Source organism: Lepidochelys kempii, chromosome 28, assembly GCF_965140265.1.
Source record: "Lepidochelys kempii isolate rLepKem1 chromosome 28, rLepKem1.hap2, whole genome shotgun sequence".
Classification (NCBI taxonomy): Eukaryota; Metazoa; Chordata; order Testudines; family Cheloniidae; genus Lepidochelys; species Lepidochelys kempii.
Window position 1 is genome coordinate 3776696 of NC_133283.1, and position 142923 is coordinate 3919618.

At 49.3% G+C, this 142923-nt stretch overlaps 2 protein-coding genes and 3 non-coding genes across 8 annotated transcripts; 2 read left to right on the top strand and 3 right to left on the bottom strand.

Moving 5' to 3' along the window:
• Window positions 1–30908: 30908 nt before the first annotated feature.
• Window positions 30909–30981, bottom strand: TRNAF-GAA (transfer RNA phenylalanine (anticodon GAA)). Its single transcript has one exon. It is a non-coding gene; the product is annotated as a tRNA-Phe (tRNA).
• Window positions 30982–31817: 836 nt separating this feature from the next.
• Window positions 31818–66717, bottom strand: LOC140904228 (uncharacterized). 4 transcript variants are annotated; one of them, XM_073326661.1, is made up of 5 exons: window positions 66519–66687; window positions 54579–54661; window positions 51865–51991; window positions 41885–41998; window positions 31818–41477 (listed from the first exon to the last, which is right to left on the bottom strand). In XM_073326661.1, exons 1-5 carry the CDS (start codon window positions 66652–66654, stop codon window positions 40225–40227), a joined length of 1713 nt encoding a protein of 570 aa, XP_073182762.1. In that variant the 5' UTR covers window positions 66655–66687; the 3' UTR covers window positions 31818–40224. The 4 variants fall into 4 exon arrangements, with proteins under 4 accessions (XP_073182762.1, XP_073182761.1, XP_073182763.1 ...); XM_073326660.1 differs by having other exon boundaries at window positions 31818–41516; XM_073326662.1 differs by lacking the exon at window positions 54579–54661 and having other exon boundaries at window positions 31818–41516; window positions 66519–66717.
• LOC140904222 (uncharacterized) lies at window positions 66705–89994 on the top strand. Its single transcript, XM_073326651.1, has 6 exons — window positions 66705–67055; window positions 68545–68716; window positions 69360–69486; window positions 82389–82502; window positions 82874–88497; window positions 89418–89994. The coding sequence occupies exons 2-5, from the start codon at window positions 68636–68638 to the stop codon at window positions 84328–84330; spliced, it is 1779 nt and encodes a 592-aa protein (XP_073182752.1). The 5' UTR covers window positions 66705–67055; window positions 68545–68635; the 3' UTR covers window positions 84331–88497; window positions 89418–89994.
• Window positions 89995–126406: 36412 nt separating this feature from the next.
• TRNAT-CGU (transfer RNA threonine (anticodon CGU)) lies at window positions 126407–126480 on the bottom strand. The gene has a single exon. It is a non-coding gene; the product is annotated as a tRNA-Thr (tRNA).
• A 5538-nt stretch (window positions 126481–132018) lies between these two features.
• On the top strand, window positions 132019–132091 carry TRNAV-AAC (transfer RNA valine (anticodon AAC)). Its single transcript has one exon. It is a non-coding gene; the product is annotated as a tRNA-Val (tRNA).
• The last annotated feature ends 10832 nt before the right edge of the window (window positions 132092–142923 follow it).

A 142923-nucleotide genomic window follows, 5' to 3' on the forward strand; every position in this document is an offset into this window, starting at 1 on the left:
GGGGCAGGGAATTGACCCCAAGGCCACACTTGTGAGTCTGTATCATAACACACATGAATAACAGCACTGCGCGAAGTATGTACACGTCACCTTAACTCTGATGTTTCCTAACGTTTAAAGGCCTGGTCTCCAGGGTTTTCTTTGTGCTTACAGATCGATTTTGGGGAGAGATGCAATCATTTAGCTCAGAGTGGGAGCCATGTTAGTCTGTATCAGCAAAAAAAACCCAACCAAACAAACAAAAAAACAAAACAAGGAGTAGTTCTGGCACCTTAGAGACTAACAAATGTATTTGGGCACATTTGATGGTGTGGCTGATGTGATTAGGTCCGAGGATGGTGTCCCTAGACTAGATATGTGCAGTGGGTTTGTTGCAAGGATAGGTTCCTGGGTTAGTGTTTTTGTTGTCTGGTTGCTGGTGAGTATTTGCTTCAGGTTGGGGGGCTGTCTGTAAGTGGGGACTGGCCTGTGAGATTGAGGGATCGTCCTTAAGAATAGATTGTAGATCCTCGATTCTGCCCTGGAGATCTTTTAGCTGGGGGCTGAAGCTGATGGCTGGTGGCGTTCTGTTCCTTTCTTTGTTGGGCCTGTCCTGGAGTAGGTGACTTCTGAGTATTCTTCCTTTCAGCAGGTGGGGATTGTAGTTTGAAGAATGCTGTCATAAATATAAAGGGAAGGGTAAACCCCTTTAAAATCCCTCCTGGCCAGAGGAAAAATCCTCTCACCTGTAAAGGGTTAAGAAGCTAAAGGTAACCTCGCTGGCACCTGACCAAAATGACCAATGAGGAGACAAGATACTTTCAAAAGCTGGGGGGAGGGAGAAAAACAAAGGGTCTGTGTCTGTCTGTATGCTGCTTTTGCCGGGGATAGAACAGGAATGGAGTCTTAGAACTTTTAGTAAGTAATCTCGCTAGGTATGTGTTAGATTATGATTTCTTTAAATGGCTGAGAAAGGAACTGTGCTGAATGGAATGACTATTCCTGTCTGTGTGTCCTTTTTGTAACTTAAGGTTTTGCCTAGAGGGATTCTCTATGTTTTGAATCTAATTACCCTGTAAGGTATCTACCATCCTGATTTTACAGAGGGGATTTCTTTACTTCTATTAAAAGTCTTCTTGTAAGAAAACTGAATGCTTTTTCATCATTCTCAGATCCAAGGGTTTGGGTCTGTGGTCACCTATGCAAATTGGTGAGGATTTTTACCAAACCTTTCCCAGGAAGTGGGGTGCAAGGGTTGGCAGGATTTTGGGGGGAAAGACGTGTCCAAACTACGTTTCCCAGTAAACCCAGTTAGAGTTTGGTGGTGGCAGTGGAGATCCAGGGACAAAGGATAAAATGTATTTGTACCTTGGGGAAGTTTTAACCTAAGTTGGTGAAAGTAAGCTTAGGAGGTTTTCATGCAGGTCCCCACATCTGTACCCTAGAGTTCAGAGTGGGGGAGGAACCTTGACAAATGCTTGATAGAGATCCTGTCGGTGTTTGTCTCTGTCTGAGGGATTGGAGCAAATGCGGTTGTATCTTAGAATTTGGCTGTAGACAACGGATCGTGTGATGTGGTCTGTATGAAAGCTGGAGGCATGTAGGTAAGTATAGCGGTCCAGGATAGGGTGGTGTTTATGTGACCATTGCTTATTAGCACTGTAGTGTCTAGGAAGTGGGTGTCCTGGGTGGCCTCTCCTTCTGCCCCTCCACCCCCACCAACATGATACAGTTCTGCGGTGACCTGGAATGCGACTTTCCACGTCTCCGACGGAAGCAATATTTCCAACACACCTCTGAACAACACACTAATCCACAGAGACCTTCCGACCAACATGACAAAAAGAAGGATTCTGCCTGAAGGTCGAAACAGCAGACTGGACTTAAACTTGAGTGCTTCAGCCGACAAGCACGGGCTGAAGTGGTCGAAAAGCAGCATCACTTGGCCCATAACCTCAGCTGTGCAGAACACAACACCGTCCACAGCCTCAGGAACAACTCTGACATCAGAATCAAAAAGGCTGACAAAGGAGGTGCTGTCGTCATCCTGAATAGGTTGGAATATGAACAAGAGGCTGCTCGGCAGCTCTCCAACTCCACATTCTCCAGCCCATTCCCCTCTGATCCCACTCAGGGTGACCAAGAGAAACTGCATCATCTGCTCAAGAAACTCCCTGAAAAAGCACAAGAACAAATCTGCACAGACCCACCCCTAGAACCCCGACCAGGGGTCTTCTATCTGCTACCCAAGATCCATAAACCTGGAAATCCTGGACGCCCCGTCATCTCAGGTATATCTGGCTAGGGATGCTGGTCGCGCAGGGCCTGAGGAGAGAGTCGACACAGCCAGATACTCCTGCTGTCTGGATGCCCATACCTGAAAGGATTTCATCGCAGTCTCTCACGAGGGGGTTCAGGCTCCAGTGCTCTGCTCTGTTTTCCCAGCCCTGTGCAGGGGGTTGTTTCCAGTTTCAGAAATGGGGCAATGTTCACACACTCCCAATGGGTCTTTGCATGAATCAGGCCCTAAGCCAGGGGCAGGCAAACTTTGGCCTGATGCCGGATCGGGTTTCAGAAATTGTACAGAGGGACAGTTAGGGGAGGCTGGGCCTCCTCAAAGAGCAAGACATGGCCCGGCCCCCGCCCCCATCTGACCCCCGCTTCTCGCCTCCGGATGGCCGCCCCGGGCCTCCGGCCCCATCCAACCCTTCTGTTCTCTGAGGGGCTCCAGATCCCCCTCCCCTAACAGCCCCCCACCACTCCATCCAACCCCCCCTCCTTCCTGTCTGCCACCCGGACCTTTGCCCCATCCAACCAGCCCTTCTCCCTGACCGCCCCGGGACCTCCTGCTGCCATTCAACCCCCTGTTCCCCGCCCTCTCACCACCCCGACCCCATCCACCCCCCAGCCCCTGACCCCCCCCGAACTCCCCTGCCCTCTACCCCACCCCTCCCTTGCTCCCTGCCCCCTGACCGCGCAGCCTGGAGCCCCAGGACCAGCTGCCGGGCCGCACTGCAGAGAGCCCCGGGGTCGGCCAGGCTCGTTGCCCCGCTGCCCAGAGCATGGGCCGGCGGCGCTGGGAGCGGAGGCTGCGGGGGGGGAACGGCAGGGACGCGGCCGGGGGCTCTCCAGAACGGCTCAGAGCCCCCGGCCCCTCTTCTGCCCCCCCCCCGCTCCCCACATGTCACAGCGACCCCACCCAGCTGAGACACCCCACCCCACAGACCCCTCCCCTCCCTACAGCCCCCCATAGCCATGCTGTGTCCCCCTGGGAGCTGCCATGGTGCTGCCCCTCCCAACCCAACCCAACAGCCGCAGCCATGCCATTGACCCAAGTCCCCAATCCAGGTCCCCTATAGCCTCTCCCTCCCCCACATCCCTCCCAGACCCAGTCCCCATCCCTACAACCCAATTGCCACCTGTCCACAAGCCCCCTTTCCTCCTCCCACAGCACCAATCCATCCCCTACCCTCCCACAGCTCCCACCACACAGACCCCTCCACCTCCCAGCTGGGCCCCCTCCCCGCCCCCCTCCACCCCACCCACCCCGTCAGACACCCGCCCCCGCTGGTGCACCAGGGTTTCCCCAAGACCCACCAACAGCTGTGAATGGTGTGGGGGAGAAGGTGTTGGCGTTTGGTTGTGTATTGGGATTATGTGTACGTGTCGAGGCTTGTGGGGGCTTTGTGCTGGGGGAGAAACTGAGCCCTGATTCGGGGCCAGGGCTTCTCTGACTCGGGGTCCTATGAAGGGAGCCAGCCTGTCAGGCCGTGGCACAGGAGCCAGCAAACAGGGCTGTAAACAGGGGAGTCTGAGGGGGAGTTTGTCTTGTGGTGCTTGTTTGGGGTTTGTTGTTCCTGTGGGGGGTGGGATTTGGGTGTTTCCCAGGTGAACAGGATTTAGGTGGGAAGGCGATGACAGACACAGAGGCAGCGGTGGGAGTGACTCATGTCGTGGAAGACACAATGGAGATGACTGGCTGTGGAAGCTGCCGCATGTCCATGATCCTGGAGGGGGGACCTGGTAAGAGTTTTGTCTGCATGAAATGCCGTCTGCTCGAGCTGATGGAGGAGAAGATCTGAGGTTTGGAGATGCAGGTGGAAAGTCTGGTTGAGTTTAGAAAGGGGTTTGAGCAGATGATGGAGCAAAGACATGAGGTATCTGAAGGGAAAAGCTCTGACTTGCAGATGGAAGCAGGACTGAGGAATTCTGAGGGGAGACTGCTGGGTGAGGAAAGTGGTCAGTGAAAGCATGTGACTAAAAAAAAACCAGGCAGAGGAAAAGACGGGCTAGTGAAGGAGAAATAGAGTTCAGGAATAGTTTTTGAGAGTTGGAAAATGAAGAAGGGGCTCAACAGGTAGTCACTGAAGGTGGAGGGGCAAGGAGGAAGAGAAGAGTGGCTAGTCCTATAGGAAAAGGGGAAGAGTCAATGGAGACTACACCAAATATGAGCCGCAGGAGGATACAGGATGGGTTGAAGAGGATTACAAGGGAGAATAGGAATGGAAAGAACTTGCAGCCAGAGGGAACAGGGGATAGACTGGAGAATAGCATTGTCACCAGGGAAAGGCAGGGCTACGTGATCGGGGACTCTTTACTGAGAAGACTAGACAGGCCTGTAACCAGAGCTGATCCAGAGAATAGAAGGGTGTGCTGTCTTCCAGGTGCTAAGATACGGGATGTAGATCTGAGGTTGAAAAGGATCCTAAAGGGAACGGGAAAGAATCCCCTAATTATCCTTCATGTGGGAACAAATGATACAGCTAGATTCTCGCTGGAAAGGATTAAGGGAGACTGTGCTTGGCTGGGGAAGACGCTAAAGAAAATTGAGGCTCAGGTGATCTGTGGTGGGATTTTGCCTATTCCTGGAGAAGGTCAACAAAGGCGTGACAAGATTATGACTATCAACAGATGGCTCAGGCAGTGGTGCTAGAAGGACAGCTTTGGGATGAATGGCCACTGGGAGGCATTCCTGGACAGAGGACAGTTCTCTCGGGATGGACTTCATCTGAGTAGGGAAGGAAACAGACTTCTAGGATGGAGGCTGGCACAACTGATTAAGGGAGCTTTAATCTAGGAATCTGGGGGAGATGATTGGTTGGGGAATGTCCAGGTAATCTCCATGCCGGATTTTAGCCTTGAGAGGGAAGAAAAGAAAGTAAGAAAGGATACAGCCGTGGGTAGGGGAATGGCTATAAGGAGGAAGGGCAGTGTGGACACCAGTCTAGTAGGTTCTGCTGGCTGTGGAATGACCGTGCCTCATTGGGTAAAGAACGTGAGCGAGGCCAAACAGCAAAAATGAAGATGTTTGTACACCAATGCGAGGAGCCTTGGTAACAAAATGGAGGAATTAGAGGTACTGGTGCAGGAAGTGAAACCAGATATTCTCGGGATAACAGAAACAGGGGGGAATAGTCGTCATGACTGGACTACGGGTGTTGAAGGGTATGTGCTGTTTAGGAAAGACCGAAATAAAGGTCAAGGTGGTGGAGTAGGATTGTCTATCAATGAGGAGGTCGAATGTAAAGAAATCAGCGATGGAATGGAGAAGACAGAGTCCGTCTGGGCAAAAATGACATTGGGGAAGCAAACGACTCGAGCCTGCCCTGGGATAGTGCTTGGAGTCTGCTAGAGACCGCCGGGATCTCATGTGGATATGGATCGAGCCCTCTTTAATGTTTTTAATGAAGTAAATACTCATGGAAACTGCGTGATCATGGGAGACGTCGCACGCGCGCACAACACGACACACAACCCGTCACACACACACAAATCACACACAACACATCACACACTGAACAAAACACTCAAGACAACACACACACAACCACGTCTCACACACACACGACACACAACGTCTCACACACAGAGACACGTCTCTCACACACGCCGACACACACACGCAAGGCACACGACGGCTCTCACACACGTCCACACACAAACACACGACACATAATGTCGCACACATGCCGACACACACACACACGCCGACACACAATACTGACACACATGAAACCGACAAACACACGACACAGACAACGACTGACACACACACACAAGACACACGACGTCTCACACACACACACACATGACGTCTCACACACACACACAACTTCTCTCACATAGGCCCACACATGACACGCCCACACAACACACACCCACACACGCCCACACAACGCACGCAGAACACACGCCCACACACACGACACATGCACAACACACAACACACCACACAACACGCCCCCCACACACAAAACACAACACAACATACGCCCACGCCGAAAGACACACACCACACACAACTCACACCCACGCCCACACACCCACACACCCACACCCACCCGCCGACTCACGACGACTCACACACAGCGAGACGGCAAACACACTGACACACATGACGTCTCACACGCCCACGACACTGACACGTCACACGACACACAAGACGGCAGAGGACACGACACCGAAATCACACCCCGGAGACGACCCCCCGCGGGGGCGAGAGCGGAGCGGGGACAGTCGGGGGAACTCGGTCTATGGGCGGCGCGTGGGGCCGGTGTGGGTGGGAGGGAAGAGGGCGGCAGGGCCGAGGGCGAGATTCCCAGCCCCCATCGAGCGCTGTGGAGCGAGGGCTCCGGCTCGGCTCTCGCAGCGGCTCTGGCGAGGAATGGTGCCGGAGCTCTCGCCGGAGGGGAACGCGGCAGGAGGGGCCTGAGCCGCTTGGGCCTCTTTCCAAGGAGGCAGAACCAGGCCTCCGCTCTCTGCCCGCTGCAGACCCGGCTGCCAGGTCGGCGCTTCCAGTTCCTCGTCCGCACTCGCCGTCTTCTCGTGTGTTCGCCAACTCGCTCTCTCCCCTCTGCTCTCCTGGTGCCGTCTCCCTTGGTAGGACACAGGTAGGTGTGCATTCCCACAGGTGAGGTCTCGGGAGCCATGGAGAAGTCGGAGCGGAGGAAAATCATGCAGGGCAGTAGAAAGGCTGCTGAAAGTACCTGAAGAGACAAAGGGAATGAGAAGGGGGGAGTCCAGACTAAGACAGGAGTCTAGTCTGTAAAGAGAAACAACGGGAAGTCTAAGCTACAGAAACTCTTCAAGTTGCCAAAAGACCTTTAGGATGGGAAATGACTTCTTGAATCCAGTCTCTTTAAGATCTTAGGCTTAGTATGTGTGTGTATTTGTATTTGCTTAGCAATCTGCCTTCTTCTGTTTGCTATTCCTTATAATCACTGAAAATCTGCCTTTTCTAGTGAAACTATTTGTTGTTTATTATTATTATTATTAAACTCAGTTTGTGCAACGGGTGCTCCGGGAGGAAATGATTTGTGTGTTACTCCAAGGGGCCGCCCGGTGTCACTGTTGCTCCATAAGGGAAATGCTTTGTGCAATACCTGGTTTAGCCACCCACTGTCACTGTTGGTCCAGCAGGGAAATGATTTGTGCAATACCTGAATTGGCCACGCAGTGTCCCCATTGCTCCGTGAGGAAATGCTTTCTGCATTACTCCAAGTGGCCACTCGGTGTCCCTGTTGGTCCAGGAGGGAAATGATTTGTGCAATACCTGAATTGGCCACGCAGTGTCCCCATTGCTCCGTGAGGAAATGCTTTCTGCATTACTCCAAGTGGCCACCGAGTGTCACTGTTGGTCCAGGAGGGAAATGATTTGTGCATTACACTGACTGGCCACCCGGTGTCACTGTTGCTCCGTTAAGGAAATTAGTTGTGCATTACCCAGAGTGGCCACCGAGTGTCACTGTTGCTCCATTAGGGAAATGCTTTGTGCAATACCTGGATTAGCCACCCGGTGTCACTGTTGCTCTGTGAGGGAAATGGTTTGTACATTATCTGGATTGGCCACCTGGTGTCACTGTTTCTCCACGATGGAAATGGTTTGTGCAGTACCCTGAGGGGCCACCCAAGACAACACACAGAAAACACGACAGACAACACTGACACACACACACACAACACAACACCGACACACACAGAGAGAACACTCTCACACACACACAACACAGGACACCGAAAGACACAAACAACATGACACACAAATAAACTGACACACAAAACAGCACACAACAAGACACACAAAAATCACACACGACACCGACACATACACACACACACACACTTGATGACGCACAAAACAGCAGACAACGTGACAAAGAAATCACACACGACACCGACACACACAAACAATATGACACACAACACCTCACATGACACACAAAACGGCACACGTGACACACACACAACACGATGCACAAAACTTCGCACACAAAATATCACACACCAACACACAACACGACACACGATACCGACACACGACACACAAAACGGCACACAACACGAGACACAAAAATCTCACACAACACATGACACCGACACACACAACATGCACACAAAACGGCACACACCGTCACATGCACACAACACGGTATACAACATGGCACACACACACACTCAACACGGACCACAACACGCACACATAAACACATCTCACACACACAAAACAACACACAAGTCACACACACAACACGTCACACGACACACGCAACATGACACACACAACACGTCACACGGCAGAAGGTTTCATCGAGGAGGAGGATGTCCCGGGGTCCCCAGGCGATGCTCTGGGACTGCTCCCCAGGAAGCCAGGCAGGACTCTGGGGGAGTCTCCTCTCGGGGAGCAGCCTGTCTGCAGGACACACAGCTCCCCCGGCTCCACCTTCCTGGCTCTGACCTCGGAGCCTTCAGCCTCCTCTGCCCCTCCCTGCGCTTCCCACAGCCAGTCCGCCCAGGCGGGGTCCTGGGGGGGGCACAGGGTCCTGCCCCCCAACTCCGCAGTCAGACGGGACTCTCAGCCAGCCAGGAAAACAGAGGTTTATTAGACCACACGGACATGGTCTAACACAGAGCTTGTAGGTGCAGAGAACAGGACCCCTCAGCCGGGTCCATTTTGGGGGGCAGTGAGCCAGACAACCCCGTCTGCCCTTCACTCCATGTCTCCAGCCAGCCCCCAACTGAAACTCCCCCCAGCCCCTCCTCCTCTGGGCTTTGTCCCTGTCCCCGGCCAGGAGGGCACCCGATTCCTTTGTTCTCCAACCCTTTAGCTCTCACCTTGCAGGGGGGAAGGGCCCAGGGCATCAGGTGCCAGGAAAGAGGGTGTCGGCCATTCTCTGTGTCCAGACCCCTGCACACACCTGCCCTCCAGAGCTCTGCAATGATCATACACCCTTACCCCACCCCCTAGATCCTTAAGAACTGCATAGGGGAAACTGAGGCACCCCCACACAATTCAGAGGAAACATGAAGTCCTGCTTCATCACAGATTACTCCAGGAGGTGAGTTGCTTGCTATCCTACCATGTTTTTCTGTCTCTCTCCTCTAGTATGTTGGCCAACACACACATTCTGTCTCTGTCTCTCTCTCCTCGTGCCAACGATGACCAGGCCCCGGGTGCCTGGGCCCCAGTGCCCCGCCTGTGCTCCATCTCTTCCTGTATCTGCCTCACCCCTTCTCCCAGCCCACACTGCCCACCGCTGCCTGGATGATTTCCCCCTCTCCTCCACTGCACCCCCCTCTGTGGGGTCCCTGCCACTCACCGTCTGCCTCCTCTCCTCCACCCCCTCCCCCGCTTCCCCACGGGTCACTCTGGGGCCGGTTTTCTTCACCATCTTCGTGCATGATCTGGAGGACGGGATGGATTGCACCCTCAGCAAGTTCGCAGATGACACTAAGCTGGGGGGAGAGGGAGATACGCTGGAGGGTCGGGATAGGGTTCAGAGTGACCCAGACAAATTAGAGGATTGGGCCAAAAGAAATCTGATGAGGTTCAGCAAGGACAAGTGCTGAGCCCTGCACTGAGGAGAGAAGAATCCCATGCACTGCCCCAAGTGTGCCATGTCCCCGCCCCGAACCGACCCTCCCGGAGCATCCTCAATTCCATGAAACAGCTGTTCTGTGGTGGGCAGGAAGTGCTGGGAAGGAGCGTGGGGAGTTGCTCAGTGGGGGTGTGTCTCTCTGGGTGGGGTCTGTGTGTGTTTACGCACAAGCTGATTGTAATGTCACGGAGGCCAACAGCAAAGAGTGTTGGGCGTCAGCATTCTTGCCCTGCCGTCAGTCTGCCAACTGGCTTGGTTGTCAATGGCTGGTGACCCAAGGAGCTGCTGAGAGACGCGGACCATCCCTCTGTCCACAACTTCTTGAATCAGCTATTTTCCACAGGTGTTTGAGGAACAAAAGGATGAGTTTTTACAGAAGGTAATTCCCAGATTCTTTCCCTGCTCATTAGATCGCACACGACAGGTCGGTGCCTCCTTCTCCTGGGGACGGGTGGGGGCGGGTGTGGCAACAGGCAGGTCTCAGCGTTCCCTTTTGATTTGAAAGTGGCCATCTCTCAGGTCTCCTCCTGCTTCAGCCAGTCAGGTTCTTTGGAGGCAGATTTAGATGATTTTATCTTTCAGCAGACTAGTCGGGGGGAATTTCCAGGGATAGAACCAAAAGGGAAGATAACAAAACTCGTGTAGAATTTAGATTGAGATCTCCATCAATAGTCTTTCCCTTGGAGTGGCCCCTAATGCACTCCTTGCCTTCAAGTTGGGAATAGAAACCCTTTGTCTCCTGTCATGACTGCCAAAGAAATGTGTATTGAGAGAATATCGATCTCAGAATTTACACGATTGAAATGCACATGAATGAGCTCAAATAATGCAGAAGAAATGAATCTTAAGATATATTGAAAGTGATACAGCTCCACTCCCATCCCCTGGCTGTCATCTTGGTAGTTCTCTCAGAAAGAATCTCATGGCGATAGATCTCAAAACTCTCTACAAATTCTACTCTACCCGCTTGGGCTAGAGAAAAGAGATGTGTCGATCCCCCCCCTGCCCCACAATTCCTTTCCAGGAAAGGGGTTTCAATCAACTGTCGCCTACATTTGTCATGGGTCTCGCTGTGATTTCTTTGTCCTTGTTTTGGAGGCCTAACTTCTGACTGGATGTTGGAAATAATATGGGTCATTCTTCATTTCAAGTTGACTGATTCTTTCCCCCATGCTAATACATTCCAGATTTTCAAATAGTTGAGAAGAAGTCAACATATTTGCAGCTGCTAATTCATCCTTCCAGACCCTCAAACCCTCGAGATGACAATCTTTTCTTCCTTTTCCTGGCTTCTCTGGGAACAGAGCTTTCTTGGTTTGCAGCTTGGCCCGATCTGTTCCCAGAGTCCCAACATTGTGTGCACAAAGGAGTGGGGTTAAGAAGGAAACATTTTTGCAACTAGGCCCAGGCAAAGAACATAGAAACTGACCTTTTGCTCTTTCTATCCCTAGCCTCTGTTTGCCAGGTGCCAGGAATGAGCAACAGGAATGGATCGCTTGATGATTCCCTATTCATTCCTTCTGGGGCACTCAGCACTGGCTACTGTCAGAAGACAGCGTACTGGGCTCAATGGACCTTTGGTTTGACCCAGTCTGGGCGGTCTTGTGTTGCTTACCTTCTTGGTTGCAGCAACCAGTCCTGGCTATTAGAGGAGCAGATGGCTTCAAAAGACCACTCTCGTGGATCTGGGAATCCTGGGCAAACTAATTCCCTTCCTTTCGAGAAGGACAGAAAAACCCATTTCCTCCTTCTTTCTATTCCAGGCTTCGTTCCTTTTTCGAAAGACTCACCTCTCGGGAGCACAGAGAGATCCACGTGCACAAAGTGCTCGTCCAACCTGCAGCCATTGAGGCATGCTCTGGTCTCAGCCCCCAAGAACAGGCCTTGCCAGAGAAGCCCCAAGGAAGAAAATGCTCATGGACCATCATGAAAAGACTCTGTGTCTGTTGCCGATCCCACAACTCGATGGCAGAGAGCAGTGAGGAGAGAACAGCTTCCTCTCCAAGAAGGTGGACGCACTTGTCCCTGCAGAAGAAAGCAGCGGAGACCCAGGTGGAGGCAGAGGAGGTGAAGCTGCAGGAGATGACAGACAAAGTCAAAGCGGATCTTACAGGTGAGATGGTTCAATCCACATGGTTCGCGAGGAGCATGTGAGGAACACTCACACCAGTCACTCGACAAGCCTCGACATCAGGGCCATCTCATGGGACAGTGATGGGTACCTCCGGCTCTGGAATCCATATAGAGGGTGGCAGAGGTCCATGGCTGAGGTGGGGAGAGCTGACAATGTCAGGTCACCCCCCTCTGGGGGTCTGGCACGGTGGGGTGGGGACTACGAACATTGTTCCAGGCTGGAAGGAGAAGAGAGAGGCTGGATGTTGGAGGAAATCCTTTCTTTTCTCCTGGATTGGGTCCCTTTCCTCAAGAAAATGCTCCAGAGGTCTCAGCAGGTCACAGCTGGAAACCGTACCAGAGCTGAGTCATTCCTTCTTGGGGGGTTCAATGCAAAAGGAGGCCAGGTGCCCATCACTGACAGGAAAGGGGTGCAAGGGGAGCGGAAGAGTAGAGGACACCATTGAAAAGAAACTGGCCCCGAGGGAAGAGGAAGCCTCGTGTGGTTAAAGCCTCCAGCTAGGAGTCAGGAGAGCAGAGTTCTCTGCTGAGCTCTGCCAACAACCTTCAGTCTGACCCTGGGCAATTCGCTTCAGGGCTCTGGGCCCAACTTCCATCCTCTGTAAACCGGGGGGAAGACATGGAGAAGCAAAATGTTAAGAATGTTTCTTTCTGCTGCAGGGACGAAGAAGGAGCCGTCTGACACGAAGGGGAAGTGGGAAAAAGGAAGCCCAGAAGAGCAGGAAGAAGAGCGCACTCCCAGCCCCTCATTAACAAGCAGCTCCCATATGACGATGGTAATGGTGCTGTGTGGCCGTGCTCATGGAAAGCATCCCTTGCTGTGTGTAGGAATATCTCCCAGGGGCTGAAAAGAAACACTCGTCAAGGGTGATCAACTCCAGCCAGTCTTTATCTGGGTCGCTTGAACGAGGCCCGCTTTGACAAAGGGGTTTAGACACCTAAAGAAGTCCAGAGGTGCTTTGTGGGATTGGCAGAAGTGCCTGACTCAGGTGCCCAATTCTGATGCACTTTCCATGGCATACAGGCACGGCTGAAAATCAGACCAGGCCCATCCCTGCCCTGGTCGGGGGAACCCACATATCTCCTGGCTGTGGGGTTCTGGCCCATCTCGTGGTACCAGGACCGCTTCGAGACACAGAGAAAAGGAGTCTGCTCTAGAGCCTTAGCTAAGAGCCTCTTGGCTTTTCGCTCCTGTGGTCGAGGCTCCTGCACTAAGCTCCAGAGGTCCCAGGTTCCCTCCCGCCTGCCAACATCTGGGCTCTGTCCGAGTTACAAAAGCCTCTAGACACCTTTGTAACTCTTCCTCTTCAGGACAGAGCACCCTGCAGCGCATACAAAAGGCTGCAATTCTGGGAGCTTCTGACCCGCCGGGGGTCTGGAGTATGGAGGCGAGTGTGCCACTCCGCCGTGCTCGACTGCATCCTAGGATATCAGGGTTGGAAGGGACCTCAAGAGGTCATCTAGTCCACCCCGTTGCTCTAAGCAGGACCAAACCCCAATTTTTACCCTAGATCTCGAAATGGTCCCCTCAAGGATTGAACTCACAACCCCGGGTTTAGCGAATGCTCAAACCACTGAGCTACCCCTCAGCTGCTGGCAACCAGGACAGACGGTGCTAATCCAGCGCCATGCAGGCCAACTGCAGTAATCCCCAGGGGGTGTCCTGAGACCCCAGGGCAAAGGCCTCCAGCACCCCAGGCCCTGGGTTGAGGTGACCCTGGAACCAGGCCCCCTGGAGTAACATTGTGCCCAGTGAGTTCTCACCCCCAGGGCTCTGGCCCCAGAGGCCCAGGCTTTGGGCTTCTCTTCAGCCAGGCAAACTTGCTTCTTCAGTCTCAGTTACTTTCTGTCCTGACGGTGATTCCTGCCTGTTTTCTGGCAGCCCCACAGGCTGCTAGGTGGGGAAGGAAGAGGGTGTTTCCGTTTGGGCCCTATTCTCAGTCCCTTCCTCGCAGACACTGTGGGCTGTCAGAATTGCTGAGCCAATCTCCTCAGGCGCTCGGGGTGGGATGGGACATGGGGCAGGTTCTCCAGTGACCCCTCGGCGACACTCAAGGAGCAACTTGAATGGGCTTTGCAGGACATTGAGGCTTTCTCAGCAAAAGCGGGGTTTCCTGCGAGGAGGGGCTAGCGAGGGAGGAAACGGGGTGGCCCTTGGGGTCCTAGCACTGCCCGAGAGGCTCCCATCTCTTCTCAGGGGAGGGGGCCAGAGAGGGGACAAAAGGCTAAGGAAACCTTAGCACCTGGGGAGGCTTTTGAAGAAAAGGGCTCAGCCGGAGTCTCCAAGCTCCCTCGGCACTGCCAGCCTCCCCCGGGGACAGACTGTTCCAGGGCAGCTGCCCGAGGGAAATACTCAATCCCAACAGGCTTTGTCCCTGTTCTTTGCAGACCCCCAGGGAGCACCCTTCCTCAGCCCCGCTCCATGCCCTGCTGATGGCAGCCGTGAAGGGTCTGACAACACCCACCCTGCAGAGATTTAGAGCCGCAGAGGAAGAGCTGAGGGCCATCGTATCTCTCCACGGAGACAAGATGGAGAGAGTAAGAGACTCCTGCAATGGGGCAGGGGGATGCTGCGCAGAGAGGGGGATGGGAGAAGTTCCTCTCCTTGGAAACCATTCCTGGGACACTGGCATGGGATTGGAAGGTTGGCTCAGCCCCTTGCCATTCATCGCTTGGCCACGGGGATAGGCGACATTCAAGCCCTTCTCCAAAGACCGCCTGCACGTGGCGCGGAAGTGCAGACTTATTCCCTTCCCGGGCTTTGGCTTTCCTGGAAATTCTGAGACTAATCAATGAACAGAATCCTCAGCCTGAACTTCCTCCCCAACCTGCCTGTTCCTAGGGTTTCCTGCAGGTCATCCCTGTCTCTGCCCGAGTTCCTTCTTTCCAACAGGTCCCAGTGGGAAGATAACAAATGGCCCCTCAATCAGCAGATTGATTTCTGCAGGGCTCTAACTCCTGCTAGCAGAACAGGTCAACAGAATCCAGCCACCCGCCTTGGAGCTCCTGCTCCTTGTTTGAGAGAGGAAAGAGCAATGACCAATTCCTCACGGAAGAGTCCTAGGGGGTGGCTTGTCCCTTTAGGGTCTGTCTCCCTGTGTTGCAAACTCTGCAGCAGGAGCCTGAAAGCCTGGCCCTATGGACTTGGGCTCCCAGGGCTGGCACTGAGGGGCCAAAACAGCAATGCAGACTCTTCTGGGCTGGGGCTGGAACTTGATCTCTGAAGCCTGGGGAGGAGGGTGGCTTCAGAGCCTGGGCTCCAGCCCAAGTCACCTTGTCTGCACTGCTCTTCTAAGTGCCATAGCATGAACCCGAGGTTAGAGACCCGGCTTCAAGATTCGTCGCGGAAGATTTTAAAATCCCACAGTATGGAGATTCTCCTTAGGGCTGGGGCCGGGAGCTGGCTAGCCCCACCCAACTAGCCCTGCCTCCCATCTCTGCCATGGGCTCTGGGATACATCGGTAGAACCAGCTGGGTCTGGAGCAGTGCTTCTCAACCTGTGGCCCGGTCAGCACAGAGCTGCACCCCTTTGGGACATCCTCAGGGACAAACAGGTCGGATTGGATGTGCCCCACAATGGAACCTAGGTTGAGAACCACTGGTCTGAAGGAACGGATTGTGCAAGAAAGAGCTAAAAGGAAGTTGCAGAGATGGAGGAAAGGCTCCTGGAGGGAAGCCCTTGAGAGCGGGGCAGAGAGCCGTTTGCTACGGCAGGGAAGGCCCTGGGACATCAGGGGAGTTAGGACTGTGCCCACTCTAAGGTTTTGTGCGTGTTTTTGAGCTTGAAGGTGCTAACCCAGACCTCAGGAAGACTGGGGTTCCTGGACTTGTCAAAGCCTCTTAGGGAGCAGCCAAGATGGGCAACCGAGGTCAGAGGAGGCTTGCAGGGCTGCCAGGAGGGCTTCCCTGGGAGGAGGCCACTTATTGAGAAATCCATCCCTCAACTTTCTGGCATTCTTCCAGGTTGAAGATGTCGTGGGAGGGATCTTAATCTGGCTTGACAACAGCTGTGATCCCAGAGCCAGAAGAGCAGTGCTCAGGGCCATGGCCTTGCTGGCTCGCTCCCACCCCCAGGACGTGGTTCTAACCTGTGTGGCTCACACGCTCTCATCGCACAGGTAGGGAGCTGCTTTGTTATCTCCTCAGTCCAGTAGTTCTCTTCCTGCTCCTACTGACAGGCCACAGGCCGGGAGGGATCTGTGGGGCTCACACAGTTGGAGGGAGTTTCCTGCTGTGCAGAGAGCTGTCCACGCTTTCGAAGAGGAGATGGCCAGGCCCAGCCACTGAGGAGCCAACCCCTCCTCCTACACTCCCCGGGATGGAGACATGCCACTTTTCTGGAGAATTCCAGCATTGTCCTGATTTCTATGGGTCACCCCACTTCCTCTCAGATCCAGTACAGGGCCAATCGATGATTTGGGGGCTCATTCAACATCCCTGGCTCATGAGGTCTGGCTGCTCCTTACTGCAGGGGAGAAGGCAGAGACAGAAAAGACCCATGAGGCCCATCTGTCTATCCCCTGGAGACCAGTGCAGGATTCTAACCTGTCATCAGACCCCCCAGTTATTCCATGGCTGAGGAATTGGTGACAAAATGCACTCATCCTTATGGAGCTGTGGGGCAGAGGTCAATCTCTTAAGACAGACATTTCCAGCCCGTATTGATGCAAAAGAAAATCAAATCAAATCAACAAAAAAATCATCCCCACATGACCAGAGCCTAAATGCAGTGCAGCGAGCAGACAGCTAGCATTAATAGCTCTGAGAGGGGGGAGTGCCTCTTTCCACCTCAATAGATTGTTAACTTTCAGTCCTGCTGGTTATTGCTGATCACTTGGAAGGGTCAGCCTGCTGAGGGGTTTGTAACACAACCCCCATGTGCCTCGGGGCCATGAAACCCAACTGAACCCTAGCCAGAGGTCAAAAGTCCAGCTTTCCTTGGCATCTTCTGCAATGCAGTTCTGCACTGACCTGAGCGAAATTTGTGTCACACTGCAGAGCAAATTGAAGAGCAGCAGGAAAGAAATGGAACTTCTTACCCAATTCAGTTATCAGAGGAATACAGTGTTGGTTTTCAGATTTCTTTGAGTGTTTGATTTGTAAACCTTTCTGAATTTCAGAATCAGGTCTGAATTTCTTGGAACAGCCACAGTGCTTTCCAGGGGCTGTGCTCAGAAGTTACAGAAACTCGGCAGCATTGGCACAGAAGTTCAGTCAAGCTTCCGGAAGACCTTGCTTCCAGGCCATTTGCTCTTGAGTTGTCCAACCTAGTTCTCAGTGTCCTGGGGCTTGACCACCATGTCCGACCTTCCTCACCAAACTTGGAAGTCAAATGACTGGAAGTCTTTTGGATCCATCTGCAGTCTTCCTCTGCAGATGCCTGCGGGGACCAGCAGGACTTAGATCCGCAAGAGTGGAGGAGGGGGATTTCAGTCCTACTTTCCTTCCATCTCTGTCACATTGGGCTTTACAATCTCCTCTTCCAAGCTCTTGAATCTTCTCAGATCAGGGCATGTGCTGACTCACTCTCTGACCCTGTCCACCACACTGCAGTAGAATTGAGCTGCTAAGAGACACTTGGCCAAACGCTGGGTCTCCGTTATAGCCCCAAACAGCCAGAGGAACTCCAATGATGTCAGGAAAGTTTCTCAGGACTGACCCAAGTGTAACAGAGCAGAATTTTGCACAGTCTGCGGGTCACAGTTTGGTGGTCATTCTGTGGTCAGTACATGGTCACTGTCTTGGAAAGAGTGGGTTAGCTTTAGAAAGAAGAACCCATTAGGGGAAAGGAATAAATACAACTTTCTCTGAAGGGACTTGCCCTGCCTTAGCCTCCCTGCACCAGTGGCTGTCTCCTCTGGTATTCCAAGCCTCTCCTGGGGAGGGCAAGAGATGGCCAAGCAGGAAAGCTCTGACGTGTGTTTCTGAATTTGCAGATGTGCCATTGAGTTGTGGAAGGCCTTGGGTGAAGAACCACAGCTCACCAGGGAGGTGCTGCAGCAGCTGCTGGACAAGCTCCAGCAGAGACGCCGGGAGGAAAAGAGCAGCCATGTGTCTCTGGCTGTAAGTGAGATTTGAGATGTCACCTTGCGAACCCGCCACCACAGGGAAGATGGTGCATCTGTGTGTGTGTGCGAGTTTCACCTCTTCTTACCTTCAGGCCATGGCTCCACCACACATTGAAGCCGACCTAACTTGAATGGGCAGATAGCCGCCACAGCGATTCCATCCCTGGTGTGTGTCCGCACTTTGCTGCTCGTGTCGGCAGTGCCCGTCCTCACCAGAAGGGCTTGTCTTGATTGTAGGGTCAGGGTGGGGCATTGTGGGAAGGCTCCTGAAAGCCAGTTGAGGAAAGCGATGCGGTGTCTGCACAGACGCGGCATCGACCTGACTGCATCGACCTGGACTCTCTGCCACGTGTGGAGGTGGAGTGACGAATTTGGCACCGAGGGGCAGTTCTGATGATGGGAAGGAAATTCCATCCTTAGGGGGATGCAGAGTGAGTGGCCTTGCGTTGACCTCACTCTGGAGTGTAGACCAGGCCTTAGTGTGTCCTCGCCACTTCCAATCAAACCAAAGAGGGGTCAGTAAAGTTTCCCCCAGGTCAAAGTTACACATCTGAGGTGGTTTATCTGCTGGTACCCTGGCTCAGTTGTCTTCTGCTCCAGATGGCCCTTTAGTGAACAGGTGCAGTTCAGGTGTCTCTTGGAAGTCTCCAGGTTTCTGGCTCTGTCAACTGTGGCTAGAAATCTTCCCAACATGGCATCCTGAGAAGTCCAGTACTTTTGAGTGGGCCAGAAACACTGGGCCTAGGAGAACGGATCTCCTCAGGATGGTTTCAGCCCTTCCAGTCATGGCTGGAAAGCCAAAGCACACGCTCTGCACCAGAAAGAGAAATAATGGGGAATAACGTCATCCAGACTCTTCTCATCTTTCCATCCTGCTTCCGTTCCAGGAATGAGGGAAGGTTCAGGAGCCTCCAAATGTCCCCACCCCTCTCAGAAGCCAATACTCTTTTGTAATACGCTGGAGAGGAAAGGAGACATGACAAAGGGACAATAGCAAATGGCAATGGGGGCAGGTGGCAGATTGGGAGAGCTGGGTGAAATTCTTTCCCCCCTCCAGGCAATGAAGACCATTTATGAGCTCCTTTTCCTATGGGGATACCGAGAAGCCATCCTGCAAATGTATCCCCAGCTGCTCATTCTCTGCGTCAGGCAAGTGCAGTACGTGATGGATCTGCACTTGCCAGGGACCTACATGGCCAGGCAGACATCCAGCCCCGAGGAGGGATGCAGCTGCCTCAGTCTCCTAAGGTAATGACTGAAAGGAAAAGGAAGAACAGATTTGTTGGGCTAAACACATGGGGGCTGTTCACGGCCATCAGTTGTTCGGGTGTTGTCATTAGCCCAGGCTCAGATGGGAGCAGGTCTCTCTTGAGGGAAAAGGGTTGAGAGCCGTGCATTCTTGTGAGTCACACTCGCTCATCTGATGCCGTCCACAGCCCAGCTGCTTTCCTACACACTCAGGCAGCAGCCATGTTTGTGCATCCATCCATGTCTGCCACCCGCCAAAAGGTCAGTGCGTTCATCAGTGCCTGCTGAGCAAATCCGTGGGCCTCTCTCCCCGAACGCGGACAGAGCCACACCGGCAGCACATGGGGACAGGCACCGCAGGACGTCAGCCTCACAGGCAGACAGGAGGAAGAGGGACCAGTTCATCTGGTTCTGTGGGTACAGTTAGGGGCTTCCATCTGCACGGGAAAGAGAGAGCGCCAGAAGACACCTCAGGTGGCGTAAACTGATGGAGCTTTGCTCGATTCCACCAACAAAGGATCTGGACCCACATGCCCGCTTGAGTCCTGTTACCTGTCACAGTAAAGAATCAAGTATTCAACCATTGTGAGTGATGACACCAACCATCTGAAGAAGCTACAGTGTCCCTAACTGGTTCCAAAGTCAGTGAAACTGCAGTGTAGACAGGGTATCACACTGGATCGATCCTTGGGGAGGCTAGCTACTGCTGAGCATGCTGGGTGTCTCAGGACTTGTGCAGATTTGCCATGCTCGGGGCTGATCTCATTGCTTGACACTCTGTTTGTTTGTTTGTTTTTGTCTTTAGCACCTCAGTGGAGGCTGTGAAGACGCTTTTCTCCATGCCCGGCTACTGGAAGGAATTTGCCAGCATCCAGTTTCATCGGGGTTGGGACATGATAGCCTCCCGATATCACTACTCGCAGGGGGTTGGCCTGATTGCAAGGTAGGAGCTCAACGTTTCCTCTTCTTTGGGTCTCTCTTGGGAATGGGATTTCCGTGTGAAATAGTCCTCAGTTCCAGGCTGCCAGCTCAGCCCAGCAACTGGAGCTGAACGCTCTCTCCCCCTTGAGAATCAAAAGGGACTTTCTGTTCCATGTTCCAGAGCCATGATCGAGTTTGAGAACCCTCAGCTCCCTGCAGTTTTCAGAGAGGCAATCACCATCGTCCAGAGTGGAAAGGAGGAGGAGCAGAGAACTATCGCCCTGGCTTTCTGCACTGAGGTGAGATTCATGAGTTGACAGGCAGAAGCGGGCTTTCTGGAGAGCAGCTCAGGACAGTAAGCTCTAGGCTACATTGTCAGCAGCTTAGCAGCCCTACCGCCAGCTAGCTCCTCTCCGCACATGGATGGATGCGGGGCATGGCAAAGAGAGGGAGGGAGAGACAGGGTGAGATTGCTCCTGGCTGGATGTGCCCAGATGGGGTTATGGGACAAGAAGCCATGTTTCTCCAGTGCCCCAAGGCCATGCTTCTCTCCTCACCTTTTCCTGGGGTTCTGCATTTCTTCTGCCCCACGGCTCTCTCCATGGCACTCAATGAGGTCTGGAGATTCCCCTTTCCCTGGGGGCTTATTTGTGACTTGTGCATTAGTCTAAATTTGGGGAAGGAACCAACTGAAACAGCAGCAATTGGCTCCCTCCTCACCAGAGACTTTGCATAGGAGGAAGTGGCCTTTTGGGAAAGACGACTGTCCAGGGAACAGACCCCACAATAAGACCTCTGCTCCTCAACCCGATCTTCATTTGGCTCTTGCCAGTTTCTCCAGAGTCCTTCCATTGACACCATCCTGACAAGATCAGCCCTCCAGGCACAGCTCATGGACTGGACCAAAGATGCAAATTCCATCATACGGAGGCTCAGTCTGCGAGGCCTTGGCAGTATTGTGTTCCAGCCAGAAAAGGTGAGAGCCGGGGATTGCCCAGGGGACCCAGGAAGCCAATGTCCATCAAATAGCTCAGAAATGAGAGGGAGAGCCACACACAAGCCTTGTTGTTTAAAACACAGCCCTCAAATGGTGGAGGTGCTTTCGGAACAAATCAAGGCATGCCATGCTCCCTGCTCCCGTGAGCTGAGCCCTGATTGCAGATGGGATGCAATGGGGGAGGCGGGGTGAGCAAAGACAAAGGTGACAGTGAGCAACTGGCACAGAGTGACAGGAGAATGACTTTCTGCCCCGTTGGGGGGCTGTGCCCTCCGTGGTTTATCATCGGTGGCAGTGGTACATCATGTGCTCCAGGTTGTCACCTGGCATAGTAATGAGCTGCCTTCTTCATTCCGGCAGGTGCAATTCTTACGGGCCCAGCTGCCAGCAATCCTGGCCATGTTTTGTGACAGGGATGGAAGGCGTGTCATGGAGGCCATGCATAAAGCTGCAGACATCATCCACCTCCTCAACAGGGAGGGACTTGGCTCCATCTCCCAGGACATTGCTGTCAGCCTTCGCCCCTTCATTGATGACGTAAGGCTTGGAACCCGCAGAAGAAGCCCATTCCCCCGCTCCAGCTGTCTGTGATGCCCTTGTCTCTCTCTCCCCATCCCCTTCCTCCCGCCCCTCAGGCCTGCCATGGAGCCTCCAAGGAGTGCCCCCGCCATGGGTGGGGAATCTCCTGCTGAGCCACCTCCCTGTCAGAGCTCTTCTCTCCAAAGCTCAGCCTCAGTGCCATGCTCCCAGCCCCTGCTGCAGCCTGGCCTGGGGGAGAGGGGGCCTGGCACTGGGCAGATGACCAGCTGTCTGGAGAACACAGGCCCCCAAAGAGGTGGAGATTCTCAGCAGGAAAGAGGTGGGTCAGGAATGGCCCGGCTCTCAGGGACACCCAAGAGCAAAAGAAATGCTGTCTTTTGGAGCAGCCAGTCCCTGCCAGGCTCCAGCAGCTGCTTCTCCCCTTCCCCACACCAGTCTCCAGCAGCCTGCCTGCCCTCTCCCCTCATCTTCTCGGGTTCTAGGATTCTGTGCTCTCCAGACAGAAACTGCCTCTGGGACACCCTGGGCTGCACTGTCCCGCACAGGGTCTCAGGACCTGCACAAGATGTCCATGGCGCTGGCCTGGTGGCCTCCCTGCTCCCGCCAGCCCAGGTAGTTCACACAGGGGAACCGGAGCAGCGTGGGCATCACCACTCAGTGGCGTTCTGCTCTGATGCTGCCTGTCTTTAACCGGGGGTCCCCACCCCCTGTGTGTCATTGCCAGAAGAAGGGCAGTGTGCGCTCAGCTGCCATTGTACTGCTTGGCAACATGGTGAGCAGGGTGCAGGACCCCGACAAACCCTTCGTGCAGCAGGAAATCATCCACTGCTTGCTCCCCCTGCTGCTGCATCTTGAAGACCAGGAGGAGAGTGTGAAACTGGTAAGTGCCACGGTCATTATTGCCTGAAGAGCAAAGAGTCAGTATCTCCTGGGGCCCCCACTCCAGTCATCGCCAGAGCCCCTTGCCCAAGCAGAGTCTTCTCCTCCCTGCTTCACTCCATGCTGGAGCCAAGTGCCTCATCCATCCTCACAGCACACAGCACAATTGGGAAGAAAAGCCTTCTTCTGGGAAAGAGGTGGGGCATAGCATAGCGGGGCCAGGAGTACTGCTGCTGGCCCCGGCACGGCCCAGGGCCTGCGTCCCCCTGAAGTGCAGGGCCCCCCAAAGCACGGGGCCCTGGGCAACCACCCCAAACCATCCAAAGGACAGGACGGCTCTGGCTCTCTCCAGCCAACTCTCCCTTTCCTCTCCTCAGCACACTCCTGTGGAGAACAAATGACAGGAATCTCCACTGGCAGGAAAAGCAGGAGAACAAGGGACGGGGAAGGTTCCATGTCCCCCAGACTATCCCTCTCTCAGGGAGAACCCACTTGGTCTCCTCTTCTATTGCAGTCATGTAAACTGACCCTCTTCCGCTGCGCAGTGTTCCTCAGGTGGGCTCATTTGAAGACCCTCTCCCGCAGCTTGGCCTGGGATGGCTCCTCACAGCTCTTGAAGTGTGTCTGGATCTGCTTGGTAGGTGAATTCCTTGTGCCTTGAGAGTGGTGAATGGGGACTTGAGGAAGACCTTTCTAACTCCACACCCTGAGTACCCATCCGCTTCGGTCGGGCTGCAGGACTCCGTTCCAGGCTCTCTGCTGGCTCATTTCAGCAGGACTTACAATCCGTTCACATTGTTGACATTTTTCTCCACAATTCTCCGACCTTCAAACTTTTGTCTTTTCAAATGAAAGCTGAGGTTCTGGAGAACACAATAGGAACTTCAAAGGGGTGCTGCTCTGGTGTATGGGTTCATATTGGCAGTTGCCATGGCCTGGCTATATGCTTTGGCTTTCCTGGACTATTCACTGTGGGAAGAACATGTCATTTGTATATTGTGCATTTCTTCCTTCTTTCTTCCTAGATGCAGAACAACGAGAGCCACATCCCCAAATTCCTGTTCCAGGCCTTACAGTACCTGGAAAGCTCACAGACAACAATAAGACATTCAGCAGCCCGATTCATTGGTAAGCAGAGCAAATCCACTTGATCTTTTCTCAATGCTTCCTTCAGAGCCCTTTTCTGGACGGCTGCTCTGTTCCCTCCAACAGCACCAGAATCCTAAAATGGGGTGTGTGTGTGAGTGTGTGTGTGTGTGTATGTGTGTGTGAATTAACATGTATTCCAAGACGAAGGGAGCAACTTAGCTGAATCGACTGCACCAACTTCCCCCGCCCGCAACAATTCTTTGGCTGCGCCTAGGGGAAACCAGCAGGATGTGAATTCAGTCTCCTTTGGAAATCAGCCTCTCAGTAACTTCTGGGCATCTGATGCTTTCTCGAATATGCTTTGTGAACAGATGTAAGGAATGTCTGGAATTTCCCAAAGGTGTCTTGGGAGAATGGCTGCATCATGAGCAGTTTTCAGGAAAGGATCTGAAAAGCCATGAGAGCCATTGTATTCATTGTTTGTCTAGGAAATACTATCCACCATTACTGCGATTTGTTGTCTGAAACAGTGAATGAAGATGGCATCTCCCACCTGTATGAAGGTAAGGAAATACCTCTGTGTGTTTGGGCCTCTGTGGGAAGCACAGGGGTGCAGCACAGGGCCTGAACACAGCTTTGAATGTGTCCCTCTCAGTCTAAGGACAGCGTTGAAGGAAGAAGGATGGTCACGTGAGCTTTCATCGTGGTCCCACAATCTGTGCATGGGAGCAGGGGAATTCCATCCCGAGCTCCTAGTGTAGACGTAGCCTTAGAGCTGTGTGGGGAGACTGTCTTCATGAAGGTCAGAAAGTCTCTAAAGGAAGGCCTGACCGAATTGAAAAGGGCTGTTGGTATTAAGGATGATGATGATGATGACGATTCCCCTCTGTAGGGAAAGATTCATCACCTGCCCTCCCTGGAATGGAGTGATTGCAGGGCAGGGACCTTCACTCCGAGATTGGTTATCAGCTCCTAGGAAATCCCATGAGGGCACATGGGTAACACTTTTCCCTGTGAGCTCTTCAGGAATGAAGGCACAGGGCCACAAAGGATTTCAGGAGACGTTAGGAGCCTAAATCCCTTTGTGGATCTCGGCCTAAATGTTGTATGGTTTAATGTGGCTGCCGCTGTCACTTTCCTGTTCAATCCAAAGAAGAAGTGCCCCCAATCGTCTGTGTGTACGGGTGTGTGGAGGAGTGTCTGCCTGCAGAGGGGGAAGTTAGGCAAGAATGGGGTCTCCTCTCTGTCCAGGGCTATTTTGGGAGGAGCGGAGTTGTTGTTCTTGTGCCCTTAGACTCTTGGGGAGCTAACAGCAGGGGGCAATGGCCATCGGAAGTGGAGGTTTCCTAGGTACCAGTCACATCAGCATCACGGGGTTTTCAACCCATTTCCTCTTGGTTTCAGCTTTTCAGGAAGTGCCTTTGAAATCAGACAGGACCACATGGTACATCCTCAACAGATATTATAAATGGTTGCAGAAGCTTGGAAATCTCGTGTCGGGTTCTGCATTTGACTAGGGAACCGGGACCGACACAGACGAGCTCTTTGTCCTGCTATGGTAAATACAACAGATGCTTCTCAACTTTTTGGTGTCCCTGGCCTCTGTTTGCCAGAAGCTGGGAATGGGGGACAGGGTTCTGATCACTAGATGATTGCCTGTCCCTTCATTCCCTCTGGGGCACCTGGCATTGGGCACTGTCGGAAGAGAGGATACTGGGCTAGATGGACCTTTGCTGTGGCCTGAAGAGAAACTTATCTCGAGTTCTCACTCTTTTAAAAACTGGAGCCGAGAGGAGTGGGTCTGTGGATTAGCACTGTGATGGGAATCATTGGTGGGGGAAGGGGCTTTCTATCCTGGTCAGAAATTGGAGACCCCCAAACTTCTGCATCTCGGGCACACTTGTTGGGGTCCATGGCTGCACCTGAGAAATGGGCTGATCAATGGTGGGCATGCTGATCCATACCTAACTCAGGGTACAAACTGGTCTGTGCAAACAAAAAGGATGGAGAGGCCTCAGACTGCAATAATTCAGTGCGGATAAATCAGGCTTATCCACCCTGTATCCTGGCACAGCAGTGAAGGTGAGATTTGGAAAACTGTCAGAATCATAAACAAACCCCTTTTCATGCTGACAAACCAAAACAAAGTTGGGACACGCCCAGAGGGGGAACGGCACTCAGGGCATACATGTCGGATGCTCCTTGAGAACTGCTGCCTACCGCAAATGTCCCCTTTTTCTGTCTCCAAGCGGGTCCCCTTGGCTTCAAAGTGTTGACCTAGTGGACAGGCGACCATGGGGGCAGCACCACAAAACCCCATGTCCGAGCAGCAATGCCAAGGTCACAGGCTTAATCCTCCAGTCCAAGGCCAAAATCTTCAGCCGGGCCCTTGTCGTTCCCCTCCTGCCTCTGCCTGAGTTGCGAGGGAGAAACCCACGAGACGCGCAGGCTCCACCTTCCTTCCCTCCTGCTACTATGTAGACTGTGCCCAGCTCTTTGCCTATGGCATCCCCTGCCAGGGAAGCCTGGCCATGCGGCCCGAGCCTGAGCTGCAGCCACAGTCCCTCCTCCCGTGGCTGGCCGAGGGCAGAGCAATGCGGGCCAATGCCAGACTGAGCTGGAAGGCCCCTGCCAGCCAGACCGAGCTGACCGATATCCTGAGAGCCTCACTCGTGTGTCCTCAAAGCAGCTGCCTGCCTCTCTGGGCAGGAGAGGGGGACAAAGAAGCACCGATGCCTCAGGCCAGGGGATGAGGCACTTCCCTCCCATGGCAGCGCCCTTTGACTTCAGCCCAGCCAGCGAGGAGTGCTGGGGACCTTCCTAGCAGGATGGAGCCTCAGCAGGTCCCTGACCTCAGGGGCCAGGCTCTTGTTACTGTGCAGGCCCCTGCCAGGCTTGAAGATCCAGGAGAAAAACAAGGGGGGCGGTTGCTAGCAGAGAATGGTGTCACTCCCTCGACCGCTGACTTCCCGGCCCAGCGTGTTACGGCTGCAGAGCTGTGCGCGGATCCGTTACCTTGGAGAAACAGGCAGTAGCCGTTGCCAATTAGCTTCCCTTCAGCAGCTGAGATCGGGGTCCCCAGGGCGGTGCCCGCGGGCACAATGGTGCCTGCCGGGGCAGATGTGTGCACCCGCAGGACACCGCGCCGCCGAAATGCCGACAGCGAGCGCGGCCGCCAGAGAACCACCTGCCAAAATGCGCTGCCATTTCTCGGCGGCATTTCGGCGGCGGGGTGTCTGGTGCCCGCCTGGTATTCTGGGAATAGGAATATGCTGTTCCCACAGAAAGGTTGGGGACCACTGGTTTAGATGGTGGAGTGGAGGCCTGTAGCAGGCCAGGAGCGGATTTACCATGAAACACTCAGGTGCAGAATACCACTTTCTCCTCTGGCTGAGGAGCTGGAAACCAGGCACAGACGACTGGTGTCTGCCGAAATAGGTGGGGGGGGCACAATTTCAAGGTTCAGCCCCACCCCCTTACGATCAACAGCCGCTCCCAGGTGTGAACAATGCAGGGAGGGGAAGCAGCAAAGGCAGCCCCCCTCTACTTCCCCCTCCAGCAGCTGCTGTGCAGGGAGGGAGCCTGGCCGCACCGCATGATGTAGCAGGGATGCTAACCCAGGGGGGGCTCATGACCCCACATAGCGCCCTCTGCAAGTGTTGCCGCTGAAATTAGGGGAACTCGTGAGTTCAAGGCACAGCTGCACAGCCAGAAAAAAGCCCAGCACTACACGCCCAGGGTGAAGGGGTGTGCTAAAGCCTGGCATCGAGCCAGAAACCTTCAGATCATCCATCTCATGCACTCTCAGCTGAGCTACTTTGGAAACGACTGATCCAACCAGGAAGCCTTAATACACGTGCTGCAGCTCACGCTAGGAAGATGTAAATCTGGATGTCACAACACAGGAGACCAGCAGTGGACTTGGTCTGGAGGGGCAGGCTGGGGTTTCCTACATCACGTTCACTCAAGCCAACACCTGGCCCCTCCCAAGCTGTGACTGGCGCCCCCAGGTCAGCCAGAAAGAAGCAGCTGTTCTCACTGGAACAAGTCCACCCACGGCTCGCAGACAACTCCCAAGCCCACCACAGCACACCATCTTGGCCAGAAAGGAGCCCACTCAGACTAACCATTGCTTATTTTCCTTCCACCCAGAACCCTGCTTCTTCTCCTGGGCTCCAAGTAGCCATCCCTGGGAAGCCAAGAGCCAACTGCCCCTCCGTCCCAGGCTTTGGCAGAATGAATGGTGGCACTCTACTAACATCACCTAGACACACTAAGGTGCTTAGCTTCTGCCCTGCCTTCCTCAGCATGACTCTCCTCTTTTGCCCCATTCCTGCCTCACTTCCTCCTTTGGCAAGTCATGCAAAGGAGGCCAGCTGGAAGAGCCGGCCTCCATAGGTCAGCCTCCAAGGGCAGAGGAGGCCAAGCCACAAGGCTCCAAAAGGTGAGTGGCCTAGATGCTCTAGCTTTCCCCGACTGACGCCAAGGTGCTTTCTCAGCTCATTTCACCACCCTCTGTCCTGCAGGGGTCGGGGTTATCCCAGGGACAGGCCAGTGGCAGAAGGAGGAGTGCCTCACTGGACAGCTAGGGGAGTTGGGAAATGTAAACCATCATGTTTTGTCTGGTTTTGAATGGGGGGCCTTTTACATGTTAGGCAAACATGATGACCACTACACTACAGAAACTCTGACACTGAGCTCTGCCCCTCCCTTCAAATTCCATCCACTTGGCTGGCTCTCACCCTGGCACACTCCAATGGGGCGACCTGGAGAAAGTGGTGGCAGCCCTTTGGTAGGTCAGCTGGTAGAGCAAAGGACTGAAGCCAGAGCTCAGGAAGTCGTCTTTATGTCTCCCTTGTGACTCCAGCTTGAAGGAGAGCTTCTTTTTCTTCCCCTTGCTGGGAAAGAACAAGAGAAGAAAGAAAGCTCAGGTGGGCCAACTTGTGCACAAGCCCACACTGTCTTTTCCTACTGGGGAGCTTGAAATGAGGGACTCGTGGCCAGTAAAGGCACCGCTGCGCTTCCAGAAAACAGACCCCACCCCTGCACACCAAAGAGCATGCCAAAGCCTGGGATTGAATCAGGGAACTTCTAAATCTTCATTCTAACACTCTCCCCACTGAGCTTCTTCGGCACCAGCAGAGCACCTTTTTGGCCTCTTGCTTCTCTGTCCAGGACGTTTTTGTCAGCCACGGCACACAAAAAGGATGTCATTGTGAGCGACCCACAAAGTCAAGATGAATTTTTGCCTGCCTTGCTCAGCTTGACTTGCTTCCTCACCCCATTCCTGCCTTAGTTCATAGAATCATAGAATGTCAGGGTTGGAAGGGATCTCAGGAGGTCATCTAGTCCAACCCCCTGCTCAAAGCAGGACCAATCCCCAACTAAATCATCCCAGCCAGGGCTTTGTCAAGCCTGACCTTAAAAACCTCAAGGGAAGGAGATTAAACCACCTCCCTAGGTAATGCATTCCAGTGCTTCACCACCCTCCTAGTGAAAAAGTTTTTCCTAATATCCAACCTAAATCTCCCCCACTGCAACTTGAGACCATTACTCCTTGTTCTGTCATCTGCTACCACTGAGAACAGTCTAGATCCATCCTCTTTGGAACCCCCTTTCAGGTAGTTGAAAGCAGCTATCAAATCCCCCCCTCATTCTTCTCTTCTGCAGGCTAAACAATCCCAGTTCCCTCAGCCTCTCCTCATAAGTCATGTGTTCCAGTCCCCTCATCATTTTTGTTGCCAAAGTTCCTGGGTTACCTGGTGGCTGAAGGTGACTGGGGTGCAGCGGCATGGGGAGGAAGTTGGGCAGCTGAACCCCGGCAGCAAGAGTCCTGCTGTCACTTGCCGTCCCACCCTGTTGTCCCAGCTTCACCTACTGGCTGCCAGGGACTTGGTGCCCAGCAGCACAGCAGGAGGTGGACAGAGACACCTCTTTGCCTCCTCTCTCTGGGCTCCTAGCTCGTCTTGCTGGCTGACAGGGATTCTGGGGTGCAGGAGTGCAGGGAGCAGGAAGGGCGAACATCAGCAGCTGCCTCCCCTACATGCGGGAAAATCGGCTTGACCTGCTGGACCCACATACCAAGTCACCAGGCCTCCAGCTCGCCGCATTCGACTTAATGGATTGACCTGGTGGCCTGGCTGGGATTTCCCCCCCTAAAGTACCCTACATGGGTTCAGGGTCCTCTACAGTACAGACCACACAGGAAGGCTTAATGCTCGAGCTGCAGCACGTACTGGGCAGCCTTAAGGCTGGGCTCCCCGAGTCAGGAGAGAAGCAGAAGACTTGGCCCCTGGAAGAGCAGGCTGGGGCTTCCTATATCCCATTCACGCACAGCCAGCCCCCCGCCCCCACTCCCAAGCAATCAATGGTGGCCCCAAGTTGACCAGAAAGGAGCAGTGGTTCTCACTGGAACAAGTCCACTGATGTCTCGCAGGCAACTCCCAAGACTGCTATAGCACACCCTCTTGGCCAGAAAGGAGCCCACTCAGACTCACTATTGCTTCTTTTCCTTCCATCCACAAACCTGCTTCTTCTCCAAGAGGCAGGCACAAGGTTCTACCTCCCAGCAGCCAAGCACACCTCCATGGGTTCGGCCCTTGGAAGGGCAGGCGAGGGCTTCCTGGATCCCAGTTGCTCACAGCCAGCCCAACCCCCACCTCCAAAGCCATCAGTCACACCCCCGGTTAGGCCACTAAGGAGAAGTGGTTTTCACTGCCCCATGGGTGGCAGGGAGCCTCTCAAGCCCATCATCACACACACAGATTGGACAGAAAAGAGTGCTGGCCCAGGCTCACTCAGACTCAGCTTTGCTTGTCTCCCTTCCACCCAGAACCCCCCTTCTTCTCCTGGGCTGCAAGTAGCCATCCCTGGGAAGGCAAGAGGCAGGCACAGGATTCTACCTCCCAGCAGCCAACCGCACCGCCCCAGGCTTTGGCAGAACGAATCAAAGTCATCCTTACATCACCCTTGCGACTCCAGCTTGAAGGAGAGCTTCTTTTCTTCCCCTTCCCGAGAAAGAGCAAGAGAAGAAAGAAAGCTCAGGTGGGCCAACTGGGTGCAGAAGTCAATGCTGTCTTTTCCTGCGGCGGAGCCCAAAATGAGGGATTCGTGTTGGGGGAAGGCACCACTGTTTCCAGAAAACAGCCCACCCCTGCACAAAGAGGGATGAAAGAGCATGCCGAAGCCTGGGATTGAACCAGGGACCTCTAGATCTTCACTCTAACACTCTCCCAACTGAGCTACTTCAGCAACTGTGGGGGTTGCTTTTGGCCTGCCGCTTCTCACCTTGAAGCTTATTCTCAATAAAACATAGCTCCAACCAACAGTGGCCAATGCAAACGTGTCATCGCTTGCTATTTTAGCACTTGAAAATGTCACTGGCCAGTGTTTGGCTCTCTCTAACGCTGCACTTCAGTTCATGAGGGGAAAGGCGAGAAAAGTGATCTTTGAACTAAAGGCCTATGATTAACAGTCTAACGCTGTCTCTTACTCGAACACTATTTAAGACTGGTCCACCCTGTGGTGATGCCAGTTTGGTTTCTAGATGTTAGTACATTTCAGTTACTGCTAAAATTAAAAAGTTTCTATATGCTTAAAGGAAACTAATTTTTTATTTGTTTCTATATGGGATGAATAAATACAGATTTACAGATCCTAGCCTGCAAATGTATTGTCTTATATGATACAGAAAATCATGCATACAAATTGTGCATCAAAACCATGAAATGAGCTACAAATGCAATAAAAAACAAAGTATTCAATGGTTTAACATATCGAGTGGGTGTGGCGGGGGGCACCGAAGATGCTTCTCGCCTGGGGTGCCATTTGGTCTAGGGGAAGCCCTGTCAGGGAGAGCAGGAGTTAAGTTTCCCATGCCTATTTTCAGGCTGTAATCTGTGGGCACTCTGCTCTGTGGGAGGGATCCTGGTAGCCCAGACTCAGGGCTGGAACAGGCCCTTTATTTAGATGGTGGCTGCATGGTTTACAGCACTCTGATGTCTCAGACAATCTGTCTCTCCCAAAGCCTCAGATCTGCGTCCCCAGAAGGCTCCTGCACCGCCTCCTCTCCCTTCACATTCTGTAGAAAGGAGCAGCATCAAGGGTTAGGGATGAATCATAGGGCACTACGTGGGCAGCAGATGCTTCAGGAGTAAACCCAGCACCCAAAACAGAGGGGGGCAATATACTGCTTTTTCTCATTACTTAGCCACATGCTATAGCTCAGAGAGCTCTTTTAAATGTCTCCTCTCACACAACCTGGGAAAGGGGAAGGATTCTTAGGTTCTGGCTTGATTTGAATGAGGATCACTGGACCCTAGAACCATTCACTGCCCTTTCCTAGAGAATGGGGAACAGAGAGAAACAGAATGGGGCTGAGATAAATGCTTACTGGAATCAAGAATTGTTCCCCTAGAATACCAGCAGCATTGGGCAGCTGGAAATCTCACAAAAGGAGCTGAAGCCTTGGTGGTTCAGTAATAGATGTCCTAGGTACTGCATGGGAGGTTTAGGTTTGTTTTCTGGACAATAGCAGTCTGAGTTTTATTGCCTCCAAATTTCAGTAGAAAAATTCAGACCCAAACTGTGTGTGGTGCGGAGGTTGATTGCAATTTCTTTGGGTTTGATTTGGTTTGTTCTCTTATTCTCATTTTAAAAGCCCTTGAGCATTTTGATGGAAAAAATGTTTGTACAAGACCAAGGAAAAGTAAGAAAAGTTAAAAATCTGCATTGAAGGGAGGGGGTGCCTGTGTACCAGGGCAGGGGTGGAGATTTTTATGGGGAGGGGGTTAAGGGATAAATGAGAGGCTTCTGCTGGAACACAGGGGGATGTTTTGCAGTTTAATTTTCTAAAGGGAAATCTCTCCACTTTCCCTCTGCTGATGCCCAGCTCAGACCCCACTGACACCCCTGTGATGAATGAGAATTTTCTGAACATTTTGTATGCATATTGTGTATACCTGTTGCACGATTATCTAGGTCAGATGTCCAAAATTGTGGGGTGCATCCTGCCGGGGGAATGGAGTAACATTCAGGGGGATGCAACTGGGGCCCGGGTTTTTGAATGTTATAATTCTTGATTTCTGATTTGTGTCCATTTATTCTTTTAGGTACAGACTGTCCGGTTTGGCAGTCGGAGAACACTTCAATCTCCCTGGTCACTCAATTACAGGCATAAAAGTCGCAATGCTACAACAAAAAGCTTCAGAAACAGACTCCAATGAGAAACTGTTGAACTGGAATTAATTTGCAAACTGGACACCATTAACTTAGGCTTGAATAAAGACTGGGAGTGGATGGGTCATTACATTAAGTAAAACTATTTCCCCATGCTTATTCCCCTCTCCCCCACTGTTACTCACACCTTCTTGTCAACTGTTGGAAATGGCCCATCCTGACTATCACTACAAAAGGTTTTTTTTCTCCTGCTGATAATAGCTCACCTTACCTGATCACTCTTGTTAAAGTGGGTATGGCAACACCCATTTTTTCATGTTCTCTGTGTGTATATACATCTCTTCCTACTGTATTTTCCACTGCATGCATCCGATGAAGTGGGTTTTAGACCACGAAAGCTTATGCTCAAATAAATTTGTTAGTCTCTAAGGTGCCACAAGTCCTCCTCATTCTTTTTGCCGATACAGACTAACACAGCGACCACTCTGAATCCTGCCTAGCTGGATTTCCTGAGAACCACAGTTGTCCATGTTCTTCCCCTAGGTCCCTGTACAGGGGCAGTTGTCATTTCTGGCCTCATGAGTATAGCGGTGACTATGCCTACCTGCCACATGGGGGACTACGGTTTGATTTCCTGATGAGAAAGCTGTGATTTTGACATCAAGTGTATGCCTACAGTACAATTAAAAACCCACAGCAGGCCCAGGCCAACTGGCTCAGCTTGCCCGGCTTGGGGTCCAGGGGTCTCTTCAGGCTGGAGCCCGACCACTGGGATCCTCCCCATCACTAGGTTCAGTGGGCTATATGCTGAAGATGAGTTTATAATTGGGGAGTGTACACTGGGTGTTGCCACGGGACAGACACTTCCTAGCAGGAGATCCACCCAGTTAATGTGATATACTCTAAAAATACTGGATGACAGAAAGGCAGCCTGGGGCTCTGTATGTATCGTCTCGCAATGACTCCAGATTCAACATGCTCAGGTTAATAAAAAAGATTATTTTTTATTGCGAGCCTGGAAATAGCCTCCGGTGTGCAAGTCAGAGCTGGATTATTTCCAGCTCATGCACCCTTATCACTAATGAAGGAGTAAAGGAATGTACAAACCAATGAAGCCATAACATGTCATTTGCATCCCCAGCCCTTTTCCCTGTGACAGGATCTCAAGGACAGGCAGAAATGTTACTCAGGGTCAGGAGGAGAGAGGAAAGCACTTTCCCCCACGTATTTCCCCAGCCTGCTGTGCAAGGCAGCACAGGGGCTTTCGGGCATTTTCTGTCACTGATATTTTTCAGCTTGGTGTGGGAGGAAAGACTAAGGGTATGTCTACACTACAAAATTAGATCAATTTTATAAAGTCAATTTTTAGAATTCGGTTTTATACAGTCGATTGCGTATGTCCACACTAAGCGCATTAAGTCAGAGGAGTGCATCCTCACTACCATGGCTAGCAGCGACTTAAGGAGTGGTGCACTGTGGGTAGCTATCCCATAGTTCCCGCAGTCTCCGCTGCCCATTGGAATTCTGGGTTAAGCTCCCAATGCCTGATGGGGCAAAAACATTGTCGCGGGGGTTTTGGGTACTTGTCATCAGTCGCCCCTCCCTCTGTGAAAGCAATGGCAGACAAATATTTCACACTTTTTCCCTGGGTTACCGGTGCAGACGCCATGCCATGGCAAGCATGGAGTCTGCTCAGCTCACCATCACCGCTGCTGTTGTGGGCAAGTCTACTGTGGGGGCTGCTATGATCTAAGTAGCCAATGCAAACACTGACGTTTTGTTATCAAGGATAGTGACTGTGGGAAATGTGCAGGCCTTTTTAGATTTTAGGTGCATCATATTCCTGTCCTTTGTCACTGGTGAAGAAGTCTTGCAGTGGTATATTCCAATCCAGTCGGCACTGTAACTCCCCATAGCAGTTCTGTGGTTGACACATGTAACAGCTCCAGGGCTCTTGCTCTTTTGCCTTGGCCGAGGTACCTTGCCCTACCAGGACCTCCAAACATTCGACACAGAAGCACCTGCAACAGCTGGCATTGCTACACAGCAGCAGCTCTTGGGTGCCTTCGCAGCAGACGGTGCAGTAGGACTGCTAGCTGTCCTCATCCATTGTGTACAGCTCCACCGCTTCAACTCTGCTCTCCTGTGAGCTGGAGGCTTCTGCCTCAGGCTGCTCTCCCAGCCAGCAGCACCGCACGGTCGCCCCTACCCCAGCCTACCCCTTGCTCCCATGGCTCATGAAGCCTGGACAGTAGTAAGAAGCAGTTCAACTATAGGCTGAGCAAGTGCAGAAAGCTGGTAGAATGTGCCTTTGGATGTTTAAAAGTGCGCTGGCGCTGTTGGTCAGACCTCAGTGCAACCAACATTCCCATTGTTACTGCTGCTTGCTGTGTGCTCCATTATATCTGTGAGAGTAAGGGGGGAGACATTTATGGCAGGATGGGAGGTTGAGGCAAATCTCCTGGTGTCCAGTTTTGAACAGCCAGACACCAGGGCGATTAGAAGAGCACAGCAAGGTGCACTGTGCATCACAGAGGCTGTGAAAACCAGTTTCATGACTGGCCAGGCTTCGGTGTGACAGTTGTGTGTGTTTCTCCTTGATGCAAACCCACCCCCTTTGTTGATTTTAATTCCCTGTAAGCCAACCACCCTTCCCCCTTCAAAATAAAGTTACTATTGTTTTGAAACCATGCATTCTTTTTTTATTAATTAAAAAAAGAGATAATGGACAAGGTAGCCCAGGTGGGGTGGGGGAGGAGGGAAGGACAAGGCCACATTGCTTATGGTAGCCACACTAAAAATCAAACTGTTTGAATGACAGCTTTCTGTTGCTTAGGCCATCCTCTGGAGTGGAATGGCTGGGTGCCTGGAGCCCCGCCCCCGCCAAGTTCTTGGACATCTGGGTGAGGAGGCTATGGAACATGGGGGGGAAGGTAGGTGGTTATACAGTGGATGCAGTGGGGGGGGGGTTGTGCTCTTGTTGGCTTTCCTGCAGCTCCAACAGATGCTTCATCATCTCCCTTTGCTTCCCCAAGAGATGCTTCATCATGTCCGTTTGCTCCCCCTTTAGCCTCAGCATCGCATCCTGCCTCCGCTCTTAAAATCTTACTTAAATCTCACTTAAATCTTTCCTAGCCTCTGCCACTGAATGCCTCCATGCATTAAGCTGTGCCGTATCAGTGCAGGAGGACTGCATGAGCTTGGAAAACATGTCATCGCGAGTGCATTTTTTTCACCTTCTGATCTGCGATAACCTCAGGGACAGAAATGATAGGGGGAGTGTAGAAACATTCTATGCTCTATGATTCTAGGGGAACTGTATGGTAACCTGTTCTGCTGAGATCGCCAAGCTGACCAGACAGGAAATGAAATTCAAAAGTTCCCTGGGCTTTTCCTGTGTACCTGGCTAAGTGCATCGGAGTTCAAAGTGCTGTCCAGAGTGGTCACAATGGAGCACTCTAGGATAGCTCGCAGAGGCCAATACCGTCGATTTGTGTCCACACTACCCCAAATTCAACCCAACAAGGTCGATTTTACCGCTACTCGCCTTGGTGAGGAGGAGTACAGAATTTGATTTTAAGAGCCCTTTAGGTCGACGGAATGGGAGTGGTTGTGTGGATGCAGTCATTTTTAAATTGACCTATCACGACTAAATTCAACCTAACCCTGTAGTGTAGACCAGGCCTTAGACCTGCCAACTTTTTGAACCTGTGAATCTTAAGTGACCAAGTGATGAGTTAACAGGAATGCTGTTGCACAGGATTTGACTGGAGCTAGAAAACAAAAAGCCCTTAAAGTTGAACTCTTGGGTGAATAGAATGATCTGATTTATATTCAACCTTGGAAGGCAATAGATTGTTACATCAGTCAGAACAGCCTGGTTGGGTTGGTTGGTTGGTTTTATTGGTTGGTTGGTTGTTTTCCCTGAAAAATTGCAGAGGGTTCAGAGAAGAGCCATAGGAATGATTAAAGGCTTGAGCAGGGAGAGAAGTTTAAAAACAAACCCAGCCTTTCCTGCTCCTACTGGCTGTGGCTGGTGCGGACATTTTCCTTCTCTACTCCAGGGTCTCTCTTCTGCCAGATTCTCAGAAAGTCAGGCCGCCCTGCAGACTATGGCAGAGTAGTTTGGTAATAGGCTGCAGGACTCACCATGTAAGAGTGCAGCTGCTATAGCACCTTGACTGATCATGGGCCAAATCCTGCAGGCCTGGCAGCCCAGCATAACCGCCCACGAATGGCAATGGTAATTGAGCCTTTGTAATTAGCTGCTGGTACCTTAGGTCTCAGATATGAATTAAACTGGTGGCAAACACAGCTTTGAAGGATGTAAGTGAAAGAGCAAAGCTGGCCCTCTGGGGAACTGCTGCAGTCCCATAACAACAGCTGGAAGGGAGAAGAGAAAAAACTCCCTAAAGTGCTGGGAGCAGCACCGAGAATAGGAAGTTTGTCAGTGAGAGCAGTAGCAATAAATACGAAATGAAGGAGTGCTTTCTCCTCTGTGATGCCATGTTTGAATTGTGTTACTTTCTTATGAGATAAAGCTTTAAAATATCCTGGTCTAATTTCAGGATGGGTCTGTAACCATAATTGGTCTCTGTGGGAAGTGGGACTTTCAAAATTCCCAAGGAATTTAAGGGGTGGGGTTCATGGTTGGTCACCTGAGGGCGGTGCAGTAGAGTTCAAACCTATGACCAGAGAGGCAAGAACAGGGATTGTGGGACATCTCCCAGAGGCCAATTGCAGCTCTGTAATCGACCAGGGTGTTCACACTGGCATCGCGGCGCTGTAGCCCCAGGGCAGAAAGCTATAAGCCTCTCGTAGGGGTGGTTTTCATACAGCACTGCAACTGCGGAGTTTCTGCACAGCAAGTGGCTTGGCAGTGTGTACAACTCAGAAGTTACACTGCAGAAAGCTTCTTTACTGTGTAGAAACTTGCCAGTGAAGACAAGGCCATAGATGGCTTACATAAGAATGCAAGACTGGTCATACTGGGTCAGACCAAAGGTCCATCTAGCCCAGTGTGCTACCTGAGAGTGACCAGTGCCAGATGTGTCACAGGGAATAAACGGAAGAGGCTTGTTGACCTGCAAGGTGTGGATCTTTCACCCTTACCTTTAACTTCATTGTTGTCTATTCCTACTTATCCTGTCTACCACACCTCCCCCAAGGTCTCTGGGCAAATCAGGAGTGAACCACTCCTTTGATACAGATGTGTCCCAATTCAGCTGAATTGAGGCAGACTTTGGGCCAATGTCACTTTGGAAAAGGCCCGCTTCACCCAGCAGGTTTCTCAAAGTAACAGTTGCTGTGAACCGCATGTAGTGTGTATATGTGAACATCAAAGATACCACACATGAAAGAAACACAAGGCCAGTTCTGAGGGAGTTTCCAGAGCCAGTTCTGAGGGTTAAACATCTGTGCTCAAAAGGAAAAGGGGCCTCAGCACCTATTAAAATAGCTGGTTGCAAAAAAACAAAAAAAAAATTAAATTAAAAAAAACAAACCAAAAAAACAACCCGGAAAAGCTACCACCACACATCCATCACCATTTTAGATTTTGATATCTCCTGCCTAATGTGACATCTTTGCTTTGCAAGAAGGGACCTGGGGAACTCTCTGGCTGCTACCCTCTAACTCAGTAAAAGGTTACACATCTTGCCACAAATAATTTTCCTCTTAAAAGAAGATTTATTTTTAAATTTATCAAAATAAATTCCATTTTAAATAGAAATCATTACAGTCTACACTGGGTCTCTATTCTCATACATGCTATTTCTCTCACATATTCCCCCACTCTAATTCCTTTGGAGTGAGGTTTTAATTTCAGAATTAGCCACCATTTCCTATATAGTAGGAGGGTGCAGGGAGAGAACAAGAAGAAAACCTGAATCATAGAATATCAGGGTTAGAAGGGATCTCAGGTGGTCATCTAGTCCAACCCCCTGCTCAAAGCAGGACCAATCCACAATTAAATCATCCCAGCCAGGGCTTTGTCAAGTCTGAGCTTAAAAACCACAAAGGAAGGAGATTCTACCACCTCCCTAGGTAACGCATTCCAGTGTTTCACCACCCTCTTAGTGAAAAAGTTTTTCCTAATATCCAACCTAAACCTCCCCCACTGCAACTTGAGACCATTGCTCCTTGTTCTGTCATCTGCTACCACTGAGAACAGTCTAGAGCCATCCTCTTTGGAACCCCCTTTCAGGTAGTTGAAAGCAGCTATCAAATCCCCCCTCATTCTTCTCTTCTGCAGACTAAATAATCCCAGTTCCCTCAGCCTCTTCTCATAAGTCATGTGCTCCAGCCCCCTAATCATTTTTGTGGTCCTCCGCTGGACTCTTCCAACATTTCCACATCCTTCTTGTAGTGTGGGGCCCAAAACTGGACACAGTACTCCAGATGAGGCCCCACCAATGTCAAACAGAGGGGAATGATCACGTCCCTCCATCTGCTGGCAATGCCCTTAGTTATACAGCCCAAAATGCCATTGGCCTTCTTGGCAACAAGGGCGCATTTTTGACTCATATCCAGCTTCTGGTCCACTGTAACCCCTAGGTCCTTTTCTGCAGAACTGCTGCCTAGCCACTTGGTCCCGAGTCTGAAGCAGTGCAAGGGTTTCTTCCGTCCTAAGTGCAGGACTCTGCACTTGTCCTTGTTGAAGCTCATCATATTTCTTTTGGCCCAATCCTCTAATTTGTCTAGGTCCCTCTGTATCCTATCCCTACCCTCCAGTGTATCTACCACTCCCAGTTTAGTGTCATCTACGAACTTGCTGGGAGTGCAATCCATGCCATCCTCCAGATCATTAATGAAGATATTGAACAAACTGGCCCCAGGTTTTATCAGTATAATCGTGATGCTCAGGATTTGTTTAGACTAGGAAAAGCAATGGAGTTTAGGTCAGGTCAAGGGGAAAGCTAATGTCAACCACTGCATCTGGGCTGCATCTGCTCTACAACTATAATTGTCTTTTTACACCAAGATCACTCACTTGAGCAACCAACACCATGTACAGTCCTAGTGGATGTAAGGGACAGGTAGTTTTTGCCTCAGTGTAGCTTGTTGGGATCAAACCTCTCTCCCCCACCTGGAGCTGATGAACATTCCTGGCTGGAGGGACACACTCTCCTACGACTCAAAAGCAAAGGAGTTGATAGAAAAGATCACAGGACTGACCCCAAAAAAGGGTTAGCTGCAAAGGGCAGAAGCAGGCAACTCATCTGGGGGAACTGAGAGACCACGGTGAAGATGGTGCAAAGACCGCTATGTGGGAATTAGCAAATGTGATTTAAAAATAAAAAAAACCTTTGGCCAGCCCTAGTCAAGGCATTTATTACAGTTCCCTCTCATGTGGATTTTCTGATGTGTAACAAGCTTTGAATTATAACTAAAGCTTTTCCCGCACTCAGAGCACGTGTAGGGCGTCTCTCCTGTGTGGATTCTCTGATGTGAGATGAAGGCTGAACTATGAATGAAGCGTTTCCCACACTCAGAGCATCCATAAGGTTTCTCACCTGTGTGGATTCTCCTATGTTTGATAAGGTTTGAACTCTGATTGAAGCTCTTCCCACACTCAGAGCATGTGTAGTGTTTCTCTCCTGTGTGGATTCTACAATGTGTGATAAGGTGTGAGTGCTGATTAAAGCTTTTCCCACACTCAGAGCACGTGTAGGGCATCTCTCCTGTGTGGATTCGCTGATGTGTGATAAGGTGTGAGCTCCAATTGAAGCGCTTCCCACACACAGAGCATCCATAAGGTTTCTCACCTGTGTGGATTCTCCGATGTGTGATAAGGTCAGAGCTCTGATTGAAGCTTTTCCCGCACTCAGAGCACGTGTAGGGCATCTCTCCAGTGTGGATTCTCCTATGTTTGATAAGGTTTGAGCTCTGATTGAAGCTTTTCCCACACTCAGAGCATTTATAGTTTCTCTCTCCTGTGTGGATTCTACAATGTGTGATTAGGTGAGAGTGCTGATTAAAGCTTTTCCCACACTCAGAGCACGTGTAGGGTGTCTCTCCTGTGTGGATTCGCTGATGTGTGATAAGGTGTGAGCTCCGATTGAAGCGTTTCCCACACTCAGAGCATCCATAAGGTTTCTCACCCGTGTGGATTCTCTGATGTGTGATAAGGTCAGAGCTCTGATTGAAGCATTTCCCGCACTCAGAGCACACGTAGGGCGTCTCTCCAGTGTGGATTCTCCAATGTGTGATAAGGGCTAAGTGCTGATTGAAGCTTTTCCCGCACTCAGAGCATGTGTAGGGTCCCTCTCCTCTCTGGAATTTCTGATGTATGAAAAGGTCTGAGCTCCCATTGAAGCTTTTCCCACACTGATGGAATGAGTAGTGTGTCTCTTCAAAGCTGATTCTCTCGCATGTAATAAGGTCTGAGTGGCTCCTCAAGTTTTCCTTTGGCTTGTGCTGACTCTCACAAGCTTTTGCTTTTTCTGGGCGTGCACAACTCCCGGAATCATTCCCTTTGGATCTTCCTGATAACGTCCCATATGGTTCTACTTGCTCAGCATCTTCCTGCTGGGGTTTCTCCTCCTCATTCTCACTCACCATCCCATCACCTGATGGGAGACAGAGAGAATCCAGACATAGGTCACTCCCTGCGCCAGAGAGAAAGGAAATCTCAGAGAGAGGAATGGAAAAAGGGAGGAACAAATGAAAATACGTGCAGGAGAGCTCAAAGCTATCAGGAACTGATTTTCCCCAAACCTTTCCCCAGAGGAGAGGGGAAGGGATCAGTTTTGCTCCAGATCTCACCAGAACACTCAGGGAAAAGCGAGATCAGGGAAGGACCTGCTGCCAGTTGTCAGTCAGGGTAGGTGGGAAGCCATGAGTGACATCTGCCTAATAATTCCACATCTGCAGGGAACAATCCTAAACTTGAAGAGCTCACAAGGTCTTTGAAGGGCATCCCAAATGTTTCCTGTATTCATGGACAGTTTCTGAATTGGTTTAACCAATTCCCTACCTGTGCAGGCAGCTCTTGAGAGCACTTCTTTGTCAGAGCCCTGGAGGTCTGGGACCCATAGCTCTTCCTCTTGTTCCAGCTGCGAGATCACATCAGGTTTGGAACCTGGAAACCCTGCTCAAGGCAAAGAAAACAAGGGAGGTCAGTAGAATTTGTGGGATACTTGTCACAAGGAATATTCCATGGTTTTAAGCCCAGCTCATTTTTAAGCAGTAACATCCCAAGGCCAGCTTTCTTAGCTCAAAGTGGCAGGAGAGTTGTTGTTATTATAAATCAAAGGACCAACTAACACTGGGTCCCCATTGTGCTAGGCAAAGTACATACACAGAATATTAGATGGCCCATGCCCTGAAGAATTTACAATCTAAATAGACAAGACAGACATAGAATGGGGGAAAGGGTAGAACCCACTGTTAGAATGTACAGGTTTCAGAGTAGCAGCTGTGTTAGTCTGTATTTGCAAAAAGAAAAGGAGTGGCACCTTAGAGACTAACCAATTTATTTGAACATAAGCTTTCGTGAGCTACGGCTCACTTCATCGGATGCATAAAGTGGAAAATGCAATGAGGATGTTTTATACACACAGACCATGAAAAAATGGGTGTTTATAACTTCAAAAGGTTTTCTCTCCCCCCACCCCATTCTCCTCCTGGTAATAGCTTATCTAAAGTGATCACTCTCCTTACAATGTGTATGAAAATCAAGGTGGGCCATTTCCACCTACATGCCTCCAGCTTTCACCCAGACCACACCACACGGTCCATTGTCTACAGCCAAGCTCTACGATACAACCGCATTTGCTCCAACCCATCAGACAGAGACAAACACCTACAAGATCTTTATCAAGAAGTCTTACAACTACAATACCCACCTGCTGAAGTGAAGAAACAGACTGACAGAGCCAGAAGAGTACCCAGAAGTCACCTACTACAGGACAGGCCTAACAAAGAAAATAACAGAACGCCACTAGCCGTCACCTTCAGCCCCCAACTAAAACCTCTCCAAAGCATTATCAAGGATCTACAACCTATCCTGAAGGACGACCCATCACTCTCACAAATCTTGGGAGACACGCCAGTCCTTGCCTACAGACAGCCCCCCAACCTGAAGCAAATACTCACCAGCAACTACATACCACACAACAGAACCACTAACCCAGGAACCTATCCTTGCAACAAAGCCCGTTGCCAACTGTGCCCACATATCTATTCAGGGGACACCATCACAGGGCCTAATAACATCTATCACAGGCTCGTTCATCTGCACATCTACCAATGTGATCTATGCCATCATGTGCCAGCAATGCCCCTCTGCCATGTACATTGGGCAAACTGGACAGTCTCTACGTAAAAGAATAAATAAATCATATGTCAAGAATTATAACATTCATAAACCAGACGGAGAACACTTCAAACTCTCTGGCCACGTGATTACAGACACGAAAGTTGCGATATTACAACAGAAAAACTTCAGAACCAGAGTCTAGCGAGAGACTGCTGAATTGGAATTAATTTGCAAATTGGATACAATTAACTTAGGCTTGAATAGAGACTGGGAGTCATTATGCAAGGTAACCTATTTCCCCTTGCTTTTCCCTACCCCCCCCCCCCACGGTTCCTCAGACATTCTTGTTAAACACTGATTTGTGCTGGAAATGGCCCACTTTGATTATCATACGCATTGTAAGGAGAGTGATCACTTTAGATAAGCTATTACCAGTGGGGGGGGGGGAGAGAAAACCTTTTGAAGTGATAAACACCCATTTTTTCATGGTTTGTGTGTATAAAAACGTCTTTTGCACTTTCCACAGTATGCATCCGATGAAGTGAGCTGTATCTCATGAAAGCTTAGGCTCAAATAAGTTGGTTAGTCTCTAAGGTGCCACAAGTACTCCTTTTCTTTTTGTTAGAATGTAGATATTCAGGCCTGCCTGTAAAGCTTATACTTTAAGAAGTTAGGTGTATTTTTATCACTTAGCTAGTTATAAGGGTATAAAAACAAACAAAATCACAGTCCGCCTGTGTATGGGCCTTCTCTCACTAGCACAGTCTGACACCTTGTTCTTAGGCTAAGGCCTTTGGCTAAGCAGCAGGGGCAGCCATAAGGTGGGACGCGTACGGTAACATCGTCATATCCCAAAGCAGTTACACTGAAATAACGTGGTATTGGGCTGTTAGGAAGATGATCCTGTCCTGATAGTGCCCATCACCACCAGATAAAGAAACAGATCTTAAGATGGTTAAAGAAAACTTAGTTTGATAGCCTCCTGTCTGGCAAGAACTAAATGGTTCACAGAATCATAGAATATCAGGGTTGGAAGGGACCCCAGAAGGTCATCTAGTCCAACCCCCTGCTCAAAGCAGGACCAATCCCCAACTAAATCATCCCAGCCAGGGCTTTGTCAAGCCTGACCTTAAAAAGATCTAAGGAAGGAGATTCCACCATCTCCCTAGGTAACGCATTCCAGTCTTTCACCACCCTCCTCGTGAAAAAGTTTTTCCTAATATCCAACCTAAACCTCCTCCACTGCAACTGGAGACCATTACTCCTTGTACTGTCATCAGCTACCACTGAGAACAGTCTAGATCCATCCTCTTTGGAACCCCCTTTCAGTTAGTTGAAAGCAGCTATCAAACCCCCCTCATTCTTCTCTTCCGCAGACTAAACAATCCCAGTTCCCCTAGCCTCTCCTCATAAGTCGTGTGTTCTAGTCCCCTAATCATTTTTGTTGCCCTCTGCTGGACTCTCTCCAATTTTTCCACATCCTTCTTGTAGTGTGGGGCCCAAAACTGGACACCGTACTCCAGATGAGGCCTCACCAATGTCGAATAGAGGGGAACAATCACGTCCCTCGATCTGCTGGCAATGCCTGTAGTTATACATCCCAAAATGCCATTGGCCTTCTTGGCAACAAGGGCACACTGTTGACTCATATCCAGCTTCTCATCCACTGTAACCCCTAGGTCCTTTTCTGCAGAACTGCTGCCGAGCCATTCGGTCCCTAGTCTGTAGCAGCGAAAGGGTTTCTTCCGTCCTAAGTGCAGGACTCTGCACTTGTCCTTGTTCAAGCTCATCAGATTTCTTTTGGCCCAATCCTCTAATTTGTCTAGGGCCCTCTGTATCCTATCCCTACCCTCTAGCGTATCTTCCACTCCTCCCAGTTTAGTGTCATCTGCAAATTTGCTGAGAGTGCAATCCACACCATCCTCCAGATCATTTATGAAGATATTGAACAAAACTGGCCCCAGGACCGACCCTTGGGGCACTCCACTTGATACCGGCTGCCAAACAGACATGGAGCCATTGATCGCTACCTGTTGAGCCCGACAATCTAGCCAACTTTCTATCCACCTTATAGTCCATTCATCCAGCCCGCCCATACTTCTTGTATGGATTGTGCTGGTGAAACCCGCATTTCTGTATTGTTTTATCTTTACGACCCCCACTTTTTTATTTTTAATTTGTCTGGTTCTCTAATTGTTTCTGTCTGCTGTATAATTAATTTTGCTAGGTGTCAGTTAATTAGGGTAGTGGGATATAATTGGTTAGATAATTATGTTACCATATGTTAGGATTGGTTAGTTAAATTTCAATAAAATGATTGGTTAAGGTATAGCTGAGAATATTATTATATAAACTGGGGTCAAACAGGAAGTGGAGGGGAAACTGGAATCATGTTTGCTAAGGATGGGGGGGAACGGGACTGGGGAACAGGGACACAGGCAAGGGGGACACAGAGCTAGGAAGGAGGATGTGGGGTAAATGATCTGCGGTGTCACAGCTGGAAAGGAAACACCGGGGAACAGACTATATTGGAGTATAGAGAGAAGCCCGACTGGTGTGAAGAGCTTCGGAATATGCTTGCTTGGAAATGAACCCCAATAAACATTGCATTGTCTGTGCTTCAGATTTCTGGTCTTTTGCTGTTTCCTGTCTGTGTGACAAGAACCAGGAAAGAGAGAGAGTGAAGGGAAATCCCTCTAACAAAATTGACATGACGTGATAACCAAGAGGTAAGCTTTTAAGGAAGGTTTTAGTACACTTTGGAAACGATCAGGGATTCCCATGAGGACTGATGAGGGGGCGATGGTAAATACGCATTTAGATCCTTTGCTTGTTTTATATCTTTTCCCACACTATCATGGATCCATAGGATCTGTGCAATGCCCTGGATTTTAAACAGTCCTTGGGAGGCGCCCCTTGAGTGCGCTAGACCCCCAAGGGGTCCCACTCTTCCACAAGGATAGGCCATATAGCTTCAACACATGAGACTGAGCATCTGGCTTCAAGACTCCTATTTCAACCTGTGAGCTCTGCCAGCAGGTCCAACTGAATTACACTCCTCTTCAGAGACCGTTCCTCATTCATGCTTCAATGCACCTCAGCAAGTTTTTGCTGTGACACTGGGCAGACTGTTAAACGTAGCAGGGTTTATTAGTCAACTGAAACACAGCATTGGAAATTGTCCTTAGATGAGGACAGAGAAGCAAAGATGACAATATAGTCCAGACTGGCCAAGGCCCTTGTGCCATGCTGCTGTTGAAAACAGTTTGGTTTCCTTTCAATGTGCCTGTCCATTTGTCTTTGCTGCGGTAGAGCTCCCTGCATCTGCGAGCCCAGTTCTTCCTGCTCCCCAAAACACAACGAGTCCATGTATGCTTCACTCAGCCAAGCAGAGATCCTCCCGTGGACAGGTGACAATTATTCCCTTGCCTCTGTCGGGTATTCCACTGATGTAGGTTGGTCCCAGCCCATCCTTAATGAGCCATTCATATCACCCCATGACAGCTACGTGACAAAACGCCTCATGTCTCCTGCTCTGTCTAATCATAGCAATACTAATCACAGAGGGAAACTGAGGTGTGTATTGGCATCATACAAGTATTACCAAAATTCCCACCTCTATCACACACACACTGCTCACAGCCCTTGGAGAGAAACCAAAGCACAGGAACAGGATGTTAGTCCAGTGAACACAGTGGAGGATAAGTTGCAATCCTCAAACCCTGGTCAAAAAGGAGAGGCATGTGGGTCCCTACCCACAGAGAGGGGCTGGCTAGAGTCCTGATACCGGAGAGGGCATTCCTTGAGCAGAGCATGGAGGCAGGTCAAAGGCTTAGCTACCCCAGAACTGTGACATCGCAAAAGAACATTTTGGGGAATTAGGAAATCTAGTGACTCAGTTTAATGGGAGGGAGATGTGTATTGTAGAAAAGGCTAGAGAATTAAACACTAAAATTCAGGAGCAACAGCCTCTAATTTTTCTGAAAAAGGAGAATGTAAGAAACAAGAACTGGGCCACACAACCTCAGGGAGAGGTAGAGGCTCAGGGATCCAAGGAGCCTGGAGGGAAGACAGCTTGTGGCTACTGCAGATGGGGAGAGGAGGACAAGGCTCTCCCCAAATTCACTTCTGTTGATCCCGACCTGATTTTATGATCTATGACCCAGTCTAAGGTCTTGTGGGTAATTTAATACCTTTTATACCTCGCTAGAGGTAAAATGTCATTATCAGAATATTGCTTATTAGCTTGGAACATGCATGGAGGAGCAAGGAGGTGAACATAAATAAATGGGTTATTAAGCTTACTACAGTTAAGGGCCTGTTATATTAGGTTGAGGCTTTGTGGAAGTAGTTATATTAAAGTATGGGATTTACCTGAATAGGCCTAAGGAGAGAATCCCAGGTCAGATACTTTGCACCCACATTTTGAGAGACTAACGAGTAACCACAAACAGGTGCAATACACCACAGGATTCTGAAAGAAGGAAGTTTGGCATGGGCTTTATCAATTAGGTTGCTATGCAGTATCTCAGCAGTAGGACCACATTCATATATTGGAATTATTAATAAATAAGTGATTTAAATCATGAGTATTAATGCTCGATACTTAATGATGGACTTCCCAAAGGCCACATATGGGTTGGGGCAGCTATGGACATTATTGTAACCGCAGTAAAGGAGCAGATATGGTATATAGCTGTACTATTACCATTAAGAAGCGGATAAAATACCTCTCCTAGTAACCATTTTTTCATTTTGTCAGGTCCCAAAGACAGTGTAAACTGAACCAGGACCTCCCTTCTGATGGGCTCCCTTGCCCATCCATCTTTGTTTCCAATGGTGTCCATAACTTGCAAGTATGCAGAGTGCAAGATCTTCTTTACTATACTTATCTTAGTCTAACTGTTATGTGCATTGATCCTTGCCCACAATTTCAATTATAGCTGTCTGTATTAAATCAAGTTCTGTGTCTTTCACCAAATTTCAACTTCTCAATTAACTTTGAGTAGCCAGGTACAGGGGCAAGCTGTACCCCAATATGTAACCTTAGAGGTGTAAAAATTGTCACTCTGTGACACCATCAACAGTGTCCGTTTGTGCTGGGTAGTGGCCCTGCTATGGGAGGGAGGAATGCAGCAAGGACTCAGGATCGATGGCCAGGGTCGCCGTGCATAGAGATGGGGAGGTTATATGGGGAGGGGGGTAATGAGTGAGAGAGGGAGGTCAAGGGTTGCATTAAGGAGGTTGTCTAAGGGCTGCATTAAGGAGGCTGTGTTGGTGAGTATCTGAGTGTTTGTTGTGGGGACAGTTTGGCAGTTTGACCATGTGCTTGAGTGGTGGTTTGAAAAGTGTGAATAGGGAGTGCTTTGTTCCAGGCGAGCCTTGAGTGGGCCTGACTGTATAAAAGCCAGTCAGCAGCAAACAGCTGAGCAGCTAACAGAGGGAGTTTGCCTGGGAGTTTGCCCGGGGAGAGCCCACTGAGGCTTACATCTCACCGGCTTCTCTGAGTAGTTACTACAACTTCTGAGTGAACTCGTAGAAGAAAGAGAATATGGATGGGGGGCGTTCAGCTGTTGTGACCTGCACTGGATGTGCCATGTTTGTCTTTCTTCCACAGGACAGAAGCTACTTTATCTGTACAAAGTGCAAGCTGGTCTCCATTTCAAGGTCTGGAACAACAGGTATCGACCCTGCGTTGCATAAGAGAAACTGAAGATTTCCTGGACAGACGTCAGGATATGCTTCTACGGACACAATGTTCTGAAGATTCAGAGCAGGCTGTGCAGCGGGGACAGGAGGACGGTGAAGAAATTTGGCAGCATGTGACCTCCAGAAGAAGAAAGGGGAGCATCCATGTACCAGCAACGAAGATACAGGTAAGTAACCGTTTCCATGTTATCTCCACAGGTACTAATGCGGAGAGTGGACTAGATGATACATCTGAGGGAAGGGAACAGAAGGAGACTCCGCCGACTGGAAGGCATGAGATGCACTGTCCTAGGTTTGGGGGTTCCACGACCACCGCTCCCAAGAGAAGGAGGCGGGTGGTGGTGGTCGGCGACTCTCTCCTCAGGGGGACTGAGTCAGCTCCCAGACTACTGCACTGGGCAGCACAGCATGGGGAGGAGGTGGCCAGCCCTCTGTGAAGGAAGAAGTGGTTCGGGATTATTTAGAAAAACTGGACGTGCACAAGTCCATGGGGCCTGATGCGTTGCATCCAAGAGTGCTAAAGCAGTTGGCTGATGTGATTGCGAAGCCATTGTCCTTTATCTTTGAAAACTCATGGCGATCGGGGGAAGTCCTGGAAGACTGGAAAAAGGCTAATGTAGTGCCCATCTTTAAAAAAGGGAAGGAGGAGGATCCTGGGAACTACAGGCCGGTCAGCCTCACCTCAGTCCCCGGAAAAATCATGGAGCATGTCCTCAGGGAATCAATTCAGAAGCACTTAGACGAGAGGAAAGTGATCAGGAACAGTCAGCATGGATTCACCAAGGGAAAGTCATGCCTGACTAATCTAATTGCCTTATATGATGAGATAACTGGTTCTGTGGGTGAAGGGAAAGCAGTGGATGTCTTATTCCTCGACTTTAGCAAAGCTTTTGACACGGTCTCCCACAGTATTCTTGTCAGCAAGTTAAAGAAGTATGGGCTGGATGGATGCACTACAAGGTGGGTAGAAAGCTGGCTAGATGGTCGGGCTCAACGGGTAGTGATCAATGGCTCCATGTCTAGTTGGCAGCCGGTATCAAGGGTCGGTCCTGGGGCCGGTTTTGTTCAATATCTTCATAAATGATTTGGAGGATAGTGTGGATTGCACCCTCAGCAAGTTTGCAGATGACACTAAACTGGGAGGAGAGGTAGATACGCTGGAGGGTAGGGGTAGGATACAGAGGGCCCTAGACAAATTGGAGGATTGGGACAAAAGAAATCTGATGAGGTTCAACAAGGACAAGTGCAGAGTCCTGCACTTAGGACGGAAGAATCCAATGCACCGCTACAGACTAGGGACCAAATGGCTCTGCAGAAAAGGACCTAGGGGTGACAGTGGACGAGAAGCTGGATATGAGTCAACAGTGTGCCCTTGTTGGCAAGAAGGCCAATGGCATTTTGATATGTATAAGTGGGGGCATTGCCAGCCGATCGAGGGACGTGATCTTTCCCCTCTATTTGACATAGGTGAGGCCTCATCTGGAGTACTGTGTCCAGTTTTGGGCCCCATATTACAGGAAGGATGTGGAAAAATTGGAGAGAGTCCAGCAGAGGGCAACAAAAATGATTAGGGGACTGGAACACATGACTTATGAGGAGAGGCTGAGGGAACTGGGATTGTTTAGTCTGCAGAAGAGAAGAATGAGGGGGGATTTGATAGCTGCTTTCAACTACCTGAAAGGGGGTTCCAAAGAGGATGGCTCTAGACTGTTCTCAGTGGTAGCAGATGACAGAACAAGGAGTAATGGTCTCAAGTTGCAGTGGGGGAAGTTTAGGTTGGATATTAGGAAAAACTTTTTCATTAGGAGGGTGGTGAAACACTGGAATCTGTTAGCTAGGGAGGTGGTGGAATCTCCTTCCTTAGATATTTTTAAGGTTAGGCTTGACAAAGCCCTGGCTGGGATGATTTAGTTGGGGATTGGTCCTGCTTTGAGCAGGGGGTTGGACTAGAGGACCTCCTGAGGTCCCTTCCAACCCTGATATTCTATGATTCTAAGGAGTTAAAATAATAATATTTGGGGAAAATATGTATAATGAAGTGAAACTGAACGGAAATAAAACTGGAGTGCAGGCTCTAAAGCAACAAGGCCTGGGTAGGGATTCGAGGCTAATGGTCTGGGATCCCCCACAGATTTAGATCCCCAAACCTCTTCTCCCTCCCACCGACCCACCCAGTCTACTTCCTGGGTGCCTTCCTCCACACTCCCCTCCCCTTCTTCCCATTACTCTCAGCTGGCACCACCTCCCAGCACTTTTGGAGCTTCTTGTGTTCCCTCCTCGTCTCTCACTGCCTCATCCCTCCCTACTACTTCTTAGCTCTAATCCTGCACACACCCTCCCCATGTCCTGGCACCCCAGAATTATCTACTCCCCCCCTTCTCCTCCCTTTCTACGACTCTGTTCTCCCTTCACCCATGGGCTCCTGAATGGCAACATTATATATTCTCCTATCAAAAAAGGAGCTCATCTGACAGTCACAGAAGCCATACATGAGTCATACACCTATTTATTCAATTTAGAATTCTACAGGTGGCATATTTTCCTCTTAAAATGAGGAAAAGGCATGAAAGCTCTTGTTATTAATGTACCCAATAAGGTTACATTTAATACAATTTTAAAATGACTGACTGCACCAAAAAGGCACATGTCCAAAAATTATTCTAGTGGATGGGAGATAAAGCAAAAAAAGGGGGGCAAGGAAACTTGTTAAAACTTGTATGACAAATAAAAGTATAAAGTTATTACTACTCAGGTTCTTTAGAGACCCCACAGCTTCTACTAACAGAGCGGGGGAGGGATAGCTCAGTGGTTTGAGCATTGGCCTGCTAAACCCAGGGTTATGATTTCAGTCCTTGAGGGGGCCATTTAGGGATCCGGGGCAAAAATTGGGGATTGGTCCTTCTTTGAGCAGGGGGTAGGACTAGATGACCTCCTGAGGTCCCTTCCAACCCCAATATTCTATGATTCTAAGGGACAGGACTCCGTACCCAGCAAGACCACCGTCTCGTAGTTCTTCTGCATGACATCCCTGTAGAGGGCTCTCTGAGCGGGGTCCAGCAGAGCCCACTCTTCTCTGGTGAAATACACAGCCACCTCCTCAAAAGACACTGGCCCCTGAAAGAGCAAGAGTCCAACACTCAGTGCCTGCTGCCACACTCACAGCTCCACTATTCACGGAACAGCAGCACCAGGTAAATGGAAGCTCCAGGATGCACATGTTAACAGAGTCCCACCCCACCTTGCTTAGAGCAACCAGAAGGCACCAGAGGGTAGAAAGAGAGAAACTCTGAGTCCCCCAGCTGACAGACGGAGGTAGGATCTTCACAGTTATCACATACCAATTTTCCACAATTCTGGCTAGTAGGTAAGGGAAGCTATCAGAAATCAATGACTAATCAATGAAAATAAAAAGGAAGTTTTTTAAAAGCACATTAAGTACAAAATTAATCTTAACAATGGTAGTGGTAAATTACTAGACGGAAATGGCAGAAGTATCAAAAATAATGCAAAAGAGGTAAAAGTGTTCAATAAATATATCTATTATGGATTTGGAGAAAAAGAGATGATGTACTCATTTCATAAGATATTGACGATGACACTCTTTCCTTTTCAACGAGAACATTAAACAGCAGCTATTAAAGTTAGACATGTTTAAATCAGCATGTCCATTTAACTTCTATCCAAGAGTTTTAAAAGACCTGGTAGAGGAGCCTGATGGACTGTTAATGTTGATTTTAATTAGGACTTGGAACACTGGCAAAATTCCAGAAGACTGGAATAAAGCTAATGCTGTGCCAATATTTAATAAGCGTAAAAGAGATGACCCAGCTAATTACAAGAGTGTCAGTCTGACATCAATACTGGGCAAGAGAATGGAGCAGCTGATACTGGATTTCATTAATAAAGTAGTAAAGGAGGGTAACATAATTAGTACCCATTAACAAAGGTTTAGAGAAAATAGATCCTACCAAACTAACTGGATATCCCTATTGGATGAGATCAAAAGTTTGGTTGCAACTAAATTGTTGATGTAATATACCTAGACTTCTGTAAGGTGTATGACTTGGTTCAGCACAATATTTTGACTAAAAAACTAGAAAGATACAAAATAAACATGGCATACATTAAAAAGATTAAAAATGCTGATTGTAAATGGGGAACCACTGTCGAGTGGATTTATTTCTAGCGGGTTCCTGCAAAGATTGGTTCTTGACCCTGTGCTATTTAACATTCTTATCAATGACCTAGAAGAGAATATAAAATCATCACTGATAAAGTTTGCAGTTGCCACAAAGATTAAGGGTGGTGGTAACTAATGAAGTGTCAGTAGATTCAGGCTCCATCACTGGCAGTCTGGGAAGTTTTCCCAGCCCTGGCTGGAGGGTTATTTCCTGTTCCACAAAGAGGGGAAGTTCCATTCCCAACTCCAGTGCCTTGAAATTAGGCCCTATCTGACATTACATCCCATATTCAGCGAAGTGGTATGATTATAATATGATTAGGACATAATTATGATGCATTTTGTGCAAGATGAGTCATGTATGATGTCATTGAAAAGTTATGATTTGCTGAATATGATTATCCTATTTGTGTGCATGGATCACGTTTGTATCTGAAGTTATGGATATTGACTATGTAGCTGTATTTCAAATGTGCTTACTCTGGGTAACACCCACAACTAGCCTTTCAGGTACAACAATGAAGAAGCCAGACAGTGCTGATGGCTCATCAGCAAAGACAATGGACCGTGGAAGAGCTTAGCCTTCCTGTGAATGTTTCAGCCAGCCTATAAGTCATGGCTACTATGACTCGGCAGGGCATGTGTACAGACCACATGACACTGAACTCCATTTTGGTACCTGTATTTTTCCACAAACTGGACTCAGTTTGGAATAAAGGGCTCCCGCCGTATAGAAAAGCTATATAAGGTGGAGTGTGACATCATCTCTTGGCCTCATTCCCCACACTAGAGAACTCCTAGAAACACCGGAGGAACAAAGACTGAACTGGGGGAAGCGCTGGTTTCAGGGTAAAGGGATTTCTAGCTTGTGTATCGAAACTTGGTGGACTGTTTGTACGATCAGTCAGGGTGAGAAACTGCTAATTCAAATTCTATCCATCTAGTATGTTAGCAAATAACCAAAAACTCAAACTAAGCCTAAGTAATCTTCTTTGATTTGTTTGCTATCACTTAGAACCTATCTTTCTGTCATTAATAAACTTGTTTTATGCTTTATCCCTGTGCACTATAAGATGGTATAATTCTGAATTTATATAACAGCAGGTGTGCAAGGTTGGGGAGCTGGGAAATTGGCTGTTGTCTTCTATCTGTCCTCGAGTGGCTTAGGTAAAGCACTCTGGTAGCTTAGTTGGATGTATGGCACCACCTACTGTTGGGTGATAAGAGGGCCTGGAGAGGCTGGCTGAATCTCCAGCAAAGCAATGCGAGAAGGGCCAGCCCAGCTTGAGTTAGAGGGCACAGCGGTTCCCAAAAGCCCCCAGATTGCACCCCAGGGGTGACAACCCATCACATCCTAGATTACACAAGTCTTAGCAGGTTTGTCACATCCTGTCCCCTCCCTTTCTCCACCCTAGATATTTCCTGCCTCCCATCAGCTCTAGCAGCTCCAACCCTCCTATGCATTTACTGGTCCTCTCCCTCCAAGCAGAACCCATCACCAGCTCCCTGATAATCCCTTACCTGAGCCAGCTCCATTGCAGCCACTTCCTTCTCCCTGGGTGGATGGGATAAACTGGAGCAAAACCTGGACATTATTTTGTAGCCTGCCAGGGCGAGAAGGGCAATGTGAGAGAATTCAGATGTGGCTCTTTTCCATTCAACAAGCCGATTCCCCCTAGAATTTTCCCCTGCTAAAGGACATTTTAGGTTCTGCCACACTGTGAAGCACAGAGTGACCTTATTCCAGTACAGGCCTAGCCCTCTCCCACCAGGATGAAACTCTCCCAGTAACAGAGTCTCTCCATTACATTTATAAAGTTTGTGGATGATACCAAGCTGTGAGAGCTTGCAAGTGCTTTGGAGGATAGGATTAAAATTCAAAATGATCTGGACAAATTGGAGAAATGGTCTGAAGTAAATAGGATGAAATTCAATAAGGACAAATGCAAAGTACTCCACTTAGGAAGGAACAATCAGTTGCACACACACAAAATGGGAAATGACTGCCTAGGAAGGAGTACTGCAGAAAGGGATCTGGGGGTCATGGTGCATCACAAGCTAAATAGGAGTCAACAGTGTAATGCTGTTGCAAAAAAAGCAAACATCATTCTGGCATGTATTAGCAGGAGTATTGTAAGCAAGACACGAGAAGTAATTCATCCATTCTACTCCACGTTGATTAGGCCTCAGCTGGAGTACTATGTCCAGTTCTGGGCACCACATTTCAGGAAAGATGTGGACAAATTGGAGAAAGTCCAGAGAACAACAACAAAAATGATTACAGATCTAGAAAACATGACCTATGAGAGAAGATTGAAAAAATTGGGTTTGTTTAGTCTGGAGAAGAGAACACAGAGAGGACACGATCACAGTTTTCAAGTACATAATAGGTTGTTTCAAGGAGGGAGAAAATTTGTTCTTCTTAACCTCTGAGGATAGGATAAGAAGCAACGAGCTTAAACTGCAGCAAGGGCGGTTTAGGCTGGACATCAGGAAAACTTCCTAACTGTCAGAGTGGTTAAGCATTGGAATAAATTGCATAGGGAAGTTATGGAATCTTTCTCATTGGGGATTTTTAAGAGCAGACTGAACAAAACACCTTTCAGGGATGGTCTAGATAATACTTAGTTTTCTGCCTTGAGTACAGGGGACTGGACTAGATGACCTCTCAGGGTCCCTTCCAATTCTATGAACCAAAGGGCAGAGAAGAGGAGAATAAAAGGAGTCACTTTGGGGGATTCTCCCCGTCATTGTCCTAAGAAAACTGTTTCAGGTTTACCCTTGTTTGCTGACAGTCAGCTCTTTCGCTGTTCCACCTGGTACCCCGAGAGAGGAAGAAAGTGCCCTGAGGTCTCAGCCAGAGGGTTGAGCTCTGACACACTAGAAAGATAAACCCCCATAGCACCCCAGGGGGAGGGGGCAACTGGACTCAGAAAGGTGCACCCCAGAAGGCCTGAGGCCCAGAAGTTTGGCACCAGTTTGATGGACTCGATAGTCTCTCAATCGGGCCTACCAGCAGCGTGGCACATGGAGTAGATACAAGGTGGCCTGGGGAGCAGGAAGCAGGCAGCATCCCAGACAGCACACAGAGAAGGAAAATGGAGAGGGGACGGGAGGCTCTGCAGTTGTCCTGAAGGCTCTGCAGAGAACTCAGCAGTTGTCCTGAAGGCCATTGGTAGAAAGTAGTCCTCTCCCTGGTCTACAGGGGTCAGACAGTGACACAGAGATCCCTTGGCAAAGGGTCACTTGGTCTTTGCCAGCAGCTCTCACCTGAGACCTGACAAACCCATCACAGCAAACGCATCCCTTGGAGGATGATTGTGTGAGGTGTCTACAGAGAGCTCATAACTGGTCAAGATCATAATGACTGAGAGATCAATGTATGAGTCATATGTAAGGAAGAAAGCATTTATACTGAAAATCTACTTTACAGACTTGGAATAGAAAATCAACCACGAAAGGTAACGGGCCCCGGGATTGGCCCATCCGCCAAAGAGGGAGTCGTCACTCCTGACTAGTCAGCTGGCAAGGTAACGCAAGGCTCATGTGACCAGCCCTGCTCCATCCCAAACCATCAACGGAAAACCATCGGGGCACCACCAAACAACTGAAATTGTGGTTGGGGGGGAGCTTAAGGTAACACAAATGTAATCATCCAAAATATGAATAGTTTAAAGGTACATGTTACACATGTATGGGGTGGAGGAACAGGCCAGAGTGTATAGGGGAGGGGGCCTGTTTGGAGAAGGGACAGACTGGGAAGAGCTAGGGCTGGACCAGGGACAGGAGGCCCAGCTGGAAGTAGCAGTGAGGGGGCCCAGCTCATTGTGTACCTCAGGCTACATCACCAAGGTGGCATGTGCCATACCCTACACTGCTGCCTGTAATACATGTGTGCAGCAGCCTAGGACAGGAGACAGCTACTGGCTTCTACAGAGCTAAGAGAGGGCTGGAGGAGATGGACAAGAAGGGGAGGCGGAACAGGAAATTGTGGTAGGAGGAGGAGAGAGAGACATTTGAAAGCATGACCATTATTCCCATTCCACTGTAACAAAAAGTACAGGAGAGGGGAGCAGCATTTCAGAATCACCCATTAAAAATCCCTCCCTTTGATATCCTCTGACCAACATGGCTACAACAACTCTTTTCCCTTTGTACCCCTCCCCCTCTGAACTCCCCCCCAGCTGAGACTGTCCCACGTGATGGGAAAACAAGGGTTCAGTCCTGGAACTGGATTGGGTCTTGCCAGCACTAACGGGTGTAAAAGCCTTTATGCGTTAATGACAGCAGCAGCTCTAGGACTCGGAGACATAGTACAAAATAATAGACTCACCAGAAATCTGAAACGGCCACTTCATAACTCATAGAATCTTATTTATCTATTGACGTATGGGAATAACCAATAAGAAAAACAACCCAGTGAAGTTGATACCGTGTGGGAAAGGGCTCACCTGACTTTACAAATTGGTATAATCTAATCTGGAACTTTACACAGAAAAATGCCCTAGTCGTAGCCTTATGGCTATTTGCCTGGTGTCACAACAGGGCAGAATTAAGGTGGGGTGCCTTAGCTCTGAATTTCCATCCCCTAGTATATTGCAATTGCTATTAAGTGGGTTTGGCAAAATTCATTTTCTCTATTTATTTTTTTTAATTTCAGTTGATGATATCAATATTTATTTTTAAGCCCTTTTTCAATGTTTACAATTTCAACTTTCAGAGCTGTGGGAAGTTATGGGGGTCATCAGACAACAATTATGTAATTACAGTAAATGTTGAGATTCAAAAAAAAACAAATCTTTATAACTGTTCAAACACAAATAGTTAGTGTCACATGCAAAACATACAGTGTAAATATCCTTAAATCAAACTCTGCTTTCTCCAGAAGGTTAGATGGAGGCTACCAGGGTTGAACATGGCCCTACAGAGCGTGGGGAGAAAACTCCCTCTCAGCCTCTCCTCTCTCTCACCTCCCAGAGTCAGTGACTCTGATAAATCGTTCCCTGAAATCTATAGAGCCCAAGTATGTGAGCCAGTGATTAACACAGGTGCCTTGGGGGCTGCAGCACCACCCCCTGCCTGGGTGAGGGGGATGAAGAACTGTAGTAGAAACGGATTAGGCTGGGAGTGGGCACAGCTGATGTGGGACTGGGAACAAAGTTGACCAAGAGGCCAGAACTCATGGGGGGGGGGGGGGGGGGGTTGGGACTAGAAGTCAACAGGACTGGGCAGAGGCACTTCTGTGTATTTTCCCCATTTACAATCCTTCCATGTATTTAATTTAGAAACTTTTCATTCACAATTAAACACATTGGAGATAAGCTGTATTGATGCATTTTCACTTACAGTGGCACAGTTTTAAATGGATGCTTATTCAGATGCATATGCAACACAAATCAGTCAATAATTGGTGTGCTTTCATTAATTAACTTGACCATGTGCTGTGCATCGCTTTTAAAAAAGAGATGGTGTGAAGGAGTGTCAAAATTTCAGGCATTAAGAAATGGAAATTAGGTGTCAGTTCACTTCTCATGCGTTTATCTCATAATTTTAATTTCAGTTTTGAATCAATGTTAATACCATGTTGTTTTAATAGCATTAGAGTCTATTTGTATAATTGTTTGCAACATTTCATTGGATATTGTGAACCTGCAGTCTTAACCTTTTATTTTGAGATTACTAAATACAATCCAGCGCACCACGCCTGAAAGTCTGCCAGGCCTGGCCGGTGACATCCTCCCTAGAGAGTAAAAACTTGACGAGCCCTTTCACCCTAAAAAGCGCTTTTGGCTCTTTGACATTGTTTTACCCATCCCATCAGAAAATGCTATAGGTAACCAGGTACTTACAGCATACCTTCACTAGGTATCGTTCTACCAGCTATGTGCCAAAATTCAAATGGTTCTGTTTCTTTCATTCAGATTTACAATTATTATATCCCATTTAAAAACTGGAACTGAAATAACCAAAGCAAGTTAAGAAGAGAGTGACATCGGACACAGGCGGGGGTAAAACAATAAAGGGAAAGAACTAACTTTTTATGCAAAAAGGAACATCCCAAACTATCAGAGCCTCAGATCCCTGTCCAACTGAATCCACCCCAGCCAGGCATATAAAGCTGGGCTCCTGAAAAATCATCAGTCCCATCTGGCAGTGAATGCTGCTTGTTCCAGATGGAGGTACGGCATGTGAATCTGGTCTACTGACATGCTGCTTTGGTACGGAAGGCACCACGGCCACAGGGAGCAGAGACATGGACTCCTACAAAACAAAATCCCAGCTACACCTCCAACATCCCCTCCCCCACCTCCGCATGGCCATTCTCAACCTACTGCGAACAGCTCCTTCCAGCCTTCAGCACTATAAATAAATAAAACACAGTGTTACAAAAGGTAGCTCCTGCCAGAGAAACCTGACCTCCTTCTGTGAGAAGGTAACTAATTTTTTGGACAAAGGAAATGCAGTAGCTCTTATCTATCTGGACGTCAGTAAGGCATTTGATACAGTTCCACGTGGGAAACTGAATGAGGAGTGCCTGTGGTACCTTAGAAACTAACAAATTTATTTGGGCACAAGCTTTCGTGGTCTAAAACCCACTTCATCGGATGCATGCAGTGGAAAATACAGTCGGAAGATAGATATATAGATAGATAGATATAGATAGATATATCTATAGATATACACACACACAGAGAACATGAAAAAAATGGTTGTTGCCATACCCACTATAACAAGAGTGATCAGTTAAGGTGAGCTATTCTCAGCAGGAGAAAAAAAAAACAAACCTTTTGTGGTGATAATCAGGATGGCCCATTTCCAGCAGTTAAATTGGAGAAGATGGGGATTAATATGAGAACTGAAAGGTCGATAAGGAATTTGTTACAGGAGAGACTACAAGGGGCCATACTTAACGGTGAGTTGTCAGGCTGGAGGGAGGTTACTAGTGGAGTTCCTCAGAGATCAGTCTTGGGACCAATCTTATTCAACGTTTTTATTAGTGACCGTGGCACAAAGAGTGGGAGTGTGACACAAAGCTGGGAGGGACTGCCAATATGGAGGAGGACCGGAATATCATCCAAGAAGATCTGCATGACCTTGAAAGATGGAGTAATAGAAATTGGATGAAAATTAATAGTACAAAATTATGCACTTAGGGACTAACGACAAGAATTTTTGCAATAAGCTGGTGACTTATCAGTTGGAAGTGACAGAGGAGGAGAAAGACCTGGGTGTATTGGTTGAGCACAGGATAATTATGAGCTGCCAATGTGATGTGGCCGTGAAATAGGTTAATGCAGTCCTAGAATGCATCAGCTGAGGTATTTCCAGTAGATACAGGGAAGGGTTAGTACTATTATACAAAGCCCTGATGAGACCTCATCTGAAATACTGTGGGCCATTCTGGTCTCCCATGTTTAAGAAGGAGGAATTCAAAGTGGAACAGGTGCAGAGAAAGGCTACTAGGATGATCTGAGGAATGGAAAATCTGCCTTACGAGAGGAGACTCAAAGAGCTCGGCTTGTTTAGCCAAACCAAAAGAAGTCTGAGGGGAGATATGATTGCTCTCTATAAATACATCAGAAGGATAAATACCAGGGAAGGAGAGGAGTTATTTAGGTTAAGCACCAATGGTGGCACTAGAAAAAATGGATACTGGCCATCAATAAGTTTAGGCTTGAAATTAGGCAAAGGTTTCTAACCATCACAGTGAAGTTGTGGAACCAAGGGAAGCAGTGGGGGCAAAAAACCTAACTGGCTTCAAGACTGAGCTCGATACCTTTCTAGAGGGATTACTAGGATGGGACTGCCTACAATGGCATGTAGTCAATCTGCAACTGCTAGCAGCAAGTATCTCCGAAGGACAGTGATGGGACACTAGATGGGCAGGGCTCTGAGTTACTACAGAGAATTCTCTCCCAGCTGTCTGGCTGCTGGGTCTTGCCCATATGCTCAGGGTCTAACTGACTGCCATATTTCGAGATGGGAAGGAATTTTGCCCAGGCTCAGAATGGCAGAGACCCTGGGGTGGGTTTTTTGCCTTCCTCTGCAGCATGGAGCATGGCATGGGTCATTTGCAGGTTTAAACTAATGTAAATGGTGGGCTTTTTGTAACTTGAAGTCTTTAAATAATGATTTGAGGACTTCATTAACTCAGCCCAAAGTTAGGGGGTCTATTACAGGAGTGGGTGAATGAGGTTCTGTGGCCTGTGATGTGCAGGTCAGACTAGATGATCATTATAGTCCCTTCTGACAGTTAAAGTCTGTGAGTCTATAAACTGTGCCTTGCGTTGCAGACACTGACGGTGATCAGGGTCCCATCGTGCTGTGCATGGCAGAGAACATGACTGAGATCAGCACCCCCATTGTGCTGGGGCTCTGCACAGACAGAGAGGGACAGTCCTTGCCCCAAAGAGATCACAATCCAAACAGACAATGGGTAGGAGGAAAACAGAGAGGGGCTGTGACTTTCCCAAGGTCACCAAGCAGGTCAGTGACAGAGCCAGGAATAGACCCCGGTAACCCCAGAGACCTGTCACCCGCAGTTTGGAAAGTTCCCCAGACCCCATTGTATTAGGCTGCAGGAAGAGGTGGTTTGTGCATGGATGCACGGGCTGTCCTGGCGGGGTAGCTCGGCTGCAGTCCCTGCACACAGCTGGGGGGTGTGTCCTGGGTCAGGAGAAGTCAGTGTCCAGTCCTGGGGGGCTGTGCTCCTGGCTCATACCTCCAGCACTCACGGCTGCCCCTCCATTACCAGCTGCACTGTTCAGCCAGCCCCAAGCCTAAGTGAGGTCACTGTTCCCGCCCCATCCCAAACCTTCGAACTGGGACATGGTGCTCCAGTGCCAGAGTGCACTAGTGTAAGTTCTGTCTACACTACGGGTTTGCACCAATGCCTAAAACACCAGTGTGGCAGAGACCTTCAGTACCCACAACAGCAGTACGGTGGCACTAGAACTGGGATCCAACGGACAGCCTGGGTGACCTCGGAAATGTCTACGTTTCTCCTCCCAACTTTAGTTTATTTACCCTGCTGCCCACTCCCTGGGGTCTCCTCTCTCTCTCTAGAGCTGCTCACCCCTAAAATCTGTGTGGGTGTTTGGGACATTCTATACCTTGGGGGAGCGTACTGTAACCCCCGTATTCTTCATTTTTATATAATCGTAATCGAACATATAAAGCATGCCTTGTAAGGTACCAGGGGAAAGGTGATGATCTGCTGAAAGTCATTTCTCTACCCATATATGTGTATCAGTAATGCATATGAAGTTATGAGAATTGTGTTGTATGGTGGTCACTAAAGGTACGCTGTAAATTGGGGAATCAGCCAGATATTAGCTCCCCAGAGGCAACGGCAAGTAAAGTAACCAACGCCCGGGCTGGGTATCAAAGAACCCATCAACAGCCATTGTCCAGCAAGGGAGCTACAATACAATGACTCACCTGCATGAGGCCATACTAGGGGAATTGCTCAACCTTGCTTGGAAAGGCTCAGCAATGCCCCACAGACATGCCTGGACTTGTGTTCTACAAGCACATGGACTTAGGGTATAAGACAGACAGAATAGACACTTACTGGGCTTTTCTCCTGCCCCACCTATGCTGCAAGCAACCAAGACCCCGAGAAGAAGAAAAGACTCCAACACAGGAGACTGGTCCAAGTTTAAGGAACAAACCTGTATATTAAGGACTACAATATCCAGTGGGGTGAAAAAAAATGCTTAATCCAGTTGCTGCCCAGTCTAATAGGACTGAGAGTTTAGACTGTGTGCTTATATTTTTTCTTTTGGTAACCACTCCGACTTGTTATGCTTTGACATATAATCACTTAAAATCTGACTTTACAGTTAATAAATCTATTTGTTTATTCTATCTGAATCATAGAATCATAGAATATCAGGGTTGGAAGGGACCCCAGAAGGTCATCTAGTCCAACCCCCTGCTCAAAGCAGGGCCAATTCCCAGTTAAATCATCCCAGCCAGGGCTTTGTCAAGCCTGACCTTAAAAACCTCTAAGGAAGGAGATTCTACCACCTCCCTAGGGAACGCATTCCAGTGTTTCACCACCCTCTTAGTGAAAAAGTTTTTCCTAATATCCAATCTAAACCTCCCCCACTGCAACTTGAGACCATTACTCCTCGTTCTGTCATCTGCTACCATTGAGAACAGTCTAGAGCCATCCTCTTTGGAACCCCCTTTCAGGTAGTTGAAAGCAGCTATCAAATCCCCCCTCATTCTTCTCTTCTGCAGGCTAAACAATCCCAGCTCCCTCAGCCTCTCCTCATAACTCATGTGTTCCAGTCCCCTAATCATTTTTGTTGCCCTTCGCTGGACTCTCTCCAATTTATCCACATCCTTCTTGAAGTGTGGGGCCCAAAACTGGACACAGTACTCCAGATGAGGCCTCACCGGTGTCGAATAGAGGGGAACGATCACATCCCTCGATCTGCTGGCAATTCCCCTACTTATACACCCCAAAATGCCATTGGCCTTCTTGGCAACAAGGGCACACTGTTGACTCATATCCAGCTTCTCGTCCACTTTCTGCAGAACTGCTGCCGAGCCATTCGGTCCCTAGTCTGCTTTGAGCAGGGGGTCCTGCTTTGAGCAGGGGGTTGGACTAGATGACCTCCTGAGGTCCCTTCCAACCCTGATATTCTATGATTCTATGGTAGGTACAAAATCACTACATACAGGAAAAAAAAACCCACCACAATGTCATGTCAGGCAATTCAGAAAAACAAAAAAAAAAACGCTATACTCCACAGCATAAAATGACACAATAGATAGCAAGAAGAAGAAAGAAGAAAGCAACACAATGCAAACTAACACACCCTAGGACAAAAGTACACAATGGAAAAGAGCTCAACTCAAACCAACAAAACAGAGGCACCAAACAAGTTGAGGCAAAACAATGCACCATAAAACTATGCAACACAGCATGGTGCGTTCACAGTTCCAAATGGCAACATGGAAAACAGCTCAGTGTAGAACACGACACAGCACAAAAGAGAATTATTTCAATGTAGGCATGGAAGGGATCTTGAGAGGTCATCTACTGAAGCCTCCTGTGATGAGGCAGGACCAAGTATTCCTAGACATTCCCAGACTGGTGTACCTCTAACCTGGTCTTCAAAACCTGCAATGAAGGAAATTCCACAATCTCCCTTGGAAGCCAATGCAATGCAAACACTCAGGCCAAAACAACGCTGTACACACACATACGCTGGGCTTGCGGTTAAGGAGAGAGGCAAGAATTGAAACAATCTGTGTTCCATTCCCAGTTTTGTCCCAAATTCTCCATGCAAACTTGAGCAAATTACTTCAGCTCTTTGAGCTTCAGTTTGCCCATCTATAAAATGGAGAGTAGGCGCCCACCATTTACCGATTTAGCCTTTGAGCTTTTTGTGGCAAGGACTCTCTGTCACTGTGGGCATGTCTACACTGCAGTTAGACACCTGCAACTGGCCCGTGCCCATTGACTTGGGCTCACACGGCTCAGGCTGTGGTGCTGTTTAATTGTGGTATAGATGTTCCGGCTTGGGCTGCAGCCCAAGGTCTGGTACCCACCCACCTCGCAGGGTCCTACAGCCTGGCTCCAGCCGGGCCCAGACATCTACACTGTAATTAAACAGCCCCTTCGTCTGAGCCCTGCGAGCCTGAGTCAGCTGACATGGGCCAGCTGTGTGTTTTTAATGGCAGTGTAGACATACCCTTGGTGTCTGTTCAGCCCCTGTCACAATGGGGACCCTGATCTTGGTCAGTGTCTGTGCAGAGTGCTACACAGCAGGGGGCCTGATGTCAGTTGGGGGCTCTGCAATTCCCGGCATTACAATATCCCTGATTTAGTCTGGGGTCCCTGCAGCATCTGGCAAAATGTGGGGGCAGGATCTCTGTGGCAAGGACTCTCAGTGGAGTGCCAGGCCCAACAGGGACACAGATCTCAGTTGAGGTCTCTGAAGTGCTCAGCACAATGGAGGCAGCAATCTGGGCAGCAGTCGTGCGCTGCCTGGCACAAGGGGAGGCCATGATCTCAGTCCAGGTCTCAGTTTTACCTGGCACAATGTGGGGCCTGATGTCAGTTGGGGTGTCCACAGCACCTGTCACAACAGTGGGGTCTGACCTCTGTTGGGGTCTCTGCAGCACCTGGCAGAACAGGGACCCAGATCTCAGTTGGGGTCTCTGCAGCTCCAGGAAGAACAAGGTCCCTGATTTTGTTTGCCATCTCTGCAGCACCTGGCACAATGGGAGCCTGATTTCACTTGGTGTCTTTGCAGGGCCTGGCACAACAGGGGCCCAGAGTTCAGTCATGGTCACTGTAGCCCCTGGCACAACAAGGTCCCTGCTCTCTGAGCGGGTCTGTGCAGTTCCTAGCATAACCAGTGCCCCAAATTTGGTTAGGGTTTGTGCAGTGCCTGGCACACTGGGGCACATAATATCAGTCAAGGCCTGAGCCACGCTCAGTACGATAAGAGCTCTGATCTCAGTCAGGCACCTGGAGAGAAAAGCGGGAAGATTTTCAAGACTTTGATATCAGTATTTCAGAACCTAGGAGAAAATGGGGCACAAAGGAAATATTTGCCAATATAAGAGAGAAGCACCAACATCTGGGGAGATTTTATGTCAACAGTTCAAGAGAAAGGAGGGGAAACTTGAGGGGATTATACAGCGATATTCAACCAACAACAGAGTGGGATGGATTCTTCTTGCCCCACACTCACATGGCCGGCAGGGAGCCCTGGGTGATGTGGCTTTCACAGGGGAAAGGAGTGGGGCTGGAGTCAGACGGTCACTGGCTGTGGGGTCTGGCAATGTGACTAGCCGGCGGTGTCTTGGGGGGGTCGGGGGGCTGCTGGGTTGGGCAGGGTGGGGGCGGGGAAGTAGCGGGGGCTGGGAAACCGAGGACTGGGCCGTCTCCATGGGGGGGGGCCCTTGCTCCTCCCTCCCCTTCCTGGGCCCCCCCAGCCCAGCCCCTGTCCCGGGGCTCTGCCCCCCTCTGCCCGTTTCAGAAATCACTCCGGGGAACGATTCCCCCCTAAACCGGGACAAGTCACTGCAGGTAAAGTGGGGGGGACACCCCCCCCCAGGCGGAGATTTGAACTGGCCACGGGCGAAGTGGGGAGGAAACGGGGTCCGGGGGGGGGGGGGGCAGAGCCCGTCTCAGGGAGGTGGGGGAAGGGGGGGTCACCCGGGCTGCTGCCGGGAGAGAAAGGGGGCAGGGCGGGAGCGGGGGGGGCGGTAAATCCGAGGGGATCTCAGCCCCCCCTTTCCCTCCCCGCCCCTCGGGGGGCCCCGGCTCTTCCCCCCCCCCCGGCCATGTCCGGGCTGCGCCGACATTTTCCCCCCGCCCCTTTCCCCAGGTCTCCCCCCGCCCGGCCCCACGCAGGGACCCCGGGGGGGCTGGTCCCCCCCCCCGGACACTGGGGCAGCGTCACCGGCCGGCCCCGGGGCTCGCTCCGGTACCTGGAGGCTGCAGCTCCGCAGCGGGGCGGGCGGAGCCCGGGGCGGCTCCGGCGGGAGCGGGGCCCGGGGGGTGGATGAAGGTCTCCCCGGCACAGACCCTGCGGCGCAGCCGCGGGCGAGCGCTATCTCTGCGCATGCCCGACTCTTCCCCCCCCCCCTCCCCGATCTGCGCATGCCCAGAGCCGGGAGACACAAAACGCTCCTGCGGGCCAGGGAGAGGCTCTAACGGCCAAGCACGAGCCGGCCGTGTTCTCAGCCCCGTTCGCACTCCCCGCCCCGCGCCCAACGTCACTTCCGGGAGCGGTGGGTGCCGGGAGGAAGGAGGCAGGAGTCGGGGAGAACAAAGAGCCGAGGGCGCCGGGGCCCGCGGGGGCAGCTCCTGGGAGCCCGGGCGCTGCTGCTCCCCTGGGAGCCGGGGGCCGAGCGGCCGCTGCCGCTTCCCCAGCGGGCTCGGGGCGGGGGGCCCGGCCGGGGGCGCCTCCTCCGGCGAGAGACCCCCGGGCGCTGCTGGCGGCGGCGGCTGAGCGGAGACTGCAGGTGAGAGAGACCCTGGGGCCGGGCGGGTCCCGGGCTCGGCGCAGCCCCCGCCCCGGGTGTCCGGGGGCCCGGAGCTGCTAAGGCCGGAAGGGAGCCTTCTCCCAGCCAGCCTGGCCGCTGCCCCGGCCCTCTGCTGTGCCCCTTCCCCGCCCGTGCAGAGCGGGGCCAGCCCCGGGAGAGAGAGCGAGAGCCCCCAAGAATGGGATGGTGGCCGCGGCTCCCCTCCAGGGCGGTAGGGCGCTAGGGAAGAGGGTGCCAGGACAGATTTTCAGATCTCGGACCCACTGTCAAGGTTCCTCCCCCACTCTGAACTCTAGGGTACAGATGTGGGGACCCGCATGAAAGACCCCGGAAGCTTATTCTTACCAGCTTAGGTTAAAAACTTCCCCAAGGGACAAATTTTGCCTTGTCCTTGGACATTATGCTGCCACCACCAAAGTTTTTAAACAAAGAGCGGGGAAAAAGACCACTTGGAGACGTCTTTCCCCAAAATATCCCCCCAAATATCTTTCCTGCAGAGGGCTTGATAATAATCATCACCAATTGGTACAGGTGAACGCAGACCCAAACCCTTGGATCTTAAGAACAATGAAAAATCAATCAGGTTCTTAAAAGAAGAATTTTACTTAAAGAAAAGGTAAAATAGTCACCTCTGTAAAATCAGGATGGAAAATACTTTACAGTGTATTCAGATTCAAAACACTAGAGGATCCCTCTGTGGGCAAAACTTTAAAATTACAGAAAACAGGAATAAACCTTCCTCTTAACACAGGGAAAATTCAAATAAAACAAAAGATAAACGAATCCTCCTTGCCTGGCTTACCTATACTGGTTGCAATATTGGAGACTTGGATTAGGATGGGTTGGAGGAGAAGGATTTCTGTCTGGCCTCTCTCAGTCCCAAGAGAGAACCAACACCTAAACAAAGAGCACAAACAAAAGCCTTCCCCCCAGCCAAGATTTGAAAGTACCTTGTCCCCTTATTGGTCCTTTGGGTCAGGTGCCAGCCAGGTTTGCTCAGCTTCTTAACCTTTACAGGTAACAGGATGTTGCCTCTGGCCAGGAGGGATTTTATAGCATTGTATACAGAAAGATGTTCACCCTTCTGTTCATATTTATGACACCCACCCGGGCACACTCACCGCAGCAACCCTGCACAGGGTCACCTTCCTGTGAACAAGGTGAGGAGCAGAGAGAGGAAAAACCAGCCCCTGACTCTCCCTGTTCCCCCTGCTGCAGGAGTGTCCTCCATGGGGACTCTGTCAGGGGGAATTCCCCCTGCCCCCCCCCCCCCCAAAAGGGGCTCCTTTGGTTCTGGTCTTTTCCAGTGTTTAATTCATACTCTGTTGCTGGGAGGGTTTGAAAATGTCTTGGTGGGTTTAGTCCTGGTTGGGAGGAGGGAGGGTGGAGGACAGGGGCAAGGTCTGTTCTGCAATATGGGGACTGAGCATGTTCCTAGCATGGCAGAATCTACGATCTCTGTCTGCAGGGAAAGAGCCTGGAGGAATTCTGATGTGAAATGAAGTAAAGCCAGTTCTGAAATCTCCACAACTGCCCTTCTCGCCCTGCCAGACTGCAGAATGACGCCCACGTCTCGCTCCAGCTCATCCTGTCCTCCCATGGGACAGGAAAGAGAAATGGCTGCTGTAGAGCCAGCTCAGGTAGGGGTTATTGGGGGGGGGGGTGTCCTGGTGGGTTCCTGCTGGAGGGAGAGGGGCAGTAAATACTGAATGGGTGGCAACTTCTGGGGAATGAGGTCTGCAGGGGGCAGGGACTACCCTGGGTGAAGAAAGGGAGGGGGACAGAGTGTGACAAACCTTTTGGGATTTGTTTAACCTGGGCCTAGATTCTAGGAACAAACGCTTGGGTGTTGGAGGAGAAAATTCTCTAATTTGTGAAACAGGAAATAGAGAAACCAACCCCCTGGGAAGGGCTGGGAAAACTGACCAGACTTCCACTGCTGAACCCTCAACCTGCAAGCCAGAGGCTGGTGTGACATGGAAAGGGGGCACCCACCAGGGAGGTGTAGGGAAGATGCCCCAGCCACTCACATCCAGCTGCTGGCAGTGAGGAGGGTTTTAGGATTCCTACCATGGGGCTGTATCAGCCTCTGGCTCGTAGGTGTGTGGCTCTCTCTTTGTGCTCTCACCGTGATGCGTCATGGCTGTTCTCAGCAGTATGGTGATAGGACTCTGCTGACTGTCTCTCTCTCAGAGCTTCCATTTGATTGGCTCCCCTCCCCCATGAATCGTGGGGCTGTGACTGGGGCAGCAGGTCCTGAGTGTTGGACTCTTGCTCTTTCAGGGGCCGGTGACCTTCGAGGAGGTGGCTGTGTATTTCACCAGGGAAGAGTGGGCTCTGCTGGACCCCGCTCAGAGAGCCCTCTACAGTGACGTCATGCAGGAGAACTATGAGAATGTGACCTCGCTTGGTAAGAATTCCCATCTCCTCCATTCTTAGAAGGGGAAATGAAAAGTTAAGGTTCATGCCACCTCTGCCCTGTTTCAACATCATCCCAACATAGAATCATAGAACTGAAAGAGACTTCAACAGGCCATCTAGTCCAGTCCCCTGCACTCAAGGCAAGACTAAGTATTATCTAGACCATCCGTGAGAGGTGTTTGACCATCCTGCTCTTAAAAATCCCCGATGCCGGAGATTCCACAACCTCCCTAGGCAATTTATTCCAGTGCTTAACCACCCTGACAGGAAGTTTTTCCTAATGTCCAACCTAAACCACCCTTGCTGCAAATTGCTTCTTGTCCTATCCTCAGAGGTTAAGAAGAACAATTTTTTGCCTTCCTCCTTGTACCACCCTTTTATGTATTTGAAAACTGTGATCATGTCCCCTCTCAGTCTTCTCTTCTGCAGACTAAACAACCCCAATTTTTTCAATCTTCCCTCATAGGTCATGTTTTCTAGACCTTTCATCATTTTTGTTTTTCTTCTCTGGATTTTCTCCAAGTTGTCCACATCTTTCCTGAAAGGTGGTGCCCAGAAGTGGACACAGTACTCCAGCTGAGGCCTAATCCGTGCGGAGTAGAGTGGATGAATTACTTCTCGTGTCTTGCTTACAGTACTCCTGCTAATACATCCCAGAATGTTTCCTTTTTTTTTTTGCAACAGCGTTACACTGTTGACTCATATTTAGCTTGTGATCCACTATAACCCCCAGATCCCTTTCCGCAGTACTCCTTCCTAGGCAGTCATTTCCCATTTTGTATGTGTGCAACTGATTGTTCCTTCCTAAGTGGAGTACTTTGCATTTGTCCTTATTGAATTTCATCCTATTTACTTCAGATCATTTCTCCAGTTTGTCCAGATCATTTTAATTCTATCCTCCAAAGCACTTGGAACCCCTCCCCGTTTGGTATCGTCCGCAAACTTTATAAGTGTACTCTCTATGCCATTATCTAAATCGTTGATGAAGATATTGAACAGAACTGGACCCAGAACTGATCCTTGCGGAACCCCATTCGTTATGCCGTTCCAGCAGGACACTGAACCACTGATAACTACTCTCTGGGAATGATTTTCCAACCAGTTATGCACCCACCTTATAGTAGCTCCATGCCAGTGACACACACACCAGTGCTCTGCCCTCCCCTGTTACAGAACGCTCTGGGAACAGAGCAGTACAGCAGAAAGTCTAACAGCTTCTCTTAGCTAAGATAATAGTCGGGTTCATCTCTATCCTAGCAAACAGACGCTTCCTACCCCTGGCCTGCACTCCTGCACTCCCGCACTGAACTTCCTGCACGCAAGCCATCTGAGACTTGCACAGTGTTACCACCCCTTTGCCCTCAACCTGACTTTTCCTTTTGAGTCACTGCCTTCACTTACCCCTCACTAAGCCTCACAGATGACTAGACCATATGCTATCACAGTGCTGACAATCCCTATGACACAAGCACACCCTTGGGCACCTTTACTGACAAAGCCTACAACACTCAGCACGGAAATGAGGCAGAATTGGTCCCCCAAGTTTCACACGCACCTCTCTTCAGAGCACAGCCACAGCTCTGCCCAGCTGTTCCAACCAATCCCTCCTTCATCCAATGACAGCTACAGCTGACCCCGTGCACACAGCTGGAGGGCATGCAGAGAAATGTTGGGATTCCCATCTGTGAACACAACACAAACACTGACAGGTTCTCTTAGTCTTTCCTCATATCGATTATAGGTTCATAGATTTTAAGGCTGATGTGATATTAGGTCATTTACTCTGATGTCCTTTATAACACATACCATAGAATTTCCTCCCGTGACTGCCGCATTGAGCTGAATACCTGAATTCCTGTGGCCATTTGTTAAGCTTTGCTCCGCCCACACAGAACCATTCTCAGCTGCAGGGCTAAGGGTTGGGGGCAAAGTTAAGGTTGCATTGGAGGGGTGGCGTTTACATTAACTTTTCTTTTCCTGGTTTGCAGAGATTTAAGTTTAGTAACCGTCCATACGGTGCAAGGCAGGAGGCAGCACTGGGCAACCTTAACTCTGCAGTAATGTAGCTTATGAGCATTTAGTTTCCTTTTTTTTTAAAATGGACACTTTTGCCACTATAGCTGTGTCTATAATTGAGCTTTTGCCAGCAGAGCTATGTTGGATGGTGTACAAGTGTGCGTGCACTTTTTCACAGCCTTAAGCAACAGAGCTGGACTGGCAAAGCTTTTAAGAGCAAACCAGGTCAGAGTCGGCACATGGATTTTAGAGCCCTGGAAAATATGCCTCTCAACCCAGAAATGTTCGTATCAGAGGGCAAAACTTTCAAGAGGAACTCCTACAGGATGCAAGAAAAATGCACAGCACACATTGTCTGAAAGGTATCAGTGGTGGGGTCTCACTCAAACTCATGGGTGGAGCTCAGGTTCTCTTGAGCCAATGAATTAGACAAATTAGAGGATTGGGCCAAAAGAAATCTGATGAGGTTCAATAAGGATAAGTGCAGGGTCCTGCACTTAGGATGGAAGAATCCAATGCACCGCTACAGACTAGGGACCGAATGGCTAGGCAGCAGTTCTGCGGAAAAGGACCTAGGGGTGACAGTGGACAAGAAGCTGGATATGAGTCAGCAGTGTGCCCTTGTTGCCAAGAAGGCCAATGGCATTTTGGACTGTATATGTAGGGGCATAGCGAGCAGATCGAGGGACGTGATCGTTCCCCTCTATTCGACATTGGTGAGGCCTCATCTGGAGTAGTGTGTCCAGTTTTGGGCCCCACACTACAAGAAGGATGTGGATAAATTGGAGAGAGTCCAGCAGAGGGCAACAAAAATGATTAGGGGTCTAGAACACATGACTTATGAGGAGAGGCTGAGGGAGCTGGGATTGTTTAGTCTGCAGAAGAGAAGAACGAGGGGGGATTTGATAGCTGCTTTCAACTACCTGAAAGGGGGTTCCAAAGAGGATGGCTCTAGACTGTTCTCCATGGTAGCAGATGACAGAACGAGGAGGAATGGTCTCAAGTTGCAGTGGGGGAGGTTTAGATTGGATATTAGGAAAAACTTTTTCACTAAGAGGGTGGTGAAACACTGGAATGCGTTACCTAGGGAGGTGGTAGAATCTCCTTCCTTAGAGGTTTTTAAGGTCAGGCTTGACAAAGCCCTGGCTGGAATGATTTAACTGGGAATTGGTCCTGCTTCAAGCACGGGGTTGGACTAGATGACCTTTTGGGGTCCCTTCCAACCCTGATATTCTATGATTCTATGAATTACAGTGAGGGTAGATTGCTGGAAACCCTCTGACTGTTAACAAGAGCCTTAGGCCTGGTCTACACTGCAGAGTTAAGTCAACATAACGCAGCTTACGTTGACCTAACTCTGTAAGCATCTACACTGAAAGGTAGTTGCCACCAGTGTTACTTGCCCATTACGCTGAGTTAATAACTCCACCTCCACGAGAGGCGTAGCGCTTATGTCTATGTAGTTCGGTGGACGCAGTGTCCGTGTAGACGCCGCGTTGCTTACGTCGGCGGCTGCTGCTGCTTTTAGAAACTCCCACAATGCCCCACATTGGCAGTTAAATTGGTGCAAATGCTCCTGGTGAGAATACACACCACTGACACAAGGAGTGTAGTGTGCACATGTAAAACCGATTCAGTTACTGTGGTGGCTGTATGTTGACTTAGTTCTGTAGGGTAGACTTGCCCTTAGTCTTGCTGCATTTCATGGGCCTTTCAGGCTCTCTGAGTCTACCCTTTTCCTCGTGCCAATCTGAAATTCTAACCTCTACAGTTATTAGCTTTTTCTATACCTCTTCCCCAAGGAGGCACTGGGTGCCATGTTCCAGAAAAGATAAATGCAAAGGGACTGAGATCACGTGGTGGATAATTACAACCATAGTTTCAGCCCCAGGTTTGTCCATTAGCCCTGCTCGGCACCCCTATAATAAGCAGCAAATTTCAAAAGATTCTTAGTAAGCAAGGGGAAGTTAGACCTATTCAGATAGCTGATCTTTATACAGAATGTAATGTTGAACTTTAGCTATGGTAGAACTGGTGGTCTGCTATAACAACTTCCCAAATGCATGAAGTGTGTGACAGTTGGGGGGGGCTCATTGGATAGGAGACAGTGGGAGGTTCCTTCCTTGGGAGAAGGTGATGTGGGCTAGTACATGAAAATTACTGGGACAGGAATATGGGTCTGTAGAGGCCCGGAGGGGTGGTGGTTCTGTGCCACCACCGGGCAGCCTTGACAGAGCTGCTGGCAATGCACAGCCTGGAGACCAGTCACTGCAGGAAGTGCCGCCCACACGAGAGATGACTGGCAGCTCTTCCCGTGACCTCTGATCCAGGTGTCCTGTTTAAACCTGGAAATACTGGGAAGCCCTCTGTGCAGCAAGGCAGATCCCTGACCTATTACTGAGAGAGACCACACCTTGTTTCTGGTCCCTGCCTTGTCACATTCCTCTGTGGTTCCTGGTGTTTTGAGCCAGATCCTGGCATCTAATTTTGGCTTGACCATGTAGGCCTGACCACTTACGGTTCTCACACTGGACCTCACTTTTCATGCCCCGGGTCCTGTTAGCAGTAGACACGCTCCAACCTCTGAGCTTTCCAAATGTCTCCCTGGACTTTCCAGCCCCTTGGACACTCCTCATGTTGACAGATTCGTTGCTCCCGAAGAAGCACTGCATCGCAGCTTACCAGTTACCCCTCAGATCACGACGCCATTTAACTCATGGCACTCAGACGTATTTCTAATGAAAATAAGTGAACATTTATTTAACCAAGGATAGAGATTCAAGTGGTAGCAAGTAGAAGTCTTGGGAACAAATGGTTTCACATGAAGTAAAATCATAACATGCTTTCTAGAACCTAGACTTACCTACCTAACTAGATCCTTTCATGTTATAGAGCAAAACCCATGAAAGTTCCTCCAGCATTTTACAGCCAGGTTTGGCTGTGATCTTTCTTTCATGAGACAAGTCATGCTGTCAGTTTGTTTCCATGGCAGAAGATGCAAGTTGTATCTCTGCACCCACAAATGTCCCCCCACATACCATTGTCTTCACTCGAAACAGGATCCTGCTCTTTATTTTTTCCCTGTAAATTTTCTTCACTGAAGATTTCACAATCTATTCAATTAGCATTTCGCTGAGTGTACAAACAGGCCCCCATTGTGAGACGTACAATGCCCAGTATGCACATCACCAGACAGAGAGAGAAAGGTCTGTTACCTCCTGGTTGAAAGGAACCTGTTTCAGTCTTTGTGAACATAATTTCCAGTATATATTCATAACTTCCTAAATGTTCTCCTTACACAGAAAGGGGGAAGGACTAGAGATCACCACAGGAGACGGCAGCAGTAAATCTAAGGTGATCTCAGCCCCTCCTTCCCTTTCTCTCCCCACTCCTCAGGGGTCACCTGCTCGTCTCCTCTCCCTGTAATTTCCTGGCTGCGCAGACATTTTTCCATCTGCCCCTTTTCCCAGGTCTTCCTCCTCTCTTCCCAGCCCGGTCTCATTTCTCACCCTGCCTGACAGCCTCCCGCCCAGCCACATGCAGGGCTGGTCCCCTCCCGCCCCGGATCCCCCAGTGGTGCCCCAGGGCAGAGCCTGCCCGGGCTGGGGGGTGTTGGGCTCCTGCTGGGACAGCAGCTCCGAGCCTCCCCGGGCACGGACCCCCAGGGAACAGATCCCGGCGCTGCGAGATGCCGGGTTCTCTCCCCCCCCCCGCCCCGACACTGGCGTAGAGTCACTGCCCAGCCCCGCGCCCGGGGCTCGCTCCGGTATCTGGAGGCTGCAGCTCCGCAGCGGGGCGGGCGGAGCCTGGGGCGGCCCCAGGGTGGTTCTGGCAGGAGCAGGGCCCAGGGGTTAATGAAGGTCTCCCTGGCACAGACCCTTCTGTTCAGGCCGGCCCCACAGCACCAGGGAGCAGCAGCAGTGTGGCACTTGCCCAGCACCTGATCACACTCTGCCCCGCCCTTTCTCCAGGTCTCCTTCCTCCCCTCCCTCCTTTTCCTCGCAGCCCTGTGTCACTTTTCCCCTCTGCCTGGCAGCCTCCCGCCCAGCCACACGCAGGGACCCCATGGGAAACAGCAAAAGAGCTGACTGTCGGCAAACAAGGGTAAATAAAGGAATGAAATAAAAGAAATGGGTGGGGGGGAAACTGTGGACAGATCCCATCAGGTTATGGGCCCCTCTTATGCTGGGGGCTGTGGGAGAGTCTCAGTCGCCTTCAGAGTTGACTGGGTCTCCAGCGCAAGTTTCAGCCTGCTCCCCCTTTGAGCTCTAGGGATCCCACCCTCCCTCAGTGAAGGCCAGAGCCCCGAATGCTGCCAGCCCTCTCTTTGGGGCTGGAGATGCTCCATAGACTGTTCCCTTCCCAGGGTGGCCCCCCTCTGACTAGAGTAGGTCTCTCCTGTTAACTCCTGCTCCAGTCCTGGCCTGGTTTGCACATGTGGAGGGGCTGGGCCAGTCCAGACTAAAGCGGCAGTTTAACCCCTTCTGTGCCAGTGTGTGGTTTATATAGCCCTTCACAGGCAGCTAGGCCCTAGGAGCCCCATGCCTGATGTGGTGGGGTGACCCACCAGCATCATTGCCTTTCAGGGTGCTGCTCCCTCCTGCTCCCACTCCCTCCTCTCCCTGTTTACTGCCACCACAATGCCTGTCACCTTCATTTCCTGAGGGGTGACCCCAGAGGGTATGTTTTGTTATCCCCCACCGCAGGATCCGTTGTGCACCCTCTGTCACTCACCTGTGTCTCAGGAGATAAGGCGGGTCATGAGGTGTGGGTGATGCTATGATGGAGATCCATCATCACTGAAGGAGTGGCAGCCTTGACCCTCCTTGAAGGTTGCCGGGATGCTGATGTACACTGGAGGAGAATGAGGGCTTGACTGAGTCCATGGACCATATGGCCCACACGGTGCCACCGTAAAACCTGCTCTGCATTCCTGCAAATTGCTGCTGGTGGCTTTGCACCCATAAGTCTCTGTAACGCTGTCTTCAGTAACCCGAGAGCAGGAGCACCAGCCTCAGGCAGACTGGTAAGAAGGACGACACAAACCCCAAATTGGTTGTGAGGTCGATATGTAGATTTCACCAACCAAGTATCAAGTGTAAACGCTTCATGCACTGTAGCAGCATGTAACATGGAATCACGGACAGTCCCCTTGGATCATCCCATAGATCTCACCACGCAGGTGAGCTCACCTTTGTGACAGATGGTCCCTTCCACCAGGGGTTCTCACCCTTTTTCTGAGGATCCCCCAACATACTATAAAAACTCCACGGCCCACATGGGCCACAATAACTAGTTTTCTGCATATAAAAGCCAGGGCTGGCATTTGGGGGTAGCAAGCAGGGCAACTGCCTGGGGTCCCATACCACTGGGGTCCCATACCACTGGGGCCTCCACAAAGCTAAATGGCTTAGGCTTTGGCTTTCGCCCCATGCGCTGGAACTTCAGCTTTCTGCCCTGGCCTCGGCAAGTCTAATGCTGGCTTTGCTTGGCAGCCCCCCCGAAACCTGCTTGCGGGCCCCCAGGGGGCTCCGGGCCCCGGTTGAGAACCACTGCCTTACACCACGAATCACAGCAATGTTCAGGTTACTGCCTGTCCCAAAGGACCAATCACTTAGGTCAATTCAATCTTAGATCTCCCAACAAAGACAAAACTTGTAGCCAGTCCTGTAATAGCCTATATTAAGATTAATTTAAAAGGAAATGAGAGTTGTTCACAAAGTTAAAGCCTTAATCATATCGATGCAGACAAGTTACAGTCTTAAATTTCAAAAGGTAATAGAAGCTTCTATAATAAGTAAGCTCTACATATTCTTTAGGACTAACCCTGGCTAAGCGGCTGGGGATCTCTAGCTTGTGCCTAGAAACTTTGCCCCCCAGAGTCCAAGCAGCATTCAGATAATCTGTTCCTTCCGTATGGGGTTTTTTAGTCCCCTTCCTGCCATGTGCTCTGAGCTGCAAACTCAGCTAATAGGAAGTCAAGAGCACAACAACAGTCTTTTGCCTTCTTTAACATCCCATAATAGTCTATCTGGTGTTGATGGACCTTTCCTGCCTGGCAGGGTGTCATGCATTCCATTGACAATCAGCACTTCACACAGGTAAAGTCTCTCTCCTGTCTGGTGATTTACAGAGCCACAGAGGCTCACGATGCAACTAGTCAGATATTAACCCAGGCAGCAACTCACAAGCATTCAATAACGTCTAAACACATTCTTACCATTCTAATACCTGTTTTAACAATACTAACACAGGTGAGCCAGACTGATTCCAGCTCTGCATTTGTCCATGTTCAATTAAGACATGGGGGCTTTTGCAAGAGCTAACATCCCATCTGCCAGTGTCACAGGCAGGATGAGCAGGGATGGTGTCTCTAGCCTCTGTTTGCCAGAAGCTGGGAATGGGTGACAGGGAATGGATCACTTGATGATGACCTGTTCTGTTCATTCCCTCTGAAGCACCTGGCATTGGCCACTGAGCTAGGTGGACCTTTGGTCTGACGCAGTGGGCCGTTCTTATGTTCACAGTATCTATCAGAAGTATCTACTCATTTGGACTCACTGGGGAGCCACAGAAAGAAACAAGGTGTGTTGAGGCAAGAAGGCCCAGTCTCAGAGCCCCCAGGGTCATGCTTGCCAAAAGCTAAAACTAGGCCCAGCCCATGAAAGGGGGCACTCCCAGGAGAGACTCTATAAAGGCTGGAGCATTAAACAACTTTATAAACCTGAGACAGCTGTCTTGGGCACGACAGGGAGAATCGCCCCAAAGTGACTTCTTTGATTCTGCTCTTCTCTGGCCTTTGGTTCATAGAATCACAGAACTGGAAGGGACCTTGAGAGGTCATCTAGTCCAGTCCCCTGAACTCAAGGCAGGACTAAGTATTATCTAGACCAGTGGTTCCCAAACTTTAACAGCCTGTGAACCCCTTTCACTAAATTGTGAAATCTTGTGAACCCCCTCCTAAAAATGAATATTTCCAGGGATTTAAGTTTAAATTTCCTCAGTATGATGGATGCGCTTGCTTTGCTCTGCATAGCTCCTGGAAGTCCAGAACCACTGGAGAAAGATAAAGTCTCAGGTCTGGTTCGGCATCAAGTCTGTTTCTGTATTTGGTTTTCAGATGTGCGTACGAGGAAAACGCTTTCTCATAAAAGTATGTTGTTGAAAATGGTAACAAAAGTGCAGCAAGTTTTTCTGCCAGAAGGGGGTACTCTTTTCTTAAACTCAGCCAAAGGTTGATCAATGATAGATTTCTGAAACTCCTTTTCCAGTTCGTAATCACAGGAGATCATTTGCGGATGATACTAAACTGGGAGGAGTGGTAGATACGCTGGAGGGCAGGGATAGGATACAGAGGGACCTAGACCAATTGGAGGATTGGGCCAAAAGAAATCTGATGAGGTTCAATAAGGATAAGTGCAGGGTCCTGCACTTAGGACGGAAGAACACAATGCACAGCTACAGACTAGGGACCGAATGGCTAGGCAGCAGTTCTGCAGAAAAGGACCTAGGGGTGACAGTGGATGAGAAGCTGGATATGAGTCAGCAGTGTGCCCTTGTTGCCAAGAAGGCCAATGGCATTTTGGGATGTATAAGTAGGGGCATAGCGAGCAGATTGAGGGACGTGATCGTCCCCCTCTACTCGACATTGGTGAGGCCTCATCTGGAGTACTGTGTCCAGTTTTGGGCCCCACACTACAAGAAGGATGTGGATAAATTGGAGAGAGTCCAGCGAAGGGCAACAAAAATGATTAGCAAAAAGAAAAGGAGTACTTGTGGCACCTTAGAGACTCACCAATTTATTTGAGCATGAGCTTTCGTGAGCTACAGCTCACTTCACAAAAGCTCATGCTCAAATAAATTGGTGAGTCTCTAAGGTGCCACAAGTACTCCTTTTCTTTTTGCGAATACAGACTAACATGGCTGTTACTCTGAAAAATGTTTAGAGGTCTGGAACACATGACTTATGAGGAGAGGCTGAGGGAACTGGGATTGTTTAGTCTGCAGAAGAGAAGAATGAGGGGGGATTTAATAGCTGCTTTCAACTACCTGAGAGGTGGTTCCAGAGAGGATGGTTCTAGACTATTCTCAGTGGTAGAAGAGGACAGGACAAGGAGTAATGGTCTCAATTTGCAGTGGAGGAGGTTTAGGTTGGATATTAGGAAAAACTTTTGCACTAGGAGGGTGGGGAAACACTGGAATGCGTTACCTAGGGAGATGGTAGAATCTCCTTCCTTAGAAGTTTTTAAGGTCAGGCTTGACAAAGCCCTGGCTGGGATGATTTAGTTGGGGTTTGGTCCTGCTTTGAGCAGGGGGTTGGACTAGATGACCTCCTGAGGTCCCTTCCAACCCTGATATTCTATGATTCTATGAGATTGTTAGGGGTCTTATTCCTTCACTCACTTCCTTCCCTGGTCCTTCTCGCATGAACAGAGAGCAAGAATACCCAAAGTCCAAAGGTGCAGACAATTAGATATTTATTGGGGAGAACTTCCAGCGAGCATGATTCCAGTTTCCTTCCTTAGTGTCCCCCTTCCCAGCTCTGACACCACAGAGCCTTATTTGTGTCCCTGTTCCCATTCCTGCCCTTAGCCAAACATGATTCCAGTTTCCCCACCCCCATTCCCTGCTCCCATTCCCCCCCTTACTTCCTGATTGACTACAGACTATATAGTAAAATCTGAATTTTACAAAAGTTTTACAAAAGACCCCCCCTCAGTCAGCTCAAACTCAGCTGTTTCTCCTCAAAAAGTCTGTCTTCAGTCTCGTGAAAGAGGTTAAATCACTACCTGCCCCTTTCAGCATAGGGCAAAGCTTCAAAAGCTGGAGAACTGCATAACTAACCTTGAGATTTCATCACCCCATAGTGACACCATCTTGCACAGGGAACCCATCCCTCAGCCCTCCCCAGTATCATTTGGCCCATCTCAGCATCATAGTCTGTGAAGTATTCATGCTTTCAAGGGCTGTCTCAAATATAGAGATAACAGTCATAACTAGGGCTACTGTTTGCTGGCAATGAAAACATAGTAATTGACAAACATGAGCAATATATAATCCTTTACAGCATGAAAATTCATTGGGGGGAGACGGCAGGAGCCAGCTGTGTGTGGGAGGTGGGGCCCAGACACTGGGCATAGAGAGCCTAGAGCCAGCTGTGTGCTGGGGAGACAGGGCACGAACCACCTGTGTGCAGGGAGATGAGCAGGGGAGAGGTGCTGTGGACACAACTGAGAGGAGGTGCGAGTGCCATCTGCTCCGCAGTATGATGAGGGAGCCCGGCATCCCACTGCCAAGTGCCCTCCTTGCTCAGAGGAAGCTCCAGTGGTTTAGCTGAGCCCAGATTTGTATGAGGAGGGAAGAAATTGGCAGCAAGTCTCAATAGCAGCCAGCCCCCAGCCTCTGCCCTCTGCCCCGGGGGGGAGTCAGGTGTCTCCAGCCAGAAATCGGGAGGGGGGCAGCACACGGTGTCCCTTGCCCACACATCACCTCTGCCCTGCACTGTGGGGATGAGTCAGGTGTCTCTGGGCAGAAATCTGGGGGGTTGTGATCTTGCATGCCACACCTACCCTCTGTTCAGCAATTCCGGATATGAACGGTGATTCCAGAAATGAAGAGTGTCAAGGTTCCTTCCCCACTCTGAACTCTAGGGTACAGATGTGGGGACCTGCATGAAAACCTCCTAAGGTTACTTTTACCAGCTTAGGTTAAAACTTTCCCAAGGTACAAACTATTTTACCCTTTGCCCTTGGACTTTCGCTGCCACCACCAAATGTCTAACCGGGTTTATTATTGGGAAAGAGCCGTTTGGAAACGTCTTTCCCCCCAAAATCCTCACCAAAACCTTGCACCCCCCTTCCTGGGGAAGGTATGATAAAAATCATCACCAATTTGCATAGGTGGCCACAGACCCAAACCCTTGGATCTTAAGGACAATGAAAAAGCATTCAGTTTCTGAAAAGAAGAATTTTAATAGGAGTAAAAAGAATCACCTCTGTAAAATCAGGATGGTAAATACCTTACAGGGTAATCAGATTCAAAACATAGAGAATCCCTCTAGGCAAAACCTTAGTTACAAAAAGACACAAAGACCAGAATATCCATTCCTTTCAGCACAGCTTATTTCCTCAGCCATTTAAAGAAATCATAATCTAAAGCATATCTAGCTAGATTACTTGCTAAATTCTAAGACTCCATTCCTGTTCTGTCCCTGGCAAAAAGCATCACGCAGACAGACAGAGAGGCTTTGTGTCTCCCTCCCCCCAGCTTTTGAAAGTATCTTGTCTCCTCATTGGTCATTTTGGTCAGGTGCCAGCGAGGTTATCCTAGCTTCTTAACCCTTTACAGGTGAAAGGATTTTTTCCTCTGGCCAGGAGGGATTTTAAAGGTGTTTACCCTTCCATTTATATTTATGACAATGAGTAATGTCAGGAAAAAAAGTGCAGTAATAGCGGTAATTTCTAGAAAACACTGGCCCTAGTCATAACATTAAATACGATAGTCTCAAGATATAAGCTGTGTTCATCAGATCTGGCACTCTGCCTTCACATAGTTCACTCGGCTGGTGGGTTCTACCCCTTCCCCCATTCTGTGTCTGCCTTGTCTATTGAGACTGTAAATTCTTCAGGGCATGGGCCATCTAATATTCTGGGTTTGTATGGTGCCTTCCACAACGGGCTGTTAGTTGGTCTTTAGGCACTAAGGTAATGAATATGATTTATAATAATAATAACTCTCCTGACACTTTGAGCCAAGGAAGCTGGCCTTGGGATGTTACTAATTAAAAATGAGCTGGGCTTAAAGTCATGGAATATTCCGTGTGACAAGTATCCCACAAATTCCACTGACCTCCCTTGTTTTCTTTGCCTTGAGCAGGGTTTCCAGTTTCCAAACCTGATGTGATCTTGCAGCTGGAACGAGGGGAAGACCCGTGGTTCCCAGACCCCCATGGCTCTGAGAAAGAAGTGCTCCCAAGAGTTGCCTGCACAAGTAAGAAATTGGTTAAACAAACTCAAAAACTGTCCATGAATACAGGAAACATTTGGGATATCCTACAAAAACCTTGTGAGCTCTCCAAGTTGAGGATTGTTCCCTGCAGATGTAGGATCATTAGGCGGATGTCACTCATGGCTTCCCAGCTACCCTGACTGACAACTGGCAGCAGGTGCCTCCCCAATCTCGCTTTCCCATGAGAGTTCTGGTGAGATGTGGACCCAGAACTGATCCCTTACTCTCTCTCCTCTGGGGAAGGGTTTGGGGAAAATCAGCTCCTGATAGGTTTGATCTCTCCCACACATATTTTGGTTTGTTCATCCCTTTTTCCATTCTTCTCTCTGAGATTTCCTTTCTCTCTGGCGCAGGAAGTGATCTATTTGTGGATTCTCTCTGTCTCCCATCAGGAGTTGGGCTGGCGAGTGAGAACGAGGAGAAACCCCAGCAGGAAGATTCTGAGGAAGTAGAATCCCATGGGACGTTATCAGGAAGATCCAAAGGGAATGATTCCGGGAGTTGTGCACTCCCAGAAGAAGAAAAAGCCTGTGAGAGTCAGCAAAGGCCAGAGGAAAACTTCAGTAGCCACTCAGATCTTGTTACATGTGAGAGAATCAACTTGGAAGAGACATGCTACATATGCCATGAGTGCGGGAAAATCTTCAATCAGAGCTTTGCCCTTACCTCACATCAGAGAATCCACACTGGACAGACGTCCTACACATGCTCTGAGTGCGGGAAAAGCTTTAGTTGGCACTCACACCTTAGCATACATTGTAGAATCCACACACGAGAGAAACCCTACACGTGCGCTGAGTGCGGGAAAAGCTTCAATCAGAGCTCAAACCTTATCACACATCAGAGAATCCACACTGGAGAGATGCCCTACACGTGCTCTGAGTGCGGGAAATGCTTCAGTCGGAGGTCTGCCCTTATCACACATCGGAGAATCCACACAGGAGAGACGCCATACACATGCTCTGAGTGTGGGAAAAGCTTCAGTTATAGCTCAAGGCTTATCATACATCAGCGAATCCACAGCGGAGAGACGCCCTACACATGCTCTGAGTGTGGGAAAAGCTTCAGTCAGAGCTCAAGACTTCTCACGCATCAGAGAATCCACACTAGAGAGATGCCCTACACATGCTCTGAGTGCGGGAAAAGCTTCAGTTATAGCTCAAGGCTTATCATACATCAGAGAATCCACAGCGGAGAGACGCCCTACACATGCTCTGAGTGTGGGAAAAGCTTCAGTCAGAGCTCTCGGCTTATCACGCATCAGAGAATCCACAGTGGAGAGAGGCCCTACACATGCTCTGAGTGCGGGAAAAGCTTCAATCAGAGATCACACCTTATCACACATCAGAGAATCCACACAGGAGAGACACCCTACATGTGCTCTGAGTGCGGGAAAACCTTTAGTTGGCACTCGCACCTTAGCGTGCATCGTAGAATCCACACCGGAGAGAAACCCTACACGTGCTCTGAGTGTGGGAAACACTTCAGTTATAGCTCAGCTCTTACCACCCATCAGAGAATCCACAGTGGAGAGACGCCCTACACATGCTCTGAGTGTGGGAAAAGCTTCAGTTATAGCTCAGCCCTTACCACACATCAGCGAATCCACAGTGGAGAGAGGCCCTACACATGCTCTGACTGTGGGAAATGCTTTAATCGGAGCTCAAACCTTATCAGACATAGGACGATCCACACAGACGAGAAACCTTATGGATGCTCTGAGTGTGGGAAACGTTTCAGTTGGAGCTCCAGCCTTATTAAACATCAGAAAATCCACATGGGAGAGAACTGTAATAAATGCCTTGATTAGGGCTGGCTAAATATATATATATATATATTTAAATGACATTTGCTAATTCCCACATAGTGATCTTTGCACCATCTTCACTGTGGTCTCTCAGCTCCCCAAGATGAGTTGCCTGCTTCTGCCTTTTGCAGCCAACCCTTCGTTGGGGTCAGTCCTGTGATCTTTTCTATCAAATTCTTACCTTTTGAGTCGCAGGAGTGTGTGTCCCTCCTGCCAGGAATGTTCTTGAGCACCAGGTGGGAGAGAGAGGTTTGATCCCAACAAGCTACACTGAGGCAAAAACTACCTGTGCCTTACATCCACTAGGACTGTACATGGCATTGGCTGCTCAAGTTAGTGATCTTGGTGTAAAAAGACAATTACAGTTGTAGAGCCAATGCAGCCCATGTGCAGTGGTTGCATTAGCTTTCCCCTTGACCTGACCTAAACTCCATCACTTTTCCTAGTCTAAACAAACCCTGAATATCATGGTTATACTGTTCCCCCATTTCAAAGCAATTGTTAGTCATCAAGTTTCCCCTTCAGAAACAAATTGTTTCATTTGCAGTTGCTCGGATGTTGCTTCAGGTTGTGCTGGAGAGCAGATTTTTTTACTACCATTTTCCTCACTTAAAATATATTGAACTATAACAAAGATCAGGAACAGGGCAGGGATAGGGGAAAATGTCATTTCACCCTCTGTAACAACAGAAGAACATAAGACCAGTCATACTGGGTGAGACCAAAGATCCATCCAGCCCAGTATCCTGTGTGCCAACAGTGACCCATGCCAGGTGCCCCAGAGGGAGTGAACCGAACAGGTAATGATCAAGTGATCTCTCTCCTGCCATCTATTTCCACCCTTTGACAAACAGAGGCTAGGGACACCATTCCTTACCCATCCTGGCTAATAGCCATTAATGGACTTAACCTCCATGAATTTATCCAGTTCTCTTTTCAACCCTGTTATCATCCTAGACTTCACAACCTCCTCAGGCAAGGAGTTCCACAGGTTGACTGTGCGCTGTGTGAAGAACTTCCTTTTGTTTGTTTTAAACCTGCTGCCCATTAATTTCATTCGGTGGCTCCTCGTTGTTTTATTATGGGAAAAAGTAAATAACTTTTCCTTATTCACTTTCTCCACACCACTCATGATTTTATAGACCTCTATCATATCCCCCCTTCGTCTCCTCTTTTCCAAGCTGAAAAGTCCTAGTCTCTTTAATCTCTCCTCATATGAGACCTGTTCCAACCCCCTAATCATTTTATTTGCCCTTCTCTGAACCTTTTCTAATGCCAGTATATCTTTTTTGAGATGAGGAGACCACATCTGTACACAGTATTCAAGATGTGGGCCTACCATGGATTTGTGTAAGGGCAATAAGATATTCTCCATCTTATTCTCTATCCCTTTTAAAATGATTCCTAAGATTCTGTTCACTTTTTTGATAGGGTAAATCAAAGGGATTCCCTTATTCCACGTCACCATCCCAATCCCCTTGTTGTTCAGTTAGTTAAGTCAATATTTTTTTCTAAAGGTCTGGGAATAGGATTCACTAGTAAATGACTTGTAAATAAGCAAAGTACACATACATTCGCTCCCAAAGCAGTTGTGGCCCAGGCCCTGCAGCAGGTTGCTCCTGAAGATATCTCTTTCCTAATCAGGTGCATGTTGCCTATTATTTGTGAAATGCAGTCCCTAGCTAGGTAGAGATGGGGAAAATGGAAGTGACATTGCTGTTCAGCTCACCCCTGGGAGATGCTGCAAATGTGTAGAAAATGAAATCCGTGTTGAATGTGATAGAGCTGCAGAAAGATACCTATTTCTAATAGATTCCTGACTTTTGGTGTCTTACAGGGATTTTAAGACACACCTGAATTTAGTCCCTAATTTAAATCTGCACCACCAGATTAAAGAAATAAAAGTGCATATTTGGGGGAGTTATACCTCACTATCGCTACTGATATGTTGTGTGGTTGGTGAAGAATTCTATGCCAGAGAAGTGTAAAATTGCTTGAAGGAAGGTCAACGATTTGACAAGAACTCAGGTAGAAATGGCAGGTATGAGTGGTTGATTTTCACCACAGAGATGGATGCTCTAGTGACCTGTGGCCTAGGTAAACTATTTTTAGAACGCTGCTCCCTAGTTAAGTGGCATTGATCACACTCCTAAAGGATGCCATCATTAAATTGTGAACAACTATCTTTTACCATTTGGCTCCAAAGTTTCATGAAGCACAGAGAGAAATGATGATACTAAACTGGGAGGAGTGGTAGATACGCTGGAGGGGAGGGATAGGATACAGAAAGACCTAGACAAATTGGAGGATTGGGCCAAAAGAAGTCTGATGAGGTTCAATAAGGATAAGTGCAGGGTCCTGCACTTAGGACGGAAGAACCCAATGCACAGCTACAGACTAGGGACCGAATGGCTAGGCAGCAGTTCTGCGGAAAAGGACCTAGGGGTGACAGTGGACGAGAAGCTGGATATGAGTCAGCAGTGTGCCCTTGTTGCCAAGAAGGCCAATGGCATTTTGGGATGTATAAGTAGGGGCATAGCGAGCAGATCGAGGGACGTGATCGTTCCCCTCTATTCGACATTGGTGAGGCCTCATCTGGAGTACTGTGTCCAGTTTTGGGCCCCACACTTCAAGAAGGATGTGGATAAATTGGAGAGAGTCCAGCGAAGGGCAACAAAAATGATTAGGGGACTGGAACACATGAGTTATGAGGAGAGGCTGAGGGAGCTGGGATTGTTTAGCCTGCAGAAGAGAAGAATGAGGGGGGATTTGATAGCTGCTTTCAACTACCTGAAAGGGGGTTCCAAAGAGGATGGTTCTAGACTGTTCTCAATGGTAGCAGATGACAGAACGAGGAGTAATGGTCTCAAGTTGCAGTGGGGGAGGTTTAGATTGGATATTAGGAAAAACTTTTTCACTAAGAGGGTGGTGAAACACTGGAATGCGTTACCTAGGGAGGTGGTTGAATCTCCTTCCTTAGAGGTTTTTAAGGTCAGGCTTGACAAAGCCCAGGCTGGGATGATTTAACTGGGAATTGGTCCTGCTTTGAGCAGGGGGTTGGACTAGATGACCTTCTGGGATCCCTTCCAACCCTGATATTCTATGAAATAGCTGATTCCTTCAGAGCCATTCCATGCCTATGAGTCCCAATCTGGCTGCCTTGTTGGACAAGAAGCACTTCCATGCTGGGCAAATGATGGTAGCCAATGAGGGAATGTATCAGATTCCAAGTTCAGACTGTAGGATACATGAATGCTGAGTCCAGAGTCTGTGTTTTGGTCTCTTAGCCCTGGTCTACGCTACAGGGTTAGGTCAAATTTAGCCGGTTTAGATCGATTTTATAATGAATGCGTGTACATAAGCAAACCCGTTCCATCGACCTAAAGGGCTCTTAAAATCGACTTCTGTACTCCTCCCCGGTGAGGGGAGTAGCACTAAAATCAACCTTCCTGGGTTGAATTTGGAGTAGTTCAGAAACAAATTGATGTTATTGGCCTCCGGGAGCTATCCCAGAATGCTCCAATATGACCACTCTGGACAGCACTTTCAACTCCGATGCACTAGCCAGGTACACAGGAAAAGCCCCAGAAACTTTTGAATTTCATTTCCTGTTTGTTCAGAGTCGCAAGCTCAGCAGCACAGGTGACCATGCAGTCCCCCCAGAATCATAAATGAGCGCCAGCATGGAGTGAACGGGAGACACTGGATCGATTGCTGTATGGGAAGAAGAATCTGTGGAGGCAGAACTCCGATCAAAAAGAAGAAATGCAGATATACATGCCAAAATCGCACAGGGCATGATGGACAGAGGCTAAAACGGACACACAGCAGTGCCCCGTGAAAGTCAAGGAGCTCAGGCAAGCCTACCAAAAAACAAAGGAGGCAAACAGTCACTCTGGGTCAGAGCCCCAGACATGCTGCTTCTGTGATCAGCTGCATGGCATTCTAGGGGGGACCCTACCACTACCCCACCACTGTCCATGGACAGCTGCAAGCGGGGAGTCTCACACAACAGGGAGGAGGATTTTGTGGATGAGGGGGAGGAAGAGAATGAGCAGCAGGCACGTGGTGAATCCGTTCTTCCCAGCAGCCAGGACCTTTTCATCACCCTGGAGCCAATACCCTCCCAAGGTGGGATCCCCGACCCTGAAGCTGGAAAAGGCAGCTCTGGTGAGTGCACATTTGTAACTACAGTACAGGGTTTAAAAGCAATAGTGTTTAATGTCTGATTTGCCCTGAAGACTTGGGATGCATTCGTGGCCAGTACAACTACTGGAAAAGTCTGTTAACATGTCTGGGGATGGAGCAGGAATGCTCCAGGGACGTCTCCATGAAGCTCTCCTGGAGGTACTCTGAAAGCCTTTGCAGAAGGTTTCTGCCTTATTTCGTCCTCCATGGTAGGACACTTTAACACACAAAGACAGTAGCAAGTAGTCTGGAATCATTGCAGCACAAAGCATGGCAGCGAATGGTCCTGGGTTTTGGTCACATTCAAGCAACATTTGGTCTTTATCTTTCTGTGTTAGCCTCAGGAGAGTGATATCATTCATGGTCACCTGGTTGAAATAGGGGAATTTTTGTAAGGGAACAATAAAAGGACCCCATTCATGCTGGGCTGTTTGCACTTGGCTAAAAGGGATCATCCCAGAGAATAGCCACGCGGTGGGGGGAAGGGTGAAGGGATCATCTCAAATAGCCATGTGGAGGGGTGGGGGGAGGTCTGTGCTGCACATCTACCTGAAAACCGCAGCCCCACCTTTTAAATGGCAAACCAAACCGGCATTGCATGCTATGGGAAAGGAGGACGCTGCAGTTTGAAAATATTCCCACACATTATGAAAGTGTTAGAAGCCAAACCCGCGTACCCTTTGGCTTACCATGACTGCCTGGAAACCGAATTCTGTTGCCCAGCCATGTGTGATGTGTCACCATACCGGCAGGCATTCAATATAAAAGGCAAAAAGCGACCTTGTACCTAAAGCACATGTGCTGTCTGCTGTGAATTGCTTGATTCACTGTGAAAGAGTCTCTCTTTTGTTCTCAGAAATGTATCTTCTTAAATTTTACTCTCCCTTTTTATCCCCCTGCAGGTGCAAATGTTTCTATGCTCCCCCAACATATCCGTCCCTGAGGTTATCGCAGATTAGAAGGCAAAAATAAAACCACATTCATGTTGACATGTTTTCCAAGCTCATGCAGTCCTCCCGCACTGATAGGGCACAGCTGAATACATGGAGGCATTCAGTGGCAGAGTCAAGGAAAGTATTATGTGAGCGCAATGAGAAGAGGCAGGATGCAATGCTGAGGCTAATGGGGGAGCAAACAGAGATGCTCAGGTGTCTGGTGGAGCTTCAGGAACGCCAAAAGAGCACAGACTGCCGCTGCATACACTGTACAACCGCCTGCCCTCCTCCCCAAGTTCCATATCCTCCTCACCCAGACACCCAAGAATGTGGGTGGGGGGAGGCTCCAGGCACTCAGCCACTCCACTCCACAGGATTGCCCAAGCAACAGAAGGCTGTCATTCAAACAGTTTTGATTTGTAGTGTGGCTACAATAAGCAATGTGCCCTTGTCCTTCCCTCCTCCCCTACCCCACCCGGGCTACCTTATCAGTTATCTCCCTTTTTTTTAATTAATAAAGGAAGAGTGCATGGTTTCAAAACAAGAGTGACTATTTCCGTTGCCAGCTGTGATTGAAATGGGGAGGGTGGTTGGCTTACAGGGGATTAAAATCAACAAAGAGGGCGGGTTTGCATCAAGGAGAAACACACACAACTGTCACACAGTAGCCTGGCCAGTCATGAAACTGGTTTTCAAATCCTCTCTGATGCGCAGCGTGCCTACCTGTGCTCTTCTAATTGCCCTAGTGTGGCTGTTCAAAATTGGCAGCCAGAAGATTTGCCTCAACCTCCCATCCCGCCATAAACATCTCCCCCTTATTCTCAGAGATATTATGAGGCACACAGCAAGCAGTAATAACAATGGGAATATTGGTAGCGCTGAGGTCTAACCTAGTCAGCAAACAGCGCCAGTGAGCTTTTAAATGTCCAAAGGCACATTCTACCATCATTCTGCACATGCTCAGCCTATAGTTGAACTGCTCCTTACTACTGTCCAGGCTGCCTGTGTATGGCTTCATGAGCCATGGGAGCAAGGGGTAGGCTGGGTCTCCAAGGATAACTTAGCATTTCAACATCCCTAACAGTAATTTTCTGGTCTGGGAACTAAGTCCCTTCTTGCAGCTGCTCAAACAGCCCAGAGTTCCTAAAGATGCGAGCGTCATGCACCTTTCCCGGCCATCCCATGTTGATCTTGGTGAAATGTCCCTTGTGATCCACCAGTGCTTGCATCACCATTGAGAAGTACCCCTTGCGGTTTATGTAGTGGTTGGCAAGGTGGTCTGGTGCCAAGATAGGAATATGCGTTCCGTCTGTCGCCCCACCACAGTTAGGGAAACCCATTGCAGCAAAGTTATCCATTATGACCTGCACAGATTGCATTGGCTACTTGAATCACAGAAGTCCCCACAGTAGATTTGCCCACTCCAAATTGATTCCTGACTGTCAGGCGTTGCAACCTTCTACAGGGCTATAGCCACTCTCTTCTCAACTGCCAGGACAGCTCTCATCTTGATATTCCTGCACTTCAGGGTGGGGGGAAGCAACTCACAGAGTTCCAGGGAAGTGGCCTTACACATGCAAAAATTTTGCAGCCACTGGGGATCATCCCATACCTGCAAGACTATGAGGTCCCACCAGTCTGTGCTTGTTTGCTGGGCCCAGAATCAGCGTTCCACTGTATCAACCAGCCCCACTGCTGCCATGATGTCCCAATTGCACACCCCATGCTTTCAGGAATGTCTGTGTCCATGTCCTCCTCACAATCATCCTCATGCTTCTGTCTCAGCCAGGTTCTGCACATACTGCAGAATAATGCACGAGGTATTTACAATGCTCGCAACAGCAGTGGTGAGCTTAGCAGGCTCCATGCTTGCCGTGCTATGAAGTCTGCATGGGCAACCCGGGAAAAAAGGCACAATGTGATTGTCTGCAGTTGCTTTCACAGAGAGAAGGAAGACTGGCGACATGTACCCAAAACCACCCGCGACAATATTTTTGCCCCATCAGGCATTGGGAGCTTAACCTAGAATTGCAATGGGCAGCGGAGACTGAGGGAACTGTGGGATAGTTTCCCACAGTGCACCGCTCCGTGCATCGATGCTAGCCATGATAGTGAGGATGCACTCCTCCAACTTAATGCGCTTAGTGGGGACATACACAATTCACTGTATAAAATCGGTTTCTAAAAATCAACTTCTATAAAATCAACCTAATTTCATAGTGTAGACATACCCTTAGTTTTGCTCTTGAGTTTCATGCATGAGTATCACTTCTCTGCCTCCTGCTTCTTTGAAAGATTAGAAAGTGTGAAAATAGAGCACAGGTGATATTTCTCATCATGCAATCTGCCCACGTAGTGTGATGACCCAGAGAGAAATGAACTCACAGAAATGGAAGGCTCCTAGGTTATTGTAGAATGTGACTTCACACAAAGCTCAGTGGGTGGAAATGGGAATTAAGAGAAAACTGCCTATAGGTTTATATTTTGTAATCTTTGAATAAGTTGTGTGACAGGGTCAGGCCAGATGGCTATAGGAGAGGAATTTTTTTTTTGAAGCAAAAAGGATGTTTTTATTTGCATAACACACTTACAAAGTAAAAACAACAGCATATGCAATGTATAACACAGCAGCAAATCAAAATTATTTTCTCATTAGCTTCAGGGGAGGGAAGTGTTCAAGCTTGCCCAGGCCCAGAGCGGGGGGCTTCCTCGACTCTCATAGTGTTCCATCCTTCCAAGTTACCTGGTGGCCCAGAGCGAGGGGGCTTCATCGACTCTCAAGGTCTGCCATCCTCTCAAGTTACCTGGCGCCATGCTCAGTGTCACCAACAATTCACTCCTCTGAAAGCACCCAACAAGAGGGGCAGGCTGTGGGGTGGACAACCCGGGGGGGGAGGCACGTGCATCCGCGTGTGAAAGGACCCCTCTAAGATGGTGGTGTCTGTAGCAGCAAAGGCTGGGGCTGGGGTCCCTTACTCTCTGCCCCAATCAAAGGGTCAAACAAAGGGAACCAGATGGGGACACCGAGCAGAGAACCTCGGACAGCGCCCACCGCTCTTCAAAAGCATCAAAGGAGTCGGTGGACACCGCCCAGAGGACCTCCGCCCGGATATGTGAACGGACCAAGGATCAGAAAATGGCCCCACAGTCAAAGGAAACTCCATCGGCCAACCTCTTCTCGTTGGTTTTACAGATGGCCGTTTTAGCCAGGGCCAGGAGGAGGTTAACTAGGAGATCTCGCGACTTTGTGAGGCCACGGATGGGGAGTGCATAATAAAAAGGTGAGGGAAAAAATGCAACCAAAAACGTAATAGAAGATTTGTGAGGAGCCAAAACAGGGGCTGCAGCCTGGTGCACTCCAAATATACATGCTGCAGGGTTTCCTTCACACCGCAAAAAGGACAAGTATCTGGGATGGGGGTGAACCGCACCAAGTACGTGCCCATGCTCACAGCTCCGTGAAGGAGCTGCCAACTGATGTCCCTGATGGGCCTCGGAACCAAGGTGGAATATAGGCTGGCCCACTGGGGCTGCTCACCCTCCAAAGGTGGCAAAAGGTCTCGCCACTTTGTGTCGGAGCAGGACACTAGGGTGAGGGTGTGGGGGGAGTGGACCACGAGCGTGTATAGATGTTTCCTTGGCGCGGTTTGGAAGCATACCGGCTGCAGTTCATGCGGCCGGCGCACAGTAAAGGGGTGAGGGGGTTGATTGAGTCTATGGGGCAGGGGTCCAATTAAGAGGTCCGGCGGGCCTGGGGTAGAGGGTGGGCGGGGCGTGCCCTCAAACAGGACCCTGTTGAGGCAAGCTCGAGCAGCGGGCGGCAAAGCAGCCTTCACCTCCTGAAGTACGCGTCGGGAGGTACGAGGTCTGGAGAGCCCCATGCGCCGAGCGAGCATCAGGGGATCCAGCCAGTCTCCCTGGTCGTAGTCCAGGAGGTCTCTGATTCTCGTGACTTCTGCCAGGATCAAGCTCTGGTGCACCGAGTGGGACTCCGCCACCTGCACACGGAGCTGGGGGTTGTGTAGCAGGGGCTCCGCGAGGAGATCAGCCCCCTCGGTGGCCGCCACGGACCTGGTCATTAAAAACAGTTTCCAAGTCCGGAGGAGGTCCTGGTAGAAGACAAGCAGCCCGGAAAGGTCTTGCGGAAGACCTCCCGGATGGAGATGAAAGAGCTGCCGGTCATATCGGAGCCCTCGGACGCGGCGCAGGAAGGCGTACACCAGTATACTCCATGCCGAACTGCCTGCACCATAGAGGAACTTCTGTAGGGCCTGGAGGTGGAAGACGCAGACCTGAGTGTGCAGACATTTCAGGCCCTGTCCTCCTTCCTTCAGGGGTAGATGAAGAACCCCTGAAGGGGCCCAGTGCGTTCCTGACCAAAAGAACCCCAGAATCGATGTCCGGAGGTTGGTCAGGAAACCCAGGGCTGGGACCAGGGTGTTGAGCCGGTACCAGAGCATGGACAGGACTAGTTGATTAAGCACCAATGCTCTCTCTCGGAGGGAGAGACATCGGAGTAGTCCTGTCCATTTCTGGAGCTGCTCTATCACCCCGCCCTCTAAATTTTCCCAGTTCTCCGGCAGAGAGGGATGTGTGGCAGAAAGGTAAATGCCGAGGCAGAGCAGCGGACCCGCGCTCCACCGGATGGTCTGAAGCGTGGGTGGGAGGGAGCTCGCCTGCCGCCAGTCTCCTACTGCCAAGCCAGAGCTCTTGACCCAGTTGACTCGGGTGGAGGAGGCTGCCGAATAGATGGCCTGGCAAGCCTCCACCCGTGCCAAGTCACCCCGGTCCTGGATCACGAGGAGCGTATACTGACAGCACCAGCTGCAGCTCCGGCTCCTGCAGCACCAACCCTGTCAACCTCCTGCGGAGGAGACAGAGGAAGGACTCGATCGCCAGAGCATACAGCTGGCCCAAGAGGGGGCACCCCTACCGTACTCCTCGCCTGAAGCTGACCAGTTCGGTCAGAGTCCAGTTGAGCTTAACCAGACACTCTGCGGAAGCGTACAACACCCGGAGAAAACCCACAAACTGGGGTCCGAAGCCAAACGCCTGCAGAGTGCTCAGGAGGTACCCGTGGTCCACCCTATTGAATGCCTTCTCCTGATCTAGGGACAGGAGGGTGAACAACAGACCGTCTCTACGCCCAAGTTCCAAAAGGTCCCAAACCAGAAATAGGTTATCAAAGATACTGCGGTCCAGGATGGTGTAAGTCTGGTCTGGGTGGATCACGTCCGCCAGCACAGACCCTAGCCACAGCGAGATTGCTTTCGCTACGATTTTGTAGTCCGTGCTGAGGAGCGAGATGGGACGCCAATTTCATAAATCTTGGAGGTCCCCCTTCTTCGGCAATAAAGCGAGCACAGCTCGCCTGCATGAAAGAGGGAGGACCCTGCTCTGCAGAGACTCGGCCCAGACGGTGACTAAGTCTGGGCCGAGGATATCCCAAAACACGCGGTAGAACTCCACGGTCAGCCCGTCAATGCCTGGAGACTTATTAGTGGGCATACGACGGAGGGCTTCTGAGAACTCGGCCAGGGTGAGAGACAACTCTAGCTGGTCTCGGTCGCTTGCGCTGACCATAGGGAGCTCCTCCCAGAGCACTCTGCAAGCGCCAGGGTTGGTCGGATCCGTGGAGAAAAGACTTGCGTAGAAGGCTCGGGCCCTCCTGCACATCTCCACCGGTTCTGTGAGAGGGGTGCCGTCCTCTGCCAGGAGGCAGGTGACGTGTTTCTTGGCCCTCCTCATTTTCTCCAGGGCATAGAAGAAGCGGGAGCTGCGATCCATCTCCCGAAGGAGGCGGATGCGGGATCGAACAAAAGCGCCCCGGGCCCGATGGTGCTCGAGGGCCCGGAGCTCCTCTCTCTTCTCCTAGCACGCTCCGCAGAGGAGCGGGTCCTCGGGGCTGGCAGCCAGATGCCTCTCCAGCTCTAAGACCTCCCGTTCCAGCTGCTCTATTGCTGCATTTCTCCGTCGGCTGGTGTCCCGGGTGTAGTTGCGGCAAAAAAGCTGGGCACGCACCTTCCCCAGGTCCCACCATCACTGCACCGAGGGAAAGGCATGCCGCTGCCCTCGCCAGGCCAGCCAGAAATCCCGGAAGAACATCACAAAGCCCTCGTCCTCCAACAGGCTGTTGTTAAAATGCCAGTAGGCCGGCTCCGGCCTCTTCGTACAGAGGGAGGCTGTCACGGTGGCTAGGTGATGGTCAGAAAATGGGGCTAGCCGAATGCTGGAGGAGTGGGCTCGTGAGAGATGGAAGCGTGATAAATAAATGCGGTCCAACCGGGAGTGGCTCAACCGATGGGCTTCCACCTGGACAAAGGTGAACGTGGAAGTATCATCCGGGTGGTGGTCACGCCAGATGTCCACTAGGGAGTGATGTTCGACTATCTCCCGGAGGGTGTCCGCGGCGGCCGGGCTCTGCTTGGTCCCTGAGCGGTCCCACTCCTCGAGGGTGGTATTAAAATCCTCTCCCAGGACCAGGCACTCATGAGAATCTAAGGTGCCGAGGAAGGCGGACACCCGCTGATAGAATTGCAGCCGCTCCGGGCCCGATGTCGGGGCATAGACGTTAACGAGGTTAACCATGAGCCCTTCCATACGGACCCGGAGATGCAGAAGGCGACCTGGCACAGCCTCAGCAACCCCTAGCACCTCGGGCCATAGGTCGGGGGAGAACAGGGTCGCCACTTCAGCTTGTCAAACTGTGGAATGGCTAAAGTAGACCATGTCCCCCCACTCCAGTCGCCAACTGTCTTCGGCGGTCGGATCCGTATGGGTCTCCTGCAGGAAAACCACAGAGTACCCCCCCTCCTGAAGGAAGGAGAGCACCTGGGACCTGCGGAGAGCCATCCTACAACCCCGGGTGTTCAACGATACGATGGTGAGAGGTGTCATGGGGAGGGCCGGGGGGGATCCTCACTGGCAGGAATGCTCACATCCCCCGGCGGGCCGCAGAACAGTCCTTGACCCGTCCCGTAGGTGAGTAATTGGTCACGGAAGATGCGGACCCGCCAGTAGGCCGCGGCATCCTGCTTCCCTGTCCCTTTACCTTCCCTCATGAGGGCCCTTGTGGCCCGGAGGATTTGAAAAATGTCCCCAGATCGCTGGAGAGCAAGCTGTACCTTGTTGCAGGAACCACGGACATCCTCTAAAAACTTACGCAGTTCTTCTCGCAGCTCATGGGGGGCTGGGGTTACGGTTTCCGGGTTGTTCCCCAGCAGGGCCCTTGGTGTAGCCCTGTGGTCCACTTGGACAAGCAGGGTGTGGACCCCCGATGGGGTGTCTGATGGGCTGGAGCTTCTAGGCCTGCCTCAAGCTCTGGGGCAATAGGCGGCGTTGGAGGGAAAATAGCAGCTCCTAATGGGTCGGGGCAGGAGAACACAAAGGCCGCTCCCTGGGGGTCATCAGTTGGGAAAGGGAAGGAGACAGCCCTGGGGGCCACAGCATCAGGAGGTGGATTATCTTCTGTAGGGCCCCTGCCCGGGAAGGAAATCAATGGCTCTGCACCCACAGGGGGTGCCCCTGGCAACTCGTGTCCCGGCCGCGTGGCACCAGCTGTCACCTGAGCAGGCTCGGTGGTCTTCAGCGAGGTGCCCTCAGTGGCTGGGTCAGTGGAGGAGTCCTGGGGCTCCTCGGAGGTGGGAGCGGAAGCAGCAGTTAGGGGGAGGGAGCATGGGGAAAAGAGGGGTGGAGTGAGGTTGCCCAGATCAAGATTTGCTGGCAAAAGATCGTCCTCCCCCTGGGCGACCAGGGTCAGATCTAAGGCTTCGATCTCCTCGAACATGGAGGAGAGAACACTTTCTGCCGCCCCGGGGTTCTCCCCGCCGGCACCCACCACGACGGTTGCCTCGGGGTTCACGGGGGCTTCGGGTAGCGTCAGGACAGAAGGGGCTTCCTCGAGGGTCTCGGAGGGGAGGTTCTCCTGTGGAGGGGAGACACTACCCTCCGGTGCTGCCACGTCTTTCCCGGCTGACACCGGTGGATGGGACGCACTTTTGGGCAAAGTGGAAGGTTTGGCATCGGTGCCCCCCTTCCTGGTCTTCCGGGGGGGCCTCCGCCTCGGGTAGATGAGGCAGAGCTCAAGCCTTCCACTTGCTTCGCTTCCCCTGGACTAGAGCCCAGCCCTCCATGGCATCATCTGGGGGCTGGTTAGCAGGGGTCGTGTCAGGGGGTAAAGGCGATGGCTCAGGGACTTGGGGGGGAAATGGTGGGGCAGCATAAGGGAGGGAGGATTCTCCCTGGGGCAGGCTCTCTCCCATGCCTGGTGATATCTCTGCCACACCCTCCTCCGTAGGCCCCGCTAGATTGTCAGCAGCGAGGGCGGGGCTCTCCCGCTCGTCTGGGCGTTGTAGGGGAGGTGCCCCTTGGGCCTGAGCGGGAGTAGCGGTGGTCCGAAGAGGGGGGCGGGCAGGTTCGGGTACCGGGGAGCCAGGGGCGTCGGCAATGATGGGGCCGATGTCCTGCCGGGTCTCGGGGATCCCAGGTGCCCCTCCTTGCTGGGCTAAGGGGCAGTCCCTCCGGACATGCCCTGACGCCTGGCAGAGGTAGCACCAGGCTTCTCCCGTGGAAAAGTACACCCGGTAATGGGCCCCCTGGTGGAGGACTAGGAAGGACCCTTTGAGCACCACTCCGTCATGTGCTGCCGACGGCAGTAGAAGCTGCACTTGCCAGGGGAAGGAAAAGATGTGATGGAGGGTGGGGTCCTTGCAGCCCAATGGGAGAGGGCTTATAACAGAAACAGGTTTCCCCAGGGTGGAAAGGGCGGGTAGCAGGGCAGCATTGGGGAGAAAAGGAGGGACAGAGGTCAGGACCAGGTGCACGCCCAGGTCCTCTAGCGGCTCTAGGGGGACAAACACCGCCCCGCCACCGCCAGGCCCCTCTCCACCACTTCCTGGGTGGCAGCCTCCGATGCTAAGAAGAAGACGACCTTTGTATATTTTGGAGGCCGCCACAATGGCCAAGGGCCCCACCACCCTCGCCAACGCCCGCACGTAGGTCTCCACGTGGGGCGAGGCGGGCACCAGGAGGCATCGGACACCGTGCTTCCTTGTCATGGTAGGAAAGGGGCCCCGGCCGCTGTTGATGGTGGCGGAGGTGGTGGGCAGGAGAGATGACGAGGCGGCAGGGTTGCCGTTGCCCGGGCATACGTCCGGGGGGTGAGGGAGGGACATCTGCAGAGCTGGTGAAGGGGGCAGCGGGGGAGGATGCTGTGGTCAGTGGCGGGGCCGCAGCAGTGGGGGTGGCCCCTGCCATGGAGGGCCTGGTGGTTTTAGCGGGGCCCTTCCCCTTCTTCTTGCCCTGGCCTTTCCCGCTGGCTGGGGGGGCTTCCCTAAAGTCTGGGGAGGCGATGGGCATGGCAGCGGTGGAGGTCACCCCGGTGCCCTCCATTGCCGATGCCCCAGCGGGGGCGGTGGCAGGTGGTTAACAGGAGTTGGGGTCAGGTAAAAAGGGACAAGCTGTGGGGTGGAGAATTTAGGGGGCGGGGCACATGAACCACCGTACGCTTGTACAGAGAGTCTTTGGGGTGTTCACAGCAACGGATACTATGAGAAACATGCTGGGTTAAGCGGGCCTTTTCCAAACTGACATTGGCCCAAAGTCTACCTCAATTCAGCCGGATTGGGACACATCTGTATCAAAGGAGTGGTTCACACCTGATTTGCCCAGAAACCTTGGGGGAGGGGTGTAAGGTAGGATAAGTAGGAATCAACAACAATGAAGTTAAAGCTAAGGGTGAAAGACCCTCACCTTGCAGGTCAACAAGCCTGTTCTGTTCATTCCCTCTGGCACATCTGCCACTGGTCACTCTCCAGCAGCACGCTGGGCTAGATGGACCATTGGTCTGACCCAGTATGACCAGCCTTGCGTTCTTATGTAAGCCATCTACGGCCTTGTCTACACTGGCAAGATTCTGCACAGTAAAGCAGCTTTCTGTGGTGTAACTTCTGAGGTGTATGCACGGCCAAGCTACTTAGTGCAGAGAAACTGAGCAGTTGCAGCGCTGTAAAAGAACCAACCAGACGAGAGGCATCCAGAGGCGTACATCTCTCCTCCGGTGGCTGCTTTTTAATAAAAGAATGGTTTTGGTTTAAAAACAATCTTTATTTCATTAATTGAAAGCAAACAGAGCCCTGCAAAGCAACAGGCAATTTCACAGTGCATCGTCTGCACCAATCGAGCATTACAAGCACTGCAGTCCAGTCATAGCAACAAATATTCGTGGCTTTCAGCTTCAAATTGCTGCCTCAAGGCATCCCTGAGTCTTATGGCCCCGCGCTGCGTCCCTCGAATAGCTCTGGTCTCTGGCTCTTCAAATTCAGTCCCAGGCTCAGAGCCTCAGTGGTCCAGCCCTGAGTGCAGCTTTCACCCTTCCCTTCACAAATATTATAGAGCGTACAGCAGGCATATTGAATACAGCATAGGAATATTGTCATCGGCCAGGTCCAGCCTTCCATATAGGCAGCACAACCGGGCCTTTAAATGGCCAAAAGCACACTCAACACGCATTCTGCACTTGCTCAGCCTATTGTTGCACCACTCCTTGCTGCCATCAAGGTGCCTCATGTATCATAGAATCATAGAATATCAGGGTTGGAAGGGACCTCAGGAGGTCATCTAGTCCAGCCCCCTGCTCAAACCAGGACCAATCCCCAACTGTATGGCTTCTTAAGCCACGGCATTAAGGGGTAGGCAGGGTCTCCCAGGATCACAATGGGCATTTCGACTTCCCCTACGGTGATCTTCTGGTCCAAGAAGAAAGTCCCTGCTTGCAGCTTCCTGAACAGGCCAGTGTTCTGAAAGATGTGTGCATCACACCCCTTTCTGGACCAGCGTTAATGTCTGTGAAACGCCCACAGTGATCCACAAGTGCCTTGAGAACCATAGAGAAATATCCCTTGTGATTAATGTACTCGGTGGTTAGGTGGTCTGGTGCCAGAACTGGAATATGTGTGCCATCTATCCCCCTCCACAGTTAGGGAAGCCCATTAGTGCAAAGCCATCCACAATGTCAGACACATTGCCCAGAGTCACAGTCTTTTGGAGAAGGATGCAATGAATGGCCCTGCACACGTTTGTCAACATGCCAAACTGGTTAGTGACTGATTGGTAGCAGTCTGGCGTAGCCAGCTTCCACAGTGCAGTTGCCACGCACTTCTCAAAAGACAGGGCAGTTCTCATTCTCATGTCCTGTGCTGCTTGGCTGGGGCGAGCTCCTCACACAGTCCCATGAATGTGGCTTTCCCCATCCAAAAGCAGACACTGCTCGTCATCCCAGATGTACATGACGATGTGATCCTACCACTCAGTGGTTGTTTCCTGAGCCCAAAAGCGGCGTTCCACTGTGGTCAGCACCTCTGTGAATGCCACAAGCAATCTCATGTCATAGCTAGTACGTGGGGTGAGATCAATGTTGAACTCCTCTTGCCTTTGTAGTTTAAGGAGTAACTCCACTGCCACTCGTGATGTGTCAGTAGGAGGGAGCAGCATATTGGTCAACGGCGCGGGATCCATTCCTGCTGCCCGAAGAGGCAGAGCGCGCAGTACACCAACCATTGAAAGATGGCGCCAAATGCGGACGGAAGCACAGGGATTGCTGGGATGCGAAGCAAGGCATCACGGGGCATTGGGACAGGTCCCGGGATGCCCCGTGACCCCCTCCACCTTCCCACAACTCTTAGCAGCAGAAGAGGAAGAGATGCTCAGTGGGACAGCTGCCCAGAGTGCACCGCTCCGAATACCGCAGCAAGTGCCGCAAGTGTGAACACACTATTGTGCAGGCAGCTGACAGTGTGAACACACAACAGCGGTTTCCCTTCAGCGCTCTCTGAGCAGCACTGTAACTCCTGGTGCTGTAACTCTGCCAGTGTAGACAGGGCCTCAGAGAGACAGGCTGCCAGGATCCCAGGACTGATCCCCTCTGGGGAATGAAGCACAACGTCGACAGGCTATGCAGCCTTCACTTGTCTCCTGTACCTGTAAACCCTGCTAGCCCAACGTGCTGGACCATCTCCGCCAGCACCTGGTTCCTCAACTGCAGGTACAGTTCCTGCTCCAGGGGAATCCAAAGGCCGAGAGGTGCAGAGATCCAACCCCTTATAACCTTAGAAAGGTTTTGTTTCGTTTTCTATTTTTTGTCTGTTTCTTTTTATGAACTTGGAGACCTCTCAGCCTTCTATTAGATTGGGGTGTAACCGTGCGGCTCAGTGGGGGTGAGTGTGTGAACACCTCTGAAATCTACAAAGGGAAGATGTTAGGAAGAATCGTTCCCCAAATCTTAATAGCCTTGAAACTCTGCCCCATGAAATGACTGAATGCATGCTCCTTTACCTATGGAAGCATTGCAAGGAATTGAGCTGTCAGATATATGTTGTTCAGTGAGATCTGTTTGAACTTCTTTTACTAATGTCTCTATAAGGTCTGTATGTGTTTTTGGGTGAGAGGGCAAGAAGTGTTAGCTACATAATAGTGAAATCGAAGGAGAAAACTGTAATTAGCTTTGAGGCTGTAGGCTAATTGTAAGCAATAATTTGGTTTTGGTATTGAAATATTCAGCTGGCTAAATCTGGTTTGCACTGCCTGGCTAAAAGTCTCTGATTGGGGTTTTGGCATCACTAGATATGCACCTGCCTTCTTGGGTTGCTCTTTTAGGATTTGTAAGGGTTGATTTTCTGCTGTATTAATCTGATGGCTTGACTAAATTGACAACTTGATTCCAATGCAATATTCTTGTTAACTCATTGATTTACTGATTTGACCTGAACTTTATCACTGTATTGTTTAACCCTTAGCTGAGTGGTGTTTATAGTCATTTAGCCTTAGTGATGTGTGCTCTTGGATTTATTTGTTCATGTTAAAAAAACATGTAACTTGGATCTTGAGTCATTTCTTTCAATAAGCAACAGGGGCTGGATCTTTTATTTCTATATTTCCCTTTAATTCAATCATAGAATCATAGAATATCAGGGTTGGAAGGGACCTCATGAGGTCATCTAGTCCAACCCCCTGCTCAAAGCAGGACCAATCCCCAACTAAATCATCCCAGCCAGGGCTTTGTGAAGCCTGACCTTAAAAACTTCTAGGGAAGGAGATTCCACCACCTCCCTAGGTAATGCATTCCAGTGTTTCACCACCCATCTAGTGAAAAAGTTTTTCCTAATATCCAACCTAAACCTCCCCCACTGCAACTTGAGACCATTACTCCTTGTTCTGTCATCAGCTACCACTGAGAACAGCCTAGATCCATCCTCTTTGGAACCCCCTTTCAGGTAGTTGAAAGCAGCTATCAAATTCCCTCTCATTCTTCTCTTCCGCAGACTAAACAATCCCAGTTCCCTCAGCCTCTCCTCATAAGTCATGTGTTCCAGACCCCTAATCATTTTTGTTGCCCTTCACTGGACTCTCTCCAATTTCTCCACATCCTTCTTGTAGTGTGGAGCCCAAAACTGGACACAGTACTCCAGATGAGGCCTCACCAATGTCGAATAGAGGGGAACGATCACGTCCCTCCATCTGCTGGCAATGCCCCTACGTATACATCCCAAAATGCCATTGGCCTTCTTGGCAACAAGGGTACTGTTGACTCATATCTAGCTTCTCGTCCACTGTAACCCCTAGGTCCTTTTCTGCAGAACTGCTGCCAAGCCATTCGGTCCCTAGTCTGTAGCGGTGCATGGGATTCTTCCGTCCTAAGTGCAGGACTCTGACCTTGTCCTTGTTGAACCTCATCAGATTTCTTTTGGCCCAATCCTCTAATTTGTCTAGGGCCCTCTGTATCCTATCCCTACCCTCCAGTGTATCTACCTTTCCTCCCAGTTTAGTGTCATCTGCAAACTTGCTGAGGGGTGCAATCCACACCATCCTCCAGATCATTTTTGAAGATATTGAACAAAACCGGCCCCAGAACCAACCCTTGGGGCATTCCACTTAATACCGGCTGCCAACTAGACATGGAGCCATTGATCACTACCCGTTGAGCCCGACAATCTAGCCAACTTTCTACCCACCTTATAGTGCATTCATCCAGCCCATACTTCTTTAACTTACTGGCAAGAATACTGTGGGAGACCATGTCAAAAGCTTTGCTAAAGTCAAGGAACAACACGTCCACCACTTTCCCCTCATCCACAGAGCCAGTTATCTCGTCATAGAAGGCAATTAGATTAGTCAGGCATGACTTGCCCTTGGTGAATCCATGGTGACTGTTCCTGATCACTTTCCTCTCGTGTAAGAGCTTCAGAATTGATTCCTTGAGGACCTGCTCCATGATTTTTCCGGGGACTGAGGTGAGGCTGACTGGCCTGTAGTTCCCAGGATCCTCCTTCTTCTCTTTTTTAAAGATGGGCACTACATTAGCCTTTTTCCAGTCGTCCAGGACTTTCCCGGATCTCCATGAGTTTTCAAAGGTAATGGCCAATGGCTCTGCAATCACATCCACCAACTCCTTTAGCAGTCTCGGATGCAGCGCATCCGGCCCCATGGACTTGTGCTCATGCAGCTTTTCTAAATAGTCCCGAACCACTTCTTTCTTCACAGAGGGCTGGTCACCTCCTCCCCATGCTGTGCTGCTCAATGCAGTAGTCTGGGTGCTGACCTCGTTCGTGAAGACAGAGGCAAAAAAAGCACTGAGTCCATTAGCTTTTTCCACATCCCCTGTCACTAGGTTGCCTCCCTCATTCAGTAAGGGGCCCACACTTTCCTTGACTTTCTTCTTGTTGCTAACATACCTGAAGAAACCCTTCTTGGTACTCTTAACATCTCTTGCTAGCTGCAACTCCAGGTGTGATTTGGCCTTCCTGATTTCACCCCTGCATCCCCGAACAATATTTTTATACTCTTCCCTGGTCATTTGTCCAATCTTCCACTTCTTGTAAGCTTCTTTTTTTTGTTTAAGATCAGCAAGGATTTCACTGTTAAGCCAAGCTGGTCGCCAGTCATATTTACTATTCTTTCTACAAATCGGGATGGTTTGTCCCTGTAACTTCAATAAGGATTCTTTAAAATACAGCCAGCTCTCCTGCACTCCTTTCCCCCTCATGTTTTTCTCCCAGGGGATCCTGCCCATCAGTTCCCTGAGGAAGTCAAAGTCTGCTTTTCTGAAGTTCAGGATCCGTATTCTGCTGCTCTCCTTTCTTCCCTGTGTCAGGATCCTAAACTCGACCATCTCATGGTCACTGCCTCCCAGGTTCCCATCCACTTTAGCTTCCCCTACTAATTCTTCCCAGTTTGTGAGCAGCAGGTCAAGAAGAGCTCTGCCCTCAGTTGGTTCCTCCAGGACTTGCACCAGGAAATTGTCCCCTACACTTTCCAAAAACTTCCTGGATCGTTTGTGCACCGCTGTATTGCTCTCCCAGCAGATATCAGGGTGATTGAAGTCTCCCATGAGAACCAGGGCCTGCGATCTAGTAACTTGCGTTAGTTGCCGGAAGAATGCCTCGTCCACCTCATCCCCCTGGTCCGGTGGTCTATAGCAGACTCCCACCACGACACACCCTTGTTCCTCACGCTTCTAAACTTAATCCAGAGACTCTCAGGTTTTTCTGAAGTTTCATACTTGAGGTCTGAGCAGTCATACTGCTCCCTTACATACAATGCAACTCCCCCACCTTTTCTGCCCTGCCTGTCCTTCCTGAACAGTTTATATCCATCCATGACAGTACTCCAGTCTTGTGAGTTATCCCACCAAGTCTCTGTTATTCCAATCACATCATAATTCCTTGACTGTGCCAGGACTTCCAGTTCTCCCTGCTTGTTTCCCAGGCTTCTTGCATTTGTGTATAGGGCCTTGAGATAACTCGCTGATCGCCCCTCTTTCTCAGTATGAGGCAGGACCCCTGCCCTCTCGCGCGCTCCTGCTCGTGCTTCCTCCCATTTTCTTGTGCAATCTCCATTTTCTGCATTTCGTTACTGTTCTAAGTTAAGGAACGTGCAGCAATGCAAACGGACACAAACCTGTTGCTGCCCCATTCTGTGCCCATCCAGCAGGAGTAAAGAACAAACACCTCCTGGAGCAGGGATTGTAACACTGGACGCCTGTTCCCAAGGTTTGCTGTCTTTCTCCAATCATGGCATGAGGGTGATACCTACAGCTGCTTGTAATCACGCCTCGCAGGAAGGAGACCCCTATGTTCATTCCCTTGGGAGGCAGAGGGATCTGGGAGACCCTGGACACTGGGGGCTACTTACCCAGAGCACAGGAGCAGTCTACTCAGGGGTGATGCAGTAGAAAAGACCTGGGTGCTGCTTTCCCCTCTTATTTCCCCTTATCGCCTTTCGGTCTCTCTCTCCCCTTTCCCTTTCTTCCCACTCCCCCCACCCTCTGGCAGGGAGACTTGGTCACTTCCCTGCTCCCAGGGGCGCTCACTCTCCCATAGCTGGGTTGGCCCCTGCGAGTGCTAATAGGAATGAGAGCCTTGCAGTAGCTCTGAGATACACAGAGGTAGGAGGAGGAGCAGAGATGGGGCCAGTTCCCACCTCAGAAAGTCCCTGGCCCGGTGAGTGCGGCAGCTGCAGCCCGGGTTGGGCTTGAAGGGGCCAGAGCAGTGGGGAGCGGGGGGCTGGTAGGAAGGAAGGCAGGAAAAGAGCTAGGGGGCAGCTCCTGGAGGCGGGGCTCTGTAAGGTATGAGACACCAGTGTTTGCAAAAATAGGGGGGCGGGGGGCAGAGGGGCTTTTTTATTTCCCCTCCCACAGACAGTACCCCCAGTCTTGTTGTGGTCACTTAGAACAGGGGCTAGGGTGTCCCCACTCTGGAGTACTCTCTCCACACTGGACTCTTCCCTGACCCACTGATCATTGCAGGTGCTTCAAGCAAATGTAATTTATTAAAGAGCAATCAATTTAAAACATAAGGAAAATGGGAAACGTTAAAGGCAAACATGTAACCTCATTCTGTAGCACAGAGATATCACAAACAGGAGTCTCTGGCACATGAGGGAAGTTCACAGTCTCTCCCTCACATGTCCTGGGCCTCCTTCCCGGGTCCTGGCTGTGGTGCAGGGATGCCACAGGTCAAACACTTGCTCTGGTGGTGGCCACATGCCCTCAGGCTCTAGATGGCAGGACCCTTCTTCCCAGCATTGGCCCCCTGTCGGGGTTATGATCCTCCACGTCTGGCCTGCAAGGCCTCTTGACTGGTGGCATCTCCATGTGCTGGGCCTTCTGCCCCGGTCCCCCTTGCTCTCCCAAGCTGCTCACTGCACGCACCTCCAGCCACAGGCTGCTGCCGCTCTGCCTCCATTTCCCTGGGCTGCTTCTCTGGCCTCTCTGGCTCTGGTTGCTCCAGCTTTCCTCCCAGCACAGATCTGCTCCCTGGACTGCTTCTCTGGCTCTGGCTGGCACAGCTCTGTTCCCCAGCTCTTCTTGGGCTCCTGCTCTCTCCTTAGCTCAGCCCACTCTGGCCCAGGTAGTTCCAGCTCACATGGAGGATGGGACCCTCTGGCCAGCTAAATCCCTCATTAGACTGCCTGCCCTGTCAGTCATGGTGATCTGGAGCTTTGCCCTCTCCCCATTGCCCTTAGAGCTGAAAGTCCTAGCCATGGAGGAGAAAGAAAGAGAGCAAAGACCACTAATTGGACTGCTAGAAAAGCAGAACCAGAACCTTCCCGTCACTGATTCCCACCTTCCAAAAATCCACAAATGGGAACAATTGCGTCTTTCATGCAAAATGACAGATGATATTACAGAATGTTTCACTACCTTTGAGAGGCTGTGTCTGATTCCTGAGATTCCTGAGGACAAGAAAATCCCCACTTTGGTTGCAAAGTTAACTGGTAAAGTTCTGAATACATTCAAGGAAATGCCCATTCAGGATGCTTTGGATGACTATAAATTCAAAGGAATGGTTTTGAAATGATTTCAGATCTCCCCTGAAACATATCGGGTGAATCTTAGGAATCTTAAGAGAAATGCTGGTGTGAGTAATAATGTTATACCAATAAAATAAAAACCAGCAGTATCTTATTAAAGGGGAAAAGGCAAAATGCCACATTTATTGTGGATACAGAAAGAATCATAGTAAGCAGTTAGTTATAGCTATAACATTCCATTCAATCTCATATTTATTCATACACACACACACAGGTTCTGCAAGGTTGTTATCATCGTTACCAGCCTTAGAGTTGCTCATGCCAAGCCAATGGCCAGGTGGCCTGGACATGAGGAGGGAGCAGGGCCTTGTCAGATGCTCATCTGATGCTCCTGAAAGTTGGTTAGCAGAATCAGACCCCAAAGTTCTCACTTTCTAGAGTCCATTTTTATAGGAATTTCTTCCTATGCCAGTCTGTGGGAATTGCTTCATTATGCTGTTGCTGAATCAATAGCAGATGTCACATTCCTGACAGCTCCGTGCTGCCAGATGTTATCTTGTTCTTTGGTTCTCCCATCCTTGAGGCTGCTGGGTGGATTCCAGTCTGCCCTCCAGGGGTCCTCTGGTTATTTCCACTTGATGCCTTCTTCAGCCGATGGACACTGGATTCTTAGGCTGGCACCTCCCTGATCATTCAGTTATTATCCACACCAAGCATCCATCCACATACATCCTCTATCTCTATTTTAAACACAATTGTTAACAAAGCGAGATGAATACAACAAAAGGGCGGGGAGTTTCTGGATGCTGTTTCTGTAGTTACAGAGTATTGCTTTGAGTCTCTCTCTGTGTGAGTAGTTGTTGTTACAAAGAATTGTTTTGAGAACAGACTCTGTCTTAGAATATACTAACACAATTAGCAGCTTGCAAGTTTCACACAGAGAGGGGGAGAAACAGTACCAAAAACCAAGAGACCTCTTCATTAGTAATACCCTGGAATTTAAACTGTGGGGAATCAAACTCATTTGTGATTTTAATTCAGAACTTCTTTAATATGATCCAACAATGGGGAGTATGTAAACAGGATGAACGATCTGATGGGAGAACGGTGAGGGGAAGGGGAATTGCCAGCTCTGAAGAAATGTTTGAACTTGTTGCTCAGCAGCATTTCTTAAGCACATGTAAAGAAGATATGAAGCAGTGTTTATGGGACAAAAGCTTGAACACTCTGGATGAGATGGTGTCTCTAGCTGATGCCTTTGAGCCAACCAAGTGTCTACTGAGCATAAACCACAGAAAGGGAAGTTTAAACCTGGTGGGAAGCAGGGTTCCTGTTTTACCCCTGGGAAAAGGGAAGGGGGGTGGGAGGCTGGGCACTCGTATGTTTGTCCGCAGAGAATTAAATACACGTGTCTGTTAACAGAGGGGGGTTGAGTCCCATCCCTTGTCACCATCAAAGTGCAAAACAGGGGCCTGTTGCTTTGCATTCCTGGTGGTGTGTCTCCATCGTGTGGTCAGTCCTTTTAAATAAACAATGCTTTTTTTTTTTTTAATAGAAACCATATTTTCCTCATCCAGACACAGGAATAGATTGATCTACAAAGGGCAGGTGATTCCCAGGCAGTTCTGGAGGGAGAAGGGAACATTTTCAGCATCACAAAATGATTGTGTTGTACCTCTCACACACACACACAGAGTGACAATAAACATAATTAACTGAGCTACCAACATACTTCACAGGAATGAAATAAACACCTTTATGTTCAAGGAGTTAGGTGCATTGAAATAATATTAAAAATATGTTCTGGGCAACACATGGAAACCTCAGTTTCTTGAACAACCCACTTGATATAGTTCATATACTCCATGATATTTAAAACTTCAAAACCAGACTCCAGCGACAGACTGCTGAATTGGAATTCATTTGCAAACTGGGTACAATTAACTTAGGCTTGAATAGAGACTGGGAGTGGCTAAGTCATTATGCAAGGTAACCTATTTCCCCTTGTTTTGTCCTTGGCCTGAGAGGAAGACTAGACTTGGCTCCCTGGGTGCTCAGAAACTGAAGGTACAGCCATGAAGACACCACACACCAGCCTTCCCTAGTTGGCAAGAACCAAACCTCCACAGAAAGACCCCCATGGTTTCCTAGGCCAGCTCCCTAAGCACTCAGCCACAACCACTTAATACAGGGGCTTTTCTACACTGTGGTTCTGTTCTCATTGAAAGGTCATTTCCAATTGTTTGCTCAGACCAGCTTACCCAGCACGCTCACTGCTTTGCAGTTCTGTAAGTGTGGCCATGGCTGAACAGCGAGAATTTCTGCCCATTTCCCTACTGGCTGGAGCATGGTTAGAGTGTGTTTGTGGTTAATGATTTTGCTGTAGATTGTTCATTCCCTGCTGTGACAATTCAGACAGTCCTTCCCCCCCTCATATCGCCAGCACATCGGTGATACCAATAGCAGGGGCAGGCTTTCTCTGGGACACTGAGATTTTTCAGGGAGTTGGTGGCTCCTGTATTTTCTCACCCTGGAGTAAACTCAGCTTTTTATTCCATCGTTCATGTTTCATGGAATAACAGCAGCAGCAGGAAGGAAGAGGAGAGGGAATATCTCACTGTCAGGGCTGAAGGTGGCCACGTCCCCTCTGTCTGACCATTGCCATTGCAGGAGAGAAGGTTTAAGTGGAATTGAATGCCCTGGCTCATACTAGAGACATGGAAAGGTTTTGCTGTTCATGGCTGTGTGCAAAGGAAATTGGGGGGAGGGATAACTCAGTGGTTTGAGCATTGGGCTGCTAAATCCAGGGTTGTGAGCTCAATCCTTGAGGGGGCCATTTAGTGATCTAGGGCAAAAATTGGGAATTGGTCCTGCTTTGAACTAGATGACCTCCTGAGGTCCCTTCCAACCCTGCAGCGGCACAATGCCCTAAGGCATGACGGGTGGAGGAATGACTGGAGTAGACTCACCTGGGATTGAAATGACATTTGTTCCTGTCAAGTAGTGAGAAATGTGACATTAATTCAGATGTGGCATTGAGGCTTCTTTAGCTCCTTGTAAAAACTTGAACTTGATTTCCCAAAAGGGAAAGTCTAGAGCTGCCTTTAATCCCTGGCTGGGGTCTCCTGGGCAGTGGAAAACATCCCTTGTTTTGCACTGCCAAGGGGATTGTGGAGAGCTCAGATGTCCCTCAGCTTGGATCAAAGAGGGATGTTGGATGGAATTTATCACAGAACCCTCCCTGCTCCCCAGAGCCCCACGGGCAGAATCTAGAGAAGGGGGAGTCATTCCTCACCTGCGCTCCCAGAAGAGCTGCTAGGACTCCTTCCTGCCAGCTACTCACCCCCTGGATTCATCCTCAGCTCCTGGGATCTTTCTGCTCCCAAAGCTCCAGAGTCCTGGGGTGGGGAGGGCGTCACTGCGCAGTCTGAAATACAAGGGAGGATTCTGGAATTAAAGGAATGGTGGGGGGCGGGGGGGAATTATGGAGAGGAAAGAAACAGAGAGAAAACGCCTCTTCTCTCACCCTTCCCCCTCCCAGCAAGAAATGTTATCAATGAGGAAACTCCCCACCAGGACCAGTCTTAGGGAAAAGGGCGCCCTGGGCAAAACTTGTATTTTGACACATTCCCATTGCCCCTGGCCCCTGTGGGCTCCCCACTTGCCCTTTTCCACTAGTTCCTTCACCCCTAACCCTGGCACCTCCTTCACCCCTAACCCCTGCCCCTTCCTGTGTCCTAACCCCTACACTGTGTCACCTTTGCCCTTAACTCCTGCACTCCCCTCCTGTGCCCCCAGCCACTGCCCCTCTCCTGCACCCCCTTCACCCCAACCCCTTCACCCCCTCCTGCACCCCCTGTGTGCATGGGGCAGCTTTCATTGCTTCCTACTCCTCCCTGGAATGCAGCTCCTCTGTGCACCCCTCTGGGGCTGCAGGGGTGGAGCGGGGCGAGGAGCAACGTCAGAGCTCCCTGCATCCAGGTCACTTTCCTCCCCTGGGCTGGTCATTTTGGCAAAGCGGACCCATCATGCTGCATAGCTAGGCAAAGTAGGCGTCTCTATGCAAACACAGTCTGTTCCTGAAGTCTTTCCCCCAGCTCCTCACTAGATGTGAAGGGGAAGCTCATTCAGACCCTGCTTATGCTTAGTATTTAAAAACCCCTCATTGTCCCTGCCTCTGCTGCCCTTAGATTTCTCCTCCTGTCCCTTTCCTAACAATTCAGATGAGGTGGCCGAGTGGTTAAGGTGATGGATGGCTAATCTATTGTGCTCTGCATGAATGGGTTCGAATCCCATTTTCATCGCATGCATTTAGTCTTCTCCTCTCCTTGACAAACAACTATCTCCCCATCTGGCATAATGACAGACCAAACCATGTTGCTTCCTGCAAACAAAAATCTCAGGAACTCAGACCTCTTGCTTTAAATGAAATATGTCTAAAGCCCAGATTTCTGAAAGAATTCTCTAGTTTTGTGTATCTTAGCTTTTATCTCAAAAGGTAACATCCCCCAAACATCCCTGGGACCTCCCCAAATTACTAAAATACCCCAAACCTCAGCAAGACCACAGCAGTGAACCACAGTTAGAGTGTCCAGGCCAAGCTGTTCTGAAGGAGGCCACTCAACATTTTCTCTCTGCTTCCCTTGGCAAGGTCTGACTGGGAAAACAAAATCCCGCAAATTGAAAATTTTCTGCTGAAAACCCTGTCTGGGGACTTTGATTTGAATGGATTATTATTAGTCTCGTCTGATCTCTGAATTATTTCAGTTCAGTCTTTGTCCTCCAGATGTGTTGCCAGGTGTTGAGTTGTGGGGGAGCGAGGCCAAGTCATGATGTCTCTTCCCCTCTTTCATAGTTTCTTCCAACTTGCTAGAAAGCTCCTTTGCTAGGAAGTGAGTCAAGCAGTGTCCATTGTCTCCGGGCTGTCTCGGAGAAGTCTGCATTGTACACGGTTCCTGGGATAGTCCTTGGGAGTGTGGATACCTTTACTGGGTCAGCAGCGAGTCTGGCTCCTCCATGTCGCACCGGAAAGGCTGATGGTGGGCATTTCCCAGCCTCATCACAAATTTCAGTAACGCACCCAGAGCAAAACTTCATCACTTCCCAGACAAGGATAGCACACACCTTCCACCCAGGTATTAGCCTTCAACTGATCACGACTTTTACAATGATACCTCACAAGACACATGTTGTACAAACCATGTCATCATTATGTGACAGTGGTGACTATGGGGCTTCCAGGGTGCTGCTTTGAGCACAGGGTGCCACACCTGGGCTGACTTTGCAATGGAGACGTACCCTTAGAGTCCATCTCTCCTGGGATAAAGATGGCAGCAGGGCTGGTCTGGGTCACCTGACTTGGGCTCATGGGGCTGTGGGGCTAAAAACTGGGGAGCAGGTATCTGTGTTCAGGCTGAAGCCTGGGTTCGGAAACCCTCACCCCTTGTGGGGCCTCAGAGGTTGGGGTCAAGCTCATAGGTCTGCACTGTCATTTTATAGTCCTGCAGCCCAAGCCCCATAAGCCTGAGTCAGCTCACCCGGGCTTTGAGACAGGTGCCCTGGGTGTTTTAATCGCAGTGTAGATATAATGTTAGGATACGGCTCCAGTGCAATGAAAACCCACAGGGAGGGGCAGAGAGGTGTAATGAGCCAGCCACATATTGACTCTATTTCCCCATGTTACGTATCCTCACACCTTCTTGTCAACTGTCTAAATGGGCCATCTTGATTATCACTACAAACGTTTTTTTCTCCTGCTGATAATTAATTAATCATCTTAATTAATTAGCCTCTTACAGTTTGTATGACAACTTCCACCTTCTCTGTATGTGTGTGTATATATATATATACCTTCTTACTATATGTTCCAATCTATGCATCCGATGAAGTGAGCTGTAGCTCACGAAAGCTTATGCTCAAATAAATATGTGAGTCTCTAAGGTGCCACAAGTACTTTTTTCATTCCTTAGGTTCTGCCACCTTATGCTGTGGCCATTTCATTTCAGTCCTGTTCCAACATTTATCGTTGTGCAAAGCAATGTTAGGCCCGTAAGTTGGGCGAGAGAAGACCAGAGGCTGTGTTCAAGCAGAAATGTAGATTAGGACCAATGTACTCTCCAGGTTCCTCCATCCCAACCTTCTGCTGATGCATCTCAACCCACAGCCATGCAGGGTTTGAAGAGTGCATTACATAAATTCCAGGACACTGGGGGATTTCAGCTTCCCTTTGTCCAGAGGAATCCCTGGGTCCCTGTTTGTCTTTTCTCTCTATCTAGGACAAGACCGGGTGCCTCAGTATAAATCCATGGTACACCCACATCCTGAATACTGCTAGCGGGTGTGGTCGCCCCATCTTAAAAAAAGATATATTGCAATTGGGAAAGGTACCGAAAGGGGGAACAAAAATGATGAGAGGTATGGAACAGCTTCCATATGAGGAGAGATCAATAAGACTGGGACTTTTTGGCTTAGAAAAGAGATGACTAAGGGGGGATATGATAGAAGTCTATAAAATCATGACTGGTGTCAAGGTACCTTCCCCACTCTGAACACTAGGGTACAGATGTGGGGACCTGCATGAAAGACCCACGAAGTTTATTCTTACCAGCTTAGGTTAAAAACTTCCCCAAGGTTACCAGGGAACTGACGGGTAGGATCCCCTGGGGGAATAACATGAGGGGGAAAGGAGTCCAGGAGAGCTGGCTGTATTTCAAAGAATCCCTATTGAGGTTACAAGGACAAACCATCCCAATGTGTCGAAAGAATAGTAAATATGGCAGGCGACCAGCTTGGCTTAACAGTGAAATCCTTGCGGATCTTAAACATAAAAAAGAAACTTACAAGATGTGGAAGATTGGACAAATGACCAGGAAGAGTATAAAAATGTTGCTCGGGCATGTAGAAATGAAATCAGGAGGGCCAAATTGCACCTGGAGCTGCAGCGAGCAAGAGATGTTAAGAGTAACAAGAAGGGTTTCTTCAGGTATGTTGGCAACAAGAAGAAAGCCAAGGAAAGTGTAGGCCCCTTACTGAATGACGGAGGCAACCTTGTGACAGAGGATGTGGAAAAAGCTAATGTACTCAATGCTTTTTTTGCCTCTGTCTTCATGAACAAGGTCAGCTCCCAGACTGCTGCGCTGGGCAACACAGCATGGGGAGGACGTGACCAGCCCTCTGTGGAGAAAGAGGTGGTTCGGGACTATTTAGAAAATCTGGATGAGCACAAGTCCATGGGGCCAAATGCACTGCATCCGAGGATGCTAAAGGAGTTGGCAGCTGTGATTGCAGAACCATTGGCCATTATCTTTGAAAACTCATGGCGATCGGGGGAAGTCCCGGATGACTGGAAAAAGGCTAATGTAGTGCCCATCTTTAAAAAAGGGAAGAAGGAGGATCCTGGGAACTACAGGCCTGTCAGCCTCACCTCAGTCCCTGGAAAAATCATGGAGCAGGTCCTCAAGGAATCAATCCTGAGGCACTTACACGAGAGGAAAGTGATCAGGAACAGTCAGCATGGATTCACCAAGGGAAGGTCATGCCTGACTAATCTAATCGCCTTCTATGATGAGATTACTGGTTCTGTGGATGAAGGGAAAGCAGTGGATGTATTGTTTCTTGACTTTAGCAAAGCTTTTGACACGGTCTCCCACAGTATTCTTGTCAGCAAGTTAAAGAAGTATGGGCTGGATGAATGCACTATAAGGTGGGTAGAAAGTTTGCTAGATTGTCGGGCTCAACGGGTAGTGATCAATGGCTCCATGTCTAGATGGCAGCCGGTATCAAGTGGAGTGCCCCAAGGGTTGGTCCTGGGGCCGGTTTTGTTCAATATCTTCATAAATGATCTGGAGGATGGTGTGGATTGCACTCTCAGCAAATTTGCGGATGATACTAAACTAGGAGGAGTGGTAGATACTGTGGCAGGTAGGGTTAGGATACAGAGGGACCTAGACAAATTGGAGGATTGGGCCAAAAGAAATCTGATGAGGTTCAACAAGGATTAGGGGACTGGAACACATGAGTTATGAGGAGAGGCTGAGGGAGCTGGGATTGTTTAGCCTGCAGAAGAGAAGAATGAGGGGGGATTTGATAGCTGCTTTCAACTACCTGAAAGGGGGTTCCAAAGAGGATGGCTCTAGACTGTTCTCAATGGTAGCAGATGACAGAACGAGGAGTAATGGTCTCAAGTTGCAGTGGGGGAGGTTTAGATTGGATATTAGGAAAAACGTTTTCACTAAGAGGGTGGTGAAACACTGGAATGCGTTACCTAGGGAGGTGGTAGAATCTCCTTCCTTAGAGGTTTTTAAGGTCAGGCTTGAAAAAGCCCTGGCTGGGATGATTTAACTGGGAATTGGTCCTGCTTTGAGCAGGGGGTTGGACTAGATGACCTTCTGGGGTCCCTTCCAACCCTGATATTCTATGATTCTATGATTCTAAGGATAAGTGCAGGGTCCTGCACTTAGGACGGAAGAATCCAATGCACCGCTACAGACTAGGGACCGAATGGCTCGGTAGCAGTTCTGCGGAAAAGGACCTAGGGGTGACAGTGGACGAGAAGCTGGATATGAGTCAACAGTGTGCCCTTGTTGCCAAGAAGGCCAATGGCATTTTGGGATGTATAAGTAGGGGCATAGCGAGCAGTTCGAGGGACGTGATCGTTCCCCTCTATTCGACATTGGTGAGGCCTCCTCTGGAGTACTGTGTCCAGTTTTGGGCCCCACACTACAAGAAGGATGTGGAAAAATTGGAGAGAGTCCAGTGAAGGGCAACAAAAATGATTAGGGGTCTGGAACACATGACTTATGAGTTGAGGCTGAGGGAACTGGGATTGTTTAGTCTGCAGAAGAGAAGAATGAGAGGGGATTTGATAGCTGCTTTCAACTACCTGAGAGGTGGTTCCAAAGAGGATGGTTCTAGACTATTCTCAGTGGTAGAAGATGACAGGACAAGGAGCAATGGTCTCAAGTTGCAGTGAGGGAGGTTTAGGTTGGATATTAGGAAAAACTTTTTCACTAGAAGGGTGGTGAAACACTGGAGTGCGTTACCTAGGGAGGTGGTGGAATCTCCTTCCTTAGAAGTTTTTAAGGTCAGTCTTGACAAAGCCCTGACTGGGATGATTTAATTGGGGTTTGGTCCTGCTTTGAGCAGGGGGTTGGTCTGGATGACCTCCTGAGGTCCCTTCCAACCCTGATATTCTATGATTCGATGAGCCTAAGGTACAAACTTTGCCTTGTCATTGAACGGTATGCTGCCACCACCAAGCATTTTAAACAAAAAGCAGGGAAAAGAGACCACTTGGAGACGTCTTCCCCCCAAAATATTCCCCCAAGCCCCACACCCCCCCTTTCCTGGGGAGGCTTGAGAATCGTATCCTAACCAATTGGTTAGAAAATCACCGAAGACCCAAACCCCTGGATCTTGGAAGAATGGAAAAATCAATCAGGTTCTCAAAAGAAGAATTTTACTTAAAGAAAAGGGAAAAGAATCACCTCTGAAAAATCAGGATGGAAAATACTTTACAGAATATTCAGATTCAAAACACAGAGGATCCCTCTCTGGGCAAAACCTTAAAGATACAGAAAACAGAATAAACCTCCCTCTTAACACAGGGAAAATTCACATAAAACAAAAGATAAACGAATCCACCTTGCCTGGCTTACCTATACCGGTTGCAATATTGGAGACTTGGATTAGGATGGGTTGGAGAAGATGGATTTCTGTCTGGCCTCTCCCAGTCCCAAGAGAGAACAAACATGTAAACAAAGAGCACAAACAAAAGCCTTCCCCACCCCCCAACCCCAAGATTTGAAAGTATCTTGTCCCCTTATTGGTCCTTTGGGTCAGGTACCAGCCAGGTTAGCTGAGCTTCTTAACCCTTTACAGGTAACAGGATGCTGCCTCTGGCCAGGAGGGATTTTATTGCACTGTATACAGAAAGGTGGTTACCCTTCCCTTTATATTTATGACAAGTGGTGTGGAGAAAATAGATAAGAAAGTGTTATTTACTCCTCATGACACAAGAACTAGGGGTCACCCAATGAAATGAATAGACAGCAGGTTTAAAACAAATGAAAGGAAGTATTTCTTCATACAACAGGCAGTCAACCTGTGAATTTCATTGCCAGAGGATGTTGTGAAGGCCAAGACTATAACAGGTTTTAAAAAGAACTAGATAAATTCATGGAGGACAGGTCCATCAATGGCTATTAGCCAGGATGGGCAGGGATGGTGTCTATAGCCTCTGTTTGCCAAAAGCTGGGAATGGGTGAAAGGGGATAATCACTTGATGATGACCTGTTCTGTTTATTCCTTCTAGGGCACCTAGCATTGGCCACTGTGGAAGACAGGCTACTGGGCTTAATGAACCTTTGGTCTGACCCAGTGTGGCTGTTCTTATGTTGTGTTCTTATGAACTGGGATGTATGAGCACCCATGGCCCTCCCTGGAGCTGCCCTTCTCCTTCCCTTTCTATGCTCTCATGTTTCATTGACTCCAGACTTTTTTGTATTTATCATCAGCATCATCACAAACAAGCTGCCCTGACCTCCTGTCCCCCCAAAGAAACAGTGTCCCCTGTCTTGTGTAAATCCCTGACCCCTCTCCTCTCCTCTCTCTGCACTGACTGCCCCTCTGTGTCCTTGCCTTCAGTCTGTGCTGATGGGACCCTTCCCTCCAGTCCTGGGGGATTCTCCCTTCTCCTTCTTCCTCAAGTAGCCCAGGGGACGGGAATCTTAAAAGCATCCGGGTGAATTGGGATCAAAAAGCCCCACACACCTTCCATGTGATTGGCACTTGCCCCTCACTACTCAGGATTGAAACTTGTGCAGGGAGACTGCTGGGCCACATCCCTGCTGGGCATTAGCAAAGCAGCAGGGCAAAAAGGGAATCTAGAGATGCTGGAGATTGAATCCAGGGCCTTATATATGCAAAACACATGCAAAACCACTGAGCTACAAACCCAGACAGCCTATAGCTGCTAGGTGTTACACTCAGAGCTGTCCTGTTCCCGGTGTATCCAGTGCCCTATAAGTTTCATGGGAAGCCCATTCCCCTCTCTCAGGGCCAATCATGTTCTCCTGGAGGTTGCTGGTTCATAGGGGTCACTTCACAGCAGGGCCAGATTTTATGTGCGGGGCAGAGAGAGTGTGTGCCCTGGACTCAGGGTGCAGAGATACACTCAGCCCTCTCCCCTGCATTGGGTGGGGAGTGCTGCAATCCCCTGCTGGAAGGTCATGGTGGTGTGGGGTGCTGTGAGCAGCTCAACACCTGACCCTGGTGGCAGAAGTGGTGTGGGGAGCTCCAGGTGTTTCTAGGATCTGCTATTTCCACCTGTCTGTAAATTCCACCTTTCCCCAGCACATTCACTGCAGTGTACTTGGGTCACTGTTTCCATGGCTCTACAGCAAAGAATCACTCCCAGTTTCCCTTCTATCTGCAGCATGATTAGCCTGTGTCGGTGGTTAACAAGGTGCATCTAGTTGTAGATGGTTATTCATTCCCCACCTTGACAATTCACACAGTCCCTTTCCTATGCAAATCCCCAGCACCCCAGTGATCCCGGAAGCAGGGGTTGGGTTTGCCCTGAGATTTTCAGGGTTCTTTTTCCTCTCCACCTGGAGTGAACTCAGCCTGTTCCCCATCCCAGATATTCCATGAAATAACTGTAGCAGCATAAAGAAAGAGGGGAGGGAACATCTCACGGCCAGGGCTGGAGGTGCCCAGGGCCCCCTGCTTGTCCACTGTTTCCATCGCAGAAGAGGAAGGTTCCACGGAATTTGACACCCTGCTCTGCACAAGGGACAGAGAAAGATCTTGCTGTTCCTGCGTCTGTGCAAAGAAAATTGTGCTTCTGTATGAAAGAGAGGTGGGAAATGGCCCCACGGTGGGACAATATCCTCAGGATTAAGAGCAAAGGACTCAGGCTGAGAACTGATTTCTCTCCACTCATCTGGGATTTAAAAAATTATCTTCTATGGAGACACTGTGAATCTGTGACATTGATCCAGACTCAGGGCATTCGGGCTGCTTTAACTCATGGTAAAAACATGAGCTTGATTCCAAGAAGGGAGAGAGGAGAAGCCTGAAGCTGACTTTAGTCCCAGACTGGGGTCTCCTGGGTGAGTGGAAACTTCCTTTGCTGCTCCCAGGGACAGCGGCTACTGGCGACATCCCAGGGCTGGGATGAAAGGGGAATGTTTTATGGACTTTATGAGTACAGGGCCCCACTAACTCTGAATCCTCTGCTGTAGAGGGAACTTAGAAAGTCACACCTTCTTTCCCCCCACCCCCCTTCATAAGAAAGAGCTGGCAACTCAGGTGCTGTAATGATGCTGGTACTGGCGGGACCCAACTGAGAGTGCCAATTCAGGACAGGTTTCAGAGTAGCAGCCGTGTTAGTCTGTATTTGCAAAAAGAAAAGGAGGACTTGTGGCACCTTAGAGACTAACCAATTTATTTGAGCATGAGCTTTCGTGAGCTACAGCTCACTTCATCGGATTCATACTGTGGAAAGTACAAAAGACGTTTTTATACACACAAACCATGAAAAAATGGGTGATTATCACTACAAAAGGTTTTCTCTCCCCCCACCCCACTCTGCTGCTGGTAATAGCTTATCTAAAGTGATGACTCTCGTTACAATGTGTATGATAATCAAGGTGGGCCATTTCCAGCACAAATCCAGGGTTTAACAAGAAGGTCTGAGGAAGGGTGGGCGGGGGTAGGAAAAAACAAAGGGAAATAGGTTACCTTGCATAATGACTTAGCCACTCCCAGTCTCTATTCAAGCCTAAGTTAACTGTATCCAATTTGCAAATGAATTCCAATTCAGCAGTCTCTCGCTGGAGTCTGGATTTGAAGTGTTCTCCGACTGGTTTATGAATGTTATAATTCTTGACATTCAATCTCTCTGGTAACGCGATTACAGACATGAAAGTTGCGATATTACAACAGAAAAACTTCAAATCCAGACTCCAGCGAGAGACTGTTGAATTGGAATTCATTTGCAAACTGGATACAATTAACTAAGGCTTGAATAGAGACTGGGAGTGGCTAAGTCATTATGCAAGGTAACCTATTTCCCCTTGTTTTTTCCTACCCCCCCCCCCCGCCACCTGTTCCTCAGATGTTCTTGTTAAACCCTGGATTTGTGCTGGAAATGGCCCACCTTGATTATCATACACATTGTAACGAGAGTCATCACTTTAGATAAGCTATTACCAACAGGAGAGTGGGTTTGTGTGTGTGTTGGGGGCGGGGGGAGAAAACCTGGATTTGTGCTAGAAATGGCCCACCTTGATTATCATACACATTGTAAGGTGAGTGATCACTTTACATAAGCTATTACCAGCAGGAGAGTGGGGTGGGGGGAGAGAAAACCTTTTGTAGTGATAATCACCCATTTTTTCATGGTTTGTGTGTATAAAAACGTCTTCTGTACTTTCCACAGTATGCATCCAATGAAGTAAGCTGTAGCTCACGAAAGCTTATGCTCAGATAAATTGGTTAGTCTCTAAGGTGCCACAAGTCCTCCTTTTCTTAATTCAGGACAAATTCATAGAATCATAGAATATCAGGGTTGGAAGGGACCTCAGGAGGTCATCTAGTCCAACCCCCTGCTCAAAGCAGGACCAATCCCCAATTAAATCATTCCAGCCAGGGCTTTGTCAAGCCTGACCTTAAAACTTCTAAGGAAGGAGATTCTACCACCTCCCTAGGTAACGCATTCCAGTGCTTCACCACCCTCCTAGTGAAAAAGTTTTTCCTAATATCCAACCTAAATCTCCCCCACTGCAACTTGAGACCATTGCTCCTTGTTCTGTCATCTGCTACCACTGAGAACAGTCTAGAGCCATCCTCTTTGGAACCACCTCTCAGGTAGTTGAAAGCAGCTATCAAATCCCCTCTCATTCTTCTCTTCTGCAGACTAAACAATCCCAGTTCCCTCAGCCTCAACTCATAACTCATGTGTTCCAGACCCCTAATCATTTTTGTTGCCCTTCGCTGGACTCTCTCCAATTTTTCCACATCCTTCTTGTAGTGTGGAGCCCAAAACTGGACACAGTACTCCAGAGGAGGCCTCACCAATGTCGAATAGAGGGGAACGATCACGTCCCTCGATCTGCTGGCTATGCCCCTACTTATACATCCCAAAATGCCATTGGCCTTCTTGGCAACAAGGGCACACTGTTGACTCATATCCAGCTTCTCGTCCACTGTCACCCCTAGGTCCTTTTCCGCAGAACTGCTACCGAGCCATTCGGTCCCTAGTCTGTAGCGGTGCATTGGATTCTTCCGTCCTAAGTGCAGGACCCTGCACTTATCCTTGTTGAACCTCATCAGATTTCTTTTGGCCCAATCCTCCAATTTGTCTAGGTCCCTCTGTACCCTAACCCTACCTGCCACCATATCTACCACTCCTCCTAGTTTAGTATCATCCGCAAATTTGCTGAGAGTGCAATCCACACCATCCTCCGGATCATTTATGAAGATATTGAACAAAACCGGCCCCAGGACCAACCCTTGGGGCACTCCACTTGATACTGGCTGCCAACTAGACATGGAGCCATTGACTACTACCCGTTGAGCCCGACAATCTAGCCAACTTTCTACCCACCTTAAAGTGCATTCATCCAGTCCATACTTCTTTAACTTGCTGACAAGAATACTGTGGGAGACCGTGTCAAAAGCTTTGCTAAAGTCAAGAAACAATACATCCACTGCTTTCCCTTCATCCACAGAACCAGTAATCTCATCATAGAAGGCGATTAGATTAGTCAGGCATGACTTTCCCTTGGTGAATCCATGCTGACTGCTCCTGATCACTTTCCTCTCGTGTAAGTGCCTCAGGATTGATTCCTTGAGGACCTGATCCATGATTTTTCCAGGGACTGAGGTGAGGCTGACTGGCCTGTAATTCCCAGGATCCTCCTCCTTCCCATTTGTAAAGATGGGAACTACATTAGGCTTTTTCCAGTCGTCTGGGACTTCCTCCGATCTCCATGAGTTTTCAAAGATAATGGCCAATGGCTCTGCAATCACAGCTGTCAACTCCTTTAGCACTCTCGGATGTAACGCATCCGGCCCCATGGACTTGTGCACGTCCAGCTTTTCTAAATAGTCCCGAACCACTTCTTTCTCCTCAGGGGGCTGGCCACCTACTTCCCATGCTGTGTTGCCCAGCGCAGCAGTCTGGGAGCTGACCTTGTTTGTGAAGACAGAGGCAAAAAAAGCATTGAGTACATTAGCTTTTTCTATATCCTCTGTCACTAGGTTGCCTCCCTCATTCAGTAAGGGGCGTACACTTTCCTTAGCTTTCTTCTTGTTGCCAACATACCTGAAGAAACCCTTCTTGTTACTCTTAACATCTCTTGCTCGCTGCAGCTCCAGGTGTGATTTGGTCCTCCTGATTTCATTCCTACATGCCTGAGCAATATTTTTATACTCTTCTCTGGTCATTTGTCCAATCTTCCACTTCTTGTAAGCTTCTTTTTTATGTTTAAGATCCGCAAGGATTTCACTGTTAAGCCAAGCTGGTCGCCTGCCATATTTACTATTCTTTCGACACATCGGGATGGTTTGTCCCTGTAACCTCAATAGGGATTCTTTGAAATACAGCCAGCTTGAAATTGCTTCAAGCAGGGCAGTTACAGCCCAAGGCTGGGGTCTCTGTGCACACCAAGGCAAGCCAAACCAGTCAAACGGAGAGGACTTTGGTTTTACCCCACTGGCTAACCACAAGTCACACAAGCAATTCCCTTAGACACTCCAGTTTCCCAGTATCTCCACCAATGCCACTTGTTATGGGGATGAATGGTTATGAAAACCAATACCCCAGTAAAAGAAAAAAGATTCTCTCGATCCTAAAGGGCCAGGCCCCAGACCCAGGTAAATATACAAATGAGATCTTACTCACAAATCACGCTGTTGCCAATCCATCAGAATCTAAAATCTAAAGGGTTATTCATAAAAGGAAAAAGATAGAGATGAGAGCTAGAATTGGTTAAATGGAATCAATGACATACAGTCATGGCAAAGTTCTTGGGTCAGGCTTGTAGCAGTGATAGAATAAACGGCAGGTTCAAATCAAGTCTCTGGAGAACATCCCCAGCTGGGATGGGTCTTTCGGTCCTTGGTTCAAAGCTTCAGTGCAGCGAAGTTCCTCCAGAGGTAAGAAGCAGGATTGAAGACAAGATGGAGGAGCTGCAGCAGCTTTTTACAGTCTCTTGCCGTGTGCTCTTTCTTTCTTTGTCCCAAAGACAAGCTGCCCATCTCACGGCCTGGAAACTCGTCAGGGTTCTGTCCATGGCCGGGTCCTTGCACACCTTGCTGAGATGCAAGGCGTGTCTGCCTTCTCTCAATGGGTCAATTGTATCGCTGATGGTCCTTCATGGGCCATCAAGCAGGCTAGGCAGAGCTGACACCAGCTTGTCTGGGGTGTCACCCAGAAGCATAGCACGAGTTTGAACTACAGACCGTATAGAGCCAACAACATTTTTAAATACAAAAATGATATGTGCATAGAGACAGAATAATCATACCCAGCAAACCATCACCTTGTCTTAGACACCTTATCTGATCCCCTTTATACAAGATTTGGTGCCACTACAGGACCTTGGTTGCAAGAATGCTCCATACGGTCCCAGTTCAAGTCAATAATGTCACAGGTGCAGAATACCACTTTTTCATTTGGCTGAGGAGCTGGAAACCAGGCATGGGCAACTGGTGTCTCCTGAAAGGGGGAGGCACAATTTCAAGGTTCAGCCCCACCCCCTTACGATCAACATCCCCTCCCAGGTGTGAACAATGCAGGGAGGGGAAGCAGCAAAGGCAGCCCCCCTCTACTTCCCCCTCCAGCAGCTGCTGTGCAGGGAGGGAGCCTGGCCGCACCGCATGATGTAGCAGGGATGCTAACCCAGGGGGGGCTCATGACCCCACATAGCGCCCTCTGCAAGTGTTGCCGCTGAAATTAGGGGAACTCGTGAGTTCAAGGCACAGCTGCACAGCCAGAAAAAAGCCCAGCACTACACGCCCAGGGTGAAGGGGTGTGCTAAAGCCTGGCATCGAGCCAGAAACCTTCAGATCATCCATCTCATGCACTCCCAACTGAGCTACTTTGGCAATGACTGAGCCAACCAGGAAGCCTTAATACACGTGCTGCAGCTCATGCTAGGAAGATGTAAATCTGGATGTCACAACACAGGAGACAAGCAGTGAACTTGGTCCGGAGGGGCAGGCTGGGGTTTCCTATATCCCATTCACTCAAGCCAGCACCTGCCACCTCGCAAGCTGTCATGGGCGCCCCCAGCTTGGCCAGAAAGAAGCAGTGGTTCTCACTGGAAGAAGTCTGCCCACAGCTCGCAGGCAACTCCCAAGCCCACCACAGCACACCATCATATCCTGAAAGGAGCCCACTCGGACTCATCTTTGCTTGTCTTCCTTTCACCCAGAACCCTGCTTCTTCTCCTGGGCTGCAAGTAGCCATCCCTGGGAAGCCAAGAGGCAGGAACAGGATTCTACCTTCCAGCAGCCAACCGCACCTCCCAGGCTTTGGTAGAACGAATGGCGGCGCTCTACTAACCCCACTTAGCCGCACTGAGGTGCGTAGTTTCTGTCCTGCCTTCCTCAGCATGACTCTTTTGCCCCATTCGTGCCTCCCTTCCGCCTTTGGCAAGTCATGCGAAGAAGGCCAGCAGGAAGAGCCGGCCTCCGTAGGCCAACCTCCAAGGGCAGAGGAGGCCAAGCCACAAGGCTCCAAAAGGTGACTGGCCTAGATCCTCCAGCTTTCCCTGGCTGACGCCAAGACACTTTCTCAGCTCATTTCACCACCCTCTGTCCTGCAGGGGTTGGGGTTATCCCAGGGACAGGCCAGTGGCAGAATGTGGAGTGCCTTGCTGGACAGCAAGGGGATCTGGGAAAAGTAAACCATTATGTTTCTGCCCAGTTTTGAACCGGGGCCCTTTTGTGTGTTAGGCAAATGTGATAACCACTACTCTACAGAAACTCCATCACCATGCCCCTCAAATTCCATCCACTTTGGTGGCACTTGTCCTGACACACACCGATAGGTGAACCAGGAGAAAGTGGTGTCAGCCCTTCGATGGGTCAGCTGGTAGAGCAAAGGACTGGAGCCGGCTCTCAGGAAGTCATCCTTACGTCACCCTCGTGACTCCAGCTTGAAGGAGAGCTTCTTTTTCTTCCCCTTGCTGAGAAAGGGTAAGAGAAGAAAGCAAGCTCAGGTGGGCCAACTGGGTGCACAAGCCTACACTGTCTTTTCCTGCTGAGGAATCCCGAAATGAGGGACTCGTGGCGGGTAAAGGCACCACTCAGCTTTCAGAAAACAGCCCACCTGTGCACAAAAAGAGACCAAACAGCATGGCAAAGCCTGGGATTGAACCAGGAACCTCTAGATCTCCAGTCTAACACACACCTGACTGCATTACTTTAGCAGCTGCTAGGCTTCTGTTTGGCCTGCTGTTTTTCTGTCTGGGATGTTTTTGTCAGCCATGGCACACAAAAAGGACATCATTGAGAGCAGCCCATGAGGGCAAGATGAGCTACAGAGACCTTTGCTTTGTTTCCACATTTTTCCGGTGCCTCCTTTCAACACTTGTCAGCAAAAAGACCTGTTCCTTTTGCAAGCATGTGTATGGCTAGTCAAAGGCAGGTTTCTCTGTTAGCAAAAAAGATTGACCAAAAGGTGACAAGAGGAGGCACGTTCAGCAAGGCAGCACTGGATGCTGGATCCTGAATTTTCTCTTTATGCAGTAGGTTTATTGGCAAGCTCTGCCATGGTGCCACTCTCTGGGACTTCTCCCGTAACTGCTCCATTTTTCATCAACAATAAAATGGAAGGTGAAAGGACAGTAATTCTCCATTTCCTGCAAGCCCTGCAGAGAACCTTCTAGAAGGGTCTTTGTGCATAGACATCCCCAGTGAATTGCATGGGTGCGGGACACAGGCTCGCATGTCACAGCAATTGCAGTCGAAGCAACCTCCTTCCCAACACCAATAGCCATTTCATCAACTCCAGGCTGGTGATTTGATTCTCTCCAACGCTCCTCTGCAAAGAAGCCTTTTCCTTAGCTAGCAATTGCTTGGATTGCCAAGGGAGGTCTCTTCTGTTTCCTAGGAAGACAGAGAAAAACAGTACAACAAGGCACCACTGGGAGTTGAACCCAGGATCGCCTGTTTACGAGACAGGTGCTTTAACCTACTAAGCCATGGTGCCGTCCTCAATTACCTGTTTGCATCTGTTCCACTTGATGGTCCAAGACAACACCGTCAAATGCCAAAGCACAGACTTTCCCCATTTCCCTCAAGACTTGCAGACCTTGAGCGGGCTGGCTCTCTGTGCACGGAAAGCCACAGCTGAGTTGACAGAGGGCTTCTAACATGCGCTTCTCCCACAAGCTGCTGTGATCATATAAAGAAAAGGAGGACTCGTGGCACCTTAGAGACTAACACATTTATTTGAGCATAAGCTTTCCTGAGCTGCAGCTCACTTCATCCGAGTGAGCTGCAGCTCACGAAAGCTCATGCTCAAATAAATGTGTTAGTCTCTAAGGTGCCACGAGTCCTCCTTTTCTTTTAGCAACTTCAGTGCAACTCTGAGTCACGGTAACCTTTCCATCAGCTCCAGACTTATCATTTGCCACTTTCCAAGACTTAGCTGCAAGGAAGGCTCTCTCTGTCTTGAACAAGCATTTACAAGGATTGCGCTGTGAGGTCTTTTCTTTTTATGAGAAGAGATACTGTAACTCATCTTGCATGCATGGCGGTTGAATCTACAAGGCAGAGTACTAAACACAATATTACCACGTCTGGTCACAGGAGGGTCTCCATGTGACGGGTCCTCAGGGCACAATCCGGAACTGTGGGGCTGCTCAGCCCTCTTAACTCTCCAGCCCGGGCTGCCTCTTACAATGCTGTGCTAGTGACAAGCAACAAAACCCCTCCAGGTGCTGTGGTCACTTGGCCAACAACATGCCGTGACACACTATGGTCCATGTTAGAGGGCTTTCCCTCTTCCCTGGTTCTTGTCAGGCAAGCAGCAAAAGGCCAGAAGTCCAAAGCTCAGCCAATGCAATGTTTATTGGGGATAGTTTCCAAGCAAGCATATTTCTAAGCCCTTCACACCAGTCGGGCTTATCTCTATACGCCGATAGAGTCTGTTCCCCAGTGTTCCCTTTCCAGCTCTCATTCCACAGAGTTTTTGCCCCATGACCCCCTTCCCAGCTCTGATGCTGCAGAACCTTGCCTGTGTCCCTGTTCCCTATTCCCGTTCCCCCCTCAGCAAGCATGATTCCCATTTCCCTTCCCCCTCCTGTTTGACCCCAGTTTATATAATATTATTCTCAGCTATACCTTAACCAATCATTTTACTGAAATTTAACTAACCAATTCTAACATATTGAAACATAATTCTGTAACCAATTGTATCCCACCACCTTAATTAACTTACACCTCCCAAAATTAATTATACAGCAGACAGAAACAATTAGAGAACCAGACAGATTAACAATAGAAAAGTGGGGGCCATAAAGATAAAACAAGACAGAAATGAGGGTTTCACATCCACAACCACTGATAAGTGATTTCTTGCTAGACAGGATACTATCAAAGTAAATTTTCTTTAACCATCTTAAGATCCCTTTCTTTATCTAGTGGTGATGGGAACTATCAGGACAGGATCGTCTTCCTAACAGCCCAATACCACCTTATTTCAATGAGACTGGTTTGGAATGTGAGGAGGTGACCGGTCGCTTCCTGGCTTATGGCTGCCCCTTGCTGCTTAGCCAAAGGCCTGAGCCTAAGAACAAGGCCTCAGTCTATACCTAGTGAGAGAAGGCCTGTACACAGGCAGACTGTGATTTTGATTCTTTGTTTTTATACCCCTGTAACTAGCTAAGTGATAAAAATACACCTCAGTTCTTAAAGTATAGGGAAATTAGTTTGTCTCTGTTCATATTTCACCTTCCGTTGTTACATAGAGGGATCTTCACGACACTTTCCGAGGTTAATAACTATCTCCTAAATTTTGTTTACTCAAATTTAAAAATTGGTGTCACCTGATTTTTGCATCTTCCTGTGGAAAAACAAGGGACGTGTGTGGCTTTCTACAGGGTGTCATGATGTTAAAGTTGAGGAATTCAATCTCTGAAAGGTGGCTAGATCATCGGGCTCAACGGGTAGTGATCAATGGCTCCATGTCTAGTTGGCAGCTGGTATCAAGCGGAGTGCTCAAAAAGGTCGGTCCTGGGGCTGGTTTTGTTCAATATCTTCATTAATGATCTGGAGGATGGTGTGGTTTGCACCCTCAGCAAATTTGCAGATGACACTAAACTGGGAGGACAGGTAGATACGCTGGACGGTAGGGATAGAATACAGAGGGCCCTAGACAAATTAGAGGATTGGGCCAAAAGAAATCTGAGAAGGTTCAACAAGGACAAGTGCAGAGTCCTGCACTTAGGACGGAAGAATCCAATGCACCGCTACAGACTAGGGACCAAATGGCTCGGCAGCAGTTCTGCAGAAAAGGACCTAGCGGTTACAGTAGACAAGAAGCTGGATATGAGTCAACAGTGTGCCCTTGTTGCCAAGAAGGCCAATGGCATTTTGGGCTGTATATGTAGGGGCATTGCCAGCAGATGGAGGGACATGATCGTTCCCCTCTATTCGACATTGCTGAGGCCTCCTCTGGAGTACTGTGTCCAGTTTTGGGCCCCACACTACAAGAAGGATGTGGAAAAATTGGAAAACATCCAACAGAGGGCAACAAAATGATTAGGGGACTGGAACACATGACTTAGGAGGAGAGGCTGAGGGAACTGGGATTGTTTAGTCTGCAGAAGAGAAGAATGAGGGGGAATTTGATAGCTGCTTTCAACTACCTGAAAGGGGGTTCCAAAGAGGATGGCTCTAGACTGTTCTCAGTGGTAGCAGATGACAGAACGAGGAGCAATGGTCTCAAGTTGTACTGGGGGAGGAAATTGTTTCTTTTGTTTTTCAGACACTCTACAAGCAAGCTGGCGCCAGCGGGAAAAATAACCCAGAATACCATGGATCTGTGTTTTGTGTTTGTCTGTGGTGTTTGCCTTGTTGCTAGGATCAAAAAACCTCATGACATGGGTGGGGGATGGCTTCAAAAGGCTAACCTGGGGCAGGGGGGTGGGAGATATGTATGGGAATACAAAATGCTCAACTAGGAGGCCAGCAGCTGTGTAATAGCTACCGTGATACCTGGAAATGGAATGGCAACTAAGGTGGTCCCCACAAGCCCTATGGAAATAATGAGAAGAGGAGGAACTCACTGGGAATCAATGGAGGGGTGTGTAAAATAGTATAAATCAACAGAAGATGGTTGGATGTGCCCCTCTCCTGTGACTATGGAGAAGCAGGATCAATGGCCTATGCAAGGGGTGGACAATTGGGTGTACTGTGTATAAGGTGTTTTGCTGGGAATGTACATATTACTGGGAGCACAATTACACCAGCCTATAACCAAACTACACAGATCTACATGCTGCTATCTGGACTTTGGTGCACAAATGGATCTGTGAATCTTGTTGCTGTGAATAATCAAACCAGGGCCTACTGCCTGATTCCATGCCAAGTGGTCAAGCTGGTTTGGACAATATCCCATTTCTCTGTGAACATTCAATGGACTTATGATATGGACAAAAGCAAGCAAAACCTGCAGGGGCAGCTTGTTGCAACTGCCAGCAACTGGACACATCAGATCGTGACCCCGTTGAAGGAGGAGAGGCAGTGTTTTGGGGGTGTCTCGGATGTTGGACCATACTGCAGTGGTCAGGACTCGGTGTTGCTGTGGATTTTGTATTGTTAACTGTACTTGTGTTACGTTGCATAGGGAGATAACCTATAAGTAATGTAATAAGCCTTCCGAACCCTACAGTGTACTAGACAACCTGGACTCAACCTTCTCGGGCCGGCTATAATGGGAAGTCTGGAACGCTAATTGGAATAGGTGTGGTATGCCCATACGAGAGAAGGTGCAGGGCACTATACTACACAAGGGGCAGTGGAACAAATGGAAAATCGACACCTTCCACCTTGATGCCTTGCCCTATCAGGAAATGTGTGGCCATATGTCCTATGCTTTTCCAGGGATACCTGGGCAGGAGGATCCCAAAAGAAAAAGAAAAAAAGAACGGGGTGGAGTGTTAGGATATAGAAATTCAGGCCTGTCTGTAAAGGCCTATACTCTAAGGATTTAGGTGTATTCTTATCACTTGGCTAGTTAGAGGTATAAAAGAAAGAATAAAAATCACTGCCGGTGTAAGGTCCTTCTCTTACTGTGACAGTTTGTGGCCCTGTGCTTAGGCTAAGATCTTTGGCTAAGCAACAGAGGCAGCCATAAGCTGGGAAGTGACCGGTCACCTCCTCACATTCCAAACTAGTCCCATTTAAATAAGGTGCTATTGGGCTGTTAGGCACGATCAGGACAGGATTGCATTCCTATCACCTCCAGAGAAAGGGAAGTGCCGAGAAAATGTAAAAGGAAACAGCATCCTGTCTGGCAAGAACTCACTTATCAATAGCTGGGATGTGAAATCCTCACTTCTGTATTGTTTTGTCATTATAGTTCCCACTTTGCTGTTGTTTGTCTGTATAATCTCTGTCTAGTTCTGTGATTGTTTCTGTCTGCTGTATAATTAATTTTGCTGGGTGTAAACTAATTAAGGTGGGACATAATTGGTTACATAATCATGTTACAATATGTTAGGATTGGTTAGTTAAATTTCAGGAAAATGATTGGTTAAGGTATAGCTAAGCAGAACTCAAGTTTTACTATATAATCTGTAGTCAATGAGGAAGTGAGTGGGCGTGGGCATGGGCATGGGCATGCGGGTGGGGGAGATGGGAACAGGGAATGGGGGTAAGAAAATTGGAATCATGTTTTGCTAAAGGGGGAAATGGGAACAGGGAATGGGAGTAAGGAAGTTGGAATCATGTTTGGCTAAGGGCAGGAATGGGAACAGGGACACAGGTGTAAGGCTCTGTGGTGTCAGAGCTGGGAAGGAGGATACTAAGGAAGGAAACTGGAATCATGCTGGAAGTTCACCCCAATAAACATCGAATTGTTTTCACCTTTGGACTTCGGGTATTGTTGCTCTCTGTTCATGCGAGAAGGACCAGGGAAGTAAGTGGGTGAAGGAATAAGCCCCCTAAAAGGGAGCTGTATTCATGTACTGAACAATCACTAGAAAATGAACATAAGAACATCTACACTATGTCAGACCAATGGTCCAGCTCTCCAGTATCCTCTCTTCTGACAGGTTTCAGAGTAGCAACCATGTTAGTCTGTATTCGCAAAAAGAAAAGGAGAACTTGTGGCATCTTAGAGACTAACCAATTTATTTGAGCATAAGCTTTCGTGAGCTATAGTGGCCAATGTCAGGTACTCCTGAGGGATTGAACAGAACAGATAATCATCAAGTGATCCATTCTAAGGACCTGCATATTTCCCTCACTCATCTTTATTTGACTGCATTTCAGTTGTTGCTGGAAGATGTCAGGGAAATGTCCATGGAAAAGTGGTGTGGATGTGAGATTTGTCTGTGTTTTGTCTCATTGTGAGATGTGTGCGCAATTTGGAGGCACTCTTGCAGCATTTGTGGTGATTGTTTGAGTTAAAACAGAAGTTCTTGGTGCCCTTTGCTTCCCTGTTCTTCAAAGGGAAACCAGCTGATGTAGCAGCTACTGAGAAAGCCTTAGAAAAGGGCCCAAAAAGTAATAGCAGCTGGTTTCTGTAGTGTAGTGGTTATCACATTTGCCTAACACGCAAAAGGTCCCTGGTTCAAAACCAGGCAGAAACAGTGCTGCTTTCTCTCTTGTGGTTCCTTTGGTCTTCTTTCCATCCAACTGCTTTCTCAAATACATCCATAGCTTCTATGCTTTCTTCCTTGATTTTTTTTTTTCATTTCATTAAACTTTAAGTTCAAAAGGAGAAGGTTAACTTGCATTTTGAGGGAAGGAACAGACCATCATTTGGGAGATTGCCAGCTACATAAGAAATCTGAACATAGAACAATCCCAACCCTCTGTCCTGCATAGTTCGCTCCCAGCCAGCAGTGTTCCCCTCGCTTTTGTTTCTTTTGAACTAACCACAAACAGCCTTGACTGATGATCACATTTCCCCTCCTATCCTGGCTAGGCAGGGTTGGGGTGTGAGGAATCAGAACATAATAATTGGAACTCTCTAACCCATCCTTTTAACATACAACATCACTTTCTCCTTTCTAAATAATATTTTTCCCATAATATTTTTTAACACTCAACAGCTTGCTCATCTTCAAATGATGTTAACACAAGCTCTGAACTACAGATTTTCTTACTGTTCCCTTGATATTTTTAGCACAGTAAATTGACATAAAAGAGGAACAGAAAACAAAACAATCTTCAATATTATAAATTGAGGACAGGTCTTTTTTTTTGTCCCCTCAGGGCAATGGAGAATGGATCAGGGTTACCAGAGAAAGCCTAGTACAGGTGATAGTGCTTAAGTTTTAATGTTTTTACCACTGTGACCTGGGTTCGATTTCTGGTCAGGAAATGATGCTTTTTTCAACACATATCTTCACTTATTGTCTCCTCAATTGATACTTTGTCATGCTCAGATGGGTTTTGGAGACCCCATGAAACTCAAACGGCCTCAGAACAGAGCATAGGCATAGAATCATAGAATATCAGGGTTGGAAGGGAACTCAGGAGGTCATTTAGTCCAACTCCCTGCTCAAAGCAGGACCAATCCCCAACTAAATCATCCCAGCCAGGACTTTGTCAAGCCTGACCTTAAAAACTTCTAAGGAAGGAGATTCCACCACGTCCCTAGGTAACGCATTCCAGTGCTTCACCACCCTCCTAGTGAAAAAACTTTTCCTAATATCCAACGTAAACCTCCCCCACTGCAACTTGAGACCATTACTCCTTGTCCTGTCATCAGCTCCCACTGAGAATAGTCTAGAACCATCCTCTTTGGAACCCCCTTTCAGGCAGTTGAAAGCAGCTACCAAATTCCCCCTCATTCTTCTCTTCTGCAGACTAAACAATCCCAGTTCCCTCAGCCTCTCCTCATAAGTCATGTGATCCAGTCCCCTAATCATTTTTGTTCCCCTCCTCTGGACATTTTCCAATTTTTCCATATCCTTCTTGTAGTGTGGGGCCCAAAACTGGACACAGTACTCCAGATGTGGCCTCACCAATGTCGAATAGAGGGGAACGATCACGTCCCTCAATCTGCTGGCAATGCCCCTACGTATACATCCCAAAATGCCATTGGCCTTCTTGGCAACAAGGGCACACTGTTGACTCATATCCAGCTTCTCGTCCACTGTAACCCCTAGGTCCTTTTCTGCAGAACTGCTGCCGAGCCATTTGGTCCCTAATCTGTAGCGGTGCATTGGATTCTTCCGTCCTAAGTGCAGGACCCTGCACTTGTCCTTGTTGAACCTCCTCAGATTTCTTTTGGCCAATCCTCGAATTTGTCTAGGGCCCTCTGTATCCTATTCCTACCCTCCAGTGGTATCTACCTGTCCTCCCAGTTTAGTGTCATCTGCAAATTTGCTGAGGGTGCAATCCACACCATCCTCCAGATCATTAATGAAGATATTGAACAAAAGCGGCCCGAGGACTGACCGCATGTTCCCATTGTGGATCTTTCATACAAGTAGAGCTGTGCAAATCATTTATTTCCTTGCTTGCTAGCTAGCCTAACCTTTATAATTATATTATAATAGTTAATAATAATCCAGGTTGACCCCAGATGAAGTTTTTTCAGTCTTCTTGTTGAAACAAAACTAAAAAATAAATAAATCATTTGTGGCCCACCAAAATATTTCAGTAAATAAAATATTCATCCAAAAACCATTCACCTGGCTCCATAGACTAGTCTTCAGAATTAACCAGCTGGAGAGAAGGATCAGTAGCCTCTTCCATTCCTGAAGTCTAGCTGCTGAAGGGTTCTGAGGATGAAGCAGATTTCATAGCCTTCCACCTGTATGCCACTGGTTGCTGTCAGGTTGCTACTGGTGAAAGCAACTTGGGTCAGCGGCAGATCTATGTATAGCTCTCTGTTCAATACAGAGGAGTATTTTTTTTTTGTGCATTGCATATAAAAACAAAATAAATTGTGTTGAAAACTGACCCTGGGATCAAGGTGAAACATGGTGATTTTAAATCAAGGACAAAATCTCGACTGAGTTAAACAGAAGGAAGGCTTTTTCATCAGGTTCTTTCAAATGCTAAAGATTGAGATGGTTCTTAGAGCTTCCAGATACATCATCGGCCAGAATTTTCAGAAGATCTCAAACCCACCCCTAAAGCTAGATTTTCAGAAGAACTCAGCTCCCAGATAGGCACCTAAATTTTTGCCCAACCTTTTTTCAACTTGGGTCAACCTGAATGTCTATTATTCATATTATAAGGTTGGTTAGGCTAGCTAGCAAGGGGGGAAAAATAATTTGCACATGTCTATTTGTGTAAAATGGCATGCAGCCTGGACTTTGAGGTGCACAGTGGACACATGCCCACATTCTGCTATTAGTCGGTGGGAAGCTTTGATTTTCATATGGTCTCCAAAGCCCTTCCCAGCATCATTTAGAAGAAGGGGGAGTCAGGGAAAAATCACACGTTTGAGTGAATTGCAAGTAAGGAATGAACCAAAGTTTTCTGTTGTAAAGTTACTTTCTCTGAGCAAGAGTTGAACCCAGGCTGCTTATCCCGCCTAAGAGGTCATGAAAACTGGAGAAAGCAGAGAAGGTTTCTGCTCGTGCATATCTTTTATTCCCCTAATAAGTGAGCAGAAGTCACAGGGCTCTAGGAAACTTGCAACTTTAGGTGAGTGTGATTGTATCTAAAAGCCAGCTGTGCTGTAGGGGGCCTCTAGGTGTTGGAAGAGATGTGCCACCTCAGCCTTCCTGAGTGCTCATAAAACATTTTAGAAAACTAGAGTTGGTAGATCAGCTGCTTCCATGGTGTCAGGATGTTCGAGTGCTCTAAAACGCCAGGTTCAAGGTACTATCTTTTTCTCAACTGGGTGTTCTGGTCTCCATTGGAAGCCTGGGTTAATACCCCACTCCTGAAACGATTTTTTAATTCTACATGGAGGAATGGCCTCATTTCGATCTCTCTTTTAACATGAGAAGAGCGCTTGCTTTGGATTTCTGTTAGAGTAGTGGCAAGAGAATTTGGAAGGAATTCAAACACCTTCAGAAGCTGCATATTGAGCCCTAGATGGGTAAATTCCAGTTCATGCCCCAGGAGAAAGTTGGCATTGCTTGAGGGTAGGCAGGTTTGGGTGTTAAACATACAGGTAGGGGAAGAAGGGAGCAGTGCAGAAAACACTGATAATACGGAATGTAAGACTCTTAGTCTCACGGTTTGGGCTTGAGTCCCAAGTTGGGTGCCCTCCCTACTCTGGTTTGACTGCTTCCTGAGGGCACAGAATTGACTACATCGGAGCAAAGACAAGGGGCAGCTAAAACCAAGAGCCCTGTCATAGTGTGCCAACGTCCTATGAGGATGTATCAAAACCCTTCTCTCAGAATACTATCAGCTCAACCAGGCTTTTTTCCTGGAAGAGCCTCTAGGTAGGCCGAAGAAGCAGGTGAGAGGATTAAAATGGGGTAAATGAAAGCCACGGAGGGTTGTTCCCCTTGAGATTTGTTTGTGTTTCTCTTATCATCCTGGTGGAGGAATCGGCTGCATAATTCAATTTTTCCCCAGTGCCTTTGATTGGGTTCAGTCTGTGACATTGAGCATAGGGGTTCCATCAGGAGCTGCTCCTGTTCTCACAGGAGAATGGGAACTGGGCCAATTTCCCCAGTTGGACAGAAAGTAGCTTGAGAAAGCCAGAAGAGTTAGTGGCTTGGAGACAGTACCTCTTTAACCCCGGTTCAATTCCAGGTCATGGAACAGAACTCTTCCGCAAAAATATCCAAAAAATGTTGTGTTTCACTTTAATTCATGAACACAGTTGTGTGGCAATTAATTAAATTTCATTTATTTAAAGTTAGTACATTTAAATTTATTGAATTACTTAGTTTATTTATTAATGTATTTATTAATTAAATTTATTCATTAATTTTTGTATTTATTAAATGTAAATGTGTTTAGATTTATTAAATTAAATTAAATTACGATCCTAAAGTTTCTGTGCTCAGATTTTTTAAGTAGCTGGTAATCTCCCAAATAATGATCTATTCCTTCCCTCAACATGCAGGCTAACCCCCTCCTTTTGACCACCATGTTCCCAGTGGCCCGAGAGAAGCAGAGCTCAGCACTTCCTAAGAGTACAGAGCTGACAAAATGAGAGCTACGCTAGCCGGCAGCTAAAGCCAGGAGACCTGTTCTAATGAATCAGCCTCCCATCAGGTAGCACAAACCCCCCTCTCTGGGTTTCTATCCCAGAAATATTGTCAGATCAATGATTTTTTTCCCCGACGAAGTCTCCAGATTATAAGCAGCAGAAGAAGCGGAGAGGACTGCGCTGGGCTCAATGAAAGAAGAGGAGAATTGCTCCTCTGGTGATTTCTTTGTTTTGCTTCTGTTGTGATGCTGATGGAGGAACCTGAAGCATAATTTGAATTTGTGACACCATGCGGTCCTTTTTTGGGGCTCAGCTTGTGACACTGAGCACAGAAGTTGCTTCACTCTCTGTTTTTGTCCCTTCAAGGCAATGGAGACTGGACCAGCATCTGAGATTGGCGAAGTAGGAGCCTGAGAAAAACAAAGATGGCTGTCGGAAAAAAAGAGCCCTACTGGGTGCTTTAAGTGGTAGGCTCTGGTGTTTTAACAGCCATGGCCTGGGTTCAATTCCCCTGAGAAATAGAAGTTTTTCAACAAAAATCTCCATTCATTCCACATTTGAAATTGAAAGGAAAAGAGGGCAAGATGAATTTTTGCCTGCCTTGCTCAGCTTGACTTCCTTCCTCGCCCCATTCCTGCCTTAGTTCCTGGGTTACCTGGTCACTGAAGGAGACTGGGGCCCAGCAGCATGGGGCTGAAGTTGGGCAGCTTGACCCCTGCAGCAAGAATCCTGCTGCCACTTGCCGCTCCACCCTGTTGTCCCAGCTTCACCTACTGGCTGCCAGGGACTTGTCACTCAGCAGCAAAGCAAAAGGAGGTGGACAGAGCCACCCTCTCCTTGATGCTTGGGCTCATTAAAACATATCTTTAATTGATGATGGCCAATTAGAGACTGACATCACTTGCTATTTTATCACTTGAAAATGCCATTGGCCAGTCCTTGGATGTCTCTAATGCTGCGCTTCAGTTCATGAGGTCAACGATGACCTTCGAGCTAAAGCACTAGGATTAACATTCAAACTCTGCCTCTTAATGTAACAGAATTTAATACTGGTCCACCCTGTGTTGGTGGCAGTTCGATTTCTAGATGTTTGCACATTTCAGTTACTGTTAAAATTAAAAAGTTTCTATGATTTTAAATTTTGAAACGATTTTTTTTACGAACGATTTTTTTTACGAAACGAAACAGTTGAAACGATTTTTTTTATTTGCTCATATACGGCATGAATAAATACAGATTTACAGATCCTAGCCTGCAAATTTATCATTTTATATGACAGAGAAAATCATGCATCCAAATTGTGCATGAAAATCATGAAATGAGCTACAAATGCAATAAAAAATAAGGTATTCAAAAGTTTAACATATGGGGGGCAGCAAAGAAGCTTCTTGCCTGGGGTGCCATTTAGTCTAGGGGAGGCCCTGTCAGGGAGAGCAGGAGTTAGTTTCACATGTCTATTTTCAGGCTGTAATCTGTGGGCACCCTGCTCTGTGGGAGGGATCGGAGGAGCCCACACTCAGGGCTGGAACAGGCCCCTGATTTAGGGGGTGGCTGCATGGTTTACAGAGCTCTGATGTCTCAGACAATCTGTCTCTCCCAAAGCCTCAGATCTGCGTCCCCAGAAGGCTCCTGCACCGCCTCCTCTCCCTTCACATTCTATAGAAAGGAGCAGCATGAAGGGTTAGGGATGAGCCATAGGGCACTAGCTGGTGGCAGAGGCTTCAGGAGCCCAGGGTGTTTGCCTGTCTGGAGCATTTTGGCTGAGAGCTCAGGGACACATTGTGAGGCAGAATCCCAGGCATCTACACGAAAGGAGCATAAGGACGTACAAATGGCCATACTGGTTCAGACCAAAGGTTCTGTGACGGGGTGGGTCACAGAGACCCCCTTGGGCTTCCACCTGATGTGCAGAGACTACCTCTGAGCTCATTTTCCCTGCCAGCTTGGGACTTCAGTGCCCTGCCTTGTTGAGCCAGACACGCTAGCCTGCTACAAACACAGGCCCAGGTCTAAACCAAATCCCCCAAAAGCTGCAAGCTTAACTGAAAATAGCTTAAGAAGCGCTCCTGTCTCCAATACCCAGTTCCCAATGGGGTTCAAACCCCAAATAAATCCCTTTTACTCTGTATAAAGCTTAGACAGGGTAAACGCATCAATTGTTTACCCTCTATAACACTGATAGAGATGTATGAACAGCTGTTTGCTCCCCTAGGTATTAATTGCTTGCTCTGGGTTAATTAATAAGTAAAAAGTAATTTTATTCAATATATAAAAAGTAAGATTTAAATGGTTCCAAGTAATAACAGACAGAACAAAGTAAATTACCAAGCAAAATAAAACAAAAACACACCCTTTAAGTACCGAGAACTGGAGGTTGGGCACAGTGGGCTTTGAAGCTTTTTACAGCTCTGCTATTGTGTTTTTCAATTTTCAGCAGGTGGCTGAGCTGGAGGGCAGGGCAGACCTGAGGGGAATGGCAGGGCAACCACAAAGAACACAACCAACTCTTCAGATCGTGGGACACACTGCGTCTACTCAGTGCCATAGCATTGTATCCCCTTTGGCAGAGCCACTGTGAGGAGCATCTTCAGCGATGAAGGCAGTTCCCCGCAGTACTGGCTAACCGGGTTTCTGTGGCCCTTAAATGGCTGGCCATGGTGGAAAAGCACCGTGAGCCAGCAGCAGAACGGAGGTGGGACTCTGGGACCTGGATGGGCCTTGATTCTGTCCTGATGGTCTCTGATTGAGGGAAGGGAAACGGTTTTACTGTAGCAAGTGGGAGCAGTTGTGTTTCATTTTCAGGCATTGGTATCAATTCCTGTAGGTTTCTTGTAAGCTCATAGGGATGTTAGCAGGTGCTCTCAATGCAGGATTGGCCCAGACACCATAATGTGATGGGGATTGCATTTTCCTTTTTTTTTGTTCTTCCAATGGCATTTCTGTCTGTGATTTCGTTTTGCTTTGTATAACCGTGTTTTCTCCTGGATCTGATATTTAACTGAAAGAAGAAGAAGGTCTCAGGGCACTGGATGGAAGAGGAGGCTGGGGCTAGGGCTGCTAAGAGAGTGAGAGTAGCAAGTTTTCTGTATTGTTTCCTGCCTTCTTTTTCTTGACTAGTTTCTCTTCTGCACCAAACTTGCCCTTTTCCTATGTGAGCCTGGTTAGCTCTGTTGGAAGCACATCAACCTTTAAATGTAAGGGACCAGAGTTCAAGCCCCTGATCAGGTGGAGAAGGGATTCTTTCCCCTGGTAGTATCTCTCAAGGGCATCTCTTCAGTACCCTTCTTGGTGTTACTTTTTTTTTCTTCTTTTCAGGACTTGGCCCTTCCTAGGAAGGGCCATTTACTGCCAGGGGCTGAAGGGGCAACTTTCTCACACGCCCACTGGCCTCACAGTCTGGAGGAAGAAAGGTCTATGGGTCTACAGCAAACCACTGCATGCCGACTTGTTGAGCAAATACAGGGCTGGCCAGAGAGGCCATTGAGGCCTTGAGTGAGGAAGGGAAAAAGCAAGTCCACCCAGGCCCTTCCACACCAGAAATCAACAGAACACAAGCTGTTCCCTGCTTGTCCCATGGAGAAAGGGCCAGCACTCAGGACTTTAAATTCTGCAATCCAAGTTCAAGTCTTGGTGGGACCTTGGAATAGCTCTTTCAGCACCTAATGCTACTGGGTGTCCCAAGGCTTTGTCTTGCTCTCTCAAATCACATGGGAGCCTGTCCTTTGCCCTCTAGCTTTTGTGACTTGAGCGCATGAAGGGATGTTTGATCCAGAAGGCTGGCCATGCCTGGAGTCCTGTAGGTAGGGATGCGAGCTCCATTTCCTCTGAGTCCTAAAGCTGGGCTGCAGCCTGGCCTAGGAGGCAGCCCTATTGGTTGACCTACTGGCCCCAAGTTCCTTGTGCGGCATTGATGTTCCCCAGGAATGCTGAAGGGCTGGCCTAAGGGCAGGAGGCTTAATACTCCTCCCTGTCAGTCAGGGCGGAAGAGGAGGGCTGCAAGAGTTGGCAGGTTGATGAGCTGGGCCTTCTAGCGTTCGGTCGGTGATGAGGTGGGGAATGTGAACTGGGGCAGTGCTGGCCTGTGAGGAATGGCTCGGCCAGTGGAGTAAGTGGACCTTGTCATTACCCCAGAACGTTGTCATGCTAAAGAACTATCTTTTGGCCACAGGAAATTTCCTCAGCCATGTATTTCCCCCAGCTCCACCAGTGCTGCAGAGACTGAACACGATAGTGTCCCAATTCTTGTGGGGCAATTGGACACCCCTAGTAAGGAGAAGTGTGGCTTTCCTGCTGGTGACAGAGGACGGGTTTGGGCATGGTGGGCTTTGAAGCCTTTTATGGCTCCACTTTCTTGTTTTTAAATTTTCAATTTCCCGGGCTGGGGGGGCGGAAGGGGCTGCTCCTATCCAAGCATGGCCCTGCCCCAGGCGGGCCCCTTGCAGGGTGTTGTTGACACTCGGGGAATTGGGGAAACCCTCCTTAGCCTGGAGCGGGGGCAGAAGACTGGATGGATCTTACCATGAGAAAAGCAAGGGGAATGGGCTGTTTTTACTGAATCATTAGACTAAGGAGACCCTGCATGGGAATGCAACAATCATATTTCAGTTCAGCTTTGGAGATTTGACACAATACATGTACAATCACCTTCCTATAAAGCTTCTAAAATCCCACGGCCAAAAATCTCCATTGCACAGCTTGTAAGCTGCACTGTGAATAGATCCTGCAGGAAACCACCCACGCAGCAAAGTGGTGCAGCAGAAGGGTGCTGGGCCCATAACCCAGGAGTTGATGGATCGAAACCATCCTCTGCTAGCTTGGGGTTTATTGCTTACAACCCTGGGAAATATTTCAGTCTGTCTTTATTTCTTCCATATACAAAAGAGGAACAAATTCTCTCCTTGCTTACCCTTCCACAAGGACTAAAGGAAGGAATAAAGCCCTATCCCATAGGGTCACCTCCTGTAAGGAGAGAGATGTGCAATGACTCCAATCATAGAATCATAGAATATCAGGGTTGGAAGGGACCTCAGGAGGTCATCTAGTCCAACCCCCTGCTCAAAAGCAGGACCCATACCCAATTAAATCATCCCAGCCAGGGCTTTGTCAAGCCTGACCTTAAAAACATCTAAGGAAGGAGATTCCACCACCTCCCTAGGCAACGCATGGTTTCTTCTGAGGCAATCACATGGTTTCTTCTGAGGCAGGACCTTTCTTGTTGGAGGAGCTGTAAGGTTGTTCCTGGGCAAAGGCAGACTGATTCATACTCTTCAAGATTCACACCTTACTCCTGGGGGAATTCTGCACCACTGCGCATGCACAGAATTCATGTCCCCTGCAGATTTCTTTGATTCCCCACAGAAAAAGGGGCAGCGGGAGGGGGCGGGAAAGTTACCACAAATTTTGTAAGCCCGCTGCAGAGCTTGCAAAAACAGAGGTTGCGGGGCAGAGGGACTTTTTTCCCTCTCCGAGGATGGTACAGCTAAGGCCCCACTTCCTGGGGCTGTGTTCTCAAAGGCAAAGTGCATTGCCATGCCTAGACAAGGTAGCCCTTCCCTGTATGAAATGATGTATTCAGCTGCTGAAGGAGACTTGATTCAGGAAAATATTTGTTATATACCACCCCCAACATAGCTAGATAGATAGATATAGTTGTCATCTATGTTTTAGTGTTTGAGTCCCTAACCAGTCTCTATGTCTGCATAAAGTCTCATACCAATCACAAACTTGTCTTCTCTGCTGTTCTGACTCCCTGAACTGGCCTGCCTTTCTTGTAATCCATTCTCAATATAGTGTTGCACCTTCTGATTGTTTACTTTTTAAAAAGTTCTTTTTATCAAGTAACCAAAAGTTATTTGAGACTTCAGAACGATCTTGACAAACTGGAGAAAACAGTCTGAAGTAAATAGGATGAAATTCAATAATGACAAATGCAAAGTCCTGATACAGAGAAGAAAGAAAAGCAGTCATGTAAAGCTATGCTTCTGTCTTTTCTCTACACCTATGGGTAGAAAGAATTTGCACTGTGTGTAACCTTTACTTCCGGTGCAGGGAAAGAACTCCTTGTAAGGATCAGCCTCCATGTTCATACCACAGGACCCAAACAGACTGGGTTTAACCAGTTTGAACTGGACAAAATGTCACAATTTATGTTGAGCCAAGCTATAAAAGCTCAACCTTGTTCTTTGTTCAGGGCTTCGCCATTTTCCTCTGTGTAGGAAATTGGTGAGCCCTTCAGCTGTCGTACTTGCTAGCATTAAAGTGCCTCATTTTATCTAAGAGCCACGACTCTGTGTTTGTTTGGCTAATACAGAAGTACAGGGAAGGCTACCCTCCCAACCCTGG

Bases quoted from the DNA above. Each gene is read 5' to 3' on its own strand.
- LOC140904228 (XM_073326660.1), bottom strand. From the start codon at position 66,654: ATGCGCAGAGATAGCGCTCGCCCGCGGCTGCGCCGCAGGGTCTGTGCC. The intron at 54,662-66,518 runs GTACCGGAGCGA...TCGCCCTGGCAG, and splicing joins TGCGGAGCTGCAGCCTCCAG to GCTACAAAATAATGTCCAGG. The intron at 41,999-51,864 runs GTACGGAGTCCT...TGCCTTGAGCAG, and splicing joins CGAGACGGTGGTCTTGCTGG to GGTTTCCAGGTTCCAAACCT.
- LOC140904222 (XM_073326651.1), top strand. From the start codon at position 68,636: ATGACGCCCACGTCTCGCTCCAGCTCATCCTGTCCTCCCATGGGACAG. The intron at 69,487-82,388 runs GTAAGAATTCCC...TGCCTTGAGCAG, and splicing joins TGAGAATGTGACCTCGCTTG to GGTTTCCAGTTTCCAAACCT. The intron at 82,503-82,873 runs GTAAGAAATTGG...TCTCTGGCGCAG, and splicing joins CCCAAGAGTTGCCTGCACAA to GAAGTGATCTATTTGTGGAT.